At 38.6% G+C, this 144179-nt stretch overlaps 1 protein-coding gene and 1 non-coding gene across 2 annotated transcripts; one reads left to right on the forward strand and one right to left on the reverse strand.

Moving 5' to 3' along the window:
* Positions 1-5027: 5027 nt before the first annotated feature.
* GYRA (DNA GYRASE A) lies at positions 5028-94030 on the reverse strand. The gene is made up of 28 exons (XM_077392784.1): positions 93509-94030; positions 88833-88902; positions 88616-88681; positions 86554-86655; positions 85124-85168; positions 84928-85026; positions 84682-84768; positions 79838-79908; positions 79613-79721; positions 79409-79471; positions 76075-76140; positions 75841-75929; positions 65465-65513; positions 43591-43677; positions 43385-43478; positions 37316-37386; positions 37127-37216; positions 32866-32991; positions 32565-32722; positions 18888-18969; positions 18601-18765; positions 18346-18447; positions 11384-11520; positions 11024-11144; positions 10802-10856; positions 10593-10692; positions 5420-5539; positions 5028-5324 (listed from the first exon to the last, which is right to left on the reverse strand). The coding sequence occupies exons 1-27, from the start codon at positions 93895-93897 to the stop codon at positions 5446-5448; spliced, it is 2787 nt and encodes a 928-aa protein (XP_077248899.1). The 5' UTR covers positions 93898-94030; the 3' UTR covers positions 5028-5324; positions 5420-5445.
* A 4636-nt stretch (positions 94031-98666) lies between these two features.
* LOC143889024 (small nucleolar RNA R71) lies at positions 98667-98773 on the forward strand. The gene has a single exon (XR_013254649.1). It is a non-coding gene; the product is annotated as a small nucleolar RNA R71 (small nucleolar RNA).
* Positions 98774-144179: the final 45406 nt, after the last annotated feature.

Raw genomic sequence — 144179 nt, forward strand, 5'->3', positions numbered from 1 at the left:
TCTGTAGATCTTCCAGAGGAGAATGGGATGGAGAGCACCAATCTCTGATTAAGTGAGATCGATTAGCGCCCGCTGGGATGGAAATTTGGATTTCTAAAGGAGCAATTTTATACACCACAGCTTTAGTCCTGCTATTGCGAGAGAGCCAGTCTTCCAGCGCATCCAGATCACCATCCCACCCTTCCTTCATCTTCCCCCATAAGCCTAAGTCTGCATTACTAATAGACTTAAGGGGGACTACTTCAAGGTTGAAAGCTACACCTTCCGAAGTTGCAGGAAGCAACGGCTCCATTCTAACATTCTCTGCTTGAGGCGCTGTTGGTTTAGGAACAAGCCTCCTCCTCACCATCGGATCCGCTGACTGTTCTTGGTGCCCTGGAAAATTGAAGTCCGAACTGGACCAGACTTTATGACACTTCCAACATCTAACCCTCCTTCGAAAATTCCTGAAAGCACATCTGCAACATCTCCAATCTCCCAGTTCTCTATTCTTTCTTTTGTGGAAGGCACTCTCCATTCGTCTTCCCTTCTTGCTTCGGACGGGTAGCCACTCCTCCTCTTCATATCGGTGAGGCCAATTTCTCTGCCCAACTGCCGGCTCAGAGCCAAACTTCTTCCAACCTCCTACAGAATCGCCCAAAAGGCCTGCTTCGGGGTTGATCCGCCGACCCCAAGAGGGATCAAATTCGCCCCACTGGCCCATCTAGGGCGATCTCCCCCAACACCTCTCACCCCGACGGAGGTCATAATTGTCACGGAATCCTCCTCCACTCTGCAAAATGTGCCGACCACCGAGCCGTGAGAATCCACCGGATTCTGGATCGGAAACCCACGCGGAGACCGAGATGGAGGAAGACACCGAATCTGAAGGAGCTGAAGAAGAAGAGGTAGAGGATACAGATGAGAAGAAGATCCCTCTCCCTGCAAAATTATCCTTGTACGAGAATCTTTCTGTAGATGGCGACCAGATTTAATGTCGTGAGGTCCACCTGGCCGGGTGCATAGTTACTTGTATGCTGTGACTATCGTCTAGCATACGAACTATGTCCGTTTTACACACAAGGTGTCCAGGTGTTGAGATACTAACGGTGCGGTGGCACTAGAAGGCGGGTATAGCCCTCACGGCTCCTACTTATAGTATCTCTCCGAGAGTAACTTGTATTGAGTGATTCCTGAATGACCGTCGACAATCCGTGGTGCAATCGGCTGAGATTGGTGATGATGAATGGGCTATATAAAGACCGAAAATGGAAGAGATTATATGGGTTTACGCTATGCCCCTTCGCAATATGGTTCGCATAGACGTTTCTTCAAACACCTGGTGGGCATCACTGCTGGAATGTCCCTGCAAACAATAGTTGGCAAGTCTCTTTGAGGCATTTCGTCAAACATCAAGGAGGCGTAATTGCAAGAGCATTTCTGCAACTTTAAACTGCCTAGAACCGTGCCCTTCACGAATGGTCTCTGCAAAGAGACCTATACCACAGAACCACAAAATTGAATCCCAACAAAGACCCAAAACCTCAAAGTTTTCACATACCCCAACTCAAACCCATCAAAGATTACGAAAACCCACCACAAATATCAGATATTCAAACACAGAAAGGTCCAAAATACCCAAATCCAATATCGTCAGAGACACCCAGAATGCAAATTTTCAAAACCCAAATTTGAAGCAACCACAAATTAGAACCTTCACAGGCAAAATCCAAATCTAGAACGCCCAAGATCCATGAATACCATCCAAACCCATCTGGCCAGTTGTTTGTGCCTCCCAACTTGCCTTCAGGTTGCTGATGAGCTCTTTCCCTCGAGCCTTCAGGTTGCTGATGAGCTCTTCCTCTCAATTTTCATACCCAAATCCAAATCCAATTTTCAATTTTCATACCCAAATCCAATATTCTAGTTAAACTGATGGAAATATTTATTCCTATTCCAATCTTCTTATCCCACACACATACTCTTTAAATGTCTTCCCCATGGGCATAGTGTGGAAGTGAATCATATAGATACGTGTAATTCTTCTTATTTTCATTGATTTTGTCATTGCAAAGCGATAGTGTTGTCTTCTAACAAATATTAGAAACAAGTAGATTTTCTAGATATATCTCTGTGAGATCTTGATGATCTCATGATAGTTGATAGCTCTATGAGATCTTAAGGATCTCATGTTGATTGATATCTCTGCGTAGCTTCGTAATATCTTAATGATCTAATATTAGTTGATATATATGTATTGTTCTGTATTTATATATGGTGTTCTGTATTAATATGTGAGCTAACTATTCTGGTATGGGACAGCATAGTTAACTTATGTATTAATATCAGTTAGTATATGTTGGTATATATCTTGCATATACATACATTAATAAGCACTCGAATCTGATTGTGATTCTGATTCTGAGCATACATACATATATCTGCAAATGATTCTGATCTGGTTGTTATTCTGATTCTGAGCATACATACATATATCTGCAAATGATTCTGATCTGGTTGTTATTCTGATTCTGATTCTGATTCTGATTATTATTCTGGTTCTGATAGTACCATATTATTGGCCCAGTTCTGACATGATATATATACCTTTTTATTTATAGGGAAGTAGCAAGATTATTATACATTGGCAAATTATTGTATTGCTTACAAGCTCTATGCTTATGTGTTCGATAATTCTTCTAATATAACTATGTATGCCTATTTGATTTTAACACAAATAACATCTCTATTTATACCTACGGGCTTTAAACATGAAAGTATAACTGAAAATTATATGAGATAATATGTATATTATACAAACTAGTAACAGATTTTGAGACACTGCTAGATTATTGTTTTGCTTACTAGCTATTTGCTAATGTGCTCAATGTTGCACATTTCAGATTCGAAGTAGTTTCCCGTTTACGAGCCCTGTGGAAGCAGTGAAAGTGTGACCATACTAGAATGAGTATGGGTTTGTACATAGCATTTATTTTCTGTTTATGTATAGAACCTGAGATGTTATGTAAATAAAAAAAGAAAGTTTCTTTTATTTCATGTCTCTTAGTTATTTATGGATATTATGTTTATACTATGCTTATCTGGATGATTATCTGTTCAGAAGCCTTCCACGGCTGCCGAGTTCGCCTAGCGAGCGTGCGGCGCCTGCCACATGCCCCGAGGGTCCGGGTCGAGGGCGTGACATGTCCTCTCTTGATCCGGAGTTCAATCTCCTCCTTTAAGTGTCTGCACTCGTCTGTGTCATGTTCGTGATCTTTGTGATATTGGCAGTACTTCGATTTGTCCCTCTTGTTTCCTTTGGATTGCATCTTTTGCCAGCCACCTAAGGAAATTTTCCTCTCGAATGGCCGCCAGTATTCAGGCTCTGAAGGCGTTGAGGGGGGTGTCGTTCTCTTCTATCCTGGGCAGGCTTTTTCCCCATTTTGGTTGCTTGTCCTCTCGTCGTGACTTCTGTGAGGGTCCATGTCCGATCCTTTCATCTTCGTATTCCTTTCTCTTTTCCGTAGCTCTGGCGACGGTCACCGCCCTTAGGGATGCTATCGTCTCTTCGACGGAAATATATTTTTCTACCCTTGCGATGAGGTCAGCCAGGGAAGAGGGGTCTTGTGGGTTACCGAACGCTTGAAATCTTTAGAAATGGCACCGACGAGCCGCACGTTCATGGCCGTTGAAGGGTCCAAGTTTGCTGCTTGTAGGGCCTCTTTGTTAAACCGGCCTATGAATGCGTTCAATGATTCATTATCTTCTTATCTCAGTGCAATTAGCGAGGCGACTGTCCAGCGGGGTTGCCTTCTTCAAAAATAGTGGCGGTGATCATTCGAACCTCGTCTTCAAAATCTAATGTGATCGAAGTTGGAAAGAAATACGGTTTTTCATGGAGTCACATCAAAATGACAGAATGATCGAATAGTTGATGTGTTCAACTAACTCAACCTTGTCGCTATCAATTCTTGCACTTTCCTCGATCCGAACATCAATATTTTCAAGATTCCGCGTTTCTTCATCTTTGTGCATTTCCTCGATCACTATGTTGATTTCGTCTTAGCCTTCCACAAACTGTCAATGCCCTTCCATAATTTCCGAAACAAGTTCTTTGATCCTTCGAGAAATCATGTAGAGAATCCAAAATCTCCCAAGACACAGCCATGGTGCATGATTGACCGTTCTATTACCAATTGTTACGAACCCGATTTAGTTTGTAACGGATTTGTTCTTAGAGGAAACATCAGCCTCTTGATCCACTTCGAGAGAAGGATCAGTCCTCATTTGTGCGAAAAAACAACTTTTGGGTTGAATTTCTTCATTCATTGCAAAAGGAACCATATCTCGAACTCTTATAGTCTTATGCACCCCACCTGCGGTACACATTCCCCGCCTATTAACAATTTACGTTAAAAAGCGTTAAAATTGACCACTGTTCACGTTATAAGAGGGGGCGGTTGCGTACTGCAAGGGGGTGAAAATATCATCTCCCCTATTTTATTCTAGACACGAAACAGAAGATAACTTCGGGGCCTTCACTCCAGGCCATTCCAGCCTGCCCAAAACCCATTACAGGCATTACTGGTATTCGATATGGATAATTAATGTCATCAGCCTGCCCAAAACCCATTAGACATTGCTGGTATTCGATATGCATAATTGATCTGGATTTTGGCTTGTTTCGAGGAAAACAGGGGGAAAGGAAGAGGAAGTGGCATTGTGGTAACGATAGAATTGGGATGAGAGGGTCGAAGCATTGCTTGTGATCGGACCGTTCATCTAATAGGTCATCATGGGGCAAACAAATGAGTTCAGATCTGATGTGTAGCAGAGATCACAGTAAGATTGAAGTGCACAAAAATCAACAGCTTGAGTATCTCTTGCTCTTTTTTACCAGGCTCAAAGATCTAGAATAATAGGACAAGGGTAGGTTCAAGAGCAATAGGCTAGGCTTGTGATGACCAACAGAATTCATAGACCCATACACATGGCATTAGATTCACGGTAAATATAAAAACTACTAAGTAACAAAAAACAACGAAAAAGGTAGAATAATAACCACGATTAACTGAACAAATAGCATAACATAGTTATTGTTTCGGGGATCAATTACAAAATTACAGTGATCTGAGTCTTTTGATAATCAAAAGCACCCTTGTAACATGTAAACAAAAACTTGAATTGCTTAGATAAATGAAAGATCTAAGACAATTTACATATTTCACGCCTATCTCTCCCTCCAATTAACCTTCTTTTCCCTTAAAGACTTCTACAAAATTGCCAAATGATTTTGACGCCTTGACAAAAGTGATCTTCCTTCCTTGAGGCATGCCGCAAAAGCTCTGTTCAGAGATTCCCACGTATGTGACCACAATTTCAGGTCAGGTGAGGAGCAAGTTACAGTTTCAGCTAAAAGAAAAAAGAAAAAGACCCTTACTGTTCTCCAGGATTCACAGGCACAGTTCAATCATCAGTCCCGATCTCATCTTCAGTTGCAGAGATCAAAGATGCAGACTGGATCTTCCCGGCATGCTCCAGTCTCATCAGAATAACTCCCCTGTATAGCATTTGTGACCAACAATAAAATTATGAAACATATTTCATGAAGAAAAGAAAATGGAATTACTGCATTCCAATTCAGTAGTTGAAATTATGCCTACATGGTTCCGGTTTGAGAAAATTTCAACAAAAATAATTATTATTGCCATGTCTGGCAGCCAGGAATAGTATATGGTTGAAGAATAACCAATCAAACAAGTTAAAATTAATTTTTTGTGTGGGTCAAATAGTATAGTTGAAGAACAGCCAATCAAACATGAGTAAAGATTAAAATTTCTTGAAATTTATATGAATGTTTCCAAGCAGCCCAATATCGCAACATGATTCCGAAATCACAAATGTTATGAATAATGCAGATGGAATTTTGTAAGTTTATATAATTTTACATCCAAACACGCTCTTAGATGTAATATTTAGCAAGTGATAGGAATTAACACTTTTAAAAAAAAAAATTGACAATTTCATTGATACTATGAAGATTACATCGGGGACCAGGAGTCCCAACTTGCATTACATAGAATTAATGAAAGTTGGCCAGGAACATACTACTAGCCCAGTAAAAACCAAAAGAAATGATCTTCTGGGCCTTCCGCTACAGTGAGATCCACACTTCCATACAATGCCACCATGCCCTGATGAATCCTTCATCTAGTACCACAGCCAGTGATGCCTTCACCGCTCCCCTCTCTTTCCTTTACACTGCCCAATGGACTCAATTGAATCAAATCCAAAAAAAAGTGTCATATTAGTGGGCCCTCTCAAACAAGGCTTTCATCAAAACAGACTTGTCATCACCATCTAGATAGTAATTTAGTTTGAGCCTCTAGACAAGTCGTCAAAACCGAAGGAACCTCTTCCTTGATATGTTGGGTCTGGAATTTTAGCGAAGAAAGCCCCCGGAATCATGTTAAGGATTCCCAGAGGTTCGCTGGTCTTAGGCTTTTCTTCGACCAGTCGGATACCCACTGCCTTATTCTCAACCCAGTTTTGTCTCCATCCAAACCTTTATTCGAACCCCAAAGTCCTAGGAAACTTCCAGAACGCATGAGGAAAGAAAAGCTAACACCCCAGGCAAGATTGTTCTCCTGGATCATCAGGGGGAGCCATTCCTCCTTTGCCGTGGGAGCTCTCTTCAAAATAAGAGGATGGGGAACCTTTTAATATCAGCCCAAGACCTTAAGGGCCTTGAAGCCTCCGCTCCTAGAAGAGAGCGCAAGGAACCTGACAAGACAACTTCCCACCTACCAAGGATGAAAATTTAATCAATACATCCACTAATGCTTTAATTGCTATAATCTTTATCTTTTTCAAACCCATGATCCCCTAGCTACAGTTTAGCTAAAGGTAGGACCTATCCTAGTAGACTTGGAATGAAATTTGAAGAGCTTCAACAATCTGCTGTTATTGTTCCTTAATCCCGGTTTAGAACCCAAAGTATTTCCGAAGTTATGCAAAAGAAAATTTTCATGATATCTTTAAACCATTGTAAGAACCGCCAGGGGCACAACAGTCGAGACTCTTCCTGGCACTAGGATGAGTAACACGAAGCAGCCAGCGAAGCAGGTTTCCGCCTAGAGGTAGGGTTAGATTTCTTAGAACTCACCAACAGTACAAAATAATCAGATTTCCTCTCATCAGGTCCCATCACACCTTTTTCGAGGCCGACTAACGGCGCAATCTTAGGCCCCCCAACAAGAAGATTTGAATTTCAATTCCCAAGGGAGCCCAACGGCTCGAAAGACAAAGGCCTTAAACTCACCGGAAGCCGATCCGCCTGCAGAGGACCCGAATCAGGGATAACGGAATTTTCCTTCGAGAGCTCAACCCCAATGGTGTAGAACTGGTCAAAAATTTTGGGTTTAAAGCAGGAATTAGGGAAGAGCCATCAGGGGGCTAGAATCTTAGCCGAAACGAAACTCATACAATTCTGGTGGTTGCCCTCCATCTTGGTTTCTACAACCTTACCAAAAAGGCCCCCTAAAGCCTCCACCGTTGAAAAAGCCTAGGCATGCAGAGGAATGCCGTAAAAGTGAACCCAAAGAGCTTCCTCTCCTTGAATATATTCCTTTTTCAATGGAGAGAGGGAAAGCAGATGATTATCCAAGGCCGCAGGTCCCTTAGCAAGAATCTGTGATGCTTGTGATTCGAATTCAAACATAAAAAGAACTTCATTCTTTGCCAACAAAGAAGGACAATGTAACGAAGGGATTTCCCAGGACACTTGTGCCCAATTCCAAAGCTCTTGCAGAGTCTCATTAACATTTCTCTTTTTCCCTATCAAGCAGGATCTTAGGGAGCCTATTCGCACATCCACTTCCTTGACTGAGATTGATAAAAGTGGAACCTGTGAATTTTTGTGGCGATAAATTTTGCCCGAATTAGGCCAAAGATCATCTTCACTACCATTAGGTTCTAGTCTAGATGAAGTAGCACGAGGAACCCATTTTAAGTGTGATCTGATCCTATGACACCAGCGACATTTGTCCCGCCATCTAAAGTTTAGATATTGACAAGGAGAGCAAAACCATGCTCCAATTCTTCTATCTCCGTCTAGCTTAGGTCTCCTTAAGGGTTTCCCTTCTCCGCCCCAAGATGAACGAGGAGAGGGGGGAAGATTCAATCTAGCTTGCGAACACCTTCTACATCTTTTTTTTTTTTTTTTTTTGAAAGTTGACAAAATTTATTAATCAAAAATGGGAACAAGATGTCCCAGTACAGAAACAGATACAATACTACAGAACAGAATCATACAGATGAGCCAATGCATTACAGTAATTAACATTTGTTTCAGAGGCATTGACACCCTCTTTAGCCAGTGCATCCGCCGTAGAGTTGGCCGTTCGCCTCCTGTGAACTAATTACAGGTGTATGCGACGAACCAGATCCCGAACCTCGTCAATAATATGGTGTAACCTCCACGGGCCCCCACCATTAATCTTAGCCCAACCAATAACATTCGATGAATCCCCCTCTACTATCAGTGGACCTAAGTTGTTAGAATCATACCCTCGAAGTCCAAAGAGCAGTCCTCTAACCTCGGCTTCATTCGCATCGCATGTCCCCGCAGAGCCAGAGTATGACATTAGAATTCTACCATTTGAATCCCGAATCAGACCGCCAAAGCCAACAGGCCCGGGATTTCCTAATGAGCTGCCGTCGAAGTTTAACTTTAACCAACCCTCGCTTGGTGCAATCCAATGTGGAGTGATTAATTTGCGAGGTTTCTTTTCCAGCAGTACCTCCCTCCAGTTTCTAAGAGCCACGCCAGTAGGGTATGAGAAATTTCCATTCGCCTTGGCCCATGAGATAAGGGATAGTTTTATTTCAAGGGCGATGTGTGTCCAGTGCCTCGTTTTATCAGAAAATACTCTGTTGTTCCGTTCTCTCCAAATAGACCATATAATTGCTAGCGGTAAAGCCCTCCATATTGATTCACCCAGACAATCTTTAAAGGCACACCCACAATTGAGAATAACTTCCGAAATATCTTTCTGCATCACCCAGAGGATACCGAAAGATCGAAACATTGTGTTCCATATACAATGCGAGTAGGAGCAGTGAATAAATAAATGATCTATCGTCTCCTCAGTTGCACATCATAGGATGCATCTGTTAACCAAGTGGAAAGAGCGCTGTTTTAAACGATTATACGTGTTTATGCATTTGTATGAAACTGTCCACGCAAACACTTTAATACGGGGTGGAATTGCCTGGCGCCAAATATTGTGACATCGAGAAACCGGACCTTCTTCTTTGGTAAGTTGCAAAAAGAAGAATCGAACCGTAAATTCACCCTCCGACTCGGGTTGCCACAAGATCCTGTCCTCTTCAAAGGACGAGAAATAACAACCGTCCAGACTACAAAGTAGGGCTGTATAATTATTGATCTCCCCGTCTTTTAGATTCCTCTTCATTTTTACATCCCATACCAGTTTTCCATTGCCGATTCTTCTACTGAATCTGCAATCCAAATTGAGAAATAACACCTTCTACATCCAATACGCCATCCAAAGTTTTGATAGCGACAAAAAAGACACTGCCAATCCTCCTCCCCTCGAATTTTTCTTTGCAAACTCATTGCACTCTTTTCACCCCCAATTATGATCGTGTGAAAGTTCTTTGAACAAGAAAGTTCCTTGTAGTACGGGGGACTTATAATTCCAGGTCCTTTATTTGATGTCTTAGAAACTCTCACATTGGCTGTTAAAATCCCCAATCCTTTGCCCCCATTATTTCAGTATACCTTTTACTCCTCTAAAATGCTTCAATCTTTGAAGGATTCTTAGGAATTAACACTTTTAGTGAAAACAAAATTTGTATGAGTAAAAAAAAAATATGAGTAACATCATTCAGAAAAAAAAAATTTGTATGAGTAAGCTATAGGAGATTCTAAAGCATCAGCAGTTCGATTAACGACAGGAGTGGCATTTCTCAGTAAAGCGCCACTTTCCCAGGGAGATTTCTGCAATGATATTCTAAGATTATCCTTTGAGGCCCACTTGAAAGACATTGCATTAGCATTTCCCAGTTTCAGGTTTGAGGTTCATTACAGGGATAGTAGCATCATGAGGTTTCTCAATGTAGATAAAAAAAGAGCAGTCCAATCTCTGAACATATAATATTCTAGGAATCCCTGGAAAAGATATAGACTGCTACCAATCAATTGACCCTTCGATTTTTGTCACCATGAAAGTCCAACACGCCTTCTGTAATTTTCTAACATTTCAAAAGCTAAGAATATCTTAACAATGATTAAAAATGGGTTATGTTCATAGCATCCTTGGTAAGAGATATACCCAAAATTAGCAAACTTGTTGGCTAAATTAGTCTGCGTTATTTTATTTTATTTTTTGAAGTGAAAGTTTGCACTGTTTATGAAAAAAAATAACAGAGAAGCCATTTTGAATTGTTCTGAGAGGCTGGAGCTAAACATCCTATAAGGAAAGAAAGTAGTATAGGTGTACAGCACCTTATCCCCTCCCCCACCTAAAAAAATAAATCAAGAGAATAATCCTTCTGCAGAAGATACCATAAAAAGATAGTAACATTACCTGGCAAAGCGTGACTGAATAGAAATGTCTCGAACCTTGATTCTGTTGATAGTTCCACTTTGGCTTACTAAAACTACTTGTTCATCACATTCACCATCCTCTACAATACCAAATGAGGAATTTGTTTGGATTATGCAAATAAGTAATAAATGAAATGCCTTGCAAAAAAAATTTGCCTTCAAATGAACAATAATGGCAATTAAAATCACCTGACAAAGAAAAACCGACCACAAACACAGCGGCTAGACAGTCATCCGGTGGAAGCTACAAATGAGGACAAAAAAAAAGATAAAGAATCGGCATATGTTATGAATTTTGAATTCTGAATATTAATACAATTACCATGAATGTTGCTTTCTTGAGAACAAGTACAAGCACATCCTTTCCCATACATGTGAACATAGAAGAGATGACACAGAGGTGCATCTTACCTTGTAACCTTTCAAACCCACTCTATTCAAAGGTGACAGACGGAAACTACTTAAAGGTACACGCTTCCCAAGACCGCTTTCCGACACAAAGAGCAGCCATGGGACACTGGTATCCTTCCCCCTGCAAATATTTTTCAGACAGATGAATATGCCCAGGTTTAACAGAGAAACAAGTAAATGACAAAGAAATCAAAGTAGTAAAGAAAACTGAAAATGGAATGGAAAGTATTACAAAACAAAATTAAGCAGCGGATGGAAAGAAAAAGGGAAACAATTTACTTTTCAGAAAATAATCAAATATTGTACCAAGTAGGATATGAAGAATCACAGACAACAAATAATCAAAGAAGTAGACCCTACTGGCTTTGAAGGTTCTCTGACACCCTCTTCAAGTCTTTTTGCAAGGCTGAAGGTATTATGTCCATCGATGCCATCTTATCCCCTTTCTTCAGTCTCATGGCAACCCCACCCCTTGTATTTCTTCCAAGCGCACGAAGCTGAAAATGTGACAATCACAGAGAATGTTTGGAAGAAAGAGTGAGTTGATAGAATCAAAGTAACTTTTGGGTTTTACATATTTAATTGTAATAAGTATTTGCAAATGGAAAATGTTACGTAGCCAAGCTTGTGCATCTGGATTATAAGATGGCAGATATGAAATGGAAATTAGCCTTGTAAATGTTGAAGATTACCATCTTGATTTCCCTGAAACTAGGAAAGCATTAGCAACCCTTTACATTCAGAAATTTGAATGTTTTGATGTAGAAAAACCACATAGAATGTAAATGTTTGGTTCAGGATGAAGGAGAAGTAGTGGAGTCCGTCATTGCATCCTTGTACAGTTTATTTTACATTTCTTTGGGTTTTATTGTTTACATGCAAAAGGGAATTCTGGGGGTTTTAGCTTTCATTATGCTTTACTTTAGTTAAGTGCACTTGAGTGACTTAAGTGTGGGCTCTCTTTGGGTTCTCCCCCTTACAGAAGTAATAAAAAAAAATTTGTTTGTAGGTTGGGTTTTCCATCACACGAGCACTCTTTCTTCTCTTTCTCCATCTCTCATCTTCCTCCTCTCTTTTTTTTTTGAAAATTGACATATTTTCATTGATACTATGAAAATTACATTGGGGACCAGAAGTCCCACCTGGCATTACATAGTATCAAATAAAGCCGGCCAAGGCATACCCTGAGCCAAAAAGACTGAACAAAAACAACAAAAATCGGGGCCCTTTCTTCCTTAACCATGCCATGGGCAAGTCTTTCACTACAATCAATTCAAAAAGAAGCTATGCCAGACCATGCCCAGCCAACTGCCCTGCACTACAATCATTCCAACATACATCCATCATCTTCGTCAAACAGCCTCCAAAAAAACCCCTACACTTCTTTAGCAGCAACACCACCACATTCCTTTACTAACAGCAACGTAGAAGAATTTCTAGGCAGCATTGTCTCAACAAGCAAAAGACCATGGTCTCTCAAGCTATTGATGATCTAATACTTTCCTCGGCGCACCTGGAATCTAATATTATATGGGACAATAAGTCCTGCTATCTCTCCAATCCACCATTCTAAAGTATCACCTTAACACCGACCAACAGAACTAAAACCAACTTCATGGATCCCACAAACTAAATAACAAAACACCCAACTTCCCCTTTGAACATCCATTTTTCCTTCCCTCTACTAATAAATAAAAACAACAAACATAACCATATCTATACTCAACACTTCATTGGAGACAAGTATTTGAAACCCTCAGTAACCCCACCTATTCTTAAACCAAAAAGCTAAATATTACAATCGTCCAGGGGTCGACTACTGAATTAGCCATAAATAGGGGCTGTCCTACCAAATTTGGAGTAGAATTTTAGGAGGTTTACCAATCTGCTGTTTATCTTTTTTTACCCTAATTTTGTAACTAAAATATTCTCCAATATATTCATAAGGACATTTTCTTGAAATCTTGCCCACCTAGCCAAGGGATTTGAACCATCATAATATCTGCCAGGGGCTCGATAGTCAAAGACTCAAAGCTCTTCCTTGCTTTTGGGTGAAAGCTAACCGACTTGATATTCTTAACGGGTGCACCCAGCCAGGCAACTTTCTGCCTAGGGGCAGGGTATTTTGGCTTAAATGTCTCCGGCCTTGCTAACGGTAAGCCTGATTGATCATTTTCAAGACACACCACACCTTCATCGAGCCGAGCCATCGGCACTTCCTTGGGCGGCAAAACCAGAAGATTTGATTGGTTAGATTTGAAATTTGAAAGCCAAACAGGATCCATAGGCTCACCAGGAGACCACCTCTGACTCGCCAGCGGCCGATACGCCGGCGATTGAAAACCCGATCCTCGAATGCCCAAGGAGGATGTGGGAATAGGAGACATTTCTTCCCCCGGGAGCTCAACCCCAATAGTATAGGTCTGGTCAAGAACTTTGATTTTAAAACAGGATCTAGGGAGGTGCCAACGTAGGCTAGAATTTTGGCCAAGACATAACTCATACAGTTATGGTGATTGCCTTCCATCTTGGTTTCTACAACCTTACCAAAGAGACCCCCTATAGTCTCCACTGTTGAAACAGCCCAAGCATGTAAAGGGATGCCATAAAAGTGAACCCAGTGAGCTTCCTCGCCTTGAATAAACTCTCTTTTTCCATGGTGAGAGGGAGAGCAAATGATTACCCAAAGCCTCAGGTCCCTTAGCAAGGATCTGTGATGCCTGTAATTCTGTTTCAAACATAAAGAGAATTTCATTCTTCGCCAATATAGAAGGAAAATGTAAAGATGGGATATCCCAAGACTTTTGTGCCCATTTCCAGAGCTCCTGCAAGGCCTCATTGTGATTTTTCTTTTTCCCTATTAGGCAAGCTCTTAGTAAACCCATTCGTGTGTCCACCTCCTTGCCCGAGACAAATAAAAATGGACTCCCTGAACTTCTGTGGTAATAAACTTTGCCCGAATCGGACCAACAATCATCCTCACCACCATTGGATTCTACCCTAGAAGGTGAGCTAGCACGAGGAACTCACTTCGAGGGGATTCTGGCCCGATGACACCAGCGGCATTCATTCCACCATCTAAAATTAAGATATTGACAGGGAAAGCAGAACCATACACCAGATCTATTACCTTGATTTGGCTTATAACTCCCTGTAGGCCTTCTCCCACCGTCCAGGGGCGAACTAGGTGAAGGGGTTGATTTCGCTCTAGCTTTCGAGCACCTTCTACATCTATCCCGCCAGCCGAAGTTGTGGTAGAGACAATAAGGGCATTGCCAATCCTCCGCCTTTTTCATATCTAGTTCAAAAATAGAGGAATCGCCGCCGAGTGAAGGCGATGGCCATGGCTGGGAAAGGAGGTGGTTGGATCAAACCCTCTACAAACCATCTTCTCTTACCCTTGGAAACCCTAAAAACCCTTTTCAGGAAACCCTAATCTCTCCTTCTTTTCTCTGTTTTCAACAACCAAACCCTAATCGACCTCTCTTGAAATCCTCCAGATAAAAGGCCGTCTAAATCTTTCTTCTTCTTCTTCGAATCCTAGCACAGTGACCTCTCCTTCAGGTGGGTTTCTTCCATCTTCCTCCTCTTCCCCTCTCTTCCTCACTCATCTTGATTCTATTTCACTTCTTTTGTTTATCTTGAATCTCTTAACAAGTTTATACCCTTCAATAGCGTAGATTATAGCATGATATCAGAGCATGTTCTGATTTAGATCTAGATAAGAACCCTAAAATTCCAGATCTATAATTTTCCTCCCCTCTTGGGGAGTCATGGTGACAACGGGCAACAAGTGGGAGTTTTTTTTAAAAGTCAAAATTGTGTTCTAGCATATTTATTATGGGTTATCCATGACATTATTTATATCATACCTTTGAATAACAACTGTGGAATGGGGTATCACACAGGCTGTTGAGGTTAAATAGCACACAGGCTGTTGAGGTTAAATAGCTAGGAATCAAATCAATGGAAGCAGTCATAATGAACGCCTAGGTCTGACGGATTACCACTGTTAGATTTAACGAAAGAAACTACTGCGACAGGGCACAATCTGCTAGGATGTTCATTGGTAGCCAAAAAGAAGTTGGGTAGCATAACTGGGAAGGTTAAAGAACCCAAAGAAGATCCATCACACGATGATTGGGAAACTGATAATCTTATTGTGATGGGTTGGCTCTTGCATTCGATGGAGCCAATCATCAGCAGAAGTCTCCAATTTCTGAAAATAGGAAAAACATATATGGCTATGTCTGGTTGCAGCTATTTACCTTGTAGAGTGGTGGTGTAAGTAGGCAACAGGGAGGAGACAAGCGTTATATTTACCAAGAACTTACCTCGTAGAATAGTGGTAAGCAGTGTTTGGTTACCAACCCCGTACAATAGTGGTAGGGAGTGTAAATACCAATATAGATAGGAGAGAGAGAGAGAGAGAGAGAGAGAGAGAGAGAGAGAGAGAGAGAAGAGAAAAAGCATCATTCTCAAGAAATCCAAGTAAAAAACCACTTTTTTGTGGTTTTGGCTAGGAATTTATCGGGAGGAGACAAGGGTGACACATCAGAAAACAAGAAATGAGTAACTGGGAGACATCCCTGGTAGTGTCCAGCGATTTCAATGCTATATTCGCAACCGAACAAGGAGTTTTGTTCATGTAGCACCCAAATACCAAGCAAAAAACCCTAAGCCGTCCTGGCTTCTATCAAACGAAACACCCCCTATGGGGCAGAGTAATCTGAACACATTCTCAGTCGGAAGATCTAGCCCTTATAAATCAACTGCATAGAGAGATTACGAATATACAACAAGGGAAGCTATCTATAGAAGATTATTTTGGGTTCTCGGGTAGAAATGTGAGGAACTCAATCATTATCAACCTCCAACCCCCACTCCTGAAGAGATAAAGAACCAAACAGAACAGAGGATTTTTGAGCTCCTAGCTGGCCTAAATCCATATTTTAAATTGCAATGACTTCAAGTTCTTGGAAAACATGAGCTACCATCCCTTGAATCCATCTATAACTACATTTGAATAGATGCTAGCCAAAAGATCACTCTTATGGATGCTTGTTCAGCATCGAACATTCTGCATTCCCTACCTGTAAGAGACAAAATGCGACCAAGACCAGTAGAGATGGCCAAAATGCTATGGAAATAGACAATTTAGCTCATGGATATAGTCGGGTGATTAGATGGTGTATACCCGTGGTGGAAAGAAAAGACATACTGGAGATATTTGTTGGGATTTACACCAGCATCTTCATCCAAAGATGAGACCAGCATGTGCCAATATTGTTGCGGTGAGGGGGAGCATACTAATGTCAACCACGTTGCAAAAGGAAGCACAATGATAAACCCAAGGGATCAGACTACCAAGGAACTCAGTCGACAACTTGCTGCCATCAAAGCCTCTCTTAGATCATAACCTACTAACGATACGCCAGATACATCTGCATATGCCTTTGCTAATCATACGATCACCCAATAAAAAAGATCCTTCATAGATCATTGATTCAGGACCCACAAATCATATGACATGTAAGCATAATGGCTTTATTTCATTTTCTTCTTTGTCCAGTGTTGTAAAAATGGCAGATGGGTCCTTCTCTCTGTCTTCTGAAAAAGAAGCCACTTCGTTATCATTACCTTCTACTTTTCATGTTCGTACTTTTCCTTCCAATTTGATATCTATGAGTAATCACACAAAACAATTAAATTGTAGTGCTCTTTCAAGTCCTGGAAATAAAAGGATGATGGCTGGAGGTCGTGAAGATAACGGCTTGTACTTGCTAAACGCCAAGACGCCTTGCCATATGAGCCATATTTCATTGAAATTCTTGAAAATGTTATTTAAAAATAAATTTACTTCAAACAGTGAGTCAAAGTTCAATTGTAAAGTCAGTCAATCTTCAAAGTACCATAGAGTTTCATATTAATCCAACATCAATAGAAGTTTTAGGACTTTCTGTTCATTCAGATGTGTGTGGTCTGGCCCCTGTGATTTCTGCTTCTGGATTTCGTTACGTATTGTTTCATTGATGATTGTTCTCGATCAACTCGAATATATTTGATAAAACAACGTGATAAATTAACCCACATAGTGAAGATGTGGGTTAATTAACAATTTTATCCAGCCTTTTTTTCGCTTCGGTAGTGAATCACCTACTAAAAAAGCACAAAATTTCGGAAAATAATGCAAACCCAATTTTTTGTGAAGGTTCGTGCCTTCCGCTCAAAGGACCAGAGTCTATATACCATGGATTAAAGGAATACTTCCTTGGAAAAAGGTATAGAAACTCAACTTTTTTGTACATACACCACAAATCCTAGTCTCTGTAGTGTTCTTCAAGAGTCGAATGACTCTTGGCACAACTTGGAACACGCTATGAAAATCACTAGCATACTTTGAGAGGGCATCATACCTTCTAAATGCACTGCCAGTTTCCTTGTGGAACACATATATGGCAATTGGTGGGCCATCATGTGGATGGACCATAGCCCAAAAATTGACTCCATCAAATGATCCTAATTATTTGATCACTGTGATTTTTGCCCATTCGAGCGTTGGTGCAACGGTAAGGTTGCTCCATTGTGACCTGGTGGTCACGGGTTCGAGTCACGGAAACAGCCTCTCTGCAAAGCAGGGGTAAGGCTGCGTACATCTAGCCCTCCCCGGACCCCGCAAAGGCGGGAGCCTTGTGCATTGGGCCGCCCTTTTTTTTTGGTGATTTTTGCCTGTTGAGTGTGGACCTTTCCTCATTTTTTTCTCAATTTCTTTTGGCCATAGTTTCAACGCTCTCTTGCGTCATCTTCAACTCGCCCGAGTCAACTCACTTTTACCTTGGTCACATTCTTGTTTTAATCTTCATTTTGCCCTACAAAGCCAATAAAAGTTCCTTTTGATTCCCAATCATGAACGTGCCGACCGAGTAACCAGTCAAATCAACTGAATGCTAGGCTATAGGATAACCTAAATATTATATCTTTCAAAAAAATCCATTCATTGTCGAATGACTTGACTCAACAGGGCTGAGTTTCAGATGACTGGTTGGTTTTTTAATGCTAGGCTATAAGATAACCTAAATATTATATCTTTCATAAAAATCCATTAATTGTCACTTGACAAGTCAATTCGAATTTCATTATGTCGAATGACTCGTTAGTTTTTTAAACCATGATGAAGCCCGACAATAACATACTGTCAAAAATGCAAAAACATTCAATTCTTATCATGAAAGCATTTTTCTACTTCCATAAGCTCTGTAATACAAAATGCACAATGAACACCAAAACTAAGAGGTACCAGTACATAGAGTAAAAGGACTCACAGTATTACAAGAACTCAGAATAACCATGCCACGTTGGGAAGCCATGGCAACAAGGTCATCATCTGTGCAGTGCTTTACCCACTTTAACTCATCACCAGGAACCTGTAAAGATAAAACCCTTAGAATGGAATTTAAGGAAGCTTATAAGAAGGATACTATTCAGCAACAAAGCAAGAAAAGTCAAGGATACTATTCAGCAACAAAGCAAGAAAAGTTATCATTCAAAAAAAAGCAAAAAAAGAGAACATGACACACCAGCTGAATTGCAATAATCCCCGTTACTCTGATCGCTGAGAAAAAGTTCAAAGAAACTTTCTTGATGTACCCATTTACTGTCAGCATGACGAGATACTGATCCTTAGCAAATTCACTAACGGGAATGACGGAGGTTATTCGCTCCCCATCAGATAAAGATAATATCTGGTTCCCAATCAAAAAAGGAAAACAAAAACAAAAAAGATCAGCACCAACACCCCCCAATACTTTAGATTACACTAAACATACATACAAAGAGGGAAAATTTTGAAAAAATGTTACAATACCTGGACCAGAGGTGTCCCAGCTGCCGTGCGAGTGCATTCTGGTATTTTATAAGCACGAGCACAGTACACTGTTCCCTTATCACTGCAGTAAGAATTCTATTGGTTTCTTATGTAATCTGGAATCTCCAACGTTGGTGGAATTCTATTGGTTTGTTATACCATCTAGAATCCCCATCAATGGTGTTACAGGAATTGCTATTTAAATATAAATATAGGATTCCAGAGAAATTCAAGGCATTCAAATAGAATCCCAAACTAAAAGACTCAACAATGCATAAAGTTCCACAATATTCATTCAGGAAACAGGCAGAACTAGTATGAATTATTTAGAACATATACTGTTACACATTAAACCAGGTATCAGTGTCAGTGGAGCAACAAAAAAGTATCATATTAGATGCACACGCTCTTATACACATGTATTAGCTAAAATACTTATGATCTTCTAGGCCAGCTGGATCATGGGTTGCTGTTTCCATTGATAAATATATATATGTTCCTATGTGAGAGTTCTATAAAAAGAGGAAGAAGGGGCAAATGGGTGACTGTGTAATACTACTGTTCCAAAAAATGTTGAGATGTATGCCTCAAGGCAAGGCGTGCACTTGACATGTTCAGGCAGGTGATTGGAAACCTTTTTTTCTTTTCTTTTTTCCTTTTTCTTTTTAACTTAAACCTACTCAAATAGTTTAAATTAATTTTGGTGTGTGGGGGTGTTTTTTTTTTCTTTGGGGGATGGGGGGGTATATTAACAACATTTCAAAGATCAGTACACTCCTCGAAATGTGTTTAATACAATTATATTTTAAGGATCATCATTCAAACAAAAAAAAAAGATGTCAGTACACTCTATGAGATATAGAAGATTTGGGTTTGGGAGCTAGTTATTGCAGAAATACTATTATTGGTGAGAACACAATGGATTTTGCATTAAATCTACTGTGGCCACAGTTTTTATTCAAGATTACAATCACATATTGTTTCTGCAGTTTTTTTTTCTTCGTGAATAAGGGTTCTCCCTGTGTCGAATTTCGTCGTTCACACAAATCTGGGTTTTTTTCCTCTCTCAATCTCTCTCCCTGCAACTGAACATCTTCCTCTTTCTTCCACTCTCATAGGTTTTCCTGCAAACCCCATTTCTTTAAGATTAGGGTTCCTAAGAATTGGGGATTGGGTTTTTTTTAAGAGTTTGGGTTCTTATTCTTTGGCTTCTCAGTTTGCTATTAGGGTTAACATTTGGATTCTTATTGCTGGATTTCAGGTTGCTTTTCAGCTTAACATCTGGGTTCTTCTTCTTTGGATTTCCATGTATAGTGCTGGCCATTTGGGATGTTTCAAGGTGTCTTAGGATTATACACTGTTCTATAATTTTTTGGGCGACGCAGTGTGGAAGCTGCGGAGGAAGGGCAGAAAACACTATATGTATTGCCAGAATGTTGCTTCCTCTATTTAGAGATTGATTTTTCACTAAGCACCATGGGTAGTAGGTTTTTCCTTCTATTTATTTGCTGAAAATTGGGCTTTGTTTCCAACATCATGTTGAAAGTAGGATTTCTTTGCTGAAAATTACAGGTTTCTATAATGAGATACTGGATGGGGGCTCAAATTTTATTTCAAACAGATTCTTGCAAAACTGCCCATCTTGCATTAGTTCTTCAATGGCTTTCAAAATAGGATTCTGTTTCCAAACATGATTGGATGGTGACTTCAGTTCTTTTGACATTTTACTGGAATAAAATCATGACTTGGTGGTGGGCTGTGATGTTAATGGTTTCTCCATACAGACAAAGCATGATTTAGTTGGTGCTTTCTTTCATTTTTGTGTTCTTTCATTTTTCTCCATATCTTGCTGACGTTTTTCTTAGGGTTTTATCAGGCTGTTGCTTCTATATTTCCTCGCCATATATTTTACAGTCACAAACTCTACAGATCAAGCCCACCAAGCAGATCAGCCTCAACCATTTCGCGTCCGCCCCAATGAAGAATTGCATATCGAATCCATCTCTTTACGGTATTGGGTATGTTGCACCTCTGCTTCTTCCAATCATCTCTCGAGTTTAGGTTACAATGTTTGATGGATAATTTAGACTCAAAATCTACATTATGTTTTTGTCTGGGGAATTATTAGCTTGAGTATGAAGTTTTGGTTGTGGTCAACTGACTATCAAGGTTTTAAATATCGGTTTCGGTGTCGGTTTCGGTGGTGGTCAACTGACTATCAACGTTTTAAATTTCGGTTTCGGTGTCGGTTTCGGTCACCACCGAAACCGAAACGTTTCGGTTTCGGGCCGAAATCATGTAAAAATATGATTATGATTTCGTGTTTTTTTTATTATTTCGACCCAATTTCGGTGTAAATTTCGGCGATATCAGTAGAAATTTTGGCTATTTCGGTGAATATTTCATAAATTTCGGTGGGAATTATAACATTTCGGTGGACTTTATTAAAATTTCAGTGGATCTTTTTAAATTTTCGGTGGAAACTTCGTAAAAAAAGGCTAAAAACGAAATTTCAGTGACATTTCGGTGCAATTTCGCTCTCCGAAATCTTGTAAAGAAACGACTTCATGTAAATTCTGTTTGAGTCGCAGCCAAAACCAAAATATTTCGGCCGAAACGAAACGTTTCGGACGAAATTTAAAACCATGCTGACTATGCGCTGATTTTCTTGGATGAAAAGTTGTCGATGCTTGAACATCTCTAATTGTACTGCTTATGCACATTGTAGAAGTGGCTGTTCAATATGGAATAACAATGGTGACGGTAATAGATGAGTTCGTTTATCATTTTAAAATTTTGTTCTTCAATTCCTAGCACTGCTTCAGATGTCCATCGGTACACTTCTTTCATTTGATGATTCGATTTCCTATGTTTTCTTTTTTTTTTGCATGAAATTTGCTTCTCAGTAGTTGCTTATTTTGTTTTAGTTGTGTTCTTTTCTACTGTGCTTTTAATGGTGTTAAATGCATCAGAGATTTTGTAGGATTTGGTTCTAATGAGGTTTACATTTTCGGTTCTGGTTTCTGAACTAAGAGTAAGCTACTGATGTGAACATTTTCTTCAATCTTAAATTAGTTTGGGTAGCAAAATTACGCATATTTTTGCTTAATAGATCTCTTTTATCCAAATGACAAAATAATTTGGATTTTGTTTGTGGAATTAGGTTCGGGAGTATCTGTCCTTTCTCCCCACAAATATTTTACATTTTATAAAATCCCCAAAACCTTCAGAAAAAAGAAAGAAATCCAGGAGAAAATCTGAAAAAGATTAAAAATCCAATCCCCTACGATACGGACATCAAAATCTCTTGCCCTCCTCGGGAGATTTTAGCCAAAAAACAGTCTTCCGTGAAAAACGGAAACCCATCTTCTCTTCTCGGCGCAAAACCATAAACCTTCTCTCGAGAAAACCCAAATATGTAACGCTTCCAAATCCCATCTCATCTTCTCTCGAGAAAGTCCTGCATCTCTCTTTCATCTGGCAGAATGGAGAAAGTTCCCCCTGCCAGGCGAGATCTCTGCAAGCCCACCTCGAGGCGCACGTAACCGCCATCCATCAGCTTCACATCAGCGTCGAAATTTCTGGATTTTTGGCTAGATTTCAGCAAGAAATTTCTGGATCTCTACTTCTTCTTCCCAGATTTCCCTTTTTCTTATTTCTACGTTTCTTTCTTTCCTTTAAATCCCTCTTCTTCTTCTCAGATTTCCCTTTTTCTTCTTCCTAGGTTAAATTGCTTTTTAAATCAATTTATCTCTGTTTCAACACATCTTTCTGCATTTCTGTTTGGCATTGGTCATGAGCAGCATGCTTGATTTTGTTATTCTCATTAGATTTCCCCACAATCACCTTCTATTTATATTGTGCAGAAGTTCACATTTTTGACTTTTCAGTTCACTAATTGTCTTGGTAGCATTGGGTTTTGTTTAGGGGATCAAAGAATGGGTTATTTTAATTTGTCCTACATGTCTAGAAATGAAAGTTATGCGATATATGTTTCATGTGAACAGAGTCATGGTTTTAAATTTCGACCGAAGTCCAAAATTTCGGATTTCGGTGGAGACCGACACCGAAACCACCAAAAACCGAAACGGTTATTTATTTCTGCCGAAATTTCGGAATTTCGGTCAAAATTTTGGTTTTCCCGAAATTTGACCTCAAAAATCTGTTTTTCTTTAATTAATTTAATATTTCACTGAAATTCCAACCGAAATTTCGGTAATTTCGGCCGAAATTTAATATTGAATAAAATATTGGTTTCGATTTTTGTACCAGATTTCGACCGAAATTTTGAAATTTTGGTAGAAATTTCGAAATTTCAAGGTCCGAAACCGGTACCGAAACCGAAATTTTAAACCTTGAACAAAATGTGCTCGATGGAATGCCTTTAAGACAAAGCTATTTATCTTACTTTTGTGGTTGTTGTATGATGTAGTTTTGATTGCACGTTTGATTTTACAGAAGCGGGTGTAAATTCCCTTAGAACCATTATTACTCTTCTTCATGGCTATGAATAAGGCTAATATAAGAGGAAATATTCATCATATCTGTTATGGAATGTACATGTCTGCTGTTCTTCTATTTAATTCAAATTCTTTGTAGAAAACCTTCTTTTGTTATGCACTTGAAAATTTATGTCCCTTTTTCTTATCAGTCTTTCTCATATCCCTTTTTGTAGATAATGAATGTTTGACTTATGTGATTTGCAAATTCTAACCATGTGTTCTTTTATGCCATTGGCCAGGAAAATTCAACTCATTTAGGGTTGACCAATTGTTTGGAGTATGTTTCATGGTGCCATTTGAAAGTGAAGATTCCCCAGACATAAGGTAATTTCTTTTGGAGTACGCTTGGAGTATGTTTGGAGTATTTGAGAGGCCTTACTTTCTTTTGATCTTCCATGGCTTGAAATTAACTCTTTCCCAATTTAAATAATTGCATTAATATCATTGGCAAATCATAATTCAAACCAATTTTAAATAAAATCACCAATGTTTCATGCAAACACCAATTTATCTATGTTTGAGTTGTAATCACAGAATTTTTCATTTCGTAATTTCACTTTTTAATTCAATTTCCTAAGTTCAGTTTATTTCTTCTATTTGTTATGATGAGTTGCAGCCTTGCGATTAACCATCACGCAATGCTCTTAAGCTTCATCTGAGGTGCGAAAAAAATCATCTAAGTGGAAAGAGGAATTGCAACATTTCGGTTCTAGGGTTGATTGCCTCTCTTACTGTTGTAATTTGGTGCTAGCTTCTTATACCCACTTAAATTCTTTGTAATGTTTACCTCTAAAAACTCTATAATTAGTTGAACTTTACCTTCACACAATGCTTATACATCCCTCGTATCATCCCTCAGATCCAAACAGCTTAAGCTTTTGGAGTGATTGGTAGTTTTCACATGGATCGGATAAGTCAAGCTCGGTGGAAAATGGAGAGGACAATGCAGCAAGTGGAAATTCAAAACGTTTGCTAATGTACCTCATTTCATTGGTTTGCTAACATGGAAATGAAATCTTTTTTTTTTTAAGAAAACACAGACAAATGCTGTTCCAAATTCTGGGGAAAGTGGTGGAAATATCATTTCTTCATTTGTTTTTGCTATTTTGTTAAATTTTTCGGTTTAGATATGAATTATTTATATTTTGCTTTGTAATGGATTAGATAATTTCCGTTCAGATGTGTTTCCAGTATAAACATTTTTCTTTTGTTCTTTTTGTGGGTTGTTGGATGAGGTTCTCATTGTGATTCTGATCATTGAATTCCAATACAAAAATTTCTGACCAAATTTGAATTGAGAACTTAAAAATTTAGTTATCTTTGTCATATTCTGCAATTTGATTTTCTTTTTTCTATCCTCCCTACTGTTATTGTCAATATCTTAAGTCTGTATTGAAATGTTGCAATTTGTGCTACATCCTTGCACTTTGATTTGTCAGTACTTTGCATTTCTTAGTTCATTTAGTTTTTGTACATTCACAGAAAATTCATTTAATGTTTGTAGACCGACCCTCTCGCCACCGAATGCCCTCTCCCATCCACTCATACGCCCACTCTCCAAGTGTCTCCACCTCCGCTTTATGAGCATCACCTCGCTCTCTCTGTTCTCCTTTTCCCTCTCTCCCACCCTTCGGCTTCCTTCTCCTTTCGAAAACCCAAAATCAACTACTTCACTTCTAGCAGACTTTGTCTTCTTTCTTTTTTATGACTTTTTTTCCCCTGGTCACGAAATTAGGGGGTTTCATCTCTCGCTCATGAATCTCTCTCTGCTCTCAGGTTTCCCTTTACAAGAGACAACCTTGCCAAGAAGTGGAAAGAACAACATTGGTAAGTCATTCCCATTTCCTCTGTCGATTTCTTTGCTACTAATTAGCATTTTTATCATGCATTTCCTGCATATTTTCCTTTTAATGATTTGCTTTGAAAACCCGAGGTTGCTTTGCATCGCGATTGCAATACTTCTAGCATCTCCAATGTTCACTGTTTTATATTTTTTCTTTGTTTTTTTTTTTAATTTTCCCCTCTATTTAAAAAAAATAAAAGAAGGGTTTTCTAGGTTCTATATCGTTCTTTCTATATCTTCGTATACGAATTTGCAAGGTTGCCAAAGCGGGAATCGAAGGCTCCCAGGAAAGAATCCTGCTCAAGGTTGCCAGAACGGGAGTCGAAGGCTCCCAGGGAAGAATCCTGCTTCCTTGCGAATTTGTCTCTCTCATCTGCTGTGATAAAGTTGGGTGTGTTTGTCACACATCACGACCATATACCCCCACCATATATCCGACTTTTCTCTTGATTTATAATGGCTGACAATGAAATGTTTATCATGTAATGCTAATTGTTACAAATTATATTATGTTATTAATACCGATAAGTCTGACCTCTGCTGTATATTTTATATAGTCTTCTCTTTGAATCCTACTTTTTTTTTAAAAAGTTTGAACTTTTCAACTGTGTCAATTGGACACTAATACTTCTGTTACCAATATTTTAGAATGTCTAAGGTTTTTCAATTTATTTTTCCTGCAACTGTTGAGCATGATGTGAGTTCATCTTGGTTAAAACCATTAACAGGACACGGCTGTATCATTTCTCTTTGCAAGCAATGTAGCTTAGGGAAATAAGTCTGGATTCTTACCGTCATGGTTGATCCATCTTTCCCTAATAAGGTAGGACTCATGGAATACATGTTCCTTTCTATGTCAATGCTGGGCTCTTTTGACAACATTAATGATGTGAATCTATATATTTGGGAAGCTGTCCCCGTATCTGATGATATGTAGCACTGAATTGATTTTCATGGTTATATGATGTTGGAATTTGAAAATTAACTTTTAGGGAAATGGCTGGTAAGAACCACTTTCCATGTGAATAGTGCTGGGATGAGCCATTACTTGATGACACATTTAAGCTGTCTATTTTATGAGCAAGCATAAATGTGAAAATTATAAGCAGGCAGGAGTTCAAATACCTTTATTTTTTTTCCTTTCTGCACTGTTTTAACCCTTCTTTTAATCATTATTTAGTTATTATTAAATAATCAAACCACAATAGACAAGTACTCTGCTGTACAGTTTCCTTTTATGGGAGAATTCCTGTTCTGCTAACTATGAGAGGGATAGAGGAACTGACAGAGATACAAAAAGAAAGTCCTGCACAAAGAAAATGGGTGTGTTGTAAACTTGAAAAACATAAAGTTGGATTTGGATAAGGAAATCTTAAAAACTGGTGTGAGTGGTAAAAATTTGTCCCAATTTCTATCTCATTTTTATTTATTTTTTTCTACTGTTGATTTATTTTTTTCTACTGTTGACTAATCCATGCTTTTGCTGTTACAGATAAACAACACTAATGTACTGCTTGGCTGTATGAATGTGCAGTTTCGCAAGTGCTTCCTATGACTGGTAACTTCCTTTCTTGAAAATCAGTTTGATTGTAGCCAGTGCGACATTCTCACTTCTTATGTTGGAAAGTTATAAGCATATGACCAAGATTATGTTTTTTTATTTTCTCTTTCCACGTTTTCACCATTGCAAGTTGTTTCGGGCAAGTTTCTTTTTCACGTGTACTTCATGATTTGATTTTGTCCCCTCTTTCCTTTGCAGTTGGTATTGGATTAGATTCAATATAAACTCCCTTTCTCTCAGAGAATTGATTTTTATATTCATCTATGCATTTTTATTCTAGAATTATTGGTCAAATATCCGTGTATAGCTAATTTTTACAATGAATGAGCAATTATATCACACATTTATTTTTAACCTTTCCAATACTTTTTTAATCATTTTAATGCATCTTTTTATTATTCGTTTAATTTTTGTTTGTCGTCTCGTGCATCGCATGGGGGCTTTTACTTGAATTATATATATATATATATATATATATATATATATATATATATATATATATATATATATATATATTATATCAGAAGAGAAAAGGAGAGAATTATTTGAATCTCTCAAAATTCTATGAGAATTACACATCACTTTTTTTGACTTTTTTAACAACAGCACCCATTCAACCCACATATTTTCAATCCTACCCCCTCCTTTATGCTTTTTAACAAAGGCATCCATTAAAGCCACATAATTTCAATCCTAACCCCCTCCTTTATGCTATTTAATAATGGAAACCTCTATAGATTGGAGGGCTAGGATCAGCCTATGGAAATGATTTTACGGGCACAACCTATTGATGTTGTGTTCCATCACATGGACGGATTGGATCAACCTATGATGTGGTCCGTACAGCTCTTTGTCGGCCCGTGCATCGCACGGGGTTTTATTATATATATATATATATATATATATATATATATATATATATATATATATATATATAGATGGGGGTTTCACTATTCAATGGGTGGCAGCGTGAGACAAAAGGGGTGGATTTTTTGAATTTTTTCAAAATCCTGTTTTTTGACTTTTCGTTTTTCTCTGAGATTTACAGCATTGCTCTTTTACCATTAACCCCTTTACTGATATCTAACATCTATCTCTATGAGAAATTATTTGAGGGTAAAATCGTAATCTACATACGAAAAGTACCGACCCAGGGTACCTGTCTATGACAATTACGAAAAAAAACTACCAAGGAGAGGTAAGGACATACGACAATGACGAAAGAACTACTTTATATTATGCATGCAGGACACTTGCATAATATTGACGGATTCCGGGCACCTTGAGAGGAACAACAATTATGGAAACCTCTATCGATTGGAGGGCTAGGATCAGCCTATATCGATTGGAGGGCTAGCCTATGGAAATGATTTTACGGGCACCAGATTGATGTTGTGTTCCATTACATGGACGGTTTGGATCAACATATTACCCGCTATAGATCGAAGGGTTCGGATCAACCTATGAAAATTATTTTTGGGGCACAACCTATGTAGGCAGTGGCCCATCTAATCGACGGTTTGGATCATCCGATGGTACGGGCCATACTGTACATTTTAATAAAGTGAAGACTGCGATCGTCACAATACGGTGCGTAGTGGCATTATAAAATATGGTAGTGAGGGCGTTAGCACTATATAATTTGAAACCATCGTTGTTACTTGGATGTTCCCACGCGGGTCGGGTTCAACCCGAATTTTGGTTGGGTTGGGTCGGGTTGGGAAAAATCACCCGAATTGGAAATCGGGTCGCGTCGGGTTGGGCTGTGGGGCAACCCGACCCGACCCGAAACCCGAATTTGGGTTCTATCTCAAGAAGTTCTGTATATGTGCCACAATCCACAACGGACGGTTTGGATAATCCTATGGTGCGGGCCATACCGTACTTTAATAAAGTAAGGAGTGTGATCATCAAAATATAGTAGTGCGGATAACATTTCCCTTTGTTAATTGTTAGTCCCTGTTTGGTTTGGATTTTGAGAACCGATTATCAGTTAAAAACTTATTATTGCTGACTCACTATTGCTTCTCAAAATCCAAAACAACCCGGCTTCAGTTGAGGTCGTCAACAATTTCAACCATATCAAATCAGGTCAACCCGACCCAACCCAACCCGAATTGGAAATCAGGTTGGGTCGGGTTGAGGAATTTGCAGATCGGGTTGGGTCGGATTGAACGCGGTCAGGTTGGAAATCGGGAACTACTTTTCCTTATTCACTATGTGCGGGTCAAATTAGGGAAAGTTTGATCTTACGAATGCAGGACACCTGTAAAAATATTGACGAATTTTGGGCACCTTATGATGTGGTCTGTACAATTCTTTCTCTGCCCGTGCATCGCACGATGTTTTTTGCTAGATGGGGGTTTAACTATTCACTGCTGAGGTGGCAACAGGAGAGAAAAGGGAAGGATTTTATGAATTTTTGGAAAATTCTTTTTTTGACTTTTTTAAACAAAGGCACCCATTCAACCAACATATTTTCAATCCTACCCCTCCTTTATGCTTTTTAACAAAGGCACCCAATAGAGCCACATAATTTCAATCCTAACCCCCTCCTTTATGCTTTTTATATAAAATAAATCTAATGGGTGATCTTAACAATCAGATTTAAGAGGAGCAACATATTATGGAAACCTTTATAGATTAGAGGGCTAGGATCAGCCTATGGAAATGATTTTTGGGTCACAACCTATTGAAGTTGTGTTCCATCACATGGACGGTTTGGATCAACCTATGATGTGGTACGTACAGTTCTTGGGCCAGGTACGGGTCCAAGATTCGTGACCCGTGAATTTCCCCAGGTCATTTTGACCTTCCCCGTGTCACTCGGACCCTTACGGGTCGGGTCAAACCCTCCCATTTTTTTCAAAATCCTTTAGAGGAACAACATATTATTCAAACCTCTATGATTGGAGGGCTAGGATTAGCCTATGGAAATGATTTTACAGGCACAACGTATTGATGTTGTGTTCCATCACATGGACGGTTTGGATCAACCTATGATGTAGTCCGTACAGTTCTTGGGCCGGGTACGGGTCCAAGATTCGTGACCCGTAAATTTTCCCGGGTCATTTTTACCTCCCCCATGTCACTCGGACCAGTACAGTGCAGGTCAAACCCTCCCATATTTTTCAAAATCTTGTTCATGGGCCCGAATATTAATTTCTTCAAATCTTTGAACTGGTCTATCCCCCACAGTTCGTTGGCCCAAAAATTAATTTCTTCAAATTCTTGAACAAGGTAGGCTCCACCTGTATTTTTCAAAATTAATTGTACGCATCACCCCATGATCCAAACCCTCAATTTCATAATCCTAGCCCTCCGATCTAAATAAAAACTGCATATTACGGAAACCTCTATAGATTGGAGAGTTGTGATCATCCCATGGAAATGATTTTTCGGCCACAGCCTATTTACATTGTGGCCCATCAAATTAATGGTTTCAATCATCCTATGGTGTGGGTTGTGCATTAATATTAAGGGCAAATTTTAGGCCCCACCCATATTTTTCAAATGAAGTTTGCAATCAACGCCATAGGATAATCCAGGCCGTCCATTTGATGGGCCGCAACGCAAATAGGTTGTGCCCCCAAAATCATTTCGATGGGATGATCGCAACCCTCCGATCTATAAGGTTTCCGTAATATGGAGTTTCTCTATTATCTATCATGAGAAGTTAAATATAATTTTTCCCCACTCCCCGTGCATCGCACGGGGTGTCCCACTAGTATATATATATATATATATATATATATATATATATATATACAGAGAGAGAGAGAGAGAGAGAGAGAGAACTGTTTTTACACACAAGTGTAGATAAGTTATCTACACACTAGCTTAAAATACAGCGGAGGCCCACATTGTTTGCGTGATCCAAACCATTCATTTGATTGGCCCTCACATAGATAGGATGTTCACAAAAAATCAGCTCCATAAGATCATCCTAACCCTCCGAACCGTGGAGGCAAAAAATGGACAGATTTGTGAAGGTTTATACATGTCCATTTTACCTCCACAAATCGTAGGGTTGGGATGATCCTATGGAGCTAAGTTTTTGTGGACACCCTATCTATGTGAGGGCCAATCAAATGAATGGTTTGGATCACCCAAACAATATGCCCTACACTGTATTTTAAGCTAGTGTGTAGATAACCTATCTACACTTGTGTGTAGAAACCGTTTTCTCATATATATATATATATATATATATATATATATATATATATATATATATATATATATATATATATATATATAGTGTCTTATTTTTTACAATATATTTGAATGGAAAAATTGTATATTAGTTTGGGTAGTAAAATTACGCATATTTTTGCTTGATAGATCTCTTTTATCCAAATGACAAAATAATTTGGATTTTGTTTGAGGAATTAGGTTCGGCCATTATTTTATTGATTTTTTTATTTCTCACAATTTCTTTTGGATCTAAAATAACTTCCCACCGTGCATCGCACGGCACGGGTTGTCCCACTAGTGTGTGTGTGTAAAATTATCTATCTTGTAATAAGTTATTGTTCTCCATTTCTATTTTTACAGTGTCTTATTTTTTACAATATATTTGAATGGAAAATTTGTCGTCACCGTACCTTTTGACCTATTTTTATGGTTTCTTTTTTTTTACTAAATCTGTTATGCATGAGTAATTTCCTTTTAAATTTTTCCTTATTTGCTATGATTTAGCCGACACTTTGAATTTAATGCCGACACAAGTGTCCTGCCCTGTCCGACACGACACGCATATCCACACGTGTAGACACTCCTTTGGACACTTTTAAAGGTAATGCTACAAGCGTTACTTAATGTGGCCGTGTGGACACATTTTTGTAACGTGTCAAGTGTGATATTTAGTTTTATTATTGAATAATGTGTTTACCCCTTTTATTATTAAGTCTTATTTTATTATAAACTCTTCTTTTAGCTCTTCTTTAACTAATATTTTTTGTATTCCCCCCATAAACCTTAAACCCTAAAAACTCTTATTCCACTAGTATATTCATTGTATCATATTGGTCTCTCTTCCGCGTTGTATATTGGGGATGGAAGAGAACTAGATTAAATTGATGAATGCATTATTATTTGATTATCTCAGATTTGTTTTAGATTATAGTTGATTAATTCTAACATTTATTAGTTTGTTAAATGAATATCATATTTACATTGTTACAAATTATGACCGTAATTAGTAATTTTATACGTATGTACGCATCACCATTTCGAGATTTTAGATGTTGCCATGTTAGACAACTCGTATCCGTGTTGAAACTCAACACACATGAATCTGTATCTACAAGTCATGAGAATATATACTTTATATTTTAGCCGTGTCCCCGTTTCTAAATGTAGGGAGTTCGCCATGTCCGACACTCCGTGTCCGTGTCGACACACGACACTCGTGTCCGTGTCCAAAAATCATAGCTTATTTGGATAAGTTTTTAAGCATCTTTTAAGGGTTCTTCATTGATTGAAATGACTCGAGGGGAATGCTTTGGGTCTGGGATACACAATCCAATGGAATCCAACCATGACACAAATTATAGTCATTTTAATGACATTATCTCCAATTTTTTTGGCACCCATGGATGATATATATTCAATAATAACTTGGGTATCAATTAAAGGCTTCACAATCAAAACAACGTAACAAGAGCAAGATAGTGAAACATGAACAGCAGAGAATAAAATGAAAATATAGCATCCATATAAAAGACAAGATACAAGATCAAAGCATTTATTCAAAATACAAAGCTTACCTGAAATAAAGAACATGATCATGAGCATGGCAGACAATGAAGTCAGACATAGCATCATTTACTCGCATTTTGCCAACAGATTTTCCAATGGTTCCACGATTTTGTAGATTAAACGTGTTAGGCTTCATCCGTTTAACATAACCTTTTTCACTGAAAGCCTATAAATTATCACATAGTAATAATTTTAAGGGTTAGTCAAGGGGAAAATAACCTCATTCATTAAGTCAATCAACTGAAATTTAATACAGGAACATATTAAAAGCAAAGAAAATATTTGCTTCTGAAAAGTGGCATCACATACCAGAAGCATTTCTTCGTTTGGGATAACATCTATTTCTTCTAGTTGACTCCCATCACCGTCCTCCAACATTGACCGCCTTGGAGTTTTGAATCTGTTCTTGAGTTCAACTGCTTCTTGTTCTATCAACTAAGATAATGTAACAAGAACAAATATGATTTTATATAAAGGAAAAATAACAGTAAACAGTATGAATCATAGCTGTTGTATGTGGACAATTTGTCCCCTATTGACTATGCTTTGCTTTTATTGAATAAAATGTTAACTTTTAAAAAAAACAGTATGAATCATGCGTAAGGAAATAGAATAAAAAATATTTCATGAGATACAAAAAGGTGCATAAAAACACTAATAAAAATAATTTCGCATACCAGAGCGGCCCAGTGCACGAGGCTCCCGCTATTGCGGGGTCTGGGGAGGGCTAGATGTACGCAGCCTTACCCCTGCTTTGCAGAGAGGCGGTTTACGGGACTCGAACCCGTGACCACCAGGTCACAATGGAGCAACCTTACCGTTGTGCCAAGGCTCGCCCTCTTAAAAATAACTTCCCATACCAATGACTAATAATTATTGTAACTTAATTGAATGCAGGAAATACACTTAAATAATAGCACAGCAATTAATAATGAACTCATATGGTGAACCTGCTAAAATTTCCAAAAGGAGAGAACATAACCATGAATTCTGTTTTCCATGGAATAATCTAGAATTTCTTTTTCCATGGAATTCTGTTTCAAGGAATTTTTTTCCAAGTTAAAAACATTAAAAAATGACTTTTCTAGAATAGGTAGAAATGTAGATTCCCATTCGCATGTGTCTCTATATTGGCTGGCGCAGCCTTCAGGTGTCCACGCTCCCGCCACGGGTATTTGCAAAAACCTACCTTAGGCCTACCTTCCATAGTGCCCACCAACCACTTGCCTCCTCGAAACTGGCACCTCCTACTCCCCGATTCAACCTCAACCTTGGTTTCCTTCGCTTGCCCATCCCAAGTTAACCCTGTTGTGAACCCATCTCAACTCGAAGTTGAATCTCAACATCAAACTAGTCAGATGCACCAATCTTTGATTGGAGCAAGTGGCCATGACAGTGAGGGTTGGAATGGAAGTAATTGGGTCAGATTCGACAAGGGCATCGAACTTTATTAAATCATCATATCACATTGAGAGGGCCCCCCTCAATCACTGCTTTATTAAAATGAACATTTTCAAGAAACTTTATTCCTTGGTGAACGGCTTGAACTTCAGCTTCATTAGCATCAGCTGCTCTAATTGGACCTGAGAAGGCCCATCTCACGGCACCCAACTCACCCCTAAGGACTCTCACAATGCCAGAGGGACTAGGATTCCCTAAACTAGATCCATCAAAGTTTAGCTTTAGAAACCCATGTGCAAGGGGTTCCCAGTCTTGAACAATCCTAGGTTCCATTTCTGAATCAAAGCAAATCTCCTTCCATCCATACCAGAGATCATAAGCCGACAAAAATATAAAGGTACAATCCTGGCCCAAGATATAGTAATGGCAATCACCTTATTGTATAAAAACAATGCTCTCTTGGAATATCCTTTAAACACCCACCGCATTACGTTCTTTCCATAAGACCCAGATGGTTGATAGAAAGGAAACATGCCAGGAGTATCTATCCTTCTTTTTTTCCTCCAAGGAACCACGGGCCAACTTTCCAATAACTCAATGATCATGGCAGGGAACACGCAATATATCTCAAATCTAGAAGGGAATTTGAAATAAAGCTCTTTTAGAAGGGAATCTGAATGAAATAAGGAAAGTCTTGGAGAAGTTTTTTGGGCAACTTGGGCGTCCAGAACGTTTAGGGTGCCAAGCTCCCTCTCTATATATTGGTGGTTGGAAGAGAGGAATGGGTTACATTGTTACACGTTTTTCTCTCTTTCTATCTCTTCTCCAAAATTTGTTTTCTACTCCTTTCTCAAGTTTTCTTCTTCCTCTTTCAATTGTTCTTGGAGAAAAGCTCTTCAAAAAGGGTCCCTCCGTAAGTCCAAGAAATTAAAGGGAGCCATCAATCCAACTTCTAAGGCGTTCGCGTTTGAGAAGCGTTTGAAGCCAAGCGAGGAGTAGATCAAGCAGGAATTACAATTTGAGTAATCAATTTGGTATCGTTTTCCAATTCTTTATGAGTTTTATTTTGATCACCAATGAAATCTAGTAACTAGAAATCCCATACACCTGATTAAGGGAGACATTTCTGCCATATATATTGTTCCAAGGCATTCCGTTGAGCCTTGATCCGCTAATTGGATCAGATTTTAACTCACACTTATGGAGTCTAGTCATGGATTGGTGTTTCCCACAAATATCACGCCACAGGACGAGTACACTGTTATATTTCTAGCCACTTTACTTGTCGGCAAGGCTTGTGTTCATATGGTTCTACATGTGTGACGAGTACGCTGCTATATTTCTAGCCACTTCACTTGTCAGGCAAGGCTTGCATTCGTATGTTTCGTATCGCTTTGCCTGCATTTCATACTACATGACTTCGACGGATTGCTACTCCTGGTACTCGAGTGGATCATATAGATATTTGATCTAGGTGGACTGATCACAAGACCAGTAGGGATCTCGATAACGACTTCTTTTCAAGTAAGGGTGAATAATGAGGATTGTAGGCGCGTGGGGCCCAATAAGTAGCATATTGCCCAATATGACTTCTAGGGATTTTATTTCCATGTTATTTAGTTTTAGGCATTTTACTTTTCATGTTATTTTATTTGCCTATATACATGAGGACCGCATGTATAAACAGATAGCTTTTGGAATACTATTGAATTACAGATTTTTCTCTCCTAATTTCCGTCCTTCCCACTTTTCCTTCTCTTATTCTTCTCTTCTTCTCTTTCTCTTCTTCTGGCCAGCTTCACACTCTCACTTGCTTGAGATAAAATAAGAAAACAATAAGGGGCTGTTTGGATCTAGATAAAAAAATGACAAAATTTACCATTGGAAAGTTAGTTTTCCAGCATTTGGCTATCTCAATTCCATGGAATTCCTTTTCAAGAAACAAAAACTTTCCCTATTTTCTAAGAAAATTCTATTCATGTTGGACCCTATAATTTCTCTTTCAATGGAATTCTTTTGCAAGGAAAATTATCCCAAGTTAAAACATTAAACACTGGTGTTTCTAAAATAGGTAGAAATGTTGACTACCATTCGCATTTGTCTCTATATTGGCTGGCGCAACCTTCAAGCATTCACACCAGGGAAGCAGGATTCGTACCTGAGTGTGGGGATTCGCAATTCCCCGAATCGCGAATCGGAATCGTGATTCGATTCGATTCCCCGATTCTGGGGAATCCCGAATCGATTCCGTCGGAACCCCAATTCCCAATTTTGGGAACCTCGATTCCCAATTTATGAAAACCCCGATTCCCACTTTATAGGAACCCCGATTCCCAGGCGATTCCCTGCGAATCCCCAGCGAATCCCAACTCCCCAGCGACTCCCAGCAATTCCCCGGCGAATCTCCGGTGAATCCCCGACAAATCCCCGGCGAATCTCTGTCGACTCTCTGGCAAACCCACGATTCCCGCTTCCAACCATCCCAGGAGCCTTCAATTCCCGCTTTCGAATCCCGAATCGAATCCCGCTTTCGATTCCCGCCTTGGCAACCTTGGTCCACACTCCCACCATCTCGGGTATTTGCAAAACCTACCTTAGGCCTCTCTTCCATAGTGCCCACCTACGTCTTGCCTCCTTGAAACTGGCACATCCTCCTCCCTGATTTAACCTCAACCTTAGTTTCCTTCGCTCGCCCTTCCAGAGTTAACCCCACTGAAACCATCTCAACAACCTCTCGAAATTGAACCTTCACATCAAACTAGTTAGATGCACCCATCTATGATTGCAGCGAGTGGCGGTGAGAGTGAGGGTTGGAATGGAAGTGATCAGGCCTGATACGGATGCAATTATAGGACAGGGGCATCAAGCTCTTGGTTTAAAGAGAAAGAAAAGGTTTCGGGTCAACGGAGATAATTGGAATAGCCACTTTAGGGGGTGGAAATATCACCCACACACACACACATGAAAGAAAAAGCTAATTCTTGAATCTCTAAGGACACCAATAGAAAAAATGTGTATCTAATAGAAGCAAAGGAATTAAAGACAAAACTTCAAGGAAGCAAAAGAAATGCCGCACACGTATCACTGGAAAATATTAATATTAAAACAAGAAATTAATTTTACAATACAGAGAATATTTTAACATGAAAATGTCCAACGTAACAATTACCTGTAACATATGCTTTCTGCTTGATAGTAGTTCATTTAACTTTGATATTTGTTCTGACAAGGATTTACCTTCATCAACAAACTTTTTCCTCTGCGAGAAAACAAAGAAAGAGCATTTTACTCTACTGCATCAAAAATGGTCACATCAAAAAGAAATAAAACAGTTTATGCCCTCAAGACAAACCCAGACCTCAAGAAAAGTAAGTTTTCTTAGAGTTATATCCAACAAAGCTTCAGCTTGTTTCTCAGATAAATCAAACCCTGCACAAAAGAAAATACATTAAGAACCATCCCAGCAATTTAATCATTCAAAAAAAAAAACATCCCACCAATTTACTGATGGAGGAATACAGTGTCATAAAAAGGAAAAGAAAACTAAATGGCAGAAGTGTTAATCATCTCATACTCTAATAAAGTGGGTATTAATATTGATAATAATCAACTTACTCATAGTCATAAATCAAGCTAATTAAAAGCAGAGAATCATAAGAAATAAAATATCGATAATGCCAAGGAAAAGACACAAAATGAAAGCTACATGTTAGAACATTCTTGACATACAATGTCAAAATCTGGCATGGATTTGTTTGGTACTTGAAGAACCCATGTCCTTACAGTTGAACAACGAATACCTACTTAAAGCAAATCCAATGTCCAACTAATTCCCTCCTTCCTCTGCACTCATAAGATGGGAAATCAAGCAAGAACCCAGCTCATTAGCATAAACGGAGCAAAATTTGTATAGCTTATCAAGGGCATCAGACAAAGATTACCACAAAAAGAGAGAAAAAAAAGATAGATGATAGAGAGAACAAAAAACAAATCAAACAAGATCAGCAATTCCAGTACCATGTGGTAGGTTGATCTCCACCTTTTCACTGGTGGGGGTTATATGACTTGCCTGATATGAAATGGATCATTGCCAAGGTACCATTGCTACAGCTAATGGGAATGGGAGGACGAGCCTAAATTGTCCTCTTGCAGACGGAGTGGTGTTCAACCAAATAAGTAAGTCAGTGACAAAAGTGCAAAATTTAACCAACTCTACTTAAGCATCCATTAATGCAGTCATCATTGTCATAGTAGGTTGCTTAGCAAATATCCAATCTTGAACCACATAAAAAGACTACAGACCAATGCAACTCAGATTCAGCAGGGGTAAAGAAATAACAACACATCTGATACACAAGGACAACCTTTACACCTAATATTGAAATATTTTTAGACAAGGTACAACATGGATATGGAACCCATTATGAAACGGTAATCTTAGCTGGAAACTAAGTAGCTCTTAAAAAAGCAGCCAAGGCAACATAGGCACTATAGCAGAGAAAAGCTATTAAAATGGATCTGCCCACAGTAAAATTAAGCCATGCGATGGGAATAAAACAAGTCCTAGGGTAGCAAAGAGATAGTTGCATGCATGAATTCTACAGTCCACCACTGTAACTGGTGGCATTAAGTTGATAAGAATTGAACTGGCACAAAAATTAAATGACAGAGTACAGACTTGAGTAGCATTTATTGCATTAGAATTGCCAGCAGCAAATTATGCGCTGTAATGGGAGTGAATAATATTTCAGACTTAGGTATAGATAATTTGAAGTACAACTAACCTATATCCAATCACTATAAACAAATGGAAAATCAGCGAACACAGAAATAGTATAGAAATAGTATGATGATCACAGCTAAACCGAATGGCAACATTAATGGACTGATGTTAAATGATACAATACAGGCTTTAGCAACTGACACAGACAATGAGAGAATAGTAGAAGCCTCAAGGACAGTGGGATATGAAGTACCACTAAGGTCACATTATGCCCATGGTTTTAAAATTTCCCGAAATTTCCCCAAAACGACAGAAATATTTCCGTTTCCATCTCCACTGAAATGAAGTCTCAATGAATTCATTCAATGTCATTATTTCCTTCAAAATTTCGAAATTTTTATCGAAATTTCTGAAGTTCGGCCTAAATGGTTGGAACAACTAAAAAATGGAAAGATGATATGATTATAATGTATATATATAAGGCCCAACTAGGGCATCCAAAGTACAATGACAATAATACCCTCAACATACATAGAAATGACAAAGCCACCCTCTAATACACTCAACACTCCCCCTCAAGCTGGAGTGTATACACTGTGGAACTCCAGCTTGCTACAAGGGAGACTACAACAACAATTAAAAGTTAAAACAAAAAAGGACCATACATCAAAAAAAAGTACAATAAGCCCATACACACATCCAGCTTGGTAAAACACTACTCAAGCTAGTGTGGTGAATACATAATGAAAGAATAATACTAAAAAGGAAAACAACGGCCGCACTAAACAGCATCGAGATCAATGGCCATCAAAAAGAGCAGCTCCCCTGAAGTAGCACAGCCGCGAGAGCGATCAAACAGCGCCTCCCCCTGAATGAGAGCACAATGAACATATCCGCATATCACGAGCAATGGAGGCGTCATGGCAGGAACAGCTACGATCCAGCAAGCAAAAGGGGCACACCAAAGGTGCGCATAATGAACATTGGGTAAGCAGCACAACGCCAAATGAAGAGGACAACAACGAATGGGGGAACCATTGTCTGGAGACAAGGTCGACAGCATGAACATCATCGCCTGAAAAGAGCCGACTAACGATGGAAAAACCATCGCCCGGAAAGGAGAGGTCGACGGAAAAAGATTGTCGCCTGTAAAAGAGCCGATCAACGATAGATATGGAAGCCATCGCCCGAAAAAAGAGGGAGAAGATAACCAACCAACGATGAGAAAACTATCATCTGGAGACAAGGTCGTTTGCATGAACATCGTTGCCTAAAAGAGCCAACCAACGATGGGAAACCATCGCTCGGAAAAGAGAGGTCGAAGGGAAAAGACTATCGCCTTTAAGAGAGCTGACTAACATTGGATGTGGAAGCCATAGCCCCGGAAAAGGAGGGATAGGACATAGAGCCGAGAAGACAAAGACTGTCTAGGAAGCACAACAACACTCCCCCTCGGGCGAAACTACATGAGCCCAGAGACTACAACACAACACAAGCCATCAACAAGAGAAGACAACCAGACATCAAAAGAACACATCAACAAGAGACAACAACAATGAGAGACAACTCGAGACAACAACAAGAAACCACTAGAAACAATACAAAACAACAAGAGAACATAGAAGACAACAACAAATGGCATAGAGGACAACAAGACAAGAGACCACTCCATCTATGAAACTAAATGACAACATAAAACTTCCCCTTAAGAAAGGACAGCAAAGAGGACAACACTTCCTCAACAGAGAAAAGACAACAAAAGAAGAACCATATGATAAGACTCCTCATCAAAAGAGGACTAACAAGGTGCAACACCTCTCTCAGACATTTCACCAAACACTTGGTGTTCGCCTTGAAGAAGAACATAAAGGACGTAGAAGAACACATGACATAGATGGATGGAGTGGGAGGGGGGAGAAACTTAAGCCATAAAGAGAGGGAAAGAGAACGAGAAAGCACTCAAAAGAGAGGATTGAGGAAAGAAAGATGTAGGGAGTTATAAGGGAAAAAAAGGAAAAAAAAAAGATTGAGAGACTGAAAATAAAAAAGAGAAAGAATAGGCGAAAAAAGAGGGTTGTTTTGGAGTTTTTGTTGGGTTTTCTCATCTTTTTTTCGGTTTAAAAGGGGGGTGGATCTACAAATGGTATTTACAAAGGGGGTTTTGGGTTTAGGGAGCCAAAATAAGAGATTTGAGGATTAAGTTTTAGGGTTTAAAAAAAGAGGAGAAATGAGAGAGGAGGGTGCTCGCCGGAGCAAGGGAGAGAGAGAGAGAGAGAGAGAGAGAGAGAGAGACTTGCCAAAAGGTGGTTGGAGGCATGAGACTCGCCGGAGAGGACAAAAGGAGCTCGCTGGAAGAAGAAAAAAAGAAGAAAAAGTAGAGAGAGAGAGGAGAGAGAGGAGAGAGAGGGAGAGAAAGAGAGAACAGAGAGAGCGAGCTGGAGAGGGAGGGTGTGTTCACCAGTGGCAGGAGAAGGTCGCCGGAGGTGATGGAGCTTGCCGGAGAAGGTGGAGTGGGAGAGAGACTCTTCTTCTTCCTTCTTCTCTTCTAGGATCAGACCTACGGCATCCAAATGAGATTAGGGTTAGATAGAGGAAGGAGAAGAGGAGTGGAGAAGATGGTGAGAGACTCCACTAAAGAGCTCTCCCTCTAAATAATGTATATATAAGGCCCAACTAGGGCATCCAAAGTAAAATGACACTAATACCCTAAAAATACATAGAAATGACAAAGCTAACCTCTAATACACTCAACAGACACAAACTACACACCACCAATACTAACACATCACAAATAATAATGCACTACCAACCATAAATCATCAACAAACGCGAACATACGAATCACCAACAACCCACCAACAAGTTACCAATACGGCACCGACAATGAGTCTACCAACAACACAGCCAACCATTCCCCAATAAGTCAACCAACAACACAGCATCAACAACAACCAACAAAAACGAGGGAACCAACAACGCAACGAACCATCCACCAACGGTACGCACCACCACTAATACTAACCACAAGCATCAGCAACAACCAATCTCCACCAATAACAACCACAAATGCCAACACCAAATCACCACCACAACCAACCACCATCAAAACACATACATGTCACCAACGAAACCGCCAACGTATGCGGTCGCACATATCAGTACGTGGTTCCGGGATAAAAGGAATCGATAACACCACACAAACGAACCACTAAGGAGAAAGAATCATCAAACATCACCCGGAACCAACAACGGGATGAAGAAGATGAAAAGTGATTGTTTAAACCATGAATACAAAGGTTTAGAAGAAGGTTAAAAGGGATTAGGGACTGATGAGGAAGGAAAGCAAAAGAAAAACGATGTTGGGAGAGGGCACTAATGCTAGAAAGATATGGGAAGGGTGGGATTAGGGTTAGGTGGGATAAAACCCCAAAAGAAAAGGGTTTTAGGGACGGTTGGGAGCGTATTTAAGGGCTAAAGTTAGGGTTTGGGTGGTATAAGTTACAAAAAATGGGTTTTGGGGGTGGGCGACAATGTTAGAATGGGGTTTGGGGAATGCGAGTAGGGTTTGGGGTTAGAAATGCACAAAAAATGGAGGGGTGGTTAGGGCTAGGGTTAGGGTTGGTGGAAAACTCAAAGGGTTAGGGTTTGAGGGGATACGACTGATGTAGGGTGGGGGAAAAAACTATGGTTCGTCCCGTCTCGTCGCGTCTTCATATGGTGGGGGTGGGGCATCTCCTCTCGCGTCTCGTCTCCTCTCGTTACGTCACGTCTTCAGGGTCATTAACTCTCACTACCATTGGCTCTGATACCATGTCAGAGGTATCCTATCTTCCATGAGAAGAGAAGTAGAGAAGAAGAGAAGTGGTGAAGAGATGAGAGAGAGTTGTATTACTCTCTCCTATACAAAAATGTAATATATATATATATATATATATATATATGAGAATAGGGTTACATAGAAAAGATTGAAATATCCCCACAAAAGTGGGTATGTAATACGCCCACTCCCACTGAAAGTAAAATGTTTCTGTTTCCATGCCGACCGAAACCAAAATTTAAAAACAAATTTAAAAAAATGTCCACTCCTTTACGCCAATCTTATAATTGATGTAAAACCAGGATAAAAACTAACGACAGCTCATATATGATAAATATCAAGGCCAAGTAATCAACCAAAGCAGAAAATCATACTGAAACTCGCTAATACTTTTAGGGGTTGGGCACTCGAACACCTTCAGTGACTAAAACAAAGTATGATAACTACCGGATTCAATACTACAGATATGCCTGCATGTAGTTGTCAAGAAAAAGGGAAAATGTGAATAGACATGTCTTGCAAAGACGGTAACAGAACCTCAAAATTCCATGAAAATTGAATCAGGAATGTCGTTTGTGAGAAGGAAGCTACGTAAATACAATGACTTTCCAATTTAAGATTAAGGAAGCTACGTAAATACAATGACTTTCCAATTTATGATTATTTCATTGAATGTGGCATTAATATACAATTCTAACAGTGAACACTGAACAGCTAGTTTAGGAAGCACACATAGGCGTAACCTACAATTTCAATAAACAACAGAGAAATGATTAAGTAATTAGTTATAGATATAAAATGGCCAACCCATAATACCAGCTCAAATAACAAACAAATAAGTACAAACACATTGTAGACGGACCTCAAAAAGTAATACAGATGCTAACCTTTCCTTAAAGCAGCTGAAGCCATGGCATTACTAGAATTTTCCCTAATTATGCGAATAACAGCATCTAAGTTGTCAAGTCCCACTATGATACCCTGAGTAAATAACAACATTAATCAATCTTTCTTTTTTTGAATGACAATCTCCAACAACATTAATCAATAATCTGTCATTTAAGCAACTCTTTCTCAGTTGTTCTCAACATACCTCGACAATATGTTTTCTTTCTTGAGCTTGGGAACGCTTAAACTTTGCACGCCTTTCAATAATAGAGCATCTAAAGTCTAGGAAGGCCTGAGAAAAAAAAGGAAAAAAATATAAAGAAAGGAAGATAATTAGTAAACTGAGAGCACCACTGAATTACAAGAAACAGAAACACCTTAACACAATTAAACTTTACAAGTCCAAAACACTAACAAAAAAAAGACAAAGATTTTAGTGATGAAATGCCTATTACATTGGCTTTTCATTGTTTTCAAGACGAGTGTCATTACAAGAACCATCCATGCACTTGCACCAGTGAGGACCTTGCAATGCAGTGGTATTATTAAAGTGCAACCATGCTGCATAGTCACCTCCTAGTAGTCACGTTGATAGCAAGAAATCTAGGAAGTTCATGCATCACAAGTGCATGTTTGTTTGTTTTTTTTTTTTTTTTTTTGATAGGGAAGCTAGGATAGAACCCCCGACCTCAGGGTGAAAGAACAGTCTTTACCAACTGAGCTAGAGGCTCAATCCCAACACAAGTGCATGTTGCAATGCAGACAACTCCCTTTTATCTTGCACCAAGAACAAGTTGACAAACTCCTATTCCATCCGTGGCTGTGAAAGAGTTCACGGATCATGTAACATCAAATAGTCTTCACAATTTATCATTTTTTAATCGGTTGGCTGGTTTATTGTTGATGCTTGAGCATCAGAGATCATAGAATCATGTAAAACAAAATTGATGACATGCTAGGTAGAATCAAAATTTATACCAGAAGATAAGAGGTATAAATCCAAAAGATACTGTGGATAGAGTTTCCATGCTAATAGACAAAAAATGAACATTTTGGGCTGTGGATTACCAACACAGTTCCATCCCATTTTTAGCTGATTAATATACGGGACAACATTTGAGCCACATAACAGGTGGATCAACAATAGCACAAGCCAGTGTTTCAAAGTGAGGATATGGGTCAAAATGCGGCCAAGGCAAATCCTAGTAAACTCGGCATTACAGTCAAGTACTCGGTTGAAGCATCTGAGTACTTGATTGACTCGATCATAACCCGAGAGAGTCAATGGAGTTCTGATTGACTTTGTAGGGGAAAACACGGACTTTCACAAGAGTGCGGGCCAAGGTAAAAGGGAGTTGAGCCATGGGAGTCATGATGATGCGGGGGAGTTATGAAAATATGGCACAAAGACTTCTAGACCATAGGGGTTCTTTCTTGAAGAAGTTATTAACAAAAAACTCAACTCAACTCAACCAAGCCTTAGTCCCAAACTAGTTGGGGTCGGCTAATGAATCCTTTAGAAAATATTCAAGAAGAAGGTGATGTTATTAACACAGCTATCCAGAATAATTTAGCCTCTCAATCATGTCATTCTGGAATCGAAAATCAGATCATGAGCTAGTTCATCCTGCCATCAAGCTTACACCCCCATCCCACCCAATTGGTGCTGCTCATGAACCTTTTTTGAAATAGAGTGCTGCTCATGAACCTATCTACCATAAATAAACTATCTCTCGATCTTGTGGGTATCGAGTGTTCACGAAGGTTTGAGGCCCTAGGCACAACATTCCATGATATTTGGTGCCTCATCTTCATCAAAATGGAACACACAATGATGTGTGGATATATTAATGATACAGTATCAAGCAGGTAGCAACATATGTGATAGACCATCAATGTTGTAGCCCAACATGATAGAACCATGATGCATCTAATGAACTCTGATGCTAAACAAGTGATTCTAGGTGAAGGGTAAAGGGAGTCAACAAGTAAATTCATCCTGGATTCACATTTTTTTCGCTCAGCAATAATGATATCGGATTTATTCAAAAAGACAAGTAAAGTATTAAAGATGACTGAAATGGTCAATAATATAACAAAATCAACAATAGGAAAATATTGATCGGTAATTAGCCCTGGTCTTCCCACCCTCTCCTTTGTCCAATGAATCAGCCTTCCATTTGCCTCATGGTGCACATGAAGAAAAGAAACCTGAATAAAAGAGAATAAATTCATTTTCTCAATCCGATCCAATAAGGCTATGTTTTGTTGCACTGGGGGGTGGATCGGAGAGTAGTAGAATAAGAAGTCAAAATGGAGGAGTCAAGCATTTGATTTGTTTAGAAGAATAGTGGAATAGAGGTAAGTAGGTTTGGTTGCGCGGCAGTTCTCTCGGAGAGCAGAGGAAAAAGTAAGGGTGTCATTACCAAAAGAGAGTAAAGAGAGAGAAAGAGAGAAAAGAAGACCTTCTCCGCTATTCTTTTACCAAAAAATTTAACATTTTGGGAGAATTTGGTTGGAAGATGACTAGAGAGGACATTAGTGCCACATGGGTGCCCCGTGTGCCAAAAACAATAACGATATCCGGAACAAGTTGGGGACTCAAATGGAGCTTCAATGCAATATTGGCAACCAAACAAGGAATCTACATTCATTGGCATTTGAAATTCCAATGAATGCCGAACCTTTGTGCTACCAAACATACCCCAAGGAAACTCTCACTGGAAACTAATCCACTCAATGATGTAAGAAGAGTCTACCACAACGAATGGTCTCTGTAAGCTTCCACTAGTTTTCTATGTGCTATTGTCTTGTCTTTAGTTGAAAATTGCACCCCATTTGCTTAAAAAAAGAAAAGAAAAAGAAGACTCAAGACTTGACCACCCACAATGAGTACCAGGCTCGTTTTGACATTGTCAATTTTTCCTCCAGAATAAGTTATGGATAGGGGAAGAAAAGGTGTATCCATTTCTCTCTCTTGGCGCTGCCACCAGCCCATTCCTACAGCATGTGGTATCCTGCAGCTGAGGCTCCCCGTGGACTAATGAGTGGCATTGGGGAAGAAGTGTAGAGGGCAGTCAACGGCGGATCATTTCTCTCCTCATTTAGCTGCATACCTATGTAGGAATGGGGTCTTGGCAGTCTACTACCATATTGTGTCAGCAAATTTAAAGCAGGGACCGTGGAAATATGCTTTAATCCTCCAAAGTCAAAACAAAATACTTGCAACTTGCAGGGAGGAAGAATGGCTACTATAGTATGGAAGGAACGATACCCGTGTTGTTTATTAATATTTGGGTGGAATTCTACCATGAAAATGAAGATTAGTGTATGATTAGCGGTTAGGATAGGGATAGTGGTGTGAATACATAAGAGTTTGGGTGAGGTTTGTGTGCCCACAGAAATTCTGAGTTCGCTTTCATTACAGCTTATCATTTTTTATGAGCAATAGTTTTGAATATTACTTTCTTCTTTTTTTCATGAAGGCTTCAAAACACTGCTAATAGAGAACACGACAGATTATAGATACTAAATCAGTAATAAGTGTTGTTTCAATGCCAGTAGGTTTTTGAGGCCTGAAAGATTAGAAGAATACGAAGAGAAAAAGGCGATTCGTGACGCTCCCTCCCTAGGTCGATGGAAGCCCTACCGAGGGAGGCGGTTTCTTCCCCTCTCTCTCTCTCTCGTCTCCTTCTCTTTCTCTGTATTGTGTACCTCACCCTCTCTTTCTTGTCTCTCCCCATTGCTGGCTCCCTCTCGTCTCCCTCTCTTCCTCTGTATTTTTTGAGTCTCCCCCTCTCTTTCTCGTCTCTCTCCATTGCTAGCAAAAGTTGAGCCGTGGAGGCTGGATCTGGAACTGTGGAGGCCAGATCTGGAGTATGGCTCTTCCGTGGTGGCTAGATTTGGGGCCGCGAAGGCCAGATCTGGGGTCGTGGAGGCCGAATCTGAAGTCGTGGAGGCCGGATCTGGAGTCGTGGAGGCCGTGATGCAGGAACTGGAGCCGAGGAAAACCACGAAGGTTGCCGGAGGCCGTGAAAGGACGTGGGTTGCTGGATCCGGAGTCGTGGAAGACCGGCTATAGGCCGAGCGATCTTATTTTTCAGGCCGAGGACTACCGGAGATTGTGGATTGCCTAGTTAGCAATGGGATTGATGGGTTTGGCTATAGGAGACTGTGGTATCCGGAATCAAGATCAAGGGTGGTGGCCTGAGGATGGACGTGGTGGCCAGTTGCAATGGTAGTTGCAGGATCTTGATGATGGTGGTGGTGGCTGAGACTCCCCTGGCTGGTTTTCTATGGAGGAAACGGAGGTGAGACTGGAGGTGGTGACCGTGGTGATTGGTGGTGGTTCGAGGTGGAGGCCGTCGGAGATCTAATGTTGTTCAGTGGTTGCTTATCGCGCACGGTGAGGGCGCACGATAGTTTTTGGCCCTTGAGCGGGATTTTTAAAAATCAAATTCGGGATGTGGTGGAGAAGTGTGTGTGACGTGGAAGGTCATGATCTTGACTTGGGGGGGGGGGGGGGGCCACAATATGGCATTTTTGTTGGATTCGATACAATTAAGGCTATTTGGTAATGTAAGGGGTAATGGGTTTTCTTTTGGGCCATGGAGAATGCTCCTGGGCAATTCATACTATGTAAATCTAATGGGACTACTGGTCCCCATTGTAAAATTTGCTGGTATGAATATATTTGTCAAATTTCAAAAAATATGTTGTTTCCCTTCAAAATCTTGACCGTAAAGCACAGAGTCGACTGAGCCACTTGAATCAGCGCCATGATCCAAGGAGAACATGTCATCTCCCTTGTCATTTTTTAACCCAGAAAAGAGTGCTGCCTTGGGGCAAACCTCAAAATTTTATAGATGAGGCAAAATAAACACTAGGACTAACTTCCTTGCCTTGAGAACAACACATGGTAAAGACTTTGACAGCGTAGATACAGGTAATGTGACCTCCTCTGACCTTCCTGATAGAGCTTGAACACGGTCGGCCTATTTCTTCCTCTTTGAGATCCTCAGATAAAAATTCTTATCTATTGAGTATGGATCCATCAGAAGAGCATAAGATCTATTTGCAATCCTACCTCTATCCATCAGTTCCTACAGCCTAGCATCTTAGTTGTAAATTTCGTTTCGGTCACCATTTTGTTTTGCTGACCGGAATGGAACATTTCGGTCATTTCAGTCCCATTTCGTTCGAAGCTTTTCGTTCCGCTATGATGGGAGGAAATTTTTATTTAATAGTTCAAAAAAATAAAATAAAATCAGGAAAAATCAGAAATTATTCCTCAATAATATGTTCTGAATCGGAGTTTCAGCAAAAAATCCAGTTACTACATTCAGCTCAAATCCTCTTACAGGCTCTGCACTGGAGGTCTGATTTTCTACAGTGAGCGCTCCCATTGGAATGACCTGACAAACCTCACTTTTCTACTGCTTCCAAATGCAGCCATTGATTTCTTGTTTTTTTTTTCTTTAGGGCCATGAAGGACCTGGACTAACATTCTCTCTGACACAGTACCGGAGGGATCCAAGCTCCACAACCGATCTACATCCCATAACTGAAATCACCACAGCACCCTCCATATGTTCCAAACTGGTCTTCTACAATGGAGATGGAGAAGAGATGGAGAATGAGAAAAAAGAGCGTGAGAAAGAGAGAGAGACTTCCTTCCCACACGAAAATGTATATAAATATTAGATATATTACAATGACAAGAATACCCTTAATGAGAGTAAATACGTCAAGCACGCCCCCTCAAGCTGGAATGCATATATCATACATTCCTAGCTTGTTACAAGCATCCTTTAACTTAGCAAGCCCTAATAGTAATAGTTTGGTGCACACATCTGCAAGCTGGTCTACTGATCGAGAAAACATGGTGCATATTTCATCGCTTTGAATTATTTGACGAATAAAGTGGCAGACCACTTCAATATGTGTGGTTCGCTCATGGAAGACTAGGTTAGTAGAGATATGAATTGCAGATTTGTTATCACAATACAATTGTGCTAGACCTGAAGATGAAAGACCAATCTCTAATAGGAAAGAGCATAACCAAATCAGTTCTCCACTCGTATAAGACATAGCTCTGTATTCTACTTCTGCACTGGATTTAGATGCAATATCTTGCTTCTTACTTCTCCAAGACACCATATTACCTCCAACAAAGGTACAATATCCAGTTGTGGACCTCCTGTCTATTGGAGATCCTGCCCAATCTGCATCAGTAAACCCCTCTAGTCTCTCGTGACCATTTTTCTTGAAACACAAGCATTTCCCCGGTGCACCCTTCAAGTACATGACGATCCGAATCACTGCTGCCAAATGAGACGTACATGAAGAACTCATAAACTGACTAACCACTCCTACGGCAAATGAGATATCAGGATGAATGGCTGTCAAATAAATCAACTTTCCAACCAACCTCCTGTATCGACCAGGATCATCCAACTGGTCTCCTTGATCTGGAAGGAGTTTTACATTCAGATCCATAGGCGTAGAGGTTGGTTTATCCCCATAGAACATGTATCCTCTAATACATCCAATGTATACTTTCTCTGTGACAAAGATAGTCCATAACGAGAGTGTGCTACCCTGATTCCAAGGAAGTATCTGAGAAGACGCAAGTCTTTAGCGGAAAACCCTCCCTGGAGGAAAGTCTTTAATCTATGTATGCCACCTTCGTCATTTCCCGTGATCACAATATCATCCACATATACTATAAGGAAGATATATCCAGCAGTAGACTGGTAGCTAAGAACAGAGTGATCAACAACAAACTGCTGCATGCTGAAGCACGAGACTGCATCACTGAACCTTCCAAATCATGCCCTCAGAGATTGTTTCAGCCCACAAATTGCTTTCCGAAGAAGACAAACTGAGGAGGACATCTCCCCTTGAGTTACATACCCAGGAGGTTGCTCCATATATACCTCCTCAGTAAGATCGCCGTGAAGGAAAGCATTCTTAACATCCAATTGATACAGTGGCCAACCACTGTTTACAGCTATGGAGATTAGAACACGGACTGAAGGTATCTTGGCCACTGGTGGGAAAGTTTCCCGATAATCCAACCCAAATGTCTGAGTATATCCTTCGGCCACAAGGCAGTTTTGAGACGTTCAATGGCCCCATTAGGCATGTACTTAATAGTAAAGACCCATCGACACCCAACAGGATGTGCTCCAGGTGAAAGAGAAACAAGTTGCCACGTGTTATTAGAATGAAGGGCGGCCATCTCGGCATCCATGGCAGTCCGCCAACCAAGATGGGCAAGAGCATCTGAAACTATCTTAGGCACATAAATAGAAGACACACTAGAAACAAATGATTGAAACGAATGTGAGAGATGCTCATAAGAAACAAACTGTGAAATAAGGTGTGCAGTTGTGCGAGAGCGAGTGCGGGACGCAATAGGAGAATCAGATACAGGAGAATAAGTACCTGATGGAGAATCATCCGACTGAGGAAGAAAATCGATGGGCGGAGATGATGTCTCGGGAGATGGAAGAATAACCTGGCGTGGTCCATGAGTGTAAACTTTCAGCTCACAGGTAAGAGGGCCCGCTGAAGTCTTTGTAGCAGTCATTGCTAGTGGGATCGCTCGAGGAGTCTCCAGGGGACTCGACTGTAGCGGAAGTAGCAGACTGGGCATCTCAACAGGAGTGGGATCAGGATTAGAAAAAAATGAGTATTCTCGGAGAAAGTTACATATGCAGAAACAAAGGTCTTCCGTAGCCTAGGACTAAAACACTTGTATCCTTTCTGAATACGAGAGTCGTTTTCCACATCCTAGGACTATAACACTTGTATCCTTTTTAGTACGAGAATAATCCAAAAAGATACATTTCTCCACTCAAGGATCTAGTTTCTCAAGTCCAGGAGCGAATTTGTGAACAAAATAGGTACGACAAAGACACGAGGGATCAAGGGAAATGGATCACCTAATGGATATAAGAAAGAGAATGGTGTCTGGTTAGACAAGACAGAAGACAGGAGACGATAACCGAAGAAGCAAGCAATGAGAGCTGCATCACCCCAATATACCTTGGGTATGTGTATCTGGAACATGATCGTACGAGTCATATCTAATAAGTATCGTATCATATCATCCTCTCAGCAACCCCATTCAGCTGTGAAGTATATGCACGGGAAGATTGATGTATCATGCCACGAGAATCAAGAAATTGATGAAAACCATTAAAGTTGGAGAAATATTCTTTGGCATTTTCACTACACAAACAAGGAACAACAAGCAGCCACAATCACCACAAACAACAAACAACCAGAATCGTCCCCAACAACCAACATTGACAACTGCAACAAAGAACAAACAACCTCCAACAAATATGATGAACAACTACAAACTCAGCATCAAGGAGCCACCAACAAGACTGCAACAAAATTACCAAACAACCACCAGAACAATACTCCAGCGGGTCCGATCACCACGTTACCGAACATCCAACAACCATGAGGCTACAAAATACGCAGCAAACCATCCACCAATAGCAACCAACAACAATGAGAAGTGCCACCACAAACCAAGTACCACCAAACACAACTAAAAAAGGTGGGCATACAATCACCAATAAATCCACCAATAAAGCGGCCAACAAAGCCACCAACAAATCACCAACACCAATAAACACCACCAGCAAGTCCACAAACAAAGTGGCCAACAAATCCACCAACGATCACGGTCGAAGACATCAATACAAGGTTCCGGGAGAAACAAAGGATCGAGAACGCCACACAAGCATATGATGAAGAAAAAAAGACCACCAACCAACTTCCCGGAACCAATAACGGAGTAAAAGGGAAGAGGAAACGAGTTTAGAACATAAATAAAGAGAGTATTAGGGACTGATTTGACAAAAAAGCGAGTTTAGGGAGATGATTTCAACACAAGGATGAGAGAAAATGATTCGATAGAGGGGTCTAGGGTTAAGGTTTAGATAAAATCACACTCAGGAACTTTTAGGCATTGTCACAAATATCTCCGATATTTTCAAAATATAGCGTTTTTATCGTGAGATTTTGATAAAACGACAAAATCCTGAACTCATCCCGAGATTTAAAAATATAGCGATATTTTCGTTTTTATCATAAAATTTCCCAACAATATCACGGATATTATTCCGATATTTTTATTTTATATTTTTTCTTAAATTTAATATATTTATATATTATTAAATAATTTTATTTTTACCGTCTATTTCCCGATATAAACCTGAAAAAAATAATAAAAATTAATATATCCCGAGATTTTCCCTTGCCGAGAAATTCCCGAGAACGACATTTGTGACATACCTTTTAGGGATAGGGTTTCAAAGGAAAAAGGACCATGGGAGGGTTTTGGAATGATAAACAGTGGGGAGGGGGCGGTTTTGATTTATGGGGTGATTGGGAGGTGCGACTAGGGTTGGAAGGTGGAGAGAAGAATAGTCTAGGTTTGAGTTGAAAAAAGCAAGAAAAGGGGGTGGCAGCCAGGTTTACAGTTGAGTTTTTTTTTTTTCTTTCTTTTGGGGGGGGTGGGGGGTGTGTGTTAGGGTTACGGGAAGGGGTAGGGTTGTGTTGGGGAAGAGGATTAGAGAGATAAGAATAGGGTTAGGATTTATAGAAAAACCCAAAAGAAAATGGTTCCGCTAGGGTTGAGATATCAAAGAAGAAAAAGGAAGAAGGACAATGGGATGTGGTATCCTCAAGCGAGGATCACTTCCACCTTTAGCTCTGATACCATGTTGTCTTCTACATTGGAGATTGGAGAAGAGAGAGAGGGAGAAGAGAAGAGTGCGTGAGAGAGAAAGACTTCCCTCCCACATGAAAATGTGTGTGTGTGTGTCTATATATATTACAATGACAAGAATACCCTTAATGATAGTAAATACGTCTAACACATACATTTTTCTCTTTCTACTTCCATATTAGGAGGAGCAAGATAGGCTTCTGGGCCGGCCACAACAGCCACTTCTGTAGTAGATTCTACAATACTATTTTCTAACATTTTTAACCCAGCTAAGAAACAAAGGTGGTCAGCAGTTACTTCTAGCTGGTTCTCACAGTCGTCAGCCACAGAGGAGCCACAAATGGCTCTCCCTTCCTGCACTATTGCATCAACTCCTTGCCAGTCCCCTTAGAATTCACCATAAGTTATTTAGGCTTTATTCCCTCTGCCTTCATTCACTTGGGTACCCCTGATGTAGTAAACGAACCATAGAGTAAGGAAAACTCATTCATTTCTAAATCTGATTAGGAGGTGGCACTGATCCAGCAAGATGGAATTCGGACCTCAATTCTTCATTTACCAACAATAAAGACAGCCGTCCATATCATGGTTTTAGATTTTGGCCGAAACATTTGGGTCGGCCGAAATATTTCAATTTCGGCTGCAACCGAAACTAATTTCACTTGGATAAGAGAGACATCCCCAGCAGCCGCAGCCAAACCTGTCTCTAGCAGAGGAAAGGCAGAGTTGGCCACCAAGGGCACATCTGAAACAGCAGGTAGCGATAGGTCTTCCGGTTCACCAGGCACGACATTCCGAGGAAGACAGGGAGGAGTCTCCACCAATGGTTACTCCTCAAAATAATCCATCAGCAGCTCTTCTCCATTGTTCTTGATAAGAGAGGCAACATCTTTTCATTAGAATAAAAGATTTTTGCTATGGTGCCTTTTAGCTAGGCTGAAGATTCTTCTTTAGATATTAAAGGATATTTTTTCAACAAGTCCTTCTGAACTAGAAAATATAAGCTCTTTCTAGAGGAAAATTTGGTAAATAATGTGATGATAGTGACTAAGAGGATGCGGCATTGGAGAACAGATAATAAGTATAATACGTATCCCACCATTATAGACAGTCTTTCTAAGGTTGGAGGAAATGAGTTTTGATTAACTCTATAATCCCATTTAAGAACCCATGGGATCCCACTTCCAGCAAAGAAGTAAAGAAGATGAAAATGCTAGGGAATAGAAGAACTTTGAGATTTGAATTGCTTAAAAATGGGATGAAGAGCATGAGGAACAATATAATAATTGCTATGAAGTTTTTCCACCAAAGGAAAAAATAGGATGGGAAAGGTGTGGGAAATGAATTGGAATCGCAAATGAATTAAGAATGTTCATATGAATGATTCTAAATAAAGAAAATGTGTTCCCATCCTTCGGCATAATCCCAATACTTATAATGAGGACCTTCAAAGTCGGGAGAAGGAAATTTTGTTAGTTTATAAAGGCCAGTTCCCCTATTATGAGTAGGAATAAAATATTTAATAAAGTATTTATAATAAGCCAATTCAGAATTGTCAAAATCTTTAAAGTGAAGAATAAAATAAGCATTTTGGGTTTCTTGATGCAAAATTTCAGAACATAGAATAACAAGCTTAGAACACCCCTCAAGGAAGCTGTATTTGGCAATTTTAGGCAAGTTGTTAATATTGCAAAAATATCGACGTCACTTCGTTTTCCATGTGCCTTTTGCTTTTATAGTTTTCGAGTTTATTCATTTAGTTGGAGATGTAATTTCTTTTTTATTCATTTTATTATTCTTAAGATTAGAATGCATTTTTAGTGTATAATTTGATGTTTTTTTTTTAAAGTTGACAAATTTTATTAATATTAAGATCCCATTTGGGACCAGGAGTCCCATCCTGCTTTACAGAATATTAACAAGTAGCGACCCAGGCATACCCGAGCAATTTGAAATACAGAAACTAAAATAACCTAACCTACTACTCTCTTCCTTTCCACCACCTTTTGTCTTTACATATCCCATAACGATTTTGTACCGTTACATCTGTATCTTTTTAAGACTTACCGGTAAAACAGCTTTTCTAACATGGACCAAAGTTGCACCCTAAACTTCTAAATCTAGCGCAACCCTCCAGGAGGGACTAGAAAAACTAGGGTATCCAGATAAGAAAGTCTAAGCGAAAGACAGAATCTCTCAAGCCATGACCATTGAATATTGTTGTGGGAATAAGCAGATAATTCTCAATGCTATTAGACATATTAGCTAACTGGGGTGTTCCTTAACAGGATTTGCCATCTACGAATTCTATCAGTGACCTTCCATACTTAGGATCTTTCGACAAATTCTACCCCCTCCCCTATATTCCTCCTTTAAATCCTAACTGATCAAAACAACAGTAATCCTCCTTGTAAACCTGAGCCCTCCTCATACATGAGCTACTACTCATGCTTCTTCCCTAACTTTCTTCCCCGCCTCTTTTTCTCTAATCTCCTTTTCTTCCTTATCTCTTTCCGCCATTGCAAGAAACATATCTTTGGTTGCTTCATTTAATAATTTTATGTTTTAGACATTAGCTTTATGGGTTATTATTGGGCCCAAAAGCATTAATGACATCATTGTAAGTGTGGGATGAGTCTACCGAACGAAAAACATCTCTCTCCTGTTTCATTTTCTTTCCTTGTTATCCTCTTGGTTTTCCAATATTCCATCTTAGCTGCTCTTCACCAAAACTTTTTTTCCTTCTCTTACTTTGACACGATCATAGGGGCGAGATCCACGAGTATGGATTTTTCTATATTGCTTCTTGAAACCACTATATTGATCTATCATTTTGTAATTGCTAGGAGTTGATTTGTATTGAGAAAAACATACGGATTTTCCCTTTGTTTTATGCCTAAAAAATTTATGGAGTTTTCTATGTTTTTTGTGTGTTAATGAGTCCTATTGAAATGTTCATCTTTCAATGATAAACTAAGAAGAAGGGGACTCTGAGAACATGATCAGCTGGTTCAATAAAATGCATTGCTTTCCTTGGAGATTTGCTAGGTATTTTGATGAGATTCAAGATATCATTGGCGAGTCTAGTGCCCTAGCATACCATGTAAGAAGATCTGATAATGGTGTGGCGGACAAATTAGCCAAGGATGGAGTCAATAGGGATAGCATTCAATTGTTTGACTTTCTCCCTCCTTGATTACTCTATTCTCATGGTGTATCTATTTCTCTTATGTTCTTTTTATGGGATTCAGCCCTTATAATAATATAATCACCATTAAAAAAAAATGATAAACTAAGAAGAAATTGGTGCAAAGAGGATGATTATCTCAAAAATCTGGAGTGTTTATGTGTGTGTTCTCATTCTGCTCTGTTTGTGGTGAGTGTACTGCTTTGAGCAATTAATAAGTGTGAGTTGCTGTGCCAATTTAGTAGATAGTCGCCACCCAATTTGTGTTTTACTTGCATGTTGTCCTAGTTCTAGACTTCCGTTTTTTTTTATAAAAAAAAATTAGTTATAGAATTCCGATATAAGTGACAATAGACCTAATTTCTGAATCACCAAGAAGACTATGATGCAACTTACATCTGTTAATTTGAATGAACCCAGAAACCTTCCCTAGGCTAATATTGTAAAGGTGGCCCAGGGTGCCAGAGGGAAACTGAAGTTTTTAAGTGAGGCCCACGTTAATTTGATAGTAAATATGAGCGGTGGTTATGGAAACATTATCAAATTACACGTTGAAAATCGAGAGATCTCTTATCTCCCATAGAATGATCAAACTTGATGTGCAGACAACGACAAGATGAGATGCAAGATACACAAACAAACAAAGCAAGAAACGCGTGATATACAGGGTTCGACAGTGCCTACATCCACGAGAGAGGAGTTTTACTATTTCAATATTACAGCCACAAACACTTTTTTCTACCCTCTCCCTAAGCCAAGAGAAGGCCCCAAAACCTCCCACACCCATAACCTGAATATGTACCTTATATATTAATGCCACTACATCAAGAATTACTTAAATACACTTGCAGCGAAAATCAAAAATTATATTTTCCATCCAGGGCGCCGCAAAAGAATACAAGACATCTGCACAACATTCTGACATGGTTATTGAATAGCATGGAACCTCGAATAAGGGAATAATAGTTCCTCATTGCACGAAGGAAAACAAACCTTCATTGTGTGCTAGGATAAAGTTGTTGAAGAGACAATGTGAGGAGTTTAGAGTACCAAAATTCCACTTGCACCTCAAACCTAAATATCATTCGGTGCATTAGTAGATCTTATCTAATAAAGAGCTTTCCCCTCCTACTAATTTGTATTCATATCTTTTGCGTATCTGAGTTCCCTAGCCTCCAACAGTAGTGTTGGTGATGGATCTTCCTTGACGATGTTTGCAGGCTGAAGTGATGGTGCAGAGGATGTACTACCGCCATGTTGGTAGAGGTCATGATTTAGGGGGAGGACGTGGCCAAGGTCGTGGAGCTAAAAACTTTACACATTGTTATCACACTAATCATAACTCAAATAGGTGTTGGAATAAGCTTGTAAATCCTGCGGGGGTTAAATTTGATCAGCGCAAGAGAGATCTAAGGTTTCAAACGATAAATATATGTATATATAAAGAAAGAAAGAAGATGATAAGGTTTCAAAGGATTTTACGGATAAGACGATTGGTGTTTCAATGCCGTGACAATGACATAATAGACAGAGAGAGAGAGAGAGAGAGAGAGAGAATTATGAGGAAAAATAAACCATACAGCACCTCATAATGAAGTATAAATAGAAAGGGATAGATCCCACACTAGAAGAATGACACCAATAACTGAAATGAAAGGAAAAAACCAATATAACCCCAACATTCACTTATCACTTATGAACAACAATAATAAAAGAACTATAATGTATGAATTTCAGCATGCATGAACATTTCTACTTCCATTTAGAAACCTTAGGGATTCACATATAGGAAGAATTTAGTCTACTTGGTCTATATCTAGTTCATGTTTTTTTATTCTTGTTAATCACATGCCCATTTTGAAATATTAATTAGAATATATGCTGTCTATTTCAGTTAAAGCTTTCTCAACTTCTTCTACTCCTGTAATAGTCGGAACAACAAAATTATTAGCATAATATGTGACGTAAGTTCAAATAGGGGTGTGTGTATAAGAGTGTGTGTGTGTGTGTCTAAACTCTCTCTCTCTCTCTCTCTCTCTCTCTCTCTCTCTCTCTCTCTCTCTCTCTCTCTCTCTCTCTCTCTCTCTCTGTATATATATACACACACACACGTATACATATATATAGACACACAGATATCTATATACTATATAGCAGAAGAGAAAAGGAGAGAATTATTTGAACATCTCCCAAAATTCTAAAAGAATCACACATCACCTTTTTTGACTTTTTTTAACAAAGGCACCCATTCAACCCACATATTTTCAATCCTACCCCCTCCTTTATGCTTTTTAACAAAGGCACCCATTAAAGCCACATAATTTCAATCCTACCCCCCTCCAAAATTACGTGCATATGTTGCATCAAAACCATAATTGTCATATTTCTATTCATCTTCGTTGTAGTTTTTTCCGTAATTGTCATAGCAAGGTACCATTTTTGGATACTTTTTTCCGTAATTGTTCTACTGTACAGCACTTTTGCCGTAATTTTCCTCCAAAACTTTAGTACTGTTAACAGGTCTTTAAGTCTTTATTGTAATGCCCAAGGGCATACTTGTCTTTGTACTTCACTCTTTATTATTTATATTACATGAGTGAGGGGGAGAACCCTAACTCAATCTTTTCTCTCACTCTTTACTTTCTCTCTTTTCTCTACCTCTCTCAACATGGTATCAAAACTCTAGGGCATGGATGCCTAGGGCCATTTTTTTTTCTTTTCTTTTCTTCTCTTTTTTTCTTTTTTCCCTAACCCTAACCTTAACCTCCACCTCCATCTTCTCCATCCCTAACCCTAACAATAATCCCTCCATTCTTTGCTACAGTACCCGCTACAGTACTGCTACAGTACCCGCTACAGTACATCGCTACAGTACTGCTAGAGTAAATCGCTACATTACATCGCTACCGTTCCTGCTACAGTACCCTCTTTTCCCCACTCTTCCTTGCCCTAATCTGATACATCATAATCTCTTCTTCCTCTTTTGGGTCATAGCTCTGCCCTAGATTTTCTTGTTCGGCTTGATCCTTATCTTCATGGTGTTGTTCTGGATTTGTACTTACATCATTGCGATGTTTGTGGCTCGGAGTTGTCTCGACTTTGTCTTTATGTCGTGAGGCTGTCTCATGCCTCCCTTATGCATATGTTGTCCTCACGAAGCCGCGGTCTATTAGCTTGCTTATAGTCTTCATCCCTGTCTCTACTTGCTCGTTGTTGGTCCTCTTCAATCTTCTTCCCGGTCTCTTATGGAAGATACCCCTAGTCTGGAGGACCCTACCATTCGTACTCCAGCTATGGCTACTAGTTCCCAGCCGCGTCAGGCTGCGTCGTCGTCTTTGTCTTCAGTGGATGCGTCATTCCCACCAATTACCACTTCCCGTCTTGATGGATCCAACTATTTGACTTGGAAGATTGCTGTGGAGACATATCTGAAGGCCCGACGAAAGATTTCTATTATTCGTCGTGATCCCCCTCCTGAGACTGACCCTACCTTTGGTGATTGGGATGTAGATGATGCCCTTGTTCATACACTTCTATGGCAGAGTATGACCCCTGCCATTGCTAGCACCATGATGGATCTCCCTACTGCCAAAAAGGTATGGGAGCACACTACGGCATTATATTCTGGTGAGGGGAATGTCGCCCGTCTCTGCGACACTTATTCGCGCTAGATGGGTCACAGGCGCGGTGATTCTACAGACAGTTTGTCTCCTATTGCCAGGAGTTGGATGCTCTTATGCCTCTCACCACTGATCTTACCACGGCAGCCAGACAACGGGATCAGCTCCGTGTTGTTCATTTCCTTGAGGGTCTAGGACCAGAGTTCACTCATCTTCGCCAGCACATCCTTGGGTCTGGTACTGTACCCACTCTTCAGGAGGTATTTTTACGAGCTCAGTAGTGTGCACTTGGCATTACTGTTCCTACTCCCGTGGATGTCTCGACTACTACTGCTTATGGAGCCGCTGACCGCCTTTCCAGAGGAGGAGGCATTTTTGGTCGCGGTCGTGGTCGCGATACTAGCCGAGGCGGACGTGGCGGCGGCCGAGAGGGTGGCCGTGGAGGTCGAGCTCGGCCCTATTGTACTCATTGTAGGCATGAGGGTCACTATCACGAGACATGCTTTAATCTCCATCCAGAGCTTCGTCACATTCTAGATCCTCGTCAGGGCCGTACTGCACATCTTACCCTTCCAGATTCACCTGCTCCTATTGACAGCCCCTCACAGACACCACTGGCTCCTTCGACCGATCAGATGTTCGTCTCTCGTGCCGACTATGATGAGCTACAGCGTTTCAAGTCTGCCAGCCGCCCTCCTACTGCTGATCTTGTTCAGCCAGGTAGTTCTACTGCTTCGTTCCTCTCTAGTTCTAGCTCCTGGATTATTGATTCGGGAGCATCTCATCACATGACAGGTACCCAGTCATCCTTACATGATTTTCATCATGTTGTTTCACGTTCTATTACTCTTGCTGATGGGAGTACCTCTCCTATCACTGGTGTTGGCAGTTGTTCCCCTTCACCACACATTACATTATCATATGTGCTCTGTGTCCCCAAGTCACCTTTTAGTTTACTTTCTGTTAGTCAATTAACAAAGCATCTTCATTGTTCTATCTCATATTTTCCTTCATATTGTCTTTTTCAGAATCTCTCGACTGGGAGGACGATTGGCTCGGGCCTTTATCGTCTCGATTGCACTCCGTCCCATCCAATTCTACATGGCTCGGTTGATGCATACGAGTGGCACTGCCGTCTAGGTCACCCGTCTATGGAGCGTTTACGCAGGATTCCCTTCGTTTCTTCTTCATCTGTTAGGTCTTTTCAGTGTGAGGCCTGTGAACTTGGGAAGCATCATCGTGTGCCATGTCCCTCTAGGACTGTTAGTCGGGCTTCACACCCTTTTGCTCTTGTTCATTCTGATGTATGGGGTCCTGCGAGGACTACCTCTTTATTTGGATTTCGCTATTTTGTGGTCTTTATTGATGACTATTCACGTATGACATGGACTTATTTAATAAAAGGTCATTCTGAAGTTTTTACTGTATTTCGTGATTTCTATGCTGAAGTTAGTAATCAATTCTCATGTGTTATCCAATGTCTTCGCACTGACAATGCAAAGGAATATTTCTCTTACTCAAATGGTTTTCAGGAATACCTCTCTTCACGAGGCATTCTTCATCAATCCTCTCACGTGATCATACCTCTCAGCAGAATAGAGTGGTTGAGAGGAAGCTTCGCTCCTTGTTAGATGGGGCCCGGACACTACTCTTTCATATGCGGGTCCCTAAGACCTATTGGGTTGATGCTGTACTCACAACATGCTACTTGGCGAATAGGCTTCCCTCTTCGGTCCTTGGTGGCACCTCTCCATTCCCGATTCTCCGTCCTACCTCTGACCCTTTCCCTCTTACTCCTCGAGTTTTTGGCTGTCTCTGTTTTGTCCACGTTCTTGGGTCCTCGGGCCGAACGGTGTATCTTTCTAGGTTACTCTCGGACCCAAAAGGGTTATCGTTGCTACAGCCTTCTCCTGCGACGATCCTTTGTCTCGGCGGATGTTACATTCTTTGAGACTCAGTCATGTTTTTGTCCGTCCATCTCGTTGGATCCCTCCCCCTCTACACTTCAGGAGGATTCCTCGCATCCTCCTGTTCTTCATCTTCTGGTTCTTCCTGATCCCATCCCTGTTTCTACACCTCTGGTGTCCAGTTCCTCCCCTACAGTTGATTCTACTGTTATGCTGACGTCAGCGCCTTGTGCAGCCCCTCTACCTCCACCATTGAAGCAGTATCAGGGTCGGGCCAAATCTGCTGCTCATTCAGCTCCGCCCGAGCCATCATCATCTCAGCCAGAGATCCCCACGTCTGAGGTACATTCTGACTCTCCCATTGCCTCTCGCACTCGGTCTCGCAATACTACTGCTCATCCTATTTCCTCTTTTGTGTCTTATGACTTTCTCACCCCTGTATTTCGCAGTTTTGTTTCGTCTTTGTCCTCTATTTCTCTACCTAAAACTCTACAGGAGGCACTTGATCATCAAGGCTGGCGGGCGACTATGGATCTTGAGATGCAGGACTTTCAGGCCAATCAGACATGGGATTTGGTCCCTCTACCATATGGTGCTCGCCCCATTGGTTGTTGCTGGGTTTATGCAGTCAAGCACCTTCCTGATGGCACAGTTGAGCGCCTTAAGGCTCGACTTGTTGCCAAAGGGTACACGCGGACATATGGGATTGATTATGGCGAGACTTTTTCACCAGTTGCGAAAATTCCTTCTGTCTGTGTCCTGCTATGCCTTGCTGTGAATCATGGCTGGCATCTTCATCAGTTGGATGTAAAGAATGCCTTTCTTCATGGTGATTTGGAGGAAGAGGTATATATGGAGCAACCTCCTGGATATGTTGCTCTGGGGAAGAGATCTTCTCTTGTTTGTCGTTTGAGGAAATCCATTTATGGTCTCAAACAATCTCCGAGAGCCTGGTTTGGGAAGTTCAGTGCTACACTTATTCGCTTTGGCATGAAGCAGCGCGCAGTTGATCACTCTGTCTTCAGTTTTCAGTCTCAGGCTGGTTGTGTTCTGTTGATAGTATATGTCGATGATATCATTATCATTGGTAGCGATACAGGTGGCATTCAGAGGCTCAAATCCTTCCTTCAGACAGAGTTCTCTACTAAGGATTTGGGACGTCTTCGGTATTTCCTGAGCATTGAGGTTACCTATTCGACTAGGGGTATCTACCTCTCACAGAGGAAGTATGTTCTGGATCTTCTTGATGAGACAGGTTGTTTGGGAGTCAAGCCTGCCTCAACTCCTATGGACCAGAATATGAAATTACTCCCTGAGGAGGGAGTTATGTTAGAAGATCCAGGGCGATACAGACGCTTAGTTGGTAAGCTCATTTATCTTACTGTTACACGTCCAGATATTACCTTTGCAGTTAGCGTTGTTAGCCAGCATATGAGCTCACCTCGCACTTTACACTGGGCTGCTGTACTTCAGATATTGAGATATCTGAAGAGTTCGCCAGGTAAAGGGTTGTTATTTCAGAGGCATGGGCACTAGAGAATTGAAGGATACACTGATGCAGACTGAGCAGGATCTCCGGCTGATAGGTGGTCTACTACAGGATATTGCACCTTTATTGGAGGTAATCTTGTTTCATGGAGAAGTAAGAAACAAGATGTCGTGTCTAAATCCAGTGCCGAGGCAGAATATAGAGCTATGTCTCATACGAGTGGCGAACTCATGTGGCTACGTTCCTTACTTTCAGATATTGGATTTCCTCCTTCTTCTTCTCCAGCTCAGTTATACTGTGACAACAAATCCGCCATTTACATTGCCACGAATCCAGTCTTCCATGAGAGGACCAAACATATTGAAGTGGAGATATTCAGCGAGGCTACATATCTCCTGTGTTTACCAGATCTACAGATCAATTAGCAGACATGTTCACGAAGCCTCTAAGTAGAGCTAAGTTAGTTGATAATTGTAACAACCTACGAATGTTAGATATCTACATTCCAGCTTGAGGGGGAGTGTTAACAGGTCTTTAGGTCTTTATTGTAATGCCCAAGGGCATGCTTGTCTTTGCACTTCATTCTTTATTATTTATATTACATGAGTGAGGGGGAGAACCCTAACAATCTTTTCTCTCACTCTTTACTTTCTCTCTTTTCTCTATCTCTCTTAACAAGTACCTTATGATTATTATTGCTAGCTTCTTTCGGTACTTATTATTGCTAGCCACCTTTCCAGAAATAGTATTTCCGCGCAGTTTTCACCACGTCTAATAAGAAAAATCTCTCAACACATACAATTGCAAAGGATGGGCGAGAAGTAGCCTTTGGAGAAGATGGCTAGCAAATACCTAGCAAAACAAAAAAAAACCGCAAAAACAAAGATTGGAGAGTTGTGATCATCCCATGGAAATGATTTTTGGGGCACAACCTATTTACATTGTGGCCCATCAAATGGATGGTTTGGATCATCCGATGATGTGGGTCGTGCATTAACATTAAGGCCCAATTGTAGGCCCCACCCATATTTGTCACAATGAATTTTACGGTCAACGCCATAGGATGATCCAAGCCGTCCATTAGATGGGTCGCGACGCAAGCCCCAAAAATCATTGCCATATGATGATCCTAGCCCTCCGATTTATAGAGAAACTAATTACATGCCAATTATCAAAGCCATTGCCATTTTTTATCATTTTGTATGTATGCCACTTTTAGTTATACAATTTCTTCAATTTCGCTATTGTTAATAGTTTTAATGCTTCTTTTAATTAACCATTATCTTTTCTTTGCCGCCCGTGCATCGCACGGGGTTTTTTACTAGTATATATATATATATATATATATATATAGAGAGAGAGAGAGAGAGAGAGAGAGAGAGAAAACGGTTCCTACACATATGTGTAGATAAGTTATCTACACACTAGCTTAAAATACAGTGGGGGCCACATTATTTGGGTGATCCAAACCATTCATTTTTAAGGCCCTCACATAGATAGGGTGTCCACAAAAAATCAGATCCATAGGATCATCCTAACCATTCAAACTGTGGAGGCAAAAAATGGACTAATTTGTAAAGGTTTAAAGACATCCATTTTACCTCTACAAATCGTAGGGTTGGGATGATCCTATGGATCTGATTTTTTGTAGACACCCTATCTATGTGAGGGCCTTTAAAATGGATGGCTTGGATCGCCCAAACAATGTGGGCCCCCACTGTATTTTAAGCTAGTGTGTAGAGAACTCTCTACACATATGTGTAGGAACTGTTTTCTCATATATATATATATATATATATATATATATATATATATATATGTGTGTGTGTGTGTGTGTGTGTGTGTGTGTGTGTGTGTGTGTGTGCGCGTGTGCATGCGTGTGCGCGCGCACTACCCAGGAGTTTGACCACAAGGTGCAATTCAATCCTTCTTCCTGGCTATGATTCCCAAAGAAGCAAAACCTCACTAGATTGAGGCCCATTGCTAGAAAAAAGTGAAATAGAAAAGGTGAAAATAGGATCTTTAGAAGTAAAGTGAAGCATGAACATCAAACACCAAAATAACATGTTTTACAATGGAAAAGATAATGGAAAAGAAAAATGCATCCGAGAGGTTTCCATACCTGAAGCAATTCCTTTAAACCCATTAGTTTTGGCTGCCCATCGAGAATACTGTACATAAATATGTAACATTAAAGTCAGAATACATGTATTTTAATGCACCAGAAACCAAAAACAATGGAACCAAAAAAAAGTGGAAACATGTTTAATAAGAAAAAGAATTTTGAATTGTAGGACAGGTAAGATACTTATTTAGCAATGAAAAAGTACAAACTCCAAAGAAGATAACTAAACACTTGCTGACGGCCCACAACAATGGCGGCCCTAGAAAGAAATCTAAATACATATAGCTGATTTGCATCTTACTTTTCAGTCAGACGCATCGGAGACCTTGCAAAACTCAGAAAGGAGGCAAAGGTCTAAAGTATCAATAAGATTGGTGCAAAGTTACCGACCAAAAAAAAAGATTGGTCCAAAGTCCCAAGGAAGGAGAGTAACATTGTACCCAATTAATAATGCTTAAAGAATTTGATCTCCCTATGGTGAGGTTGGAAAAATGTTTTCCATTCCTTCTCTTCTCACATTGCTATGAGTGTTGCTAGTGGGGTTAATACCCTCTTTTGGTTGCATAATTGGTGCTGGGATCACTTAGTTAACATACCTCTTCAATAAGGTGGTCAATCCTAGGGCTTCGGTTATAGAATATGTGGATGGAGAGGCCGCCAATTGGGTAATCACCCTACTTCTGAGGAAAGAGGTGACATTTAGCGCCTCGGTTTTTGGTCCTCTAATTGAAATAGCAATCATAAGTTCTACGCTTATTTCGAGAACGAGCCAATTTGGACTCCGGAGTATAATGGTTCATTTTCTATGAATTTTTCTATGTTTTATGCTACATTAACCATTCAGTTCCGAGATTCGCCAACATTTGTAGTTCATCGGTTATGTCATTTTGAAAAATGGTGGGATAGGAAGCCCAGTAGTATGATACTTTACTGTTTATGGGAAATTATTTCCCGTCAGCGTTATGGATCATATGGAAATATAGAAAAGATCGAACAAGCTTTATGAAGTATATGGAAAGATAGAAATGGTAGAGCTTTTAACAATAAATTCAACTTCATTGCTAAAGTTATAAATTGGATTATTGATTAGTTTTTCAGTGCGTGTTGTCAAAGCTAAATGGTTCATTGGTATGTCTGTTTACGATATTATGTTTGACTGGATTCAAGTTTGTTCGGATTCCACCTCAGTGCAGCCACCAGAAGTTGGATGGTTTAAGCAGAATTTTAATGGTAACTCCAAGCTACTAAGTGGAAGCGAACCCAAGAAGCGCTCAATTGGAGAGGGCATGTTCTCCCACTCTAATTCCCTTTTTTTTTCTTTTTGAAAGATGACAATTTTCATTACTCAAGTCAGAGTTACATAGGTTGGGGACCAGTAGTCCCCCATACAAAGTATTTGAAGGTTAAAGGATATTAATCCAAAAACCATAGAGAATCCACCTAAACCTATCATATGAACTTACCTTGGTATTCATTCAGTACAAAAACCTAATTCTTTGCACCCCATTCCTCTTCTAACCACCCTAAATCAAAACCCAAAAAACTGGTTCACAGCCAGAAGAGAGAGAAACTAACTAGAAGTCCTAAATATATCTACACCGACCCAGTCGATATCCATTTTCTACCAACATTTTTTTAATTCCCTCAAAAGTCGGTCAGCCCAAAATTCTAATTCCGCCTCTTTTGATATGAAAACAATGGCGTACTCAGGGACAGGAACCTCTTCCATCAGATCCAATTTTATAGCGATGAGTTCCTCCAGATTCCTAATAGACAAGGCTCTGTTGCATTCCCAGCTAAGACGTCGCACCCTTTTCTCATCCTCCAAACGATCCTTAAAAAAGGCAAGTTTGTATATTGGGTATACAGATTTCCTTGATGTTATGAGTCCCTGTTAGAATGGAGAGCTCCTCCACATTTTGCATATAATCCTCCTTAAATTGTTTCCATTGTCTTTTTATGAAGCTTTTCTCTAGGTGTTGGTGATTATAAGGAAGCTTTTGCTTCATCATACTGCAGGGCCTTAAGTCCTTTAAGGTCTTCCACCCACACCGAGCAGCTATGAAGCACGGGTGCGGGTGCGGGTGCGACACGACACGGGTACGTAATTTTCCAAAAAATTTGGGTGCGGGTGCGTTGAATATAATAATATTTTTTATTAAAAAATAGGAAAGCAATCAAATAACAATAACATCACCATTCACCAAAATGGCCTAAAAGCTCACAATTGGAAATTTGGGATTTAGGGCTTTAGGCCCTAAAGCCCTAAATCCCAAATTCCCAATTGTGACCTCCAAACTGAAAATCAGTTTAGGGCTTCAAAATCACAATTCAATTTAAGATTATGCCAACCGATTGTGAGCTCCAAATTGATTTTTATGTGACTCACAATCGGTTAGGGCTTTAAGGGTATTTTTTAGGGCAGATCACAAATAAAAATAATGCAAATCACAAATAAAAATAAAGGAAAGAGAGAAAGAGAGTAGAGAATAGAGATACAAAAAAAAAGAGTAGAGAGAGATACAAAGAGAAAGAGAGAAGTAGAGAGAGAGAGAGAGTACCTTTAAGTAGGGTTAGGTTAGGGCTCCGACAGTGGCAAAGGCGGCGGTAGCCGGTAGTTGCAGGGAGAGAGGAGAAACCGAGAGGGAGAGGAGAAAAAGAGAGAAGCCCGAGAGAGAGAGAGAGAGAGAGAGAGAGAGAGAGAGAGAGAGAGAGAGTTGCAGAGAGAAAGGGTGAGGGACGAGACAGAGAGAGGGGTGAGGGACGAGACAGAGACAGAGAGAGGGAGAGAGTTGCGTGAGTGAGGGGGTTTTAAAACCCCTTTTATAATTTAAACCCCCCCCCCCCAAAAAAAAAGTTTATTGACAGCCCTCCTCTTTTTTCTTTTTTTTTTGTTTTAAAACACTTTAAAACGTGTCGGGTGCGTCGGGGTGCGCACCCCAAGCGCACCCGACCGTCAAAATTTTTTAAAAAAAGGGTTTTTGAATCGGGTGCGCACCCGACACGCACCCGGGACGCACCCGATACGGGTATGCGGGCCATTTTGAAGCACCCGTGCTTCATTGCCGAGCAGTCAACATTCTCCATTCTCTGTCGCTTAAAGGTTCGGACCTCGGAGGGAGTGGAAACGCTTGAGTCCATTTTACTGAGTTTGGCAGAGATGAATTTCTTTCCTCATACTGAGAAAGCCCAAAAGACTACTTTTTAAAGAGTGAAACTGCCCAAAACTGCCTGTAGTTGGGCCCCACGAATTAATCTCAAACATGTGAAACAAGATTTACACCTCGTTAGGAGGAAGATATTTGTTGGTACTCTTCTTCCAACAAATCCATTCATTATGGGCATCATATTCGAGGAGACCGCCACCACCATTATAAATATGGTGGTGACAAAAAACGTTCATAAAGCAATACTTGTTGAAGTAATTGATACAGTTCCGTCTAAAAGAATTCCCCTTGAAAGGTTTAGATTCAACTAGTCTCATCTCAATTTCATCCTTTAACTTCCGCCACTCCCTTCCCCCAACACCCCAAGAGACCAACATCATTCCGATACCAATTATAAATTCTTAATAACTATCATCAGAGTGAGATTCCTATTCCAGCAACATTAAGAGCAATTTGATTCTCAATGTCGAAACCTACCACACACCAGAGGGAATCTCACAGACGGGGAGGGTTTAGGAGAGAGAAATGTTTTAGATTTCCATTCATAAGTTCCATCCTCGGGATAATTGGGAGGGTAATTCCTTACCGATCGATATACCCCTGGTATGCTGTGGCTATTCTGCTCAGAGACTCCTCCAGATTTGCTGACCGAGGATTTGCTGGAAGAGCTTCCATTTCTTTATAAAATTTCGACTTAAGGTTTGAGTCTTGGTTCTCGATCCTTTCAGGGATAGGCCCAAAAATACCCTTCATTAGGGTTCCCAGCGCCCTTTTTACTCCATAGTTTTGGCTTCTTAATTGGTCTTCCAAGGTTGACCCACTTCCGGAAGAAACGCCCTTATGAGGTGAGGCAGGCTTCTGAAATACCGGGCCATCTTCATCCACTCGAGAGACCATCGGAGGAGATTTCTTAGATTGACAAACGTGAGCAGCAGATATTTTAGCTTTTTCTGCTGAGGTGACTATGGGAGGCTCATCTAGATTTAACGTTTGAGTTTGAAATTGAATTTTGAACTCATCCTATGGGCCCCACAGGATATCCGAGTCAGAGCAAGCCGATCGAAACAGGGACGAGGACCCGTGGCAGTATGATCAATGGCTCTCCCGTCACCTCTCACCCTCTCATCAGTCACGACGAAAGGTGGGTCCTGGTCCATCACCTGTTGTCCCAAAGCGCCGTCCCGAAGCCCATTAGCAATGGCAGACAGCCGATTCAATGCCACCAGTCTCATCGCCAGAGGTCGATCCATCCGGGGAGAGGTAACCTTGTAAGGTGCTTCCCTAAAGATGTTGATAGATTCCGAAGGCATGATCCGATTCAGTGGCTGAGGGGCCTGAATTTCTATGCTTATTTTGAAACAGTTGTTCTGAATCCGAATGTAAACAAAAGGCTTAGTTAGCTGCCATTCTGATGTAAGAATTTTCACCGAGGCATAACTCATACACTAGCCGTGGTTTCCTTCCATTCTTACTTCTAAGACAGATCTAAAGATGCTCCCAAAGGCCTCCACTGTCGATGTTGCCCACACATGGAGAGGAGTCCCGATGAACTTGACCCAGATTGCCTTCACCATTTGCTGATATTCCGGGTCCCACACAAAGAGAGAATGGAGAAAGGAGCCACAAGCCCTTCCCCCATGTTTAAAGTTCTGGATGCCAATTCTTCATTCTCAAAAATGAACAGTACCTCATTTTGGGCAAGAATGCTAGGCATAGTAAGGGTTGGAATGTTCCAAAAACACTGAGCTCAATTCCAGATGGCAACAAGATTCCAATCCTTCAATTTTATCTCCCCTGAGTCAGGCCAGTCCCCCGGATCCCCCCTGGTTGAAGGTTTTGGGTTTGCATTTTGCAAATCCAATGACAAAGGTTGCTTCGTTGTTCCTTTCATTCTCCCATATTGACGTCGCCGACAATTTCTTCGCCATCTAAAATTATGGTATCCGCATCCTGAACAAGACCGGTCCCCCCACCTCTTAGATCTTAACCAGTTCTCCGGCCAAACCGACATTATCTCCGGCCAAACCAACAATGTTTATCTTCCAATTAAACTTTGATCAATTCCCATAATATTCTTTCCTTCGTAGGTTCTTGCGAGAACTATGATCCTTTTGAGGATGAAGTTCGTGCAATTTGGAGCAGTGTTTGGCAATTCCCTCTTACACGTGCTTCAAAGTAACGGATTGAGGTGACCCCTCAATACTATTCCATGACTAAGGAGTCGGCTCCCCCTTGGAAAATTAGTCTTAGTACAAAGTGATCTTTGATGAGCTGACGGAATTGGATTGTATATTCTCCTATATTCATAGAGAAGGCAATACCACTGTTGTCTGCCTTGCTAACTATGGTGTTTTGATCCTGCCTTGCTTTGATGGCATGGTTTACTTGTTTTGTAGTGTCGTGTTGCTGGTGTTTCTGATTTTGGCTCGTGTTTTCTTTTTGTTGGGATTGTGTCACAGCTCTCTGCCTTTTGTAAGGACTATTGCCCTTTTTTTCTCTTTGCAATTCTTACATAATCAGATGAATGAAATTTTAAGACGGAACTTCATGAGATACTAAAATAAACACAAATACACATTTTAAAATTACCACATAAGCATGAAACCATCTAATAACAGCATCGAACACCTAGGAACATGTGTTGTTACACATGTCTAGAACTGAAAGAAACCTCAAATTGCACACAATATCTAATAATAGAATACAATGAATCAAGGTTCTTAACATCTGAATCAAATCGTAACAAGGTTCGAATCGTAAATCGGAAGTTTTTTCATATTTATATATAAAAATGAGAAAACATATTATAATTATAAAAAGTTTAAAATAAGAATAAAATTAGTTAACTACTTTCATTCAAAACAAGTAAATTAAATATAAAATTCTATGATTAGTAATCCAAACTTGCGGCTGGTATTGGTAGAAGTAGGAAGGATGAGAAAGAGAAGGAGAAGGAAAGAAGAGAGGAGAAGAATAGAGTTAGGGTTATCTTTACTTGTTTTTAGGTTATTAGTTGTGGCAGGGGGTTTATATACGATTTATTTTTAATCACAAAGGCACACCAAAAAAAAAATAAGCGAACAAAAAATAATCGTAAAAAAACATAAAAACCGCAAGATTCAAAATCGAATCGTACTTGAATCATACGATTTTTACGAAAATGATTCTTCCTTCCAATTTGAATCGTTTAACCCTCGATTCATGAATCACGCGATTTTAACAACATGGCTATGAATCATTGTTGTGAAAATCATACAATTTATGATGCAAACCTTAAGATTCTAATAATTCTTAGGGGATTTGAATTTAATCCCATGACAGAATCTAATGATCAAAAAATCCCATGACAGAATCTAAATTTGTATGAATCTCACAATTTTCGATTCAATTGAATGATTCGATTGTAAATAATGTGATTATCATAATTAAGTGTTGAATAAAAGAAAATAGGGCTTTCTTACAAAAGACCCTCTTTCCTTCTTGCGTTAGAAAAAGCCCACGAAACCATTTCGTGATAAGGAAAAAGAAAGAAAAGATGGAGGGGTTCGAACGAATTGAAGGAGGATGAAGAAGAAGAGGAAAGGTAAGAACTATTTCGAACCAATTCTACTTGAAGCAGTTGAATTGGTTCGAATCATTTGAATAAATTCTACAATCGTTTTGAACCATCATAAAATTGTGAAATATTAGAGTAGCATAATACTCTCCAATACTTATATCCTCATCTTGCAGAGCAAAAATCTCTTGAAACAATTGATAAATTTGTGAAATATTACTATCATACAAATACATTTCACACATCAAAACTCAAATCTCTTTTGCAGGATCAAGAAACATAGTGTTATTGCCAACAAAAGGATACAAACTATTCTAAAGTCATGTCATAATTTTTTTTTTAATTATCAAAGTCATGTCATAATTTGCGCAATCTCTTGCATCCCACTCATTATATGAGGATGTAACGAGGCCAGTGAAGGTATTTCTTCTGTAAGATATTTAAATTTCCCTTCACAACAAGAAAAACTAGAACAAATTTGAACCAATATAGATAGTTGGATCCATTTAATCTGATAGAATTCATCTCAAGTAAATTAAAAACACCATTTGAAACACAGCCAACCAATGTGGTTGTTGCACAACTTGAAAAGCCCATGGTTAGGGTTTCAAGAGAGCTTCAACTTTACAGATAAAAAAGATCTTAAAATGAGATGAAGAAGAAAATAAGGGAATCGGAGAAAATGGAACAGGATCAAAGCATTGCTTTAATGCTATGTTACTTGTTTAAATGAGAAGGAATAGGGAAGAGAAGAAATGGAATTATGAAACAACCAGTTACTCCAAAAGTTTAAGCTGTTAGAGAAGGCGTTATTTAATCTTTTATACTCTTACACTTCCCCCTCAAGTGTGGCCTCTCTTTCTTTGGGTTGGCCTACGCGTGGCACATGTGGCCCCACTTTTGGGTTGAACATTGCATGTGGAATTTTGACATCAAAGAGGTTTGAACTGAGGACCTTTGCTCTGAAACCATGTGAAATTACCAGTTACTCCAAAAGCTTAAGGTGATGGAGATGGCGTTATTTAATCTTTTATACTTTAACACTCCCCCTCACGTGTGGCCCTTCTTTCTAGGGTTGTCCTACACGTGGCACATGTGGCCCCTCTTTTGGGTTTGGCCATCGAATGCTATCAAGGAGGTTAGGGTTAGGGTGCTAGGTTTGGGATCGAGGGGGCATAGGGATCAGGTGGAGGTGGAAGAGGCATCGGGTTAGGGAGGGAAGGGGATCGAGTGGTATAGAGCATCGGGTGAGAGGTGGGAGGGGTGGGGAGGGGATCGAGTGGGAAAGGGGCATAGGTTTAGGGGAGGGGATCGAATGGGGTTTTGGTGGAGGAGGCGTCCGGTGGGAGGTGGGAGAGTGTTTGTGGGAGGGTATGGGTTAGGGCTAGGGTTTTCTATTTTCTTTTTTTGTGTTTTCTTCAATGGATCAGCTCTAAAACCATGTTATTGTGGTGGATGAGAAGGAGACTCTGTCTTCTCCCTCACTTCTTCTTCTTCTTCTCTTCTCTTCTTCTCCTTCTCATCCACCACAATAACAATGATACCATGTGAAACAACCAATTACTCCAAAAGCTTAAGCTGTTGGAGAAGGCGTTATTTAATCTTTTATACTCTTAACTAGGGCTGCACAAAAAACCGGCCAAACCGATAAACCGAACAGAACCGGGCCTTTCAGTTTGGTTTGGTTCGGTTTTTCACGACATTGGTTCAGTCACGGTTTAGAATTTTACCGAACCGATCCCATCGGTTCGGTTCACAGTTTTAGAGTTTCAATCTGAAAATTAACCAAACCGAACCGAGAAATGGAGGAAAAGACGAAATGATTTTTATCAAATCTAAGGTGAGTTAATATCATTTGCAAAGAGAAGAGGGATGATTTAAAGAAGGGAAGGGTGTCTATATCAATTCCCTGTATTCAAAAGTAAAGAATACATTCACCGCTTCCCTTAGACCACCCCTTAGAAGTGTAAAAAGAATAGTCCTTACTAGAGGGGCTGTCCGAGAGAAAAAAAGGCGGGGGGGGATACATCATGCCCTTTATAAGGCCCTCGATTAGGGTTAAAGAGGGCGGGTCTCTTCATTTTTGTTTCATGAGAGAGAGAGAGAAGAAAACGTATTTAAACCTTTTTTTATAGATTCATCCTTTTTTTTAATAGATAAACGTATTTAACTACTTGATTTGGATTTGTACCGGATAAACAGTAAACCGAACCGGTCAAAATCGGTTCGGTTTGAACCTTTTTTTATAGATACACCTTTTAAACCTTTTCCTCGGTTTGAACCTTTGTCCTCTCTCTCATTTTTGTTTCATGATTTGGATATTTAACTACTTGATTTGGATTTGTACCAGATAAACAGTGAACCAAACCGGTCAAAATCGGTTTGGTTTGAACCTTTTTTTATAGATACACCTTTTAAACCTTTTCCTCAGTTTGAACCTTTTTCCTCTCTCTCTCATTTTTGTTTCATGAGAGAGAGAGAGAGGAAAACGTATTTAAACCTTCTTTTATAGATACACCTTTTTTTTTATAGAAAAACGTATTTAACTACTTGATTTGGACTTGTACCGGATAAACAGTGAACCGAACCGGTCAAAATCGGTTCGGTTTGGTTCGGTTATACCCCCCGATCGGTTTGGTTACGGTTTGGATTTTCTCCAAACCGATGTGATTGGTTCGGTTAAAATAAACTCCCTACACCAAACTGGACCGAACCGTGTGCAGCCCTACTCTTAACAAGAATGAAGATAAGAAATAAGGGAAAAGAAGAGAGAGAGTTGGTGGAAAAAGTTAAAGCACACAACTTACTCTACATTATACATATACATAATAAAAGATGGTTACATTATTACAGAATGCAACTAGAAAGTAATAGGCTCCATCAAATAAGTCAAATCACTCTAAAAAATTAAAATGGCAAGTGGTAGTGAATGGAGAAGAATGACAATAACTTGACTAGTAGATTTTATCTATGCAACTATACACTAACATGACAATATAATAATAGAATATACATGGCTCAGATTGGCATGTATCCAACCCATGGACACTCTCACCCAGGCCAACCTCATTCCCAAGGTCAATTGCAATTTGCAATCCAGCCGACTAAACGATAGAAAAAGTTTCAAGTAGGAGTTCCAAATAAAAATTTTAATGGCAGCTCAAGGAGAGGTCTGGATCAGTCATGCACGAATGATGATAGATAGGAATCGAAATTGTGGAGTGAAATTTGTTCTTGTTGAACAATTGGAGTTAGAGATTCTTATGATGCTACAACAGAGGTCATTCCAGAGGGCTTAAAAATTTTCAGTACATACTCATTGGCCCTGTAATAGAGAAAGGCAACTTCCTTGTATCATTCAAAGGTATTTTGTTAAAGAATAAGCATCATGGATACATTGGACATTGTGGAAGAGATCCCTACACTTTGCATTTCGCTACAAATATCCTTCAACAATGCACATAGTGCGGTAAACGAGACTGTGGTCTGTTTGGCAAATGGGAGTTTAATGTTGCTGAAAACCACTCCTCCAGCAAATTTCTTTTATGAGTGATTCTTTAATGCACCGCTATGCATCCTTTCGTTGATCGACAAATATCTATCATTTATGTAGTCAGAGAAGAAAATTAAAAGTTCAAGAAGCCACTCACCCTACCATGTTGCAGCTAAAGCTAGACTGAAGGGTAGTGAGGCGGTATAAATTATTCAGAACAATGGATGGATCAGATCCCCTTTTTAGCTGCAAGAGAACAGCAAACTAATAGTCATTATCACAGAACAATCAATTGCATCTAGTTTCTCCCTAAATCCATGCAGGGAATGGGCTAACAAACAAATGTCAGTGCAAAAGAAGTAATAGACAGAAATTAAGTAAATGCGAGCACCTCTATAACTACGCGCATTCCTGAACGATCACTCTCATCACGAATATCACTTATGCCTTCTAAACTCTGCGCTAAAAAGCATTATCAGTACAAAATGATTGATCATCATAAAATTAATTGAATTTCTCATCAATAAAAATAAGTGACGACAAGCAGTTAAACTTCAAACTACAGAGCAGACACAGGCTAAAATAGTTCTTGACAGCAGTGGATAACAAAAGGAGGTCAATAGATAAGATTAGGAACTGATGGAAATAATTAATATTCATCATAAATAATTAATGATTCCCAGAGTACCACACTTATAATTATGTTACATGTGTCACAGTTCATATTTATAAAGCTCAGGCAATTCTTTATAACTGTAAATCATGTTATAATTACTGAAATCATGAAAGGACACTGTAAAAAGTAGCAATCTCCGATACTCGGATGCTTGTGTAGGCCCAACATACAATCTCCGACATGCTACGATACCGATGCTCGTACTCAGATACAAGGACACTTCACGGATACTTATGTTGGTCAAAATAACTACAATGTTTGAAACATGTCACTCTCTTCAAAGTAACTATAATGCTTGGATTGTTAGTGTCCCATATTTGTAATTACAATCTTGAACATGTGACTGCTATAGATGCTATATTAAATTTACTATTACATCGATCTTCTAAGTTAAACTAAGTTAAGTTTTGTGATATTTTATTTATGGAAAATGCAAGAACAGGTAAATTGTTTATTTTTGTAGTCCTTTATCCTATGCAGGGGATCTCCATTTGGGATGGGACCAAGACCATGTCGGTCGCCCTTAAGATATTCTTAAAGATCAACAGTTTTGGTAACACATACATGCCCATCTATACCCACTTGTAAGACCCAGAAGTCTACATTAACCTTGAACGTGAATGTGACTTTCTAAGATAGTCATTCTCTTTACGTATACATGTCTTGTGTCTTTTTTTATGGTATGGGACACCTGTATCTGTCTCCATGTCCTAGAGTTTCGAAAATGCTATTTGCATCTCTGTTTCGGTGTCTGTCTCCATCCATATCAGTATAAGTATCTAGGTATCATAGGTAGGAACCCATCTAGGACTTCATGCAGCTCACTTCATTCCATTTTTTCCTTTTTTGTGTTCTTTGATGAATTATCCTTTATTGTGTTCCTTCTTATAATAATTTATTTCATTTCCGCCATCGTGCACGATCCTTTCTGAAGATTCTCTCATCTTCATGACATCAAATATCACTACCTTTCATTTGCTTCATCCCATTTCTCTCGTTACATGCAAAACCTCAAAAGAAGAACAGAAACAATGTTTCATCTTTCAATCCATTGTTTTTCTTTTTGTGGTTTATTTTGATTATTTATTCCTAATAAACTAAACTCCCTTCAAAAATTTAAGCCCTTTCCCTTCCCCACCAAACCCCTGCAATATATCTCCCTTTCCCTCTTTTCTCTTCTCCACATCATCAATGATCAATCCAAACCATTTCACTTTCTCTCGTTTTTTCCATGCAACAAGAACAAGAACAACATCCCGGAAAGGGGCAATAGCCCCTTGAATCCTTCAAAACCATTCATCCTCCAACCCTTTCACCTCACCTCAACATGCCTACGAAACTTGAATGCCCAAATTTTGTCACAAAAACTGATAGGGCACCAATTCTAAAATCTACCATGCATACGCACATCTTACTGTGCTTTAGCTGCCTTTCCCCAACAGAGATGCCATTCACAATTTATTGAAGAACTAAAAAAGGACTGCAAGATCCTTGTCATGTTTAAGGACAAAACGTCATCTTCATGCTAATATCATCGATCACATAGTGTTACCATCACTGACTATAACAACTTCAATATAAAGGATGACCATAATTCCAATAAGCATGTTTTTTAAAAGATAGGAGTGAATGTCGTATGGAAGACAATGCCTTGAGAGTTTTTTTTTTTTTTTTGGGACCGTACAGCAACAGTGTGAGCTATATATTATTCAGGTCAGCCATCTGACACTAAGTCTTGTAAACACATCAGCATCTCGCAACATTGGATCAAACTACATGTACGTTGGATGCAAAGTTTTTGTTTACCCTACAGCAACAGTGCAAGCTATATGTTATTCAGTTAAGCCATCTCGCAGAAAGTCCTGTAAAAATATCAGCATTTCACATAATTGCATCAAACTCCATGTACATCGGAGAGAAGCAACAAGTTGAAAGGCTACTTGAAGAATAAACTATTGAAAGAAGACCTCAATGCATGAAAATAAGGAAGGATGATAAATGTCAATGGAATGTCGAGAATGGCAGGTACTATGCGTGGATGAGTCTGGTGCCTCCGATTCAGCAACCACACGATGTGTTGGAAAAAGAGACAGTCAACCAAGCTAGGACGATGAAGGAGAGTGATGTGAGTGGCAACTCTCCTTCCCTTTCGCTAACATACATGGTGTCAAGGATAATGGATTATGGATATAAGGATCGTTTGATACTGATACATATTATTGGGTTTGGCATAAGCCAATCCAAGAATATGATGAGTTATAAATGGTATGATTGCCCGCCACAAGCGAGTTCCGTTTCAGTAAGACAACAGAACGCTTGTGTTGCTAATGCAGTTTCACCACAGTCAAAGTCAAAACAGCCCGAGAGTGACAAAACTAAGAGAAGAATCCCACCAACAATTCAATAGAAATCACAAAAATAATGGAAGAGAGGGAGAGAGGTATTAATTGATCAATAACGTTGATACAAATTTATGTGCCAAAGCTCCAGTTCTCTACAGTTGCTCAAGAAATGCATGAAAACAGCAGTCCACAAAACACCAGAAAATACGACAGATAGAAAAATATAAACCACTTTAACCCTAATGTAATCTCAACCCTTCATCTGGGCTCATTTCAACTTTGCTGAAAAAGCTAAAAGACCACTCTAACATGAGCACATACTTTCAAAATCAGAGAAGCACATTCATGCGAAATCAGAAAAACATCTGTTTCAACAGCAAAATACTATTCACGTTTATCCCTGAAAGTGCCCACAACTGCCAATACAAATTCAATCAAGGTTTAAATGAAACTCATGAAAAGTCATGAGTTAGCCTGAAAAATGGCATTTGTATATGTCTCTCATCTCAGTTATCATTATCAGTAAATCAACTCAGGTATCCATCAACCCAGAATGGATCGCCAAAGAATATGCTTAAAGGTCTTAACAGCAAAATCGTACAGTATTGATAACATTTCATAGATGGCAAAATAAATTGTAGAAACAATAGCTGAATAAAACTTCCATTTAGAATAAATAACAAAATATTTTATCTACAATACAACACCTTGTTTTCCACTAGCTCGGCAATTTTCTCCACCAATGCAGATTTGTTGGTCTGATAAGGGATCTGTATATAAAACATCCAACTCAGAAAGAACTGTAGAATACCTTCAAAGAAAACCTCATATGAACAGAAGACCTCACAAAAAATCTACATCATGATCTGAGAACAAATCTCAGTAAAATAAGAAGACCAATATATTGACACCTCTTTTATAACAACTGCAGTGCGCTTGGTTTTATCATCAAGCAATTCCACATCCGTCCTCCCTCTGATTATTAGACGTCCGCGTCCAGTTCGATATGCTTCTAAGATTCTTAAACAAAAAACGTAACTATTCAGAAAACCAATTCAACTAAATCTCAGGGGGGAATCAGGAAACATTATTAATTAAAAAAAAATAAGAGAGAGGAAGAGAATATTTCTCAATACCCAACATTCCCCATTATTAGTCCTCCAGTTGGGAAGTCAGGTCCTGGCATATATTCCAGCAATTCTTGCAGCTTTTTGGACATACATTTAAACAGAACAGTCAGAAAAAATTCAAATTCAAAATGACAAAACCAGGTATAGATTAGTAATGCATTTCTATAGTCAGAAGGATTTGAAGTGAGCATTAACAAGAAACTTCTATAGTTCTAATTGCGTGTAAAAGAAACTCAAGTAACACCTTTAAATTGTCTTAAGTTAAACGACGATGAATACACCTCCTGATTCCATGGCCTCTACCACTCCCCCCTCTTAATCACAGCCTACACGAGGCACCACCTTGACCACTACAATTGTCTCCTCTGCTTCTCGTAGAAGTGAATTTTGATTCAGTTATGACAAAATTTCCGTAATATTTTGTTTGAAATTTTTATTAAAAAAAACAGCTCCAATTTTCAAATTTTTTTGAAAATTTCAACTAAAAAGAGGTCTTCTAAAAATTATGCTCAAAGCACTGGTGTTTCATCCAAAACCAACATAATATGCAATGATAATGACAATTCAAAACATTATTGTTTATTTTTTAACTTCTCGCACACATTTTTCATGGCAATTGACGAGATATTTCACCTCCCCCAATAGAATGGGAGGGTTATAATCCATCAAGGGTTTATTTTGTATCCCAAAACCCTAACCAAGGTTGAAGATGACCACTTTTTCCTCATTTTTCATGTTTGATCCTTAAGTTTGGCTATACAATAACAATTTTCGTCCAAATATTTTTCATCAACTCAATTTTAATTATTATTATTTTTTATTTTTATTTTTTTTTGCTTTGCAACTCTTGTAGCATCTTCAAACAAAAAAAATGGATGAAATATTAAAACATTCCCATCCAGGGGGAAATGGAATAGCCGCAACAACAAAATTGACAACTAAGTTGTGTGCTCAAGTCGTCAGGGCAAATCAATCACCAATGCTACCAATGGAGGCTAACGACACTCCATCTCAACTCAACTCAACACAACAAAGCCTTTGTCCCAAACTAGTTGGGGTCGGCTAAATGAATCCTTTAGAAAAAATTCATGAAGAAGGTAAAAGGAATCTACCCAGCTCTAATCCTGGTTCTAGTTGGGTTCTTCCACGTGGATCATTTTCTTCCATTCTATCATATCCAAGCTCATGTTCTCTGTTATTTTCCTAGCTATCAAGTCTTTCCTCAATGTTTCTCCCCAAGTTGTTTTCGGTCTGCCCCTACCTCTTTTTACGCCATCAATTTGGCACGAGTCGCCTCTTCTCACCGGAGCATCCAAAGGCCTACATTGGATATGTCCAAACCATCTTAAGCAGTGCTCTCTCATCTTCTCCTCAATTGGAGCCACCCCCACCTTTTTACGAATGTCTTCATTTTTAATTCAATCTAGCCTTGTGTGGCCGCACATCCATCTAGGCATTCGCATCTCCGCTACACTCATCTTCTGCACATGCTGCTTCTTGGTGTTGGGGTGGCCCAACATTCTGAGCCGTACAGCATGACTGGCCTCACAGTTGTCTTTAAGGAGTTTTTGCAGTCTCAAATTGTCTGGTTCATGCATGGAAGTTAAACTTTCAAAATGGTCCCAAATAAATATTCGTCTATGAGATAAAAAAAAAAAACTAAAGAGCACATCCAATATAAAAAGGGAGTTGCTAGCGTCCATCGCAGAAGGCATTTCACGGATGGCCTGTTGCAAGTGAGAGCAGCCACACCGGCTCACTTTTCAGCAGATTTTGTCTTCATTCATGATTTGGCTGCTCTCGTATGGAACAGGCCATCCACGAAATGCCTTCTGCGATGGACGCTAGCAAATCCCATATAAGAATACTAATATCTTTAAGAGTTAAATCGTTCCTATAAGGTTAAAAGGTTTTGTTTTTAAAGACTCTACCATACACCTCAAAGGAGTTCCCCTTGTGGGAGATGTCTTCTACAAAAGAATCAAATTGTCAACATTATCTAAGACTCCAAGGATTTCCTCTTCCAGGAGGACTCATTTACAAATGAAGTCTCAAATTCTTAACATTTTTTACCGCCCAAAGTAGTTTCTCTTCCAGAAGGACTATTTCAAAGCGAAGCGTAGAGAAACTCATATTCTCTATGACTCGACTCAAAGGAGTTCCCGAGAGAAGAACTCCTTGTCTCGTAGAGAATGTTAACAGCGGTAAAAGTATATAGACCGCTCAAACTTCATAGAATTTCCACAAATTGGGCAGCAAACTTACCTTTTCTTGAAAAGTACGGCACCCGGTCATCAAGGTCAGAATTGCACCTTGATTTAACACAGAGAATCAAGACATTGGGAAATACCAAGGCACGGAAACACATAGAACCTAATAGGTTTTTTGTGCACAACAAAAGGTAAAATCCTCGATCTTGTGGTCCAATCAGCACAAGACAGATCTGGAGGTTCCAAAAGATGTATAGAGGAGGAAACAAAAGAAAACAAATAGATGAGAATTTGAGAATCAGACAAATGGAATGTTACCGTGTTAAATTAAATAAGAATAAAAAAGCTGAATTTGGTAAAAAAGGAGATGGAGAAGAAGAAAACAGGGCAAGAAGGAAGGACACATGAGTCATGGGGATTGGGGGTGGTGTAAACATTCCAACTTCACCAGATTTCTGTCGTATACATATCCAATTCACTAATGACAAATTTACATCTATGCCACTAATAAATTAAAAAATACAAGACCAATCTACTATTGTAATAAGAACACCATTTTAAACACAAAACTCAACTCAACGAACTCCTTGTCTCTTAGAGAATGTTAACAGCGGTAAAAGTATATAGACCGCTCAAACTTCATAGAATTTCCACAAATTGGGCAGCAAACTTACCTTTCTTGAAAAGTACAGCACCCGGTCATCAAGGTCAGAATTGCACCTTGATTTAACACAGAGAATCAAGACATTGGGAAATACCAAGGCACAGAAACACATAGAACCTAATAGGATTTTTGTGCACAACAAAAGGTATAATCCTCGATCTTGTGGTCTAATCAGCACAAGACAGATCTGGAGGTCCCAAAAGATGTATAGAGGAGGAAACAGAAGAAAAAATATAGATGAGAATTCGAGAATCAGACGAATGGAATGTTACCGTGTTAAATTAAATAAGAATAAAACAGCTGAATTTGGTAAAAAAGGAGATGGAGAAGAAGAAAACAGGGCAAGAAGGAAGGACACACGAGTAGTGGGGATTGGGGGTGGTGTAAACATTCCAACTTCACCACATTTCTGTCGTATACATATCCAATTCACTAACGACAAATTTACATCTATGTCACTAATAAATTAAAAAATACAAGACCAATCTACTAATGTAATAAGAACACCATTTTAAACACAAAACTCAACTCAACTCAACTAAGCCTTTGTCCCAAACTAGTTGGGGTCGGCTAATGAATCCTTTAGAAAATTTAACGGAGTATATGAAAAAATATAATCAAACAAGTCGTAGGAGTGTGACATTATTGTAAAAAAAAAAATAGGGGCACATGAAAGGTGACTCCAAAATGCATCATCATGCATGCAACCCTATAAAAAAATGATTTCCTGTGCTACATTGCCATATGAAGGCTCCCATTTTGCAGAAACAACCAATCAATTTCAAAAGTGTCCCATCTAGAAATCCAATGAACCCTATCCTAGTTCATCTCAACATTATTCTTTTCTCTCAGGAGTTGCTAAGCAGACTTCACAAGCTCTTGCAATTGTGGGCTTCTTAGGTAATTCTTTATTCTAACCCATCATTTTCTTGGATGATTGACATAATTGCATCAAATCATATTGATAACATTAAATCTGTGTCTTATTCTGTTCGGCCTTACTTTACAAGTCTATCATTGTCAATGCTGATAACAACAAAATGTATGTTTCATACTATGAGGGATGAGTAAGTCCTAATCCTTTTCTTTTTTTTTAAATGCCATGTGTCCTAAACCTAAACCTATTTTAATGCCAAGAACAAAACTCTTTTAAGTAGTATGCATTCCCATCAACCACAACAATGCAACTTGTTCCATTTGCCTTAATAAAGGATTAAAGGTACAGATTAACTCAATTACTTAGTTAAGCAACTAGTAAACATAAAAGGGCAATTAGTAAGCATAAAAGGGCAACAAGTAAACATAAAGGGACAACAACCTTAGACATATAGCACACAAATTGCTCTTCCATACTTCAACAGATTCAAATCCAACATTAGAATTCACTTAACTCCAGGAAATCAGTTCAGTTACAAAAGAATAATCCAAGACAACAGAATCCCCAATAAAAAATCCTTGAGCCATCGGGTGGTTAGACTTGGACATTGCATATAAGGATGAGGGACTGTTTTTGTGTCATATTACATATTGTAAACAAAAATAATGGGGTCAAGTAGCTTTTTCTCTTTGTTTTCTGATCAGATAAGATACTCAGAAAACACTGCTAAAAACTGCACCTAAATAGTATCATCAATTAGTTGAAGAATGTATACGATTTAATAACCAGAACAGCTATTATCAGGACTATCAGGGGGCATTTATAGTACAAAGATATGTAAGAAAACTATGATAAGGCATGGCACGCATGTAATATTTGTGGAATGAGTCTAGGTTACAAGAATATGGCATGCGTGCAGCATAGGAATGTCATGGACTCATGGGCACTTTGAAGGGTAAGGATTTGCCATCCATATAGAACTATTCCAGTGACTAATGAGTGTCACTTAAACATATCCTTAAATGATTTAGTATTCACAGGGAATTCATTCCATATATTTCATAATGACATTTATGGGCCAGGGACAAGGCATTCTTACTGTTGCTTCGGGATTATGAATCAACACAGAAACTGCATCTACCAGCTCCGCAAGATTGTGAGGAGGAATATTGGTCGCCATTCCTACCTGAGTATAGAAAAGCATCAAACAACCCAATATATTACATGCCTCAGAACAGAAATTGCATAATCACTGAAAGGTAGTCAAAAGATAAATAATGAACAAAGCAGCATGAAATTAAAGTTAAATGTGACTAGATCCAAAAGTTTCCGAGAATGGGTTTACCGCAATCCCAGAAGAACCATTCAGCAACAGGTTCGGGATCCGAGCAGGTAAAAGTGATGGTTCTTTTTGCGAATTATCAAAATTTGGAAGCAAATCAACCTGAAATCAAATTATTAAATGCGCCAAATGATATCAATGACTGAAGTTTATTATATAAAATTGATAAATAAACAACGGCAGACAATAGAGTACTCACAGTATTTTGTTCTAAATCTGCTAAGAGCATCGCTTCTGAAAGTGCCTGGAAGTGTCAAAATCGTAAATTGAGTGTCCATAATATGTTTTCAGTATTTGTCAACTCACAGACTATAAATTAAATTAAGATCTTAAACACTACAGTATGTATGAAAGTAACATATGTATCCATAAGGAGAAGTCTATGTGAATTCATTATCATTAATGTCTATGATTTGTGGACACAGACACGAGTGTCGCGTGTCGACACTGACACAGAGTGTCAGACACAGCAAATCCCCAAAATTTAGAAACAAGGACACGGCTAAAATAGAAAGTATATATAATCATAATTTGTCGATATGGATTGGTGTGTCGAGTTTCGACGCGAATAGGAATTGTCTGACATGGCAACATCTAAAAATCTAGAAATGGTGACACATATATATACATAAAATTATTGATTATTACACAAATATGTATCCATACACCCACATTAACTCTAACTCTCCTCGCAATACATTTAAAAGTGTCCAAAGGAGTGTCGACATGTGTGGACACACGTGTCGTGTCGAACACGGCAAGACACGTGTGTCAACAACAAATTCAAAGTGTCGGCTAAATCATAGATTAATGTCTGGTGTTGGCTTATTAAATTGGACATAAACTAAAGCCCAATTGAGATATTTCCATAATGGTTTCCAATTTAATCGCTGTAATTTCTTAAATATTGCAAAATTCATGAGCACCACCAATTAGCCTACTTCAATTACCATATAAGTTGGTAACTGCAATATCATTTGAATTTAATGCACCTAGCTCACTGCCCTCAAGAAATAGAATCTCACAAGCATTAGATTTGGGAATCTCACAAACATTAGGATTTGGGATGCCGACTTTCACAAAACAAACTATGGACTAAAGGTACAGGCACAGACATAGACCATAGTCACAAATATGTCTCGGGAAATTCTCTAGAAGGATATATGTTGGGATTTTTTTTTTTTTAAATGTTATTTTCGGGTTTATATCAAGAAAATTTGGGAAAAAATATAATATTTCAAATATATAAAAAAATTGAAGAAAAAATTAGAAAACAAATAATATCTTGAACTTATCAGGATATATTTTGTGGCATTTTGCGGTAAAAAATAAATATGAAGATCTTGATATTTTTATAATCTCGGAAAAATTTAGGGATTTTTTTTTGTTCTATAAAAAATTGCAAAATATAGCGATATTTTTTAAAATATTAAAGATATTTGTGACTCACACAGACAGAGACACAGACAGACGAAACATAATAGATAAATAAAAAATATAAAAGGAAAATAACTGCATATATGTTGTATAGACAATCCAGCCCTACAAAGAAGTGGAAATCACATACATACTACCAGATGATTGCAAAGACAACAAAGAAGCTCCATAACAGAAAAGATTCAAACCTACTTCCAATCTGCACTCAGTGTATCGCATTGCAGCAGGAGGATCTGCATCAACCGATCCAAAATTTCCATGTCCTTGAATAAGGGGGCATCGCATAGAGAAATCCTGTAACGGAGTAATAGAATTAAGCATAACAAGTTCTAAAGAACTCGATTACAAATAAGAAAATAATTGGCAGAAAACCTGTTTTACCAATACAATGATAGATTAACATAATCATATGATCAAAAAAATGCTATGATTTGTGGACACAGACATGGAGTGTCGGACACGGCAAACCCCCAAACTTTAGAAACGAGAACACGGCTAAAATAGAAAGTATATGTAATCATGATTTGTGGATATGGATTCGTGTGTCCAGTTTCGACATGGATACGATTTGTCTAAAAGAGCTAAACACAATATTCAATTAAAAATAGAATGTCAGACTTGACACGGTACAAAAACATGCCCACACACCCACGTTAAGTAACACTTCTACCAATACAATTAAAAGTGTGTCCAAAGGAGTGTCAACAAGTGCTGTACACGCGTGTCGTGTCGGACGGCAGGACACATGTGTCTGCAATAAATTCGGAGTGTCGGCTAAATCATAGGAAAAATGGAAAGAAAATTTAACAATGCACCAACATCAGAAATGAACCGTGACACCTATGGAAAAAAAACGTAAGATGAAACATGAAACATGAAACATCAACATAATTTCCATTAAATTGTTACGAATCATTTCAACTTGGGTTACAATATACCAGTGTTTCAAAACGTAGATGCGGATCAAAACACGGCCGAAGAAAATTCTATTCGACTCGACACGACAAGGTCGGGTACTCGGTTGACGTGGCTGAGTACTCGGTTGATGTAGTCATAACTCGGGAGAGTCAAAGGAGATTTTATTGGCTTTGTAGGACAAAACGCAAAACGCGGCACAAAGCATGGAATGCGGCCAAGGTAAAAGGGAGTCGACTCGGAGGAGTCCACAATGACGCAAGGGAGTTCTAAAACTATGCCAGTCTTTCAAAACATGGATGCGGGTCAAAACACGGCCAAAGAAAATCCTAGTTGACTCGGCACAACGCGGCCGAGTACTCGGTTGACGAGGCTGAGTACTCGGATGACACAATCATAACACGAGAGAGTCAAAGGAGTTCTTATTGACTCTGTAGGGCAAAACGTGGAACGCAGCCAAGGTAAAAGGGAGTTGATTCAGGGGATTTCACGATGACGCGGGTGAGTTTTAAAACTACGATTGGCACGGTATAAAAATTTGAAGCAAGGGTTGAGTATGAGGAATACCTCACACATACTACGAGTTAAGTGCCATCAAATTGTCTCAAATTCTATTTTACAAGTAAGAACCAAGAATATTGATCGGTTTTCATAATGTAAGACAATAAGGTCACTCCATATTTATGTTTCAAGCGCTACCGAGTAATTGATGTCTTCACAAAGGTTAAGTTTTTGATCATCCTAATTATTTAGTTGACAAACTTTTAATATTTCAAAAAAAAATATCATCTTGAAGGGAGTGTTAAATGTTGAAAGGTATGTAAGACCATTTGCACTTCCTAGGTTATTATATTGGTTGTTCAACCACAGCATGATATAAGAGAGTTGCAAATTGTTCTCCATATCAATGAAAAAAATTCTTTCTTCACATTCATTCATCCTCTTTGCAGAGTACAACAAAAGGATATAACATGGATGCATGCCCATATCTATATACTATATACTATATACTATATACTATATACTATATAGGGAAATGATATAGGACCAACCATGTTTTGATAATAGGTGCAAATCAAAACATGGTTGAGTTCGTGCCTACTATCAAAGCACGGTTTTTTTTTCGGAATGGTGAAAAATACAAGTATGGCATTATCAAAACATGGTTGTGGCTATATCATTTAGCTAGATATACACATAATTATGTATATGCATATATGTATAAATAAATAAATATATATATATATATAAACACATTTTCTGAATAACCATAATACAATAAAGTGTCAAGCAATAAAAGAATTGTAGGAACAAAGAATAAAAAAATTAGCATAATTACCTGAGCCATCCGCACTAATGCATCATAGACGGCAGTATCTCCATGTGGATGGAATTTACCTAGAACCTACAAGAGAGACACACTTCACAAGTTGTTAGACAATATGAATCAAGAATGTGTATCTGTTAATTAAGAGCTCGGATACCAGTATTATAAGAAATTGCAATTGCAATAGATCAATTTTTTATTGATGAAATTTAATAGCTACACTATGTACCTCCCCAACAACCCTAGCGCATTTCTTGTACGGTTTTCGAGATGAAAGGCCCAATTCATGCATCGCAAATCTGTAGCCAACAATTGAATACGGAGCAAATGAATGCCATTAATAAGCCTATTTACAAGGACATAAATTTCAAAAATAAATGAACAATCAAACAAAGACTATGTGAGCAGCAAAACATTAAAGCCCTTGGTAACATTAGGGAGATTAAATAATTGCACACATATATCTTTAAAGATTCTTAGTCACTTCTAGCCAGTTCAAAATAGTAATATGAATCAAAAAATAATAATTACTTTAAAGATTAAATAGGATGAATACTAATTGCATGAGAAAAAAAGATCCTGAAGGATAAGATTGGTACCATATAAGTGTATTATTTTTCATATAATTGGGGAGTCGAGGGAAAAAATGCATCTCAGCAGTGGGCAACAAGTTTTCCATTAGGCAAGGGAAACTGGCTTAAATAATCTTTAGATTATATTAACGAAAATATTTAGGACCCCCATCATATATTATAAAATTCTAGAATAAGATGAACATAAAGCAAGATAAGATTCAAATGCATTTGGAGAACTAAATTAAATAATAAATATCATTTTCAAAGTTGCCAATATTGAAACTACCCGAGTTAATTCAAGCCAGTTATAGAACAAACTTCAACTTTAAACCTCCTTAATTTAGTTCCTATAAAAATTGGTCATTAAATCAGTTGATTCCAACAATTTATTCATTGAATCATTTGAAGCTTTAAATAGATCAAAGTCATGTAGTATTTTTATTAATATTTGTTTATTCACTTTCCAGGAGTTTCTCTTGCCCAATTCAAGTAATCAAACAAAAGATTTGATAAAGTAAAAGAAGAGTATTGTAGAATATTGACCAGGATGTAGAATGGAGGGAAGAGGAGAGGGGGAAAAAAGAAAGATGTTATAGGGACTGGTAGAAAAACCACACGAAATTCTAGGTATGTATAAATATAAAGGGACTGAAAAACAAGAATTATGATAATTCCATTAATGATAATGGGCCCTATCATAACAACCTCCTTAACTTTGTTCCTATAAAAAATGGTCATTAAATCAGTTAATTCAAACAATTTATTCATTGAATCATTTGTAGCTTTAAATAAATCAAAGACACGCAGTATTTTTAATAATATTTGTGTATTCACCTTTCATGAGTTTCACTTCCCCAATTCAAGTAACAAAACAACACATTTGATAAAGTAAAATAAGGGTATTGCAGAATATTCCACGGAATGTAGAATAGAGGGAAGCAAAGAGAAGGGAGAAAAAAAAAAGATGTTATAGGGACTGATAGACTAACCATACGAAATCCTAGGTATGTGTGCGTATAAAGGGACTGAAAATCAAGAATTATGATAATTCTATCAAATGATAATGGGCCCTATCATAGCCCACATCATAACTAGTAAAACTAATTATTAAAGTATAAAATAAAACAATAAAACATGTTCTAATCACAACACTCACCCTGAAGCTAGAACAAAGATATCATCCATGCCCAGCTTGGAACAAATACAACTAAAATAGTTCGAAATTGGGCCTTTTAAAATGTGCACGTTAACTAATTTTTTTCATCTCACACAGGGAGTAGATATTAGCTCGCTTGTGACCTTTAGGGAAAAAATCACAATCCACTTCAATCTGCTTCATTATCTAATTAAACACTAGATTACTCACTATGTAAGTCGCTGCCTAGTAATTAGCTTGCCCTATCGAAAGGTTTGCATTTGGTTCAAGAGATGTGTCTTATAGGTCTTCGAGAGATACTTTTCTTTTAGATTTCTTTCATCTCATCCAAAGTTCTTACGGGCTCATAACTCATCCTATCATAGTGGCGTTCAAGGTCAATCCTATAAAATAGAGCTGAATCTGTAAGTTTCATCTTGGCAAACCTAACTAGCCGTGGTTCAGACATGTCATAACAGTCAAAATCCACATCTGTTAGCCAATCAAGGAAGGTCAAGTCGGTCATCAAAAGATGAGGCCTCAACTTTTACCTTCTTTGTGATATCCTCAGTTCGGTCTCGCCTGTGTGGGTTACAATCATACTCATAGTCATCCCAGTCCTCTTCTTCATGTGTTGTCGAACGTGGAGCTCTATGAGGTTGGGGACGTCCAGGAAGGTCGTGCATAGTGATGCAGGACGCATTTATTGAAGTCGGCCACAATATTCCGGAGAAGCGAACAAGGAGACTCATGTATCTTGCTTCTACCTTGCTTTAGTTAGCAAAAGATTAGCATTGATAGATTTTAAGCAATATTTTAGGAATTTTACTTTTATTATAAGTCAAAAAGTAGTATTTTTCTAGTTTTTAGGAAGAGTAGTTTTAGGACTCTTATCTTGGTCATTAAAAGAACCGTATGTTACTTTGGGTTGGGATTTTTTTTTTTTTTTTTTTAATGAAATAAACTTTATGTTTTGAACAGAAGCATGGCTTCTTGTTGGAACTTGGAACGTTACTTGGTTACGGCTTTGCCTTTCATAGTGTTTGGATTTCCTATTCTTGTTTTTGGTTTTCATTACATAGGCCCATAATCATCCAAACCATTTTCTTCATAGGCAGGCTGGTGTGGAGCCCTATGAAGTCGTGGTTGCATCAGAGGCTTGGGTGGCATGATCGATTCATAGAATTCATTCCGATGATTGGGGGATGTTGAGCCCTATTCCTATGAATCATATAATTCGCCTCATTTCTAATTTTTGGAATTTGTCTAAAGATAGCATTCTCATGGTCATTAAGGCAGGCATTGCCTTATAAAACTTCTAGATGAGCCTCACTAGTTTGTTGGCAAATTTATCTCTGCTAGTTGGGCATTGTAGCTTAAAGGCACCGATGGTGTCAAGTTTGCCTGTATTAGCTCTGAGCTCATCTTGAGTGATTTGAGTGGTTTCTAACAACTCAGCCCACGTATCTGGGTTTGGAGGATCAGAAGAAGGCAAAATGCAGTAGGTGGTTTCACTACGGGTGGGCATGCAATGACAGACTAGAAAGACCCTAAAACAGGTAAAAGAGCTAAATAATTCTTAGAAAACTTAACCTAGGCTCTGATACCAAAATTGATGCAGGATGAACCTAATCTAGGGAATCCCACAACGACATACAACAGGACGTTATCTAGGAATTCCTAGGTCAATGGATAAATTAAGGTTCAACCTAACTACGGAACTAACGATGGCAATTTTTTGGGGGCAACAACATAGATGTGATGCGAAACATGCAAACTAAGCATACGAAAGTAGAAATATTATAGCTATCGAATCACGACAAAGCAATACAATGAGGAATAATTCAACCATTGCCAACAGGCTACAGATAATTCACTAATAAACACTCAAGACTCTAAATCTGACAATACCAATGTCTGTTCATTTGAAAAATCAAAATGAAAATAAGCCCCTATTTTACAAATACTTCTCAGTTTTGAATTGAATCAAATTCCTAATTTTCCGGAAAAAAATGCAATCACAGTAATAGAAGAAAAACAAAGAAACAAAAGCACCCTACGAAAACAAATGACCCATTTTTGCTTATTGAGGCACTGGTCCATAGTGACCCATGTCCATGAGAATTGGTATCCAAACCGGCCCATGAAGACTTGACAATCAAGTCTTGAGTCACATCCTTGCAAGTGACAAGTTCTTCTGGCAATAGGAATGAATCACCAACATCAATGAATACTCGTCATCATCTTCGATAGTGTGGATTACATCAGAAGATTCGACATCTCACATAAAATTGACAGAGTGAAATTATTTGGGGGTATATTATATTGTAATCAAATGTATGTCGATTTCCAATCCACCTAGGTTTAAGGGGCATTTTACAATATATATTAGATCAGATCTAGAGAGATCTATCCATTGGATCATTAGAGTGGTAGATTAGCAGTTAGTTTTAGTTATTTACAGTCGTATATTTTGAAATTCATAGATGGTAAGTTATAGTTAGTTATTATGCACATGTTTTTTCATGTAAACTGCTTGTAAAAGCCTATATAAATATATGCAAAGCGCACCCAAGATTTCATTGGGTTTTCTCCATATTTTCAGGACTATCTAAATTGATTCATTTCTACCAATAAGCTCCAAGTGCATCATAAGAACTACAAAAATAGGGTTCTTTCTCTTCAGAAAATACCAAATAGGTAATCGATGTATGATTACTACTCGTATCATAAATGATCCCTATTTATACCACGGCAATTCCAAGGAAACGTACTTCTATGTCAAAAAAGCATATTCGCAAATTTTCATAATCTTTCAATCCATCACAATGAACCACCACTAGCATTATACATGACCCCGGCAGAGTAATCTGCGCGACACATAATTTTCAGTTTTCTGCTAAAAGGTATTTCGGTAATTTTCTCAATGTTACAGGTAGCTAGGTTTTCTTTGTGTTTACTTAGCCAAAAAGAAGAGTTTTGCAATCCTAAACCGAAATAGTGAAAGCACTTCTCCCATTGACGTAGCCACACTACCAATCCACATAAGTCGTGTCTTCTTGCATTATGTGATTGTGTTTCTCCCATTTTTTTAACATTTACTGCAAATCGTGGTTGATCCTTATTCTAGAATATATTTCTAAGTTTTCTACACAAATAATCAAAATAAACTTAAGAAAAAAAAAAAACGCTTACAGAATTCTCCTATGCACCGGCTTCAATCCGTCCCTCACATCGGGCAATGCTCGTCCGAGCAAAACCGACATTGCGTAAGCCATATACGCTTCCGTAGCTTCCTTATGAAGTTCCGTCGGTACGACCCTACCTTCTGGAAAGTTCTTCTCCTTAACAAGCAAACTCCCGTTCCCACTCTCACCTCCTCCATCATCTTTTTCTCTTGCTCCAATTCCCTCTCTCCTTTTCGCCCTTAGGGATCGTACGGACGATCTTCGGGGGGCGCCCGTAAGAAAACGGAGCTCCGAATAAATATAACGAGGTCTGGAAAAGCTTGAAAAGGCTGGGAAGAAGAGGCGGTGTCGTACTAAAGAAGTGGCCGTGAAACGAAATCCTGCTGAGAAAGCCATTGAAGAGAGGGTTTTGGTTTTGTTTGTGGCTTTGTGCTAGAAAGGGAGAAATGTTTGCAGATTTTATCGTTGTGACTTGTGATGTCTTTAAGGGGGAAATGAGTAAGAAAAAACCCTAGATTTGGGGTTTTGGAGAAGGGCTGGAGGGCGCCAAGTTTTGGTTCGATATTTTGGTCCCCGCACGGGCGAAGCACGTGCCGTCAGTGTGAAGAGTGGGGCCAACTGGTGGCTACAAATTACGACCGTTGGATGTGTTAAAGTCCGTAAAATGTTTCTGTTGATCTCCATTTCATTGTTACAAATATTAGGAAAAGGTTTCTAATATGAGGAAGTCTGGACTGAATGGAGCCCTTGCAAAAAAGAGGTGACAGGGCTCCCCCATTGGCTGCACGTCACCATCATGCATGATGGTGACGTGCAGATGATGGTGACGTGCAGCCAATGGGGGAGCCCTTTCACCTCTTTTTTGCAAGGGCTCCCTTCAGTCTAGAATTCCTTTTCTAATACTTGTAGGTTACAAATATTTGCTAGAGCTCATAAACCACTACTCTCATAGTTGGTTGACTCATCCAACTCATTTAGTTAATAGGTTATGCTTATGGTTATGATTTGTGGAGGTTTAGAATGGATATATAGGTTATCCAACCCTATCGCTAATGATGGCACGAGAAGTACCAAAGCGGGAAAAAAATGTTTTCTTTTAAGAACTTGACCACAACCTTGTGGTCATTGAATTTGCAAGCAATGGCTTCAATCCACTTAGACATGTAGTCTACTCCTAGCAAGATGTACAAGTTCCCAAAAGAATTGGAAAAAATGCCCATAAAATCGATACCCCACACATCAAAGATCTCTACAACAAGAATAGGATTGAGGGGGCATCATGTTCCTTTTTGTGACTCTTCCTAAAGACTGACATGATTTACAAGACTTACAAAAGTCAAATGAGTCTTTAAAAATACTAGGCCAATAAAACCCATACTGTAATACCTTATGGGCGGTTTTCTTTGGGCCAAAGTGGCCACCACATGCTTCATTATGGCAAAAGGAGAGAATGGAATGTTGCTCATGATTGGGGACATACCTACGAACTATTTGATCGGAACATGTTTTAAACAAGTAGGGGTCTTCCCAAAAGAAGTACTTCACTTGTGAGTGGAACCCATACTTGTCTTGGGTGGAGTAATGGGATGGTGTCTCACCCGTAACTAAGTAATTCACAATGTCTGCGTACCATGGTTCACTCGAGATGGCGAACAACCGCTCATCCGAAAAGTTCTCATTAATTGGAACTTCGTCATCCGATGATCAGCAACTAAGTTCTCCGTACCTTTCTTATCTCGGATTTCTAAGTCGAACTCTTGAAGGAGTAAAACCCAGCTAATGAGGCGAGCTTTTGCATCCTTCTTTCCTACGAGGTACTTAATTGCCGAGTCATCCGTATAAATTATCACATGTGACCCAATCAAGTAGAATCTAAACTTTTCTAATGCAAACACAACTGCTAAGAATTCTTTTTCAGTAGTAGTGTAGTTGAGTTGTGCATTATTGAGGGTCCTACTTGCATAGTAGATGACATGTGGTAACTTTTTTCAATTTTTGACCCAACACTGCTCTGATTGCAAAGTCAGAAGCATCACACATGATTTCAAAGGGATCGGTCCAAATGGGTGCTTGAATGATTGGAGTCGTAGTTAGCTCTTTTTTCAAACGCTCAAATGAATTGAGACATTCTTTAGAGAACTTGAACTTTTGATCTTTTCCTAACAAAATAGTAAGGGGCCTAGCAATTTTTGAAAAATCCTTGATAAATCTCCTATAAAAGCCTGCATGGCCCAAAAATGCTCGGATGTCCCTTACATTTTTAGTGGTGGAAGATAGACTATGAGATCCACCTTGGCTTTATCTACCCTAATCCCATCCTTGGAGATAAAATGACCTAGAACTATGCTCTCTTTGACCATGAAATGGCATTTTTCCCAATTGAAGACAAGGTTCTTTTCTCTACTCTTTTCTAAGACCAATTTTAGATGATATAAACATTCGGCAAAGGTGGAGCCGTGAATAGAAAAATCATCCATAAAGACCTCGAGGAAGGTTTCCACCATATTGGAAAAAATACTTATCATGCACCGTTGGAAGGTTGCTGGAGCATTGCACAACCCAAAGGGCATGCGTCTATAGGCAAACGTCCCAAAGGGGCATGTGAATGTCATTTTCTCTTGGTCTTCTGGAGCTATGGGGATTTGGTTATATCCAGAATAACCATCAAGGAAACAATAGTATTCGTGGCCCGCTAGCCTTTCTAGCATTTGATTAATAAAAGGTAATGGGAAGTGATTCTTCCAAGTAGCCGCATTAAGTCTTCGGTAGTCTATGCACACCCGCCATCCGATTTGAATCCGAGTAGGGATGAGCTCGTTATTGGCGGATTGTGTAATCGTGACTCCCGATTTCTTAGGAACTATTTGAACGGGACTCACCCATTGGCTATATGAGATGGGATAGATGATCCCATTGTCCAACCACTTTAGGATTTTTTTTTGGATGGCCTCCTTCATCACAGGATTAGCCCTCCTTTGGGGTCTCCTTGAAGGCTTAGAACCCTCAATAAGGTGAATGTGATGTTGTATCATAGAGGGGCTAATCCCTTTGATATCTGTCATCGTCCATCTTATGGCCTCCTTATTATCATTTAATAAAACCAAAAGCTCCTCCTCTTGTAAATGATTCAACTCCGCAGAAATAATTACAGGTAAAGTACAATTATCCGCTAAAAAAACATAACGTAAAGAAGAGGGAAGGGGTTTTAGATCCTGTTGTGGGGCCTCCTCAATAGAAGGCTTTGGAAGTGACTTTGCTAAGGGTCCCATGGCCTCCACACTTTGAATGGAAAGTGCTCCAGAAAAGAAATCTCCTCCATCCTCTCCTAGCTCCTCCAAGCAATTTTGGAAACCTGCATCAAAGTCAATTTCAAAGTTGGTAAGTATATCATTAGGAAAGGCATGCAACATATGAACTTCTTCATGAAAATTAGGATGCTTGCCTAAACGAAAAATGTTGAAATCAACAGAAGTGTTTCCAAAGGACAATTTCATGAGGCCATATCTACAGTTTATAAGAGTGTTGCTAGTAGCAAGGAACGGCTTACCAAGAATGATAGGGATTTGGTCCTTATTATTAACAGCTGGCTCTGTGTCCAAAACAACAAAAGCCACAGGAAATAAGAAATCGCCTACTTTTATTAGGACATCCTCAACCATGCCCCTGGGTGTCTTCACTGATCTATCCGCCAATTGGAGTGTGACCGTGGTAGGTTTGAAATTACCTAGTCCCATTTGCTTGAAAACAGAAAAAGGTAGGAGATTCACACTAGCTCCCAAGTCTAACAAAGCATGCTCAATTTGAGTGTTTCCAATAGTGCACGATATGGAAGGACATCCCGGGTCCTTATAATTTGCCACCACTTGTTGAGACAAGATAGAGCTCACACTTGCAGCCAAGAATGCCTTCTTGGGTACATTGGTTGTGCGCTTTTGAGTGCACAAGTCCTTTAAAACCTTGGCATAAGTAGGGACTTGGGAAATCGCATCAAGCAAGGGAATGTTAATATGTACTTGTTTAAAAACATTCAAAACTTTATCAATTTGATCTACCTTTTTATTATTAGGAAGTCTCATTGGGAAATGAGCCTTAAGAATGTAGTTCTTTTGAGGTGGAGAAATCGCCTTTTCTGTGCTTACCTGTTTGGGCTCTTCTTCTGAGCCAGTGGATGGAGGCTTTTCACTTACCATATTTGGAGGATCTTGGACATTTTTAGAAGATTCGGATCTGACCTCCTCTTTGTGGTAGTCTTTGCCACTCCTCAAAGCATAAACCGCATTACATTGGTTTGAAGGATCCTGCTGCGGCAAGTTGGGTTGAATGGCATTTAATTGATTAGAGTGTGGTTGTTGATTCCCATTTATGACCACATTTCTTGGGTTAGGAATGGGCTGGCTAGACATCTTTCCCTTTTCCCTTTCACTTAGAGCCGTGGCAAGTTGAGAAATTTGTTTCTCCAGGTTATGTTGGCTTGTCATGAAGGTACTTGTGAGAAGTTCTATACTCTTCTCTAAGGAAGCAATGCGGGCCGACTCTCCCTTTTTTGAAAACTCGGTGGCTGATTTGAAACATTATTTATCAAGGGGTTTTGAAATGTAGGATGTGGAGGGGGTGGCCGAACAAAAGTGGGAAGCAAGGTGGGTTTAGGTTGGCCAAATTGGCCTTGGAAATTGGTTGGCCCACCTTAGTTCCAAGAGAAGTTGGGATGATTTCTCCATCACGGATTATAAGTGCTAGAATATGGATTGTTAGAAAAGATAGCACTTACATTTTCATTTGAATTACCAAACTTTGAAAGAGTTGGGCACTCTTCCATAACATAGTCCGTGGCTTGGCACCAACTACACATGGGTACACCATGTGTAATTTGATTGACCTGTGAAGGTCCTTTTACAACCATCGCTTCTAGCCTCTTGAGTAGGCTCTCAAGTTGGGCCTCCTTGGCCATGGCACCCTCAATAAGGAACCCCTTACTTGAGGTGGCTCTCTCGCTTTCTTGAGTGGATTCCCACTCATGTGTTTTCTCTGCCAAATCAAGCAAAAAATTCCATGCAAGGTTCTCATCTGTAAAAGATGTGAATCCTGTAGGGCACATGGACTCAAGTAATTGCTTTGTTTGGTAATCAATGCCTTCATATATAATTTGGCATAAGTACCATAAATCTAAACCATGATGAGGGCACTCTTGGAGTAGATCTTTGAATCTCTCAATAAACTTAGAAAATGACTCTAATGGCTTTTGTTTAAATTGCAAAATCTCGTTCATAACTTTGTTAGTTTTATGCAAAGGAAAAAATTTCTTCAGGAACACAACCGTGAACCCCTCCCAAGTGGAGATGGAGTTCATTTGCAAACCATAGAGCCACCTTTTGGCTCCTTCTTTGAGTGAGAAGGTAATAAACCATAACTTTACTGCATCATTGAAAAGTTGTTGCAGTTTAATCAAAGCACATACCTCCTCAAACTCTCTCAAAAATAAATAGGCATCCTCAGAAGGGAGGCCATGAAAATGGGTAAGCATAGAAATAAATTGCGATTTTAACTCAAAATTATTGCCCTGCGTAGTTGGCAACCTAATACAAGAGGGTTGCGCAGCTCGGGCCGGATAAAACCGATCGCGTAAGCTCTTGGGTGCTTCTTCTTCCGCCATGACTCTTGGATTTGGTTGAATGTCATCCTTCATCTCTGATTGGATTGCTCTCTCCAAACGATTGGCCAGTTTTGCACCCAACCTACGTTTATAAACAGAAAAGAGCTAAGTTAGAAAGAGAAGTCACCAAAAGAAGCAAAAATATAAATAAATACTTAAAAAGAAAGTAATTAAGATAAAATCACTCCGAATAATATAAGAATTAAAGTAGTAAACTCTTCCCCGGCAGCGGCATAAAAAACTTGATTGATTTAAAAAGTAACCGCAAGTGCATGGATCATATGCAATAATGGGTCGAACTCAAGAAAGAGGATTGTGATTTTATATTTTTTATTATTTAGAAGATAAGCTTATAATAAACCATTGTCTGGCATGATCTCAAGATTTTCGTGGACTAAGACCTCGGATCCAATGATTTAATATAAATTTATAAACTAAACAAACCAAGAATCGAAAACACAAAATAATTACTACTCTAATTATTATATTTAGGTGTAGACACCCCCATTTTGCTAGACTTTAAAAAAGTAAAAGATTTGGTAATTTGTCAAGTTTCGAGTCTGTATTCCACATAGGATTAGGCATCCATGCATTTTATGGAGATTTCATTTCATTATGAGAGTTTTGAAGTTGATTCGCGATCCTGAAGGTCTCTAGGGGGTTCCTTTGGCCTCTGAAAGATGAAAGTTCAAGTTTCCAAGCAAATGAAAAAACCTGCTATTTTTAGAATTTTCAGGGTTTCCCTCATTTTTGCCTATTTTGCACTGCAAGGGTATTTTGGTCATTCCCGATGTGTCTCGTTTGACCCTCGAGTTATATTTGAGAAATCTTGAGTGATTTTACAAATTTTGAAAAAGCTGCTATTTTTAGAATTTCTCAGGGTTTTCCCTAGTCTCGCCAAATTCTGGCACCTCGGGGTAATTTGGTCGTTTCCTGTGTAATTCTTTTGATCCCCGAAATATGTTTGAGAGATTATGAATGATTTCCTGAATTTTGGAAAACCTGCAAAATTTAGAATCTTTCAGGGGTTTCGCTTGACTTGGAAATTTTATGTGTCAAGGGCATTTTGGGTATTTTCAGGGGGTACCAAATGATCCTGTTTGATATTGCTCGTCAAAAGGACCTAACTTTAAAAGTTTCTATTTTTGAAATTTAATCACAAAGACTTTCCATTTTTGACTTTTCCCTTTAAGGGTGAACCAATTTAAGGTTATTTTGGTCACATTTGGATGTGTAATTGTCAAATATGAGCATTTTGGTCCGAAAAATTATTTTCCCAAAAAAGATGGTTCGATCATGTGAGAGGGATGCACCATAAATGTCAAATGGGTTGGGTCCATATATAGAATGTTGAATTTAGAAAGATTTTATTGAATTTTTACGGAAAAACCCGAAACTCGTGTGAAATGGCCCATTGGGCTAAAGCTCGCAAAGATGGAGCTCATGTGGGTTCACCCATATGGGTCGACCACCATGGTGGGCGCCCCACATGGCTGACCCACATGAATTGAGCACCCAACCTTGATGATGTCACAATGGTGACATCATATTTGTTAAAAGAAAAATAAAAAGAATAAAAAAAGAAAAGAAGGAAAGAAGGAAAAGAGGAATGATTGCTTAAAAAATGTTTTCTTCCAAAGAAGCAATGTGGAATAAAGAATAGCATGTCTTGATTGACAAGAAATTAAGATTGGAATCAAATCCAATTTGGAAACAAGAAAGAAAAAAAGCAAGAGGGGAAAATTGGAAACAAGCGAAAAAAAAGCTCTTACATTGGAAACTACTATTTCTCTCTTAACCCTAGCTTTTTGTATAAAAATCAAAGCAAACAATCCTAGAAAAGATAAAAAAATAATCCAAATTCGTCATTTTTCTCTCTCCTCCCAAAAAGAAAAAAAAGAGAAAAAAAACCTCCTCTCTCTTGAAGTGTGTTCATCTCTCTCTCAAATGTTATTTACAAAAGGAATTCTTGAATTCCTTCTTCTTCTCCAAGGCATCACACAATCAAAAATTATTGGAGTGTTCTTTGGATCTTTTTTAGCGTATAAAAGGGTTGGACAAAGCGTATATCTTGGATCACCAACCCTAGAGACAATGATCGCGATCAACGGTAAGAATTCCTCATCTTTGTGAAGTAGAAAAAGCATGCTAGGATTTTAATTTTGATGGATCAAATCAACGAGTTTTTCTTTGAAATTCCAGTATGTTATAATATAGACTATGAGTTTTTAAAATCCAAAATTTGATCCAAAAATTAATTCTCCTCCATTTAAAAATGGTTTTCTTTTGTTTTAATTCAATATGGATTTAATTTGATTATCAAAGCAAGTGTTTGAAAACATGGTTCTTTTTAAAAACTGATATTTTCTGAGTTTTATATAAAATACAAAACTACTGGAAATTTAATTTCCAACCGCGGTTCGGCCGTTTTATTTTTCATTCTATTTTTCAAAGAATAACCCCGAAAAAGGGTTATTTCTTGATGAATGGAGCCAAAAGTATATCAAATCATGTCCAAATTTAGTGAAAGTTTGTTTCCTATAGTTTTACAAGGTTTTTAGATCATCCAAAAATTTTCATATTTTTTGGAGTTTATTTAATCGGATTACTAATTATGTTAAATTTTGGCTATTTTTAATAAATACTAAATCGTTTTAAAAATTGATGAAACTTTCCAGAATTAAAGCCTATATAAATGGAAGTTTCCATTGAAAAATATTTTAAAAAAATATGGTTTTTACTGTTTTCTAATCGCTTCCCCGTTTTACGTGCCATAATTCTTTTTCTTATTAAATTAATATTTTTTCAAAATTTTTTTTACAAACCAGTAACGTTAGAGAAATATTTTCAATTAATTTTGCAAAGATTTGATAAGGTTTTACAATTTATTTTAATAAACGGGTTTTAACGCCTAGGAAACAAATTGATCTCTTATATTTAAAAACCAGTTTTATGGAGGAGATTTAATTTTTAAGTTTTAAAATTTTGATAAATTTTTTTATCATCTATTATATATCTACTGGAAGTTTTTATTTGATTTTATGATACCATTAGGTTTGCTTTTTAAGTAATTCTTTGGTTTCATCCGATTTTTGTGTGAATTTAAATGGGCATCAAATCGTAATAAAAATTCATGAAAGTCATACAGTAGTCTAAGATCATGATTATATTTATACTGTAAGAGTTTAAGTTGATTTGAAATTGATATGCTATAGGTTGCTGTGTTAATCTATAGTCTGATTTGAATTTTGAAAAATCAGAAATTGATAGCTAATCTTAATGCTAATTCATGAAAACTTTTCAGTAAGATTTAATTATCTATGTCTTTATTCTGTAAAAGTTTGGAGTAATTTAAAATTGATATGATATAGGTTACTGTATTAATCTATAATCTGATTTAAATTTTGAAAAATAAAAAATTGATATCAAATCTTATTAATAATTCATGAAAATTTTCGAGTAAGCCACAATCATCTATATCTTGTTACTGAAAAAGTTTCAGCTGATTTGGGGTTTGATTGCTTAGGGTTTCTGTGTAATCCTAGCAATCTGGTCTTAATGTTAATAAATCATAATTTAATAGCAAATCAACACAAAAGTCAGTAAAAACCTCCAACAAATCTTAACTTTACATCATGAATTTAATCCCTAACTTGTTTGTAACAGAAACCTTAGGGTTCGTAAATCTCCATTGTAAATTCGCTATACTGCGATAGTCTAACTGCCGAGATCGCAACCGTAATCGTATACTAATTGCGATTAATCCTGGATAATTGGAGTGCGTAAATTATAGTATGATATTGGCTCCGACTCCGAGGTCCACTGTCCACGAAAATCTTGAGAAATATGCCAGGCAATAAGATACTATAATTTACGTGCTAAATTATACAAGTGTTGAGAGCACGATTCCCTTCCATGGTTGCGATTCGAGGCCGAAACTTGCGAACCATAGAGGCTTTGGTATTCCTTAGACGTTTAGGAATAAAAAATCCTTGAAATCGAAAATCATGAAGTTCAACAAATTGAACTAACTCACTCCATGTCTTTGGAACAGTTGGATTACGGCTTCCCATCGTAGGAACCATTAGAGCCCCATTTAGGAACACTTGTGTCATGTTGTATTCTAGGTTTTAGGGTGTCCTAGAGTTAGGGAGTTCAACCTCATCACGACCGATTGCTATTATTAGCAATTGAGCCATAGATCTAGTTACACTACTTATCTTTTTTTCCCATAGGATAAGCCTAGTTACCTAGGATGTAGGTTAACCTGCATTAGTCTAAGGGACACTGGTACAATATATTAAGCACGGATTCGCGCTAAGGGAACTCTTGGCCTTACCCCTAGATTACCCCACACATGCATATAGTATACGAACACACGTGTATCACGTGTGTAAGCGTAGCTTAGGATATCCTACCCATTTGTGTCTAGATTAGGCCGTAGTACATCTTCCAATGGCTACGACCGGTCCTTAGGTACACAAACAAAGTCAAGAGTCAAGATTCATTCTCCACTCCGCTAGATCAGGATTAGGATTGATGCCTTCAGGTAGCACTTGTTAAAATGTAAGAAGATTAAAAACCTTTCCCTTTGGGATTAGGATATAAATCCCATCATTCCAAAGATTTCTTAGGATAGCTTCCTATCGATCTATCTTGCACGATCTTACTAAATCATATGATTATGATATCCTGATTTCTCTCTCTCAATAACCTAGTCATGCTTGTGTCATTATAGGTCATGTGACCTATTGCTTAGGCTTTCCCTAGGGTAGTTCATACATTTGGGATGTAGTTTACATATTCAGATTGTTTAGCCTAGATCATCTTTCTCTTAAGATCATTGCATCCCTAGCTTAAGGTCAATTCCTTCTGACTTTAGGGGAACTTTTTTCAAGATCATCTTCTAAATTTCTTCAGAGTTCATTCCAATAATCCTTAAACCAGAGGCATCCCCATGTGCTATCATGTCATCATTGTTATGTTTATTTATTTTGAGGAACCATACTTCTATCTCCCATTCCTTAACTAGTCGTATCATAATTATCATATCAATCATAGAAAAGAAAAATTCTCTGAATGTCAAGCTTACGAAAATCCTGAGAAATATGCCAGGCAACAAATTGAACTAACTCACTCCATCCTTTTATCTCCCACTCTCCATGAAAATCCTGAAAAATATGCCAAGCAATAAGATACTATAATTTACGTGCTAAATTATACAAGTGTTGAGAGCACGATTCCCTTCCATGGTTGCGGTTCGAGGCCGAAACTTGCGAACCATAGAGGCTTTGGTATTCCTCAGACGTTTAGGAATAAAAAATCCTTGAAATCGAAAATCATCAAGTTCAACAAATTGAACTAACTCACTCTATGTCTTTGGAACCGTTGGATTACGGCTTCCCATCGTAGGAACCCTTAGAGCCCCATTTAGGAACACTTGTGTCATGTTGTATTCTAGGTTTTAAGGTGTCCTAGAGTTAGGGAGTTCAGCATCATCACGACCGATTGCTATTATTAGCAATTGAGTCATAGATCTAGTTACACTACTTATCCCTTTTTCCCATAGGACAAGCCTAGTTACTTAGGATGTAGGTTAACTTGCATTAGTCTAAGGGACAGCTTGTACTTAGATAGGACCATATAGCATCTTAGATGAAGTCATAGGATAATAAAATCTTCAACTTGAACTAAATAATTTCTCTTACACTGTTAAAACAGTAAATCCAGTCTCGATCGGTGTCCTAGATGAGTTAGGCATAAGTAGCTTAGTTCAGGTGCACCGAACTACGATCGACTGTGATTCCAGTGAGGCTGGGATATGTAGGCAACTTGGATACTTGAGTGGCATACCAAGCCCGAGTCGGCTCCACACATAAGTGGTGGGGTTTTGTACATTATTCCTTAAATTAAAAGTAGTTAAATCACTTAGGACTTTCCATGAAATTAGAATTTTAGGAGAACTTTCACTTAGATTGAATTCAAAAAAATTAAGAAAATCAAGATACACATTTAGAAATTACACTGAAATTAGATCTTAGGATACATGTCATGTAGTTCGCACATTAATATAGAGTTAAATGAGCCATTTAAAAGAAATTTAAAAAAGTTAACTTTTGAAATTGAAGACCGATTATCGGGCAGGAATGATGCATGTGGTGGTAACTCCCCATACCTTCCATTCTCGTAACCAAGTAATGAGTCTAGATTTCTGGTCAGTTATGGGTCCTAGATCTCTCATCTAGGTGGCGACTTTGTCACTCTCTTTTGCGTGGAATTCGGATTGCCATAATGATCACAAGTTCACGAAAAAGATGAATTAAATCACACCTTGCTAGGCTCGGCGGCTTACCCCTGCCCTTATGGGTACTAGGTTGCACGTTTGTTTGCACCCCTATGGCTTGGTTGGGTAATTAAAATCAATAATAAAAAGCACACGCCATACGCGTGGGTACGAGAAACCAAGAGAGAGTGTAGCGCCTCGCGCGCTCGCGACTCCCTCGCGGGATCGGGTCCCACATTAGGTAAAGTGAACCAACTTTTTAAATGATCTAAATACCTAAAATATAATTAAATTCCAGATTTAAATGCCTAACAACTTCGATTAATTATCCTATTTAGAAAACCTGAATCTAAAACCTAAAATTAAACAAACACTTGTAAATTTAGACCAGGTTTACCAAAACAATCATAACTCACTCATTTCTGATAAAAAAGTAGAGTGTAAATACTCAATTTTGAATAATTGTGAAAGATCTACAACTTTGTAGTTTATGCTTTTGTCTAATTCAGCCGTTTACCTATCCAAAAATGAAGTCAAAAAGTTAAAACAGGAAAGTAATAATTGGAAACTAAATTATTCAGGTTCTATAGTTGGAATGCCAATAGATTTGGCAAGATCCCCATATCACTTCCATATCTAAGAGGATCATTCTCCATATATCAACAGATTCGATTATATAATCTTGGCAGAAGTGGGACCAAATGAATGTCTTTCAGGAAGGAGAAGGAGCATAAAAGTTGTTATTAATAAAACATCCATAACTCAGCTAATTTTTTTTTAAAAATAACTCAGTTAAATTTTTCGGGGGCAATGATATGCCCCCTTGAGTCAGTCTATAACCAGTATAGCACTACACCAAGCCAGACTCTCTCTCTCTCTCTAACATGAACAGTTGGTGGGCCCCAAAATTAATTTGTTGAAATCTTTGAAATAGGTAGGCCGCATCCATATGTTTCAAAATGAACAGTATGGCCCCCACCATAGGATGATCCAAACTGTCCATTTGAGGGGCCACAACGTAAATAGGTTACGCCCAAAATATCAATTCCATTGGATGATCCTAGCCCTCTGATCTAAAGAGAAATTACATATTATGGAAACATCTATAGATCATAGGGCTGCGATCATCCTATGGAAATGATTTTTGGGGCACAACCTATTTATGTTGTGACCCATCAAATGGACATCTTGGATCGTCCAATGGTGTGGACCGTACACTTCATTTTGAAAATATGAGTGGGGCCTACAATTGGGCCTTTCTGTTTCTGAACGGCCCACACCATAGGATGATCCAAACCATCCATTTGATGGGCCACAATGTAAATAGGTTGTGCCCAAAAATCATATCCAGACTGTTGAGATTAATCCTAAGAGTAAACTTTTGGGTTCAACAGAGGGACATGCATGACTAATAGAGACCATTGATCATGTAAACAATCATGAGATGACATATGCTTTGGTCCCATGCTGAATGTACATCCCATTCTTAAGGCTAATGGCTAGAAATTAAATTAAGGGTATAGGATCATCCGATCCATATGGGATTAATGACAGTAGGCCATACTTGTGATTGCCATCTAATCAAACATGTACAAGAGAAACATAGTGATTGCCATCTAAATGTAAAGTTTTTTTTAACTACTGAATAGCATATAAAATCAAATTTCTTCAAGGTTATTAAATATCATATACATGATAATTTCTCTATAACTAATAAATATTTAATATTTGGAAATTTTTTATAGCTACAAAAATACCTAACATTTTTAAGTTGTCACTATTATATCGCTTGCCTTCCACACTACATTTTATCTCTTCCCTTACAAAACGTGTGGCCCCGGTACCAAAATAAAGTGTACAAATATTATAGACTAATTCCTTGTCGTCCCTGCATGCAGGTTACTTGGTTGGAGCGGAGGATATCAAATTTTGCTCAGAAATCGTCCCCGAGCCTTGTGTAGGGTGCCAGGACACTTGCATTGGGAAACGCGGACCAAGCAGAATTGGAGAATGTGAATTCCTCCAATGCAAATGCTACTGGCCCTGTTGATTATTTTTTAATGTTTCAATCAAGTTTGATGGGACTCTTATGTGTTTTTAATGAATAGATGAAAGAGTTCAAGAATACTATTCTGCCTCTACTATAATATTTTTCAAGTTTGAATTAAATAAATGAAAGAAAAATGATATAGTGACCCAAAGTAAGACCGATGGCAGAGCCCAACAATGAAAATGTGCCACGTGTGCAAAAAATATACTTTTTATTGATTTTCCTAGACACAAGGGTCTGCCATTGTGATTGCGGCGAGAACCCTCCCCTGCCTGGTCATACTCTCGGTCTTCATTGCATTACTCGAAATGATAATATTTTATAATTAAGATAAAGAAAAAGGTAATGTACGGGATGGAGACACTCCCTTGATGGGTCCATGAATATTGTTGGACATCACAATTCACAAGTCCGGCATATTACTCCTCGATCTTACTTTTGTGGTTCTCCTATAAAACTTTGATCATACCACTTTGGAAATAATACCCTAAAGATGCTAGTCAATCTCCTGAATTCCAAGATAGCATTGTTTCTTTTATCTTTTGAATTTCAAGACAACATCTATGTACATGCATGACTTGTTCGAAATGTTTTAAGTGTGCGTTTGGATTGCTGGCATCGGGTGCGAGTAGCGGCATCATACTACACATTTCAAATTTGGCCCAATTCCTATGTTTGGTGATCTACTGAGGTGGCTTCGGAAGAGCTGAGATCCGGTTGTGCACGTGAAGAAACAGTCAAAAGACCTACCCGGAGTTGATGCCCCAGGAAGTTTAGGACCGTGTGGCGAAACGGCCCATCGAATGGTCAAGATCTGCAGATTATGGATAAATATTGGCTCTAAATCCTCACAGTTGGATAGAGATTAGCATGCATGCACGCATTTGTAAAAATACACACTACTTTTTATTAAATATGTATATCTATATATGCATATACTAGCATTAAATTTCATTAAACCACACAGCAGATTTGCATATTGAGATTTAATAGGGACAATGCCAAGTCAGCGTGCATGGACCACTTGATTTGGATCTGTCAACAAATTGCCATAAAATCCTCTCCATAAAGCGAATAAATAAGGAGATGGAGAAAATGATTTTGGGTTGCTTAACGGCTAATTAGTTGAGGATAGATCTTGGAGGAAAAGGCCAGTGAATTTGATTGGATTATTTTTTAACCAATTGTCACCTCACCCCAACGTGGACAGTTTGCTTCCTAAGAATTAAAAAAATGGAATATTTGCGTTAAATAGAGAGTTTGTCCACAATAAATATCCATTCTAAAAAGTACTCTTGAAAAAGAGGGAAAACAAGAATATCCACAATTAATTCTCTCTACTTTTTTCTCTACCAGAAATGTTTTTCTCATACTGGATATTACTTTTTATTCACTTCTCTCTGATTACTGAAAGGAAATGCACGGCGTCTTGGAGGCAAGATCAAATTAAGGATGGGCAAAAGATCCAACTAGCACGAATTTGATTGAAGACGATCCAACCATAGGATGAACTAATCACGTGTAGATAGGAAGGCCCTCCGATGCTTAAGTCAGTGACTAGCATCAGATAAAAGTACAGACTATGAATAATAACTTTTGGGAATTAGAACCCTTACCTTTGTGCCTTGGAAGACTATTTATAGTTGGAGGGTAAAGGGGGATTATTGATGAGATTACCCTAACGCTCTTACATGTGTCACCTTGTGATTTGGCAAGGGTCCACTCTAGAACCTTTCAGATTGGGCAAGATTTTTTAATCCTCTGCGACGTGCCAGCCTATGATTAGGCTGTTAGTTTTACCTCCATTTGTGGCCCACACTAGTGCTAGGCAAGTTTCATCCAGTTGAGTGTAATTCAGTTCATATTCCAACATCTTCTTGCTGAGATAATAAACTAGCATTTCTTTTCTCGTTTCTGGATATTCTTGCGCCAACGTATATCCGAGGGACGTGTCCGTGGTGGAAAGATATAAGAGAAAGGGTCGTCAAGCGACTGCAGGTGATAACTGAAATCCCATTAGGCAACCCAAGAGGGGGTGAATTGGGTGTCTTTAAAAAAATTTATCCTCTTTAAAAACTTTTGCAAGATTAGTTTCAAAATCTTAAATGAATATCCTCTCTTAGACGTTTTGTCAAACACTTGTTAGATGGCTTTTGAAAACTCTAGTTGATTATTCCCTTTTTAATCTTTCTATAAAAATACTTGGTGGTCGATTAAAGATTGTAAATCCCACAACAAGGTAAAGGAATTAGATGAATGATTTCTTTTAGGCTTTTTATCAAACACTTGGTGGAAGGCTCATGCAAACTTAATTAACAAAATTAAATGGGCTAATTAGGAAGGTACTAGATAAGCAAGTTAATTACCATTGCTAACTACTCACTCAAATCTAAGTGTATAAATGCAAGCACAAATAAGAGTGAGGGTGAGAGAGATAAATACCACACAAGAGACGCGAAGATTTATATTGGTTCGGTCTTAACCCCAAGACCTACTCCACTCTTGTCAAGTTTTGTCTCCTTGAGGAATCCACTATCTTCCAAAGAACTTAAATTCGGCGTTCCTTTCGCCTTGTACAATCCGAGCATCCAAGCTCCAAAGGTCTTAAATACGGCGCCCTTTGTTGCCAAGTTTACAATGAAGAAGAAGATTGAAGCACACTCTTTAGCCTCTTGAAGGCTTGATACAATGTAAAGCTCACAAGAGTCTCTCAAAGATAATTACAAAGATAAGCCTAGGTCTAATCCCTTTAGATATTCCCAAATTGAGGCACAATGATGTTTTCCACTCTCTAATATGTTTACAACAAGTTTAGGAATGAGAGAGATTAGTTCACATGCTTAGGGAACCCATATATATAGAGAAAATCCAAAACTAGCCGTTATAAGGGCATTTCTGTAATTCTGGGCAACTTCCCAACGGATCTATTTCAGGGCATTTTTGGCATTTTCCAGATTTTAGACTCTGTTTTGTAAAATTCATATCTCACTCGTTTCTCGTTGGATTTCGACGTTCTTATACTCGATTTGAACGGAAATGATGAGCTCTTTCTGCTAAAAAAAATTTCAAAAATATTTAAAAATGTTTAGGATCAGTTATGATAGGATTTATGACCTGATCTCAAAATTCAAGTGCTAAGTGTGTCGATTTGAATCTTTTGCAATTCTAAGCTATTTATGGCACTAGGGCTTTGGTCCACGGGTCTTTTTCTTATATTCTAATATTGTTAGGGACCTTATTAGTGACTTGATTATGCCTCAACAAGGGATACCTAAGTGGGATTAAATTATACAATCTAACACAAGACTCATTACTCACATCTTCAACTTTAAAGCTCATATTCAAGTCTTGGTCTCTTGCACGGATCACTCCTTCAAGTTGGTTCAAGCTCCTTGACAAGTTGTTGATCTCCATGCTTTGGCCTTCATCGATCTTTCTTTGTTTGTTCAATGCTTTGAGATGACTAATGTTGAGCTTCTCCTTGGTTGATCCTCCAAGGTATGATTGATCCTTTGTATGCTCTAGCTCCTTTGACACGTGTTGGTTCATCTTCAAGCATAGGCCATCAATGGTGTGTGTTAGCATGGATTAACCTGTGAATTTTCTGTACATAACACAACACTTAAGGCAAACAATTAGTCCATAAAAGACTAATTAATTTGCGTTTGTTAATCATCAAAATAAGGTGATTGAATGAACCCGTGGGGAACCCTTGGGCTAACAATCTCCCCCTTTTTGATGATGACAAACCAAATTGATTAGAGAGGTGGGAGGATCCTCTTATGAGGATTAGATAAGAAAGATGAGTGTGACTACTCCCCCTCAATATATGCATAAGATAAATTTAACAAGTTTTAGCATACATGCATATGGATTATGGACAATTTAATCAATTTCATACTTCTCCCCCTTTTGGCATAAGCAAAAAGGAAGGATACACAATTAAGTACAAAAGTAATGCATCAAAGATTTTTAATCAAACTAGATGCTTCCTTAGCTTCTTATCATGATTTACCAATTAAAATCAAAGTACATATGGCATGATAAGAGCATAACAACGTAAGAGATGAATAAACTAATACAAATCAAGCATATGTTAGAAAAATAAGGAGACATAGCAATTTAGCACAAATTTTAGGATTTATCTTGGTATATATATATATATCCAATATAAATCTACCGTATGACACATAATACAATATTAGATTAGCAAGTTAAGGCTTATATTTTACTTATCATGAAAGAAAAATAGCAAGATTTAGATCTAGCATGATAAGCCTCCGAATTTTTTGAATTCCTATTAAAATCTTATCATGAAGAGATGGATGAAATAATGTTGAACCCATCATGATAAGCAAGAATGGATATTTTCAAGTTAAAATCGTTCTCTGAAATTGACATGCATAGAAATGAGTATTTGATCCTAATATAGCATGACAGACAAACTTATCATGAAGTGAAATGAGACATGATAAGCAATCAAATCCATAGGAACTAAGATTAGCAATTTCAGTTCACTCCTATGAATGAATATCTAAAATGATATGCAATTTTTAGCTCAATTAGATGAAATATGTTTGAATGGACAATGTGAGCATCTCACAATGACCCATATAAACATAAAGATAGCAAAGATTAGCTCTCCCCCTAGGTCTATGTCATTAGCCTTTGGTGAAACCTATATGGCAATGCATGATATGACACAATAGGCCAAAGGAATGAAAGTGAGTACATGGCCAACAAAACTTATCCTTGGAATAGATGATAGCACATTCGATTATCCACAATAAGTATGAAGCCTAATAGGATATGACCTTAAAATCTAGGCAATGAGCTTACTTTTCTTAAACTCAAAATACATATACAAGCACAAGACAATGACAAAACAACCCATATGGAGCAACCATGCTCCAAATGAGTGCACTTATCATATGTAATGAAGTATACATATTAAAAAACATATGATAAGATGAGAAGGACATATATTACATATTTAGTACCCCCTTTGTTAGAGACTCATACAAAGTATGAATCCAAAGGGCTGTCCAATACATAGTTACCAAGGGTTTTTGGATATATTTTCCAAAAGATACCAAGTTATACTTAACCCTTGGGCTACAATGACACTTACTCTGTAAGTGTCAGTTTATCATAATCAAAATGATAGCCACAGTCTAGCTCATCATGATAAACAAGCATAGCACAAAAGATTTGCAATTTTGGCTCATGTTCCCCCTAAGTGTGATATTATTTTCTACAATTTCAAAATTTCTTCCCTAAGTATATAGCATACAAACAAGTTAGGGAGATCACACAAATACATATACCTATTCATGATTGACATGGTGGCACAAGGCCAATTGATTAAGTATTTTAATTATTGTGAAGGTACCAACTCCCCCTTTGGTCAAAGTGGGCTATGGGCTCCAATTGAGTAGCTTTTAAGGTTAAGGTTTGACATCTCAATTATGTAGATACTACCAACCAGGGGTGATAACTATAGATTATTTAAATATACCAATTTGGATCAATTCTATAGGATTTAGACATAGAAGAATGGACAATAAAGTACAATGTCTAAGAGAGACATCTATGCTCATGAGTGAGAGTATACCACTATGGGTAATCATGAGGAATATATAATTTATATCAAAACATCCATGGATAGTCTACCATGTTTGGACATAAAGAACATGACATATAAGGTGCATGGTCCAAATATTTGCATTTACATTCACAAACCACCAATATAAAGACAAGGCATTAGGCACAAAGTGCATAAGCCCATAGGAAAACCAAAATGCGTGGGAGACACATGTTACCATCACAAGGTATAAGGTATCAACCACCAAGGTGAAATATGCCAAACTAAGATACTAGATTCACAAGATGTTTTCAATTTTACTTAAATACATTGAATCTAGACAATTTTTAATTTTTCCTACAAAATATATTCTATAAGATTCTAGGGATGGATCGAAAGACTCTAAGGATAAATATCAAGTTAATACCTTGGACATATGCATTCCAAAAAGGATTTTCAAGACTATATGAATAATTTATATTACTTGTATAGGCAAGATTCACATCAGTTATGAAAAAATATCCAACTAAAACCTTTGGAAATACATATACTTACAACTCATCAAAGACTTTACATATAATGATAACCATTTAGGTATAATAGAAAAGTCTAGTGATTGTGTAAAGGATAACTAGGTGCACAGAGATTTTCAAATACATTTTCTCACATAGGGCATAAAAAGTTGACTAAGAAAGGATTTGAAATAATTTTCATAGACATGACTTTAAGCACATAATTTTGCTAGAAGAAATAAATAAATCAATTCCAGTATATACTAATCTAGCAAATGCTATTTTTATCCAAATTAGAGTTCAAATATGAAAGATTTACTCTTATGAGTTTAACTTTAACTCATGGGCAATGAAGAGGTTGATATTCATATAAGATCAATCATGATTTTCACATTAACTGCTCTGTTGTGGTTTTACATGTGGATGACTACTAAGTGAAAAATGATCTAAGTCTTAGTGAGTGCACTTAGAGTAGTATATATAGATACACAAGAATCAAACAATATAAGTCTAATGTATCTATAAGTTATTTCTTTAAAAAATGTGATCTTTAAAACACAAATGAGGCTAGATGCAAGAAAATATTAATGTTATATCTAGTACCCAAATAAACTCAAGGGATATGGCATTTAAGCTCAAGATTAACTAGATACATGGGAATCAAGCATATTGTATCTAGAAGTATACATTCCATGGCATTTGACAATTTTAGCTCAAACATAAACTATACATCAAGTGAGATATCTAGAGAACCTTTTCCAACAGATATAACAATTTAGTGCAATGTGTCAAAGTCTAATACAAATCAAGTTTTAAGCATATAGACTTTGGATTTTCAAAAAGATAAACATTTAAGCATAAAATATGGATACATGGCATTCATGCAAGATAGATATTTTTGTACCCAAACAACCATTTTCATATGATATAAACATTGAAGCACATCCCTACATCTACTAAGTCATAAATAGATCAAGTAAGGAGTTTTGGAACCCAAACCATCTTGGGTCCATGCAAGTTTGTTCTATGAAATAGATCATCTTTTCTAATCCACACATACTTGCAAGATTTCACAAACCTAAGTCTACACATAGATTTGTGATGACCTAATCTACCACAATAATCACATGAATCATAAGAATAGGTAGATGAGGATATAGATGAACAATTACAAGAATGCATAGGCACACAAACATGTTTAGCATTCATTTCTTATAGGAATATATTTTCCAACTCAAGATTTTTATTTTTCAATCTCATTTCTTCAATTTCTATTTTCAAGTGATTTATTTCATGAGATGGGGATGTTTTTACTTTATCTTTTTTTTTCCATCAAGATTTTGAGTTCCTCCATTAATTCAAAATTTCTCTTTTCAAGAATATTGTTATATTTAATTAACTTCTTTTCTTCATTTAACAAATTTTGATAGTCATTTTTAAGGTTTTCAAATTCCTTAGAAATTGAGTTGAGAGAGTTTTTAAGTTTTTGATTCTTAGAGACTTCAAGATTTAAGGCGTTATTTAGTTTCTCACATCCATCAAGAAGTTCTTCGATTGTAAGAGGCTCATCCATATCAAAATCATTATTTTCTTCATTGTTGTTTTCTAATGCCATAAAATATTTAACATTAAAAATATTTTCAGGTGAGGTCCATATTTCTTTGGCATTTTTACAATTAGCTATTTTCTCAAACATATGAGAAGATAAGGCATAACATATGGCATTCATAGCTTTTGAGTTCAAGCAATATAATCTTTTATCATGTTCACTAATTCTCTTAGATTTGGAGTTTAAGACAAAACCATTTTCAATAATTCACTATCTAGACTCTTGAGATAAGACCTCATATGGATCGACCAAGATCCATAGTTGGTTCCATCAAAATAAGGAAGTCTAGAAGCCATTAGGTTACTAATATAGATCTTTTCTCTTGAAGAAATTTGAAAGTTCAAAAATCTATATAAGAGCCTTTAGCTCTGATACCAACTGAAATCCCACTAGGCAACCCAAGAGGGGGATGAATTGGGTGTCTTTAAAAAAATTTATCCTCTTTAAAAACTTTTGTAAGATTAGTTTCAAAATCTTAAATGAATACTTAGACCTTTTGTCAAACACTTGTTAGATGACTTTTGAAAATCCTAATTGATTATTCTCTTTTTAATCTTTCTATGAAAATACTTGGTGATCGATTAAAGATTGTAAATCCCACAACAAGGTAAAGGAATTAGATGAATGGTTTCTTTTAGGCCTTTTATCAAACACTTGGTGGAAGGCTCATGCAAACTTAATTAACAAAATTAAATGGGCTAATTAGCAAGGTACTAGATAAGCAAGTTAATTACCATTGCTAACTACTCACTCAATTCTAAGTGTATAAATGCAAGTACAAATAAGAGTGAGGGTGAGAGAGATAAATACCACACAAGAGACGCGAAGATTTATAGTGGTTCGGTCTTAACCCCAAGACCTACTCCACTCTTCTCAAGTTTTGTCTCCTTGAGGAATCCACTATCTTCCAAAGAACTTAAATACGGCGTTCCTTTTGCCTTGTACAATCCGAGCATCCAAGCTCCAAGGGTCTTAAATACGGCGCCCTTTGTTGCCAAGTTTACAATGAAGAAGAAGATTGAAGTACACTCTTTAGCCTCTTGAAGGCTTGATACAATGTAAAGCTCACAAGAGTCTCTCAAAGATAATTACAAAGATAAGCCTAGGTCTAATCCCTTTAGATATTCCCAAATTGAAGCACAAGGGTGTTTTCCACTCTCTAATATGTTTACAACAAGTTTAGGAATGAGAGAGATTAGTTCACATGCTTAGGGAACCCATATATATAGAGAAAACCCAAAACTAGCCGTTACAGAGGCATTTCTGTAATTCTGGGCAACTTCCCAACGGATCTATTTCAGGGCATTTTTGGCATTTTCCAGATTTCAAACTCCGTTTTGTAAAATTCTTATTTCAGTCGTTTCTTGTCGGATTTCGACGTTCTTATACTCGATTTGAACAAAAATGATGAGCTCTTTCTGTTAAAAATATTTTCAAAAATATTTAAAAATGTTTAGGATAAGTTATGATAGGATTTATGACCTGATCTCAAAAATCAAGTGCTAAGTGTGTCAATTTAAATCTTTTGCAATTCTAACCTATTTATGGCACTAGGGCTTTAGTCCACGGGTCTTTTCCTTATATTCTAATATTGTTTGAGACCTTATTAGTGACTTGATTATGCCTCAACACGGGATACCTAAGTGGGATTAAATTATACGATCTAACCCAAGACTCATTACTCACATCTTCAACTTTAAAGCTCATCTTTAAGTCTTGGTCTCTTGCATGGATCACTCCTTCTAGTTGGTTCAAGCTCCTTGACAAGTTATTGATCTCCAAGCTTTGGCCTTCATCGATCTTTTTTTGTTTGTTCAATGCTTTGAGAAGACTAATGTTGAGCTTCTTCTTGGTTGATCCTTCAAGGTATGATTGATCATTTGTATGCTCTAGCTCCTTTGACACGTGTTTGGTTCATCTTCAAGCATAGGCCATCAATGGTGTGTGCTAGCATGGATTAACCTGTGAATTTCCTGTTCATAGGACAACACTCAAGGCAAACAATTAGTCCTTTAAAGACTAATCAATTTGCGTTTGTTAATCATCAAAATAAGGTGATTGAATGAACCCGTGGGGAACCCTTGGGCTAACAATAACACGGGTGGTGATGACAAACATTCTTTGATTTTCTCAAAAGTTTGCTGACATTTGGGGTTCCACTGCTTAGAAGCATTTTTCTTTAGAAGATTGAAAATCGACTCGCATATACTGGTAAGTTGAGTTATGAAACAGCTTAGGTACTGAACTTTTCCTAAGAATCCTCTGATCTCTTTTTTTGTTTTTTGAGACGTCATCTCCTGGATTGCCTTGACTTTGGCAGGGTCTACCTCGATTCCTCTGTGGCTGACCAGAAAGGCTAATAGTTTTTCGGAGATAACTCCGAAAACGCACTTGTTTTGATTAAGCCGGAGCTTGAATATGATCTGCTCGAGATTTGACTTTGACAATCATGTCATCAACGTATACCTCTACTTCCTTGTGGATTAAGTCATATAAGAGGGTCGTGTTAGCCCTTTGATAAGTTCCACCTGCATTCTTGAGACCGAATGGCATTACCCTGTTGCAGTAGGTTCCCCACTGTGTAGTAAACGCCGTCTTGGTCTTGTCTTCTGGAGCCATTTTTACCTGATTGTTTCTTGCAAAACTGCCCATGAATGAGAGTAAGGCATGACCTGCAGTGTTATAGACGAGAATGTCGATGTGAGGCAAAGGAAAGTCATCCTTTGGACAGGCTTTTTTCAGATCTCTAAAATTCGACGCAACATCATACTCATCCATCCTTCTTAGGCATTGGGAGAATGTTTGCCAACCACTCGGGATATGTGACAACCTCTTGAAAACCTGCTTTCAGTTGGTTGACCACTTCATCTTTGATCTTGTGGACCCATTAAGGCTTCATCCTTCTGAGCTTCTGCTTCTCGGGCTTAGCTTCTGGATAGAGGGGGATATGATGTTGGACAATTTCCTCACTTAATCTTGGAATGTCTTTGTATGACCAGGCAAATACTTCTTTGAATTCTTTTAACAATTTGATTAATTCCGCACGCTCTTCAGGGGATAAGGTTTTGCCAATCTTTATCTCCTGAAGTAGGGATTCGGTGCCTATGTGAATAGTTTCAAACTCATGTTCTAATGGTTTTGCTCGATGCTGCTCCCCTCGTTTGATTAAATTTTTAATCTCGAGGGAAGTTTCGTCTGATTCCTCATATGAGGAGGGTTGTTCGATGTTATTTAAAGCATTAGTTTCAAAAGAATCGAGAGACAAAGGCGAGTACAGAGAAACTTCTTTGATTGATTGTAAGATACGACAGATGAAGAACTAACTGACGCGCCTTCTTCAGGCTCGGTTACATTTGACCCTCTTCCAGAAGATGAGTTAGAAATGGAAAAAGAGTCTGACTCAGAAGACGAAAAGTCTGTATCCGAAGGGATAGTTGTAGTAAGGAGTGGGACAAAGGTATTCGATCATTTAGAGAGTTCTGAATTGCCAACATAGGTAATCATACTCTGTGGGGAGAACATTGGTAGGGATTCCCTGATCATACAAACCGGCAACGTGGCTCCTTGGAACATTGATCGCATCAGCACCGGTTCTAGGTAATCTGCCCAATCGAATTTCAAAGTTGTTGCACGTTTGTACGGCTTTTTCCTCCAAATATCATCTTCTTCACCTGGCCAACCCGTAGCAAAGAAGATCTGAAACCCAGGAACCCTTTCTCCAATGATAGGATGTGTGGACCATTCTGGAAAACCATAGTACGGGAAGTCTTTTCCTTCCCTCCAGGATTGACCATTAAGGGTCAGCTTGATTTCTGGCATCACCATGACCTCTCCAGCTTCTCTGTATAACCTTCTTCGGGTTATACTTCGATACATTTCTTGTTCTTCCTCGTATGTGTTGCGATAACCCAAACCAGTTGTACCGACATTGGAAGGAAAATGCAGATTGTCGAATTGAACTATTCCTTGCTGATATTGTCCTAATCCCATTCCTAGGATGTATCCGTTGATCTTAAGCATTGTGGATACAACAGGGTTGCTATCGTGAGGGAGTCGAACTAGTTCCTTCTTGGCTTATTCCCAGCTGATTGTGGTAACATCAAGATGAAAACCATTGAGATAAACACTGTCTCCTACTGACTTCCCATTAGGATCTGACAGAATGGCGCCTACTTCTACGTCTTCATCTCCTCGGATGGTGATAACTTTGTTTCCTTTCATGAATTTGAGTCTTTGATGTAAGGAAGAGGGTCTAGCTCCCACTTTGTGAAGCCAGGGTCGTCCTAACAAAAGGTTGAAGGATGACTTGATGTCAAGCACTTGAAACTCAACATCGAAAATTTCTCCGCCCATATAGATGGTAATAGAAAGAGAGTGAAGTCATAGGCCATGATGCCTTGACCAGACGGGTGAAGTCACTGGGACCAAATCCGATGGCTGTGGTCGTGGTCAGTGGATAGATGTTCAAGGCAAAACCATTGTCCAAGAGTACGGCATGTACCTTTTTCTGATTACACAACACAATAACAAGGAGAGGCTTGGAGTGATTCTTTCCTTCAGGGGTTAGATCTTGATCTGAAAATGAGAGGGCTGTAGAGGCTCTTACTACTGCAACGAGATTCGTAAGCTACTTGGGTGTAGTGTCCTTCGACACTTGGGAAGTCTGAAAACTTTTGAGGAGAACTTCTCAATGTTTAAGGGATACCATCAGCATTCCCCAAAGTGAGATGTCTGCCTGAGTCTTGCTGAGCTGCCTAATGATGTTCAGATCTTCTTGATAAACCTCTGTGCTAACAACCTTCCGTTTGCCAGCGTCGATCTGTTCGTCTGACCTGAGTTCTAGGGGTTTGTAGTTCCTGCCACCCCCAGTCTGTTCCATGACCCTCTTTGTGTGATCTATAGTTATACATTATGACTTTGATAGTATGTTATGTATATATGTTTAGCCAAGCCCGACGATAGGTATAGTTTAAAATGCTTTGATAACTGTTATTTTCAAACTTGTATTGGACATTTCTAAATCTGTGCTTTATTTACTCGCTCGCTCTGTGGAACTGATGTGGATTAAACAACATTTTTCAGACTCTGTGACTGAGCCCGGAGAGGGATCGATTCAGTGCAGACCTGGTTATCTGGGAATTATGTAGTTGGTTAGGTAGGATTAATATTTTCTTTTTGACCTTGTACATATGTGCTTTTGTCAGGCTCTCAGATGTATATATACATATGTGGGTCAGTTTGGTTATTTAGTTTTGCTTTGGATATTGATTTATATTCTGTACCATTGATATCTGATATGTCGTGATTCAGTTTCGAGATTTGGCTTTGCATGCGTGCGACGCCTGCCACGTGTCCTGAGGGTCTCGTGGCATGACAGGGACCCCATTATGTTTTACAAAATCAAGGATCTGGAATACGCATGTGCAAATCCGGTGGTCTTAAAGATATCATGGTGAGCATAGAGAAGAAAGACAGGAAAGAGAAATTATAAACAAACCTTATTCGTCCAACAAAAACGTGTCAGTAGAGAGAGAAAATAGAGAGAGAGTGTGTAGATGAAATAAATGGGGTTTTCTATGACATAAAATCCCTTATGTTTATTTTGTTCTTCCTTTCCCAGCAATAGAACGCTCATACTACCGCTTTTCCTTTCCAATTCTTTTTCATTTGTCACGTCATTTCTTTTTCCTTTCCCAGCCAACTAGCGCAAAAAATGGACTCCATATTAAAGTAAAAAATAGGAACCGGATGGAATGGTAAACCCCAAGACGTCGTGGACAAATAGGGACGGCCTTGGTGCTCTTTTTTTGTACGGACGCCCTTCAATCTATTATTTCTCAAGCTTTAAATACAAAATATACAGGTTCTTTAGTTGGAATGCCAATAGATTTGGCAAGATGCCCATATCACTTCCATATCTAAGAGGATCACTCTCCATATATCAACAGATTCGATTATATAATCTTGGCAGAAGTGGGACCAAATGAATGTCTTTCAGGAAGGAGAAGGAGCATAAAAGTTGTTATTAATAAAACAGCCATAACTCAGCTAATGTTTTTAAAAAATAACTCAGCTAAATTTTTCGGGGGCAATGTATGCCCCCTTGAGTCAGTCTATAACCAGTATAGCACTACTCCAAGCCAGACACACTCTCTCTCTCTCTCTCTAACATGAACAGTTGGTGGGCCCCAAAATTAATTTGTTGAAATCTTTGAAATAGGTAGGCCGCAACCATATGTTTCAAAATGAACAGTATGGCCCCCACCATAGGATGATCCAAACCGTCCATTTGAGGGTCCACAACGTAAATAGGTTACGCCTAAAATATCAATTCCATTGGATGATCCTAGCCCTCTGATCTAAAGAGAAACTACATATTATGGAAACATCTATAGATCATAGGGCTGCGATCATCCTATGGAAATGATTTTTGGGGCACAACCTATTTATGTTGTGACCCATCAAATGGACATCTTGGATCGTCCAATGGTGTGGACCGTACACTTCATTTTGAAAATATGAGTGGGGCCTACGATTGGGCCTTTCTGTTACTGAACGGCCCACACCATAGGATGATCCAAACCATCCATTTGATGGGCCACAGTGTAAATAGGTTGTGCCCAAAAATCATTTCCATAGGATGATCAAGTTTGACAGTGGGTAGAAGATTGCCCTTTTTTGGTATCACTGCCCTTTTTTTGGTATCACTGCCTTTCTTGGTAAAAAATCCTGCCTGCAAGCCTAGTGAAATCCGCGCAACACACGTGTCCACTCAAAAAAAGGTGCACTTATAATGAGAAAATCTCAAAAAATCATTTTCCCAATTATAAAATAGCCTCACCTGCAAAGATCAACTTAATGACCTAATCATTTTTCCTTCTTGCAAGCAACATGAAGACATTCCCCGTTTCTTGCATTCTTCTCATCGTTCTTTTCCTCACTGCTGGTAATTTTCATTTTTGTCTTCACAATTCATTCTTACTATTTTTTTCTAACTTATTACATTTTTTCCTTTCCTTTTTGAGTTCTATATCAACATATGATGGTGTTTTCACATACTTTTCTTAGAGGAGGGAGAAAGATTTACATGCCAAGATGCCTTTTGTAAAGGGTTTTCAAAAGAATATTTTCCAGACTGTTGAGATTAATCCTAACAGTAAACTTTTGGGTTCAACAGAGGGACATGCATGGATAATAGAGACCATTGATCATGTAAACAATCATGTGATGACATATGATTTGGTCCCATGCTGAATGTACATCCCATTCTTAAGGCTAATGGCTAGAAATTAAATTAAGTGTATAGGATCATCCGATCCATATGGGATCAATGACAGTAGGCCATACTTGTGATTGCCATCTAATCAAACATGTACAAGGGAAACATAGTGATTGCCATCTAAATGTAAAGTTTTTTTTAACTACGGAATAGCATATAAAATCAAATTTCTTCAAGGTTATTAAATATCATATACATGATAATTTCTCTATAACTAATAAATATTTTATATTTGTAAATTTTTTATAGGTACAAAAATGGCTTACATTTTTAAGTTGTCACTATTATTTTGCTTGCCTTCCACACTACATTTTTTCTCTTCCCTTACAAAACGTGTGGCCCCGCTACCAAAATAAGTGTACAAATATTATAGACTAATTCCTTGTCGTCCCTGCATGCAGGTTATTTGGTTGGAGCGGAAGATATCAAATTTTGCTCAGAAATCGTCCCCGAGCCTTGCGTAGGGTGCCAGAACACTTGCATTGGGAAACGCGGACCAAGCAGCATTGGAGAATGTGAATTCCTCCAATGCAAATGCTATTGGCCCTGCTAATTATTTTTAATGTTTCAATCAAGTTTGATGGGACTCTTATGAGTTTTTAATGAATAAATGAAAGAGTTCAAGATTACTATTCCGCCTCTACTATAATATTTTTCAAGTTTGAATTAAATAAATAAAAGAAAAATGATATAGTGACCCAAAGTAAAACCGATGGCAGATCCCAACAATGAAAATGTGCCACGTGTGCAAAAAATATACTTTTTATTGATTTTCCTAGACACAAAGGTCTGCCATTGTGATTGCGGTGAGAACCCTCCCCTGCCTGGTCTTACTCTCGGTCTTCATTGCATTACTCTAAATGATAATATCTTCTAATTAAGATGATAAAGAAAAAGGTAATGTACGGGATGGAGACACTCCCTTGATGGGTCCATGAATATTGTTGGGCATCACAATTCACAAGTCCGGCATATTACTCCTTGATCTTACTTTAGTGGTTCTCCTATAAAACTTTGATCATACCACTTTGGAAATAATACCCTAAAGATGCTAGTCAATCTCCAGATAAAAACATCACTATGGTTTTTATTTTCCTATTACATTGGTTTTTGTACATATCCGTACTAGTTGGTTAATAAATAAAATTAAGCATAAATATTATTTTGTATACTTTGGGTTATTAAGATAGCATTGTTTCTTTTATCTTTTGAATTCCAAGACAACATCTATGTACATGCATGACTTGTTCGAAATGTTTTAAGTGTGCGTTTGGATTGTTGGGATCGGGTGCGAGTAGCGGCATCATACTACACATTTCAAATTTGGCCCAATTCCGATGTTTGGTGATCTACTGAGGTGGCTTCGGAAGAGCTGAGATCCGCTTGTGCACTTGAAGAAACAGTCAAAAGACCTACCCGAAGTTGATGCTCCAGAAAGTTTAGGACCGTGTGGCGAAACGGCCCATCGAATGGTCAAGATCCACAGATTATGGATAAATGTCGGCGATAAATCCTCACAATTGGATAGAGATTAGCATGCATGCATGCATTTGTAAAAATACACACACTACATTTTATTATATATATATATATATATATATATATATCTATATATATCTATATATGCATATAATAGCATTAAATTTCATTCAACCACAAAGCTTATTTGCATATTGAGATTTAATAGGGACACTGCCAAGTCAGTGTGCATGGGCCCCTTGATTTGGATCTGTCAAGAAATTGCCATAAAATCCTCTCCATAAAGCGAATAAATAAGGAGATGGAGAAAATGATTTTGGGTTGCTTAACGGCTAATTAGTTGAGGATAGATCTTAGAGGAAAAGGCCAGTGAATTTGATTGGATTATTTTTTAACCAATTGTCACCTCACCCCAACGTGGACAGTTTGCTTCCTAAGAATTAAAAAAATGGAATATTTGCTTTAAATAGAGAATTTGTCCATAATAAATATCCATGCTAAAAAGTACTATTGAAAAAGAGGGAAAACAAGAATATCCACAATTAATTCTCTCTACTTTTTTCTCTACCAGAAATGTTTTTCTCGTACTGGATATTACTTTTTATTCACTTCTCTCTGATTACTGAAAGGAAATGCACGCCGTATTGGAGGCGAGATCAAATTAAGGATGGGCAGAAGATCCAACTAGCCCGGATTTGATTGAAGACGATCCAACCATAGGATGAACTAATCACGTGTAGATAGGAATGCCCTCCAATGCTTAAGTCAGTGAATAGCAACAGATAAAAGTACAGACTATGAATAGTAAGTTTTGGGAATTAGAACTCTTACCTTTGTGCCTTGGAAGGCTATTTATAGTTGGAGGGTAAAGGGGGATTATTGATGAGATTACCCTAACGCTCCTACATGTGTCACCTTGTGAGTTGGCAAGGGTTCACTCTAGAACCTTCCAGATTGGGCAAGATTTTTTAATTATCCTCTGCGACGTGCCAGCCTATGATTAGGCTGTTAGTTTTACCCCCATTTGTTGCCCCAGATTCCTCAGGTCGAATTTTTAGCTAGGGAAGAAAGAGAAATGGGGAGCTTTGACGGGATGATCACCTATGGTCTTGCGTGAGTGTTTGAGTTGGTCCAATAGATGTCAGGTGTCTGGGTCCTGCTGTGTCATGTTTCCTCCGCCTAGGGTGCCGACCGAGTTTCAACTTTTTTTTTTTGGCCTTTTCACTTTCAAATGCTATAATCACCTTGGTTCTTGTGTTGGATGAACTACAACTTGTAATTTTTAGGCATTTTCACACCTGAAGTGATCTACTCACCTTGGTTCTTGTTAGGGCTGCAAATGAGCCGAGCTGAACTTTGGTATGTTCGGGCTCGGCTCACTTAGTTTGAACTTCAACTCATGTTCGGCTCGTGTTGGTGATGAGCTTTATACTATGGGCTCGTGTTCAGCTCACTAAAATTCAACAAAGCTCTAGTTCGGCTCGACTTGTTTGGTGAACGAACGAGTTCGAGACGAGCTTTTAACCAGCCGTGGCAAGCCAGGCTCGAGCTTGGTTGGGTTCGAGTTCAGCTCGTTTAGTAAACACATAAAAAAATACCATTAACTAATATATATATATATATATATATATATATACATATATATATACAGAGAGAGAGAGAGAGAGAGAGAGAGAGAGAGAGAGAGAGAGAAAACGGTTTCTACACACATGTGTAGATAAGTTATCTACACACTAGCTTAAAAAAGAGTGGAGGCCCACATTGGGTGTCCACAAAAAATCAGCTCCATAGGATCATCCTAACCCTTCGAACCGTGGAGGCAAAAAATGGACAAATTTATGAAGGTTTATACACGTCCATTTTTCTCTCTATATATATGTTTGCATGACGAACGTAATCCAAGCTTTAAAGCTCAGCTCGACTTTATGAACCGAGCCTAAAATGTTCATGAGCTTGTCCAAGCCGAATTATACAAAGCTTGAGTTTGGCTCGTTTATTTGACGAGCCCAATTTCTGGACTCGGGTTCGGCTTGTTTAATAAACGAACGATCCCGAGTCGAGCTTTTAATGAGCCGAATCCAAACATGTTCCGGATCCGGCTCTGTTCTTTTGCAGCCCTAGTTCTTGTGTTGGTCAAACTACGACCTGTAATTTTGAGATTTAATAGGGACACTAGCAAGTCAGTGTGCATGGACGACTTCATTTGGATGTGTCAACCAATTTCCATAAAATCCTCTCCATAAAGCCAATAAATAAGGAGATGGAGAAAATGTTTTTGGGTTGCCTAACGGCTAATTAGTTGTGGATAGCTCTTGGAGGAAAAGGCAAGTGAATTTGATTGGATTATTTTGTAACCAATTGTCACCTCACCCACAGTGGATAGTTTGCTTCCTACGAATTAACAAAATGGGGTATTTGCTTTAAATAGAGAGTTTGTCCACAATAAATATCCATGCTAAAAAGGACTCTTGAAAAAGAGGGAAAACCAGAATATCCACAATTAATTCCCTCTACTTTTTCTCTACCAAAAACATTTTTCTCATGGTGGATATTATTTTTTATTCACTTCTCTTTGATTACTGAAAGGAAACACACGATGTATTGGAGGCGAGATCAAATTAAGGACGGGCAGAAGATCCAACTAGGATGAATTTGATTGAAGATGATCCAACCATAGGATCAACTTATCATGTGTAGATAGGAAGGTCCTCCAATGCTTAAGTCAGTGACTAGCAACATATTAAAAGTACAGACTATGAATAGTAAGTTTTGGGATTTAGAACCCTTACCTTTGAGCCTTGGAAGGCTATTTATAGTTGGAGGCTAAAGGGTAATTAAGGATTAGATTACCCTAATGCTCCTACATGTGTCACCTTGTGATTGGGGAAGGGTTCACTCTAGAACCTTCCAGATTGGACAAGATTTTTTAATTATCCTCTGCGACGTGCCAGCCTATGATTAGGCTGTTATATTTACCCCAATTAGTTTCCCCAGATTCTCCAGGTCAAATTTTTAGCTGGGGAAGAAAGAGAAAAGGGGAGCTTTGACGTGATGATCACCTGTGGTCTTGTGCGAGCGTTTGTGTTGGTCCAATAGATGTCAGGAGTCCGGGTCTTGTTGTGTCATGTTTCCTTCCGCTAGGGTGCCTGCCGAGTTTCAACCTTTTTTTTTGGACTTTCAATATTCAATATGCTATAATCACCTTGGTTCTTGTGTTGGCCAAACTATAACTTGTAATTTTTAGTCCTTTTCACACCCGAAGTGATATACTCACCTTGGTTCTTGTGTTGGTCGAACTACAACTTGTAATTTTTTGGCCTTATCACACCCAAAGTGCTATATTCATTTCGGATTTCGTGTTGGCCTAACTACAACTTGTAATTTTAGGGCCCTGTTTTCCTCCAAAGCACCATATCCAGTTCGGCTCTTGTATGGGGTGAATTAACCTTGTAGTTCTTGGAAATTTTTGGTAGTTAAAGTGCCAAACTTGTAGTTCTTAGATTTTTCTGCACTTAAAATGCCATATCTAGTTTGGCCTTTGTATGGGCTGAACTGGAACTTGTAATTTTTGGGCTTTGTTCACCCCCAAAGCTCCATATCCAGTTCTACTCTCATATAGGTTGAACTGGAACTTGTAGTCTTTTGGGTTTTTTCGCACCTAAGGCACCATTCCCACTTCATCTATGGTTAGATCTGAAGTGGGTTTAGGTTATTGCTAGCCCAAGGGTTAAACAAGTACTCCTAGTTATATGTTTTGATGATTAACAAACTCAATTTTTCAAGTAAAGATTATTTGGACTAATGCTCTTTGATGTTTAAGTGAATATATTTCAAGTTTATGTACACAAGGTTGCACATCAAAGGATAAACCATTCAAGTACAAAATAATTCAAAGGAATGAAGAAGGCAAGAACAAAGCAAGGGCAAAGCAAGATCAATACAAGACCATGAACCCTCAAAGACAAGAACAAATGCAAGCTCAAAGGATGGTGATCACTCCAAAGACCAAAGCCATTGAAATTCGGAAGGGCAACACACAAGAGGGGGTGAATTGGGTGTTTTAAAATTTTTCTACTTGAAAAGCTAGGGCTTGTGAAATTTACCTAATTAGTTCAAACCGAGATTATATCCAAATAGAAAAGGAAAGAGATTACCAATCACACCACAATAGAGAGGAGGGGAAGTAAGGAGACCACACAATGATTTTATAGTGGTTCGGTCACAACTTGACCCACTCCACTACCCAAGTACTTGGTCTTTCCTCGGTATTTTATCCACTTCGGAAAGGCTCCTCAACGCCACCTCACAAAGTGTATACAAGTGTAGACATCCTCATTTTGCTACACTTTAACTTATAATAGTTCAATAGTGACCCGTGATATTTCACTGATCCGAATAATTGGAAAAATGCCCTGTCGGGTAACTTAAGTGTGTAAATCCATATGATAATCCCTCTATTATGAATTTATATACTTTTGGTCAATAATATCTCGATCTGACTTTACGGACCATCAATCGGGAGAAAATAAGCTAGGGTTACTTCACTGCCCGGGCCCTGATTCTATTCCGAGGTCCGATTTCCATAAATCACCAGATCGGAGGAAGATCCTAATCTGAGTATCTTTCTTTACCTAGAAATTGAGATCATTTAACCAAAATAATATCAATCAAGGTCGATTTCATGTTCAGATTAAACATTAGGTCACTTAAGTGAGCAAAATCCTAGTGAAAAATCACGGATCAAGACAGGATGAATGAGATCCGTGGAAATTATTCCATTAAATTATTGATAACATAACTTTTTTAATGTCTTAATTGGTGTTGATATCTTGGTTTAATAGTTTTAACCGTTGATCCAAAGTTGATCGAGTCGGTTGGTTCGTTTGAATCACCGATTTGCCCAATATTTGGAAAAGCGATTTGTCGATGGAGATCGATGGCTCTCTTTGGTCAAAAAATTTGAAATTAATATTTCTATGGCAATATTGGGCTTAAATGAAAGAGAAGAAATCAAGGATTCCTTATCGAAATCGGACGCCAAAATCTCCGAAAAGCGACATTTTTCCGTTTTCGCGAGTGTGCTCTCCTCTCCCCACACGTTTTCCCATGCTTAGGAGAACGTGCTGTGATGTCTACTTTACTATTTTTTAGGTTTTGGGTGGATATTTTAATGATTTTGTGCTAAGTTTTGAGAGGAGGTGTGTGTCTTAAGCTTATTGGCCAAGGGAATTGCCTAAGACTAAAAAAGGCAATTGTCATCTTCTAATTGGCCAAAGAATCTTGTTAACATTTCCAGCATTCACTCCTCCTTTGGACGTTTCCATTGTCTCCTATTTGTTTCTCAATTTGCAAAAGATTTGGGGACAAGTGGCATTATCTTAAGCGCACGATCGCTTCCCCATCTCCATGTGTAATCCAAGCCATACAAGAGAACTTTCTAATTCCCAATTTACACCCCCAATTTGGATGTGTGTGGCTGTCCAAAAAGGTTGCTCAAAATAAGAGAGAATATTCTAATCACCCTTCAACCATTTCCGTCTTTTCAAGCTTCTAATCATAACCCTTGATTTTCTATGCTAAAAATTATCAACACTTCCCATCTTCACTCTATAAAAGCCTCTCAATCCCCCCCACAAATGAGACATGAAAAAAATCTCTCTCCTCCTCTCTCTTCCTCCATCCTATAGCCTTTTCTACAATTGTTAGATCCGGCAAAAACATCTCTTTGGCCGAATCCGTTCTTTCGGATCACTTGGGTTGGGAAGCAACAATCGCAAAGGAGTTATATTCAACAAGGAATCATTATTATTCATCAACAAAAGGGGACCTTCATCAAGAGGTAGGCCATAATTTATATTACGTGAATAAGTTTGTTTATCGTTGACTTGCTTCTCTATTCCTCTTCCTCTTATCTCTTTCCGTTTACTTTTAGTCCCTTAGCCTCAATCCATGTAACCTAGTCTACTAGCCTCGATCGATGAAACCCCAACCCCTCGGCCTTACGCACTGTACCCAATTCCCAAACCCCATGGCTTCCGTCGTTGCCTAAAAGTCAAAGCCTATCATCCCTAAACCATGGGCTGGGCATGTACATGAATGATCTAAACACACACCATGTGCCGTGCATATTAATTGCACTGTGTGTCTGGCATGGTCGAGAGTTACTCAAATCCATTTTAATATGCATACCTTGCTGTGCATATTAATTTGTTGCCCCGTGTGTACCTCCCCAACGGCCCAATGTGCGGTGTACATGTGGCTCACCAGGTCCAACCCGAGTCAACCCAAGCCTACCGGGCCTAAACATGACCCAACCAATAAACCCACATGACCCATGCTTTCAATCTCAACAGAACCCACTCAATGGCCAACCCAAACGTCTAAACTTACCCATAGTGACTCTGAGCCATATCAAAACCCGCACCCAAAGCTTGCTCCAGGCCGCGCCCTAATCCGCACCCAAAGCCCGCACCCGAAGTCGCACCTCTAACCCACACCCCTAGGCAGTACCTCAACCTGGACCCGCAACCTGGATCCACACCCAAAACTTGTACGCCAAACCCGGACCCCAACTCAAAACCCGTACCCTAAACCAAACCCGTACCCCAACCCAAAGCCCACCCAAACAACTCACTTGGCCTATATTAAATCCCAACCCCACATTGTCCAACCCCATAATCATCCCATATCCATAGCTATTACCTCCTAGCTAATTTCAGCCACCTCATTCATCTCATGGCATAAATCCCATATGTCCAACTCCATGGCCCACGTCCCACTTAGCCACCATCATATCACACAGTATGCTCAATCGCACATATTTCATAAGCCATGCCACACCATCATACTTACCGATACCCCATAGCTTGCTCCCATAGTGATCCAACAGATTAGGAGTGCAAGTTTGGCCCTTTCAGCCCTGACCCGCCCTGAGCCCGAACAGGGTCAGGGTTGGATTTTCGAACCCTGAGGGCGGGCAAGGTTCATTTTTTAGACCCTGACTCAGGTCGGTTCGGGTTCTGGGTTAATGCCTCGGGTACCCTGACCCGGTCCGACCCTAAGTTTTCTATTATAGAATTGAACCATCTGTGCATGTTTCTTTTGCTAATGTTTTCTATTATCTTGGATTGATGTTTCTTTAGATTATTATTATTAATTGTCTCTGTTGCCCGTCATGTTGTTGAATTCATATTGTCTTATTTTGTTCCCTTTCTCTGTTTATTGATCATTTTGTATTATATGATAAGTGGTTGCTTTATTTTTGGCACTCTTAATAGGTATTTGCACTAGTGTCAATTAGGGCCGGCCCGGCCCGGTCCTGCCCAATGAGGGCCAATCAGGGCGGGCCAGGGCAAGCACTGAGCCCTATAGGGCGGGCAATGGGTTGAGGTTTTTCAGCCCTGACTCAGGGTCAGGGCCGAGATAATGGGATCCAGGGTTGGGCTAGGGTTTTGAAAACCCCGACCCAACCAGACCCTGTTCCAGCCCTACAACAGATCTTATTTAGATCATTTGACGTCCCAATTATCCCACCACCATTCAGTCATCCCCTTGGGCCCCATCACCATTCGGTCACAAACTTGGACCCCACATCATTTGGTTACAAACTAGGCCCGCTCAAGGAATCTAACGAGGCACCCCTAGCTAATCTGGGTTCAACCCAAGCCAACCCGTGTCCGACCCGAGTCAACCCAAGTCAGCCCCGGTTCAACCCGAGTTCAAACCGAGCCAACCTGAACTCAACCCAATCTAGCCCAAACTAACCTAGGTCCAACCTAACCCAAGTTGACTCGACCCAATCTAACCCAACCCGAGTCTGCCAGGACCCAACCTTGTCCAACTCGGACCAACCCGGTCCAAACCAAAATTGCCCCACCCTCATCCAACCCGGACCCAACCCGAATCGTGCTCAACCCAATCCAATTCAACTTGGGCCGCACCCAACCTAATCTGTTTCAATCCAACCCATACTCACCCGATTCACCCGAACTCAAGTCCTACCTGTTTAGTCCCAAACCAACTGCAACCTAACCCGAACCTGAGTCCAACTCGAACCCCAACCTAAGCTTGAGTCCAACCCGAGTGAACCCGAGTCAGCCCGAGTTCGCCCAAATCGATCTGACCCAATTCCAACCTAAACTCGAGTTCAACCCGAGTCAACTCAGCTAACCTGAGTCGACTCAGCTAACCCGAGTCAACCTGAAGTCTAACCTAACCCCTTTATTCCCTGTATCCTTATTCATCCTATCCAACATAATATATCACCTATGTTTATCAGACCATCCTATATCTCACATACCCATGGCATGTCCCATATTCAACAGATCCCATTCCATAAATACATACAACCTAATACCCATGCATCTTATACTTACAACCCAACCCAATTAAATCCAACAGACTCTATCCCATGCAACCAATTCCAAACACTTCTCATATCCTTATGCCTAAACCCCACTAGTGTACCCCTCACGATTACCCTAACAAGCCTAATCCCATCCACTGTGCCTGACATCATAACCCACAAATTTTAGACTCCATCCAACCCGATTCACTCCATTCTCCAGGACTCCACCAAGTCATCCTACCTTAGTGAGCCGAGTGGACCCCACCCTTACCCAACTAGGTTGCTCCCCTTTCACCTAATGAGTTCCCTCTCTCTGATCAACCGAGTCACCCTTTTTGACCCAACTCGAGTTGCATTCACATCAAGTAGTTGCACCTCACCATGGCCTAAGACCCATTCATTTGCCAAATTTCATAAGCTTATCCGTCAAACCTTCGAATCCAATTCCTTGAATGAAGATGATTCCTTGTTCAAATCTTTGAAACCCATTTCAAAAGTCCAATTTCGAAGTCCAGGTTTCCAAATCACAATTCCCAATTCAAAATCATAGCCTTCCAAAGACCATCAAAATTCTCAAACGGAACTACATGTGGGTTGATCCCCACCACGGGGTACGTAGGCAACTTGGCACTCCCAAGTTCAGTCACACCCTTCTTCATCTCTTCTATTCCCTTTTCCACCCTTTTCTTTTCTTAAACCATTTTTGCATGATAGATGTTTCTTTTTGTCTAGTTGCATGATTAATTACATGTTTAGATTTCTTCAGTATCATATGCTTGTGAGTTGTTTTGCTTTGTTACTTTGCATATTAGTTATTTTGCATGATTAGTGGTGTTTGTTAGATTTGGAACTCAAAAGAATTCGAAAATCTTAAAGAATCTAAGAACTCATAATCCTTTAAATTGAAACTTCCAAGACAAAGTTGTAAGGTTCTAAACTTAGAAATCACACTTTAGGTTCCCCAAAATAGAATTCTTGGATTCCAAAATTCACAAATATACTAAAAGTGCAACTAAAATCCATTGTATTAGTCTTAGGTGCATGTAACGTAGTTCGTACAATCTAATCTAACTCAAACCAAATCTCATCAATCTCAATAAAATGTCAAAAAGTACGCATGTAGTTGCATGTAGGATGCACTCCTGGCCCGCATGAGTCTAAACCATGAACGGCCAAATCGTTAGTAATATTTAAGTTTCTCAAATAAAACTCACATTGCCCCCTTTAGTTAAAACTTAAACAACTAAAGCATTTAAAAGGTAAAGACCGACTTTCGTCGGGCAAGAAGGATGCCTAAACACCTTCCCTTTTTGTAAATAGGTAACTTACCCAATTCGTGAACATAGACCAAATATACAGAGTTAATAATGGGTCCTAGATCCCTAATCTAGGTTGCGACTCTGGTCATGGCTTCTCTCATAAATTAGGATTTTCATCCCAAATTTATGAGAAAGGCAATAACATTCAAAATTATGGACAAAGGCGCTATCATCGCAACACACACCCTCGTGGGCCACCCTCCGGGTGGGATTCACAGACTGGCGACTCTGCTGGGGATTGATTACCTAAGTTTATAACTTTTAAAAGCTTTAGTCATTTAGGTTATAATTAAAGGGGATAAATGTGAAACAAAACAGAAAGAAAAGTCAAAAACTCAAAAATTCAAAAAACAGAAAAAAGAACCAAAAATGTTGTGTGCTTACTTGAATAATCCATCACCTAAACCTTCAAAAGATTAATTAAAGGACTTGAGGGCATTAGATATGAATCCCCAAATTGCACACTTACATCACGTGCATCTTCACCCTCGCATATCACATTCACACACGTCCTATTTAGGAACCCAGAGTATTATCTAGAATGGTTGACTGGGAGGTCATAACCCAGTACCTCTGTTTTAGAGAAGCATTCCACCCTTAGCCTAGTACCTTTATGGTGCGTAAACGGATCTTTTGGTTCACGTACTGCTACTCTTGAACCGGTAGAGTATATCGAACACGGATTCGCGCTATGGGAACTCTTGGCCTTACTCCTAGATTACCCCACACATTCATGTAGCACGAACATGCGTACATCTAGATTAGGATATCCTACCCATTTGTGTCTAGATTAGGCCGTAGTCCATCTTCCAATGGCTACGATCTGTCTTAGGAACACGAACAAAGTCATGAACCAAACCTCTTGGTTCCGCTACATTAGGGGTTAGGAATTGCGCCCTCCTAGTAAAGCACAAAAAGAAAATGCCTTTGAGGTTGGGATAATAATCTCATTGCTCTTAAATCTAGGAAATCCCATCTCTCATTGATCAACGATTCATTGATCGTGGGTGGATATCCTTTAGATTAGGGTTCCCTTTCAATGACTCATCTCATAACTCTAGCTTAGGATTTCATCTCCCCTTAAAAAGGGGCATCTTCTTCGAGTGCATCCTTAAAACCCCTAAAATGCCATTTCCTTCAAACTAGGGGCACCTCCTTTTGAGTTTCATGCCTTACCAATCCATTGGTCGCATTCTTTCAATTTTCAAATAAATAAGATCATCTTTTTCAACGAAAAATCCATCAGTCACAAATGTGTGTGTGAAATTAGTTATTCTAGCCAATGCATGTTTTCAATCAAGAACATTATTGTGTCTAAACTTCCAATCATTTCTTTGTCAGGAGTTCTTGTATTCACCATTGATCATCCAAAAGCAACTTGGACCTGAGTTTCCACTCGTCTTGTGAGAATTTCACCTCCTTCTCACACTCCCGTCTCAATGTCTGAACCAACTGAAAACTCTCAGCCTCCTCGTGTTGAGGATTTGCTGGTCGAATTCACCCATCAAATGAGCTTACTTCGTGAAGAAAATAAGATCATGAAAGCTCAGTGGGAGGAAAAATTCGGTACTCCCGCTTCAAAAGGAAAGTCTATAGCAACCACATCTGAGGTTCACCCACAACCCAAGTTGTCTGCTCTTACCATTGAAGATCAAGAGCAATATGGTCAGGAAAATTGCACTCCAATTCCTTCTCCAGGAGAGAAACCCCTTGCTGAGAAATTTGAACTGCTGCTTTTAGAAGTCAAGGACGTCAAGAACCGAGAGTCAAGCAATTTCAATCCTGATGACTTGAATTTGTTTCCAAATGTCCGTCTCCCTTCAGACTTTCAGATTCCAGACTTCGATAAATACAATGGTACAGGTTGTCCTACAGCTCATTTACAAATGTTCATCATATGGCTACAGTCCCAAGGTCAGAACTTGGAATGAGATTACTGAACAATTCATCAAGCAGTTTACTTATGATGATGGATCCGAGGTGACTATCCGTGATCTAGAGGCAACTAAACAGGAGCCCAATGAGACATTTGCTACTTTTGTGAAAAGGTGGAGGAAGCTTGCTGCTTCCATGATGGATCGCCCATCTGAGAAGGAACAATGTAAGATCATATTAAACAATCTGACCCCAACAATGCTTCAGCATATGTCGCTCCAATATTGCCCAACTTTTGATCTCTTCATTAATTCTGGAATTCAGATTGAAGATGCCATAGCTAAAGGCATTCTAGCAAAAAATATTCCATTTCAAAAAGATTACAAGAAGCCTTCTCCTCCTGCCAAGGAGGTCAATAATGTTTCCACTATAAGTCAGCCTCAGAAAGCAATGGTGTTCAATTACAATCAAGAGGGTGCTAAGCCACAGGAGAAGGCTAAAAGAGAATTCACTTATCTCCCTGTTTCACTGTCAGCTGTATTGAAGCAATGTCTAGCTACTCGCCACCTTACCTTGCTTCCTCCTAGTCCACTCCCTAAATTGAGTTCCAAAAGCCCAAATAAAATCAGCAATAAAAACAGGAAATCCTGCTGATTATAGGCTTCTCGGAACTCCGAGAATATTCTCGGACGAGCTCGGAACTCCAAGAAAATTCTTGGAGCTCCGAGAATTGTTCCAGGTTAAAAAAAAAAAGGTCTCGGAGTTCCGAGCCCGGAGTCCGAGAAGACCGTTGGGGAGCTTAAAAATTGTGTATTTTTCTCCCCTCTATATATATGAACCTTGGGACTCTTGGGGAACTATCCAAGGAGTTTACAAATATTTTAAGAGCACTAAATGGCATTCATTCTCCTTCTCCTCAAGATCTTCACTCTCAATCTCTCTCTTGTGCCATTTACCTTAGATTATTCTTGAGAGACTTTAGGACTTTTATTTGTTCATCTTATTCTTGTGAGAGTGAGTGAGCTTTACTTGTAAATTTTCCTATCTAGAGGCAAGCAAGCTAAAACCTTTCATCTTCTTTGTATTTGGCACAAAGGACGCCGTAGAAGACCCTTGGAGCTTGAAGCTCGATTTGTACAAGGTGGAAGGAACGCCATATTTAAGTTCCTTGGAGAAGATAGTGGAATCCTCAAGGAGAGTAACTTGAGAAGAGTGGAGTAGGTCTTGAGCTAAGATCGAACCACTATAAAAATCCTTGTGTCAAAGCTTCTTTGTCTCTTCACCTCTTCTCTTGTGGTAAGCTTTTTACTATGGCTTTAAATACTATTTTTGATTTCCTATTCAATCTAACTAGTGCAATCTAAGTTTTCAAAATCCTTAAAATTTGAAAAGAAACCCAATTCACCCCCTCTTAGGTTGCTAAGTGGAATTTCACTTGGTATCAGAGCATAGGCTCTTACATAGGATTTCTCTTTGAAAACCTACAAGGGAAAGATCCAAATGGCAACCTTTTCTCATAGCAATGGGGGGCAATCCACTACTAGACCTTCCTTCTTCAATGGCTCAAACTATCCATATTGGAAAGCTAGAATGAAAGTATTTTTGAAATCTTTAGATTTTGATGTTTGGAGAAGTATCCAAAATGGATATAAAGAACCTAGTGTTGATATGGAACTATGGGATGAAAATGAAAGAAAAGAGTCCACTATCAATGCAAAAGCAATGAACGCCTTGATTTGTGCCTTATCTCCCGAGGAGTTCAATCGAGTTTCTACTCTTAAAACCGCTAAGGAGATTTGGGATATGTTAGAGATAGCTCATGAAGGGACAAATCAAGTGAAAGAGTCCAAGATGAATCTTCTCTTTAGAGAGTATGAACTATTCATGATGGACCCTAATGAAACCATTGCCGAAATGCATACTAGGTTCACAAACATAACAAATGGGTTGAGATCATTAGGTAAACAATTGTCTAGCAAGGACTTAGTTACCAAAATACTTAGGTCATTACCTAAAGATTGAGATCCCAAGGTCACCGCCATTGAAGAAGCAAAAGATGTATCAAAAATGGGCTTAGAAGACTTAATATGATCCTTAATAACTTTTGAAATGGTTTTAAAAGGAAGAGAAACTTTAAACAAACAAAAGGAAGATACAAAAAGGAAAGGAATAGCTTTTAAAGTAAGAGTTGAGAGTGAAGAGGAAGAGAGTGAAGAAGACACACAAGATGATTTTGTTCTCTCCACCAAGAGATTCAAGAAATTTCTCAAGTTCAAGAGAGGAGGCAACTCTAGCCAAGGAAGAAATAGGCCTTCAAGCAAAGAGGAAATGAGATGTTATAAGTGCAACAAGGTTGGTCATGTAAGGCCAAATTGCCCACTCATCAACAACAATGACAAGGATAAGAAGAATAGAAGAAATGGCAAAAAGGCCTTGTGTGCGGCGGCTTGGGATGAAGGGAGTGCTTCATCCGGAAATGAATCCAACGGAAAGGATGAAGATGACCTTTGCTTCATGGGACTCGCCGATGTGACACAAGATATCTCCGTATCCGAGGTAAATGATGTTGATGATATATCTCATGAATTCTCTAATGATGAACTAATATTTGCTTGTGAAAAACTTCATGAAAATTTGGATTTACAACTTGCCAAAAACAAAACAATGAAAAAGTCCTTACAAGATATAACTAGGGATTTTGGGTTCTTGAAAAAGGAATTCGATTTACAAACCAATACAAGTGAAAAATTGATTTTGGAAAACAAAGCTTTGAATGAAGAAGTAGACAAATTAATCTTTGAAAACAAAAGCTTGAAAGAGAAAAATGAGAAACTTGTTTTGAAATGCAAAGAACTTGATTTAACGTTTAGAAAATTCTCATGTGCAAAAACAAACTAGATGAAATTCTTGAAAATAAGCTTGTCTCTTTAAAAAAAAATGGTCTTGGTTACCAACCCTTTTCTAAAGGAAAAGCCTCACTCAAAAATAAGTTTATGATGAATTCCTCCCACATCCATGATAACACTAGTGCTTTTATTCCTACTTGTCACTATTGTGGTAGAATAGGACACTTAAGGTTTGTATGCAATGTTAAGAAATCAAAAGCATCTAAATTTATGTGGGTTAAAAAAGATGAGCTTTATGATGTTGCTAACCTTGAAGGACCCAAGAAAAAGTGGGTACCTAAAACTTCAACATGAGTTTTGATTCTTGTAGGTGTGCTTGAAAGGAAAACCCTCAAAGGACAAGTGGTTCTTGGATAACGGTTGCTCAAGGCATATGACGGGAGATGTAACCAAGTTCCCCTTCGTCATCATGAGCCATCAAGGAAATGTCACCTTTGGGGATGTTACAAGAAGCAAAATCATCAGTGAAGGTACCATTAAAATTAAGGACATTAAAGTTGAACATGTTTTGCTCGTTGACGGTCTTTCATTTAATTTGATAAGGATTAGTCAACTATGTGATCTTGGTCACAAAGTTCTTTTTGAAAAAGATAGATGTAAGATTTTGAAGGCTAAAAATAATGAAGTTGAATTTATTGCATATAGAGATGGCAATATGTATTCATTAGCATTAGAAGACCTTGAAAATTCAAACATCCAATGTCTCTCCGCCATGGATGATAACCCTTGGTTATGGCATAGGAGACTTGGTCATGCTCATATGGATTTGATTTCAAGATTATCTTCTAAAAATCTTGTGAGAGAGTTACCTAAACTCAAATACATTAGAGATAAAGTTTGTAGTGCTTGCATTCATGAAAAACATGCTAAAGACTCTTTTAAACCCATAAGTGTATTATCTACCTCTTGTCCACTACAACTCCTTCACATGGACCTATTTGGCCCCATGAAGACTCGTAGTAGAGGAGGCAGTAGATATGTATATGTGATTGTTGATGACTACTCTAGTGTAGACACCCCCATTTTGCTACGCTTTAAAAAGCAAAAGATTCGGTAGTATCATCGAGTCTTGAATCCGTATTCAGCATTAGATTAGGCATCCATGCATTTTAAGGTAGATCTCATTTCATTATGGGGGTTTTGAAGTTGATTCGCGATCCTGAAGGTCTCTAGGGGATTCCTTTGGCCTCTAGAAGATGAAAGTTCAAGTTTCCAAGCAAATGAAAAAACCTGCTATTTTTAGAATTTTCAGGGTTTCCCTCATTTTTGCCTATTTTGAACTGCAGGGGTATTTTGGTCATTCCCGATGTGTCTCATTTGACCCCCGAGTTATATTTGAGAAATCTTGAGTGATTTTACAAATTTTGAAAAAGCTGTTATTTTTAGAAACTCATGGGGCTTCCACATTTTCATCATCTTATGGATATTTCAATTATTTCTCATATGTCCAAAACCATCTCGAGGGTACGGCTGATGGATTAAGAGTAATTTCGTAAGATTTGGGAAACCTGCTAAATTTAGATCTCTCAAGATTTTCTCTTAGTCTTGCACTTCGGGGGTATTTTAGACATTTCCAAACATATCATATTTGGTCCCTAAGTTGGGTCTAAGAAATCATGAGTCCGTTCATAAATTTTCAAAAATTTGCTATTTTAAGAATTTATCAGGGTTTTCCCTAGTCTCGCCAAATTCTAGCACCTCAGGGTAATTTGGTCTTTTCCTGTGTAATTCTTTTGATCCCCGAAATATGTCTGAGAGATTATGAATGATTTCCTGACTTTTGGAAAACCTGCTAAATTTAGAATTTCTCAGGTGTTTCGCTTAATTTGGAAATTCTAAGTGTTGAGGGCATTTTGGGTATTTTCAAGGGATACCAAATGATCCTGTTTAATATTGCTCACCGAAAGGACCCAATTTTAAAAGTTTCTATTTTTGAAGTTTGACCACAAAGACTTTCCATTTTTAATTTTTGCCTTTAGGGGTGAATCAATCTGAGGGTATTTTGGTTGTGTTTAGATGTCTAACGGTCAAATAACGGCATTTTGGTCCGAAAAGTTATTTTCCAAAAAAGATGGTCCGATCATGTGTGAGGGATGCACCATAAATATCAAATGGGTTGGGTCCATATATAGAATGTTGAATTTAGAAAGATTTTATTGATTTTTTACGGAAAAACCCGAAACCCGTGTGAAATGGCCCATTGGGCTAAAGCCCGCAAAGATGGAGCTCATGTGGGTTCACCCATATGGGTCAACCACCATGGTGGGCGGCCCACATGGTTGACCCACATGAGTTGAGCACCCAACCTTGATGATGTCACAATGGTGACATCATATTTGTTAAAAGAAAAATAAAAAGAATAAAAAATAAAAAAAAAGGAAAGAAGGAAAAGATGAATGATTGCTTAAAAAAGTTTTCTTCCAAAGAAGCAATGTGGAATGAGAATAGCATGTCTTGATTGAAAAGAAATTAAGATTGGAATCAAATCCAATTTGGAAATAAGAAAGAAAGAAAGCAAGAGGGGAAAATTGAAAACAAGCCAAAAAGGGAGCTCTCACATTGAAAATTACTATTTATCTCTTAACCCTAGCTTTTTTTTTTTGTGTAAAAATCAAAGCAAACAATGCTAGAAAGGATTGGAAAAAATCCAAATTCGTTCTTTTTCTCTCTCCACTCAAGAAAAAAAAAAAAACCTCTTCTCTCTTTAAGTGTGATCTCTCTCTCAAGTGTTCTTCACAAGAGGAATTCTTGAATTCCTTCTTTTTCTCGAAGGCATCACACAATCAAGAATTATTGGAGTGTTCTTTTGATCTTTTTTAGCGTATAAAAGGGTTGGACAAAGCGTATACCTTGGATCACCAACCCTAGAGACAAGGATCGCGATCAACGGTAAGGATTCCTCATCTTTGTGAAGAAGAAAAAGCATGCTAGGGTTTTAATTTTGATGGATCAAATCAACGAATTTTTCGTTGAAATTTCAGTATGTTATAATATAGATTATGAGTTTTCAAAATCCAAAATTTGATTCAAAAATTAATTTTCCTCCATTTAAAAATGGTTTTCTTTTGTTTTTATTCAATATGGATTTAAATTAGATTATCAAAGCAAGTGTTTGAAAACATGGTTCTTTTTAAAAACTGATATTTTATGGATTTTATATAAAACACAAAACTACTGGAAACTTAATTTCCAACCGCGGTTCGGCCGTTTTATTTTTCATTCTATTTTTCAAAGAATAACCCCGAAAAGGGTTATTTCTTGATGAATGGAGCCAAACGTATATCAAATCATGTCCAAATTTTGTGAAAGTTTGTTTCCAGAAGTTTTACATGGTTTTTAAATCACCCAAAAATTTTCATATTTTTTTGGAGTTTGTTTAATCGGATTATTAATTATTTTAAATTTCGGCTATTTTTAATAAATACCAAATGGTTTTAAAAATTGTTAAAACTTTTCAGAATTAAATATTAATAATAAATGAAGGTTTCTATTAAAAAATATTTTAAAAAAAATATGGTTTTTACTGTTTTCTAATCGCTTCCCTGTTTTACGTGCCATAATTCTTTTTCTTATTAAATTAATATATTTTTAAAAAATTTCCTTACAAACCAGTAACTTTAGTTACTCGAATGTTAGAGAAATATTTTCAATTAATTTTGCAAAGATTTGATAAGGTTTTATAATTTATTTTAATAAACGGGTTTTAACGCTTATGAAACAAATTGATCTCTTATATTTAAAAACCAATTTTATGGAGGAGATTTAATTTTTAAGTTTAAAAATTTTGATAGAAAATTTATAATATATTATATATCTACTGGAAGTTTTTATTTGATTTTAGGATACCATTAGGTTTGCTTTTTAAGTAATTATTTGGTTTCATCTTATTTTGTGTGAATTTAAATGGGCATCAAATCGTAATACAAATCCATAAAAGTCATACAGTAGTCTAATCTCATGATTATCTTTAGATTGTAAGAGTTTAAGTTGATTTGAAATTGATATGCTATAGGTTCCCGTGTTAATCTATAATCTGATTTGAATTTAAAAAAATCAAAAATTGATATCTAATCTTAATGCTAATTTATTCAAATTTTTCAATAAGATTTAATCATCTATATCTTTATTCTGTAAAAGTTTGGGGTAATTTAAAATTGATATGATATAGGTTTCTGTGTTAATCTATAATCTGATTTGAATTTTGAAAAATCAGAAATTGATATCAAATCTTAATGATAATTCATGAAATTTTTTTCATAAGCCACAATCATCCATATCTTGTTACGGGAAAATTTTCAACTGAGTTGGAGTTCGATTGCATAATTGAAGTGCGTAAATTATAGTATGATATTGGTTCCGAGGTCCACTGTCCACGAAAATCCTGAGAAATATGCCAGGCAATAAGATACTATAATTTACGTGCTAAATTATACAAGTGTTGAGAGCACGATTCCCTTCCATGGTTGCGATTCGAGGCCAAAACTTGCGAACCATAGAGCCTTTGGTATTCCTTAGATGTTTAGGAATAAAAAATCCTCAAAAATTGAAAATTATTAAGTTCAACAAATCGAATTAACTCGATCCGTCTCTTAGGAGCCGTTGGATTACGGTCTCCTATCGTAGGAACCTTTAGGGCCCCTTAGGAACACTTACGTCACGTTGTGTCCTAAGTTTTAGGGAGTCCTAGAGTTAGGAGTCCAGCCTCATCACGGGCATTTGCTATGGATAGCAACCGTGCCGTAGATCTTGTTACACTAGTCATCTCACTTTTTTCCTAGGACAAACCTAGTTACCTAGGATGTAGGTTAACCTGCATTAGTCTAAGGGACGTCTTGCACTTAGATAGGACCATATAGCATCTTAGATGAAGTCTTAGGATAATAAAATCTTCAACTTGAATTAAATAATTTCTCTTAAAACTGTTGAAACAGTCAATCTAGTCTAGATCGGTGTCCTAGATGAATTAGGCATAAGTAGCTTAGTTCAGGTGCACCGAACTACAATCGACTCTGATTCTAGTGAGGCTGGGATACGTAGGCAACTTGGATACTTGAGTGGCATACCAAGCCCGAGTCTGCTCCACACATAAGTGGTGGGGTTTTGTACATTAATCCTTAAATTAAAAATAATTAAATCTCTTAGGACTTTCCATGAAATTAGAATTTTACGAGAACTTTCACTTAGATTGAATTCAAATAAATTAAGAAAATCAAGATACACATTTAGGAATTACATTGGAATTAGATCTTAGGATGCATGTCACATAGTTCGCACATTAATATAGAGTTAAATGAGCCATTTAAAAGAAATTCAAAAGAGTTAACTTTTGAAATTGAAGACCGATTATCGGGCATGAATGATGCATGTGGTGGTAACTCCCCATACCTTCCATTCTCGTAACCAGGTAACGAGTCTAGATTTCTAGTCAATTATGGGTCCTAGATCCCTCATCTAGGTGGCGACTCTGTCGCTCTCTTTTGTGTGGAATTCGAATTGCCTTAGTGATCCAAAGTTCACGGAAAACATGAATTAAATCACACCTTGCTAGGCTCGGCGGCTTACCCCTACCCTTATGGGTACTGGGTTGCACATTTGTTTGCACCCTATGGCTTGGTTGCTGCCTGTTTGATTGGGTAATTAAAATCAATAATAAAAAACACACGCCATTTGCGTGGGTATAAGAGACCAAGAGAGAGCGTGGCGGCTCGCGCCGCAACCCTCTCGCGGGATCGTGTCCCACAGCTTGGCGACTCTGCTGGGGACCACTTAACTTCATTAAAATTTC

This window comes from Tasmannia lanceolata, unplaced genomic scaffold, assembly GCF_043159265.1.
Source record: "Tasmannia lanceolata isolate RefF3 unplaced genomic scaffold, GAP_Taslan_0.1 ptg000012l, whole genome shotgun sequence".
NCBI classification, from domain to species: Eukaryota; Viridiplantae; Streptophyta; class Magnoliopsida; order Canellales; family Winteraceae; genus Tasmannia; species Tasmannia lanceolata.

Coding starts and splice junctions, on each gene's coding strand:
- GYRA (XM_077392784.1), bottom strand. CDS start 93,897: ATGGCTTTCTCAGCAGGATTTCGTTTCACGGCCACTTCTTTAGTACGA. Junction 37,387..43,384: donor TTCAGCTGCTTTAAGGAAAG/GTTAGCATCTGT, acceptor TCTTTTGTGCAG/GGTTTGATTTATCTGAGAAA. Junction 10,693..10,801: donor GGTCGGTTTTTCTTTGTCAG/GTGATTTTAATT, acceptor TTGGTATTGTAG/AGGATGGTGAATGTGATGAA.